Source organism: Theobroma cacao, chromosome 4 (assembly GCF_000208745.1).
Source record: "Theobroma cacao cultivar B97-61/B2 chromosome 4, Criollo_cocoa_genome_V2, whole genome shotgun sequence".
In the NCBI taxonomy this organism is placed as follows: Eukaryota; Viridiplantae; Streptophyta; class Magnoliopsida; order Malvales; family Malvaceae; genus Theobroma; species Theobroma cacao.
This window is the reverse complement of record NC_030853.1, coordinates 26,448,674-26,571,438: the sequence shown is the minus strand read 5'-3', so window position 1 is coordinate 26,571,438 and position 122,765 is coordinate 26,448,674. Positions and strand designations below refer to the sequence as shown.

Here is a 122,765-nt window from a genome sequence, read left to right as displayed (position 1 = left end):
GAATTTATTTAATAAAACAAAAAATTAACACTGGTTAGCCAAACTATGAATAAACTTCTCCTTTCTTTTCAAGTTCCCTTTTATTTTTCATCAAAAAGGGTTAAACTCTTAACTCGTACGTAGCCACTGTTCATAATTACGACGCCTAACAAATCTCTTAAAAGCCTTATAACAGCCAAGTTTGTAAGCAATTAGGAACAGGGACGACTGCACAAAGTGTATAATTTATACTTGAATAAGGGATAAATTAATACGTCACTTTTACTTACAATTTAATACTTGTTATATGATTTTTAAAATAAATAAAAATTCAAAAAAGCTATCTTTTTTTTTTTAAGTATTTTGAACTCACAAACCTTCTTTTTCCAAATTCTAGTTTTGTGTAATTTACACTTTTTATATAGGAATAATGTACATTTTTTAATTTCATAAAAGTAAAATTTTATTTTAATTTTAATAAAAAATACATACATTTATTGTTACATTAAACAATTACACTTTTTCAGATCCCGCATTAATGATCGCTTCTTTTCATTATTTTTTCTTTTTTCTTTTGAGCGGCCTGTGGGGACAAAACTCAAACGTGACATTTATGAAAATTATTTAAAACGTTATTTTCTTTTTTTTTTTAATTCAGTGGTGGCAATTCCACCCCACATTCACAAGCAATCCAAGTCCGCCATTATATCTCCAAAGTGTAATCCAAAAACAATAAATTAAAAGAAAGAAATAAAAGAAGACAGCAATTCTTCCCCTAATCATGGACTTGCCAGTATCGTACAAGAGTATGAGAATAGACTGAATTAAAAAAAGATAGACAAATAACAGGTATGTTCTAAACACTAAACACGGCTTTCTTAGTCTTCAAGAGTAGTACTGGCCTTTTAGTTACAAGGATATCTTTCAATATTAAGCACAATTCATCTTCTCTGCTCAACTTGTCAATTTTGGTTTTGATATGTATTTGAGATCAAATCTTTTTTTCATGTACAGGTTCTATCAAATATGGCAAGTGTAGAGCATACTCAAAGATTTAAACTCACGATACACTTATGCTTATATTTTCATAATAATCCTTAAGAAGGAAAATAGAGGTTTAGAAATTCATGTTTAGAGAAAACACTAGATTTTATTACTCAATGGTGTTTTGCCCCTCATTACAAGAGGTTATGCCTCTTTATAGACAGAAGAGTAAGAAACAACAAACCTTCTACAGTTAAAAGATAAAGACACACGTTTTACAATACACTGACCATAGTGATAAAACTAACACTCTTGGCTGTAGGAAACAACAAACTTTCTACAGTTAAAATATAAAGACACACGTTTTACAATACACTAACCATAGTGATAACATTGATACTCTTAACTGACATCAAAAGATAAAAGACATTTAATACATATTTCTTTAATAAAAGAAAGTTGTTGGCTTTCTTTAATTATAATTTGTGTCAAGATCTAAAATGAGGTTGAGTTCCACAATCTTTTGTTGTTTTCTTTCCCTACATATGTACGTGTGCAAAGAGAGTACCTCTAGGTCTGTATCACAATGTCCTTTGCATGTTTCACGTGATAGCTTTATAGAGAGTTGTGTAAGCTTATCTTCATTTATCTCTCCATGTTCCCAAGGATCTTGGAACTACTCATGTGGGTCAGGATTCCTTCATTGTATTCTCTTAATGCTGCTTTTATTTGGTCATGGTATGGACTCGGTGTCTCAGGGAAGCAATCCCAATACATTTCTGTCTCCAATGAAGGCCAAATATGATCTGGAATAATCTTGTTATGTTGATAGATACGTCTTTGACATGCTCTGTATTCATGATTAGGCTCACTGATATTGCAATGGAATGATCTATATGCCCATGCAGAAGGGAATGCCCCAAGCTATGAGGCTTTTCCATGTGAGACAAAATATTGAGGCTTGTAGAGGATAAATATGACAACCATTTTTCTTTTTTCCACTTCTGATATGACTAATTCTTACTAGTGTAGGAGTGGATAAACCAAGTGAGGAGATCTACAAAGTTCTTTCTCCATGTTTCTATTTCTCCTTTGATTGCCTTTTCTATGATTTTCAGGAAATCCATAATGTGGAGTTGGATTCCAATGTGATACTTATGGGTCAAATACCATAACATACATTTTTATTCGTCAGGAAACTCTATGAATTCATAGTAAAAAGGATGGATGAAAGGATATTTTGGGTGAAGACGATAAAGTTTAAAGATAAGACCATTATTCTTTCGAAATACTTCAATTTGGTATTCAAAAATTAGTTGTTTAGTTTTTTGATGGAGTGTCCCTTCTTGTACTAGTCTGAGATTCTTAGAGGGGTAATTAAGATGGAGGTTTGGTGCCACTAGGGTAGAAGATAAGGAAGATGAGGGTGACCTGGTGATATAGGTGCCTAGCTTAAGTGTGAACTTGAAAGGTTTTGGTCTGAACATTAGGATTTTAGGTTCTTAGAAAGGTCTGGATAGGAAATCTGTAAGGTAATTCCTTTCCCCTTTGATGTGTTTGGTTTAAAAGGAATTCTTTGAAAACTATTCTGCCCATCTCAACAGTTGAGGATGTGGAACTGTGTTTTGTTTGAACTTTAACATCTGTGAGAAAGAAGACATGTCCATTTCAACTAAGAAATGGTGCCCAATGAGATAAAATTCAAACTTTGAAATTGTTTTTTTAACTATAAGGATTTCTTTGAAAGTGGAATGGTAGTGTTTTCCAAATTTTGGGAATTTTCCACTCTTATATGCATGTATCAGTCTTTTCCCTATTTTTCTTCAAAAAAACTACTCCCCAGTATTTATCATTGGCATCAGTTTGGAGGATTCTTTTATTATCAAAAGGGATCTTAAAAGGCTCTAAATCTTGTAGTTTTGATTTAAGCTCCTGAATGGCATTGGTTTGGGAACATCCCCAGATCGAAGAATTTTTCTTTAGTATCTTTCTCAGAGGATTGGTGTATTTTGAAAGTTTTGGGACAAAATCTCTAAGATAGTTGATAATACCTAGAAACTGTTGGATTTGTTTCTTTGTGAGGTCTTGGTATGGTAATTTAAGTCATTCTTGTGAAATATGAGGCTTTGGCTGGTATTTTCCTTGGTTGATGTGCATTGCAAGAAAATCAATTTTAGTCTTGAGTATCTACATTTTTTTTTCTTAAAGCATAAGCCCATATTTGAAGGCCAAGTTTGTGAATTGTTGGAGAAGTTGTACGTGGGCTTTTTCGTCTGGGCTGAATAGGAGAATATCATCTATATAGATGAAGACCTAGTTCATGATAGGTTGGAAATTTTTGACCATAGTTTTTTGAAACAACGAAGGAGTTATTTTAAGCCCAAATGGTAGAACTGTTCACTGGCAATGATAATTGGGTATACAGAAAACCTGTCTTTGGTCTGTCATCAGGATAAATACCCAATTGCCAAAATCCTGCCTTGACTTCAAATTTTGAAAACATTTTTGCATGAGCAAGACTTAAGAAAATTGAGTTTCTATTGGGTAGTGGGAACTTATCGTCGAGAAGAAAATGATTAAGAGACTAATAATTAATAGCCAATTTTAACTTGCCTCTAACTTGTTCTACTCTCTTGTTAACATAGAAGCTTGACATGTCCATTAGGAATTTGATGACTTGATTAATCCTTGCTGTAGTAACTCTTTGCATTCTTTTTCAACTAATTTTTGGTGGTCTGGATTCATACTTGAATGACTAGCCTTGGTGGGATTAATATTTTCATTAAGCTTAAATGGTAGCTTAATAAAAAATTTTGAGTTCTTTCATAAGGGATTTTTGAATTTAAGGAGGAACACTAAGTGAGAATTAGCACATGCCTTTTTCTTTAGCAACTCAACTAGCACTTGACCTTTGCTCATCTGATTACTAAAGAAAGTATAACTTTGGGATTTGTACAAATGGTTTGAAAGAGTATTTGTGCATGATCTCATCTGGTAGAATCCTTAAATGTTGACATTGGTAATAAATGTCAAATTCAACAACTATGTCTTTGCCAGGTAATTTTGATCCTAGCACTTGCATTGTGATGAAGCATTGGAGAAAAAACTGGATAGTGATAGACTTGCTGATCATATAGAGGGTAAAAGTTTGGTTTGAAATAGTTTTAAAATGTCTTTCATAGGGTATCTAGTATTCAAGGGTAATATTTTTGGGTTCGTTACTGTTTCTGTTACTCTTGTTTAAAAAAGGCTATTACTAAGATTGATTGACTATATTTTAAGGGGTATATGGAGACTGGTATAGACGGTATTGGTGGTTTAAAAAGACTTTGGATTTTAAATAAGGAAGGAAGATTACCTTTCGGTTTTGTCATGAAGAAATCTTCTGTTTCTGTACTTGAGTCTAATCCAAAGTTTGGATGGCAAATAGAGTCTTATCTATGGGTTCTTTTTCGATTGAAAAAATTGACTTTAAATCATCTTCATCGAGATTGACCCCTATATTTTGCTAGATTTCTTGGAACATTTTTATCCTTTTTTTCTTATTGGTAGAACATTGTTTGGCAAAATATCCTTGTTGGTTGCATATAAAACACTTTGTAGACTTGGTTCTACGACCTGTGCATTTCTTCCTTAGGTATTTCCACTTGGTTTTGTACAGATGATAAGAAAGAAATTTTCTGGATATTTTGTGTTTCCTGAAATGTTTCCATCTTTTCGTTTTGCAATCATAGTTTTGAGCTTTATGGCATTTTATTTGTCAGTCTGTTCTTTCACAAGCTTTGTCTAGTTCCTTGTTTCTTGCTAGGTAATCTTGGACTACCTTTATTCTATAACAGATATCTTCAAGAGCAATATAGAGTTCTTGTTGTATTTCTCTAAAGAGTTAGAGAGAAAATCTCTTTTCTTTGCTATTGAAGAGCTCTAGTAACTGCTGTTTGAACTGGATCTAGGAATGAGGAAACAAAAACTTGTTTTAAGCTTGTAAGAGCTCCAAGAATATAAAACCATTTCAGTATCTTTTGGAAATGTCTATCAAGGTCCACTTTTTTGAAAGAACAACATTTTCTTTGGAAAATTTTTTTTTCTTTGCAAAGCTTTGACATCATCAGGGCTTCCAAGAAAGTATGTATGGAGGATCTGAACAACTTGCCCAAAGTCTTGCAAGATTAGGAATTACATTTGGTCTATTTGGGAAATAGTGTTTTTCTAATTCCTCAATGTCCTTGTAAATCTAGACACGAATTCCATCAGAATAGTATAATGGCTATCTTTTGACAACCTTTTAGTTTCCAACCATGAGTGGAATTCTTAAAACTTTTTTGGCCATTTTGTTGGCGGAATGTCATCAATGGTAAATATCAATTTTGAAATGGATGGTATCGCCGATCCTCTAGGAATATAGGACGGTGTAGTGTCTTCATCCACATCTATTTCTTCAACTTTTATTCTTGAACTACTTGCCATAAACTGAGGTTTATTGCATTCTAGCAAGAATTATTCTTCTCCGAAAGATGATCCTTCCTCTGAAGAGTATTTTGAAGTTTCAGAAGAGGCTGAAGTGGGTGAGGTTTGGTCTCTAAAATTCTCTAGGCAGAAAAGATATGTGGGATGGGGTCTTTTGTATATTTTTTGAGAAAAGAAGTTAAAGAATTTTCACATTTGATCATCATTGTCTTTGGTTCTTCTTGTTCCTTGATGATGATTCCCGATCTCTGCTTTGGTTGAGGATTCTCAATTTTTTCTTTTATTGGTCTTTTTCCTTGAGCCTTTTCAAATAGTTACTAAGAATCAGAGTTATTTTCGGTGTTGATAAGGTACGAGTAGACAATTTGAATGGATCATTTCTATCTGGTGATGGAATTTTCTTGGTTTCTTAGAGAAGTTTGATTTGGGACTTGAACTTCTGCGTTTCTATTTCTTTCTGTTCTTTGCACAGCTGAAATGGAATGCCTGGTTCTGGAACTTTTCTAGAGACTTGTTTGAGTCTATTTAGGATAAGTTTGATCATGTCATTAGCAACTTTGGTATTTTCATCAACCTTATCTTCTATCTTTTGTATTTTGTCCTGAATAATGTTGGCATTTTGGTTGATTCCTTTTAACAGAGAGTTATGAGCAATTGAATTTGATGTTAGCCAATTCAGCGTTGCTTCTGCTGCACTAATTTTGGTTGGTGTCCCCATTGCATCTACTTGGAATGAGTTGGGATTTTGGGTGCATGTTTAAATTCTTTCGCAGTAAATTCCTCAAGCGGAGGAAAATCATGATCATAAGAAGGATCTGAAGGTTGGAACATGCAAACTTGGGGGATTAATGTGAAACTTGGATTTGTTGAGAACAACTTTGTTTTTGAACCCATTTTTGGATATTTCTATAGCAGGGTAAGATAGGTTTTTGTTTTTAAAAAATTTTTATTACTTAATTTTTCTGTTAATATTTAAATTTTTTCTATGTTTTTATTTTTCATCAGTAAAAATTATGCAAACATCAATTTTACAAAATAAAAAATGAAATCTAATATATAGTAAAATTATTTTTCTTAATTTTCATAAAAGTTAAAGATGAATAAAGAATTACTAATTACAGATAAAGGATGAGTACCATCTAGTAAGCAGTCTTGAATTCAATATTACAAATCACCCATTTGAAGTTGATCCGGGATGTCTAGTATGATGTAAGTAGAGAAGATTTCCTGTATTTTAATTGATTGTAATGTGCTTACAACATTGGTTTGCAAAAAAACACGCGAAAGTCTTCTCATTGTAAAGTGATTGCAAGGAGAATATCATTCCCTTCTCTCACGGAAGGAAAGTAAGGTAAAGTTATAATTTTGTCCTCAAATTGTCCTTAACATAATTTAACCTTCTCTCATCTTTTTCCAAAAACGATCTTCATACTAGTGGCCCTAGCTTTTTTTTTTTTTTTTACACCGAGCTTAAGCTTGTATAAAATAATGGTTTTACTAATAGCATCAAGACCTACCTTCATAATAAGCATTTCCTTTTTGACAAAAAGTCGGCTAAAGAGCTTTGTAAATGTCAATCCCATCTCTGTTCTTCTCTTTCTAGCTCTCATGGTGTGCTTGGAATGAGGATCTAATCTTTTTACTTTGCAAGGCCATAGCTTACTGTTAAACCAGCAACAATCAACTATTCAACACCCCTTGGATTTCATCATCTTTCTTCTTTTATTTGATATTTTCATTTTTTTTCTTATATTTGTATTCACCATTTTAAAAAATAATTTTATAATTTTTTAGTTTAATCAATTTTTATAAAAGAAATGTGAGTTTAAAAATTTATATTAAAAAGAATGTAAGTATTCAATTATATATTTTTATATGTAAGGGTAATTTTATAAATTTATACTACATGCCCCTACTATCATCATTTTTTCATGTTATACCAAATGCTGCAAAATTATCTTCTTAACAATCATATACCCAAAAATCATATTTTCCATGATCACATTTCCAACAAAATACCAAGTACCACTTAAAAATTTTGGCACAAATTGGTTCGTGTCTTTTGTTTTCATAAGATCGACCCTAAGACCATCCCTACATTCAGTGCAATACAAAATCAAATTTAGATCTTATAAGATTTTAAAAGAATAACAATTAAAACAATAATATCTTATTATCATCAATCTAAATTATATTAAAATATGTATCAAACTAAATACATGAATACTATAAAAAAATTCATACATCCACATTATAATTTACTTATTGTATTTTATTTATTTATTTGTTATCTGTATAGGATATAAATGCTTTAAGTAAGTAATAGTTTAACTTAACCGAAAAATCATTAAAAAGGCAACTTGTTTTTATAACTTAATGATATACAATTTGCGAACATCTAATTTATATTTTATATAGTTTCCAAATGATTACTAATTTAGAATTAATCCAGATTTAGTTTTACGATCCAATCTTTCAATTTAATGTGAGTGATAAGTATTTACTTAAAATCTTTGAACCACTTTAAAAGTATCGATCCTAAAAGATTTAGATTATGAACCATTCGTCAAGAAATGGAACACCTTAAAATTATCTAAAATTCATTAATCCAAGATGATCCACAGGTGATCTAGCATCGTCGCTTAGACCTAACAAAGGAAGGATCTATTTTTGATATACATGTCCTTTGCTTTTCTTCATTATTAATGGAAATCATTTATTAACTTAAAAAAAAAAGTAAATATGATAGGGAATTTTTTTAAAACAAATGAAAAGCATTTCCCTCGACCTTACATTTCTATTTCCTTTTAACTAATTATTTGATGAAGCTTGAAATTCATAGAGCATATTTGCTGAAGGAAAACTTATAAAAAAAAAAAGTGTTATCAAATTAAAACAATTGGGGAGAATTAACAAAAATATTTTTGTCTATTTCAAATTTTTTTGTTTACCAGCTTTTCCATTAAAACATTTGTCAGAAAATCCAATTTAAAACTTCAATTTTCAAGTTTAGACCCTAAAATCTTATTTCCAGCTTTTACAGAAAAAGTTAAAAACTGTTTTTCTTCCAAATCCTATTTAGTCCAGCTTTTACATTCGGTCATCATGTGGCCAACCCAGTACAAGCAAAAGAAGTTAGTCCATTGGAATGCATAATAATGCTTCAGAGAAGTAGAGTACAGGGGCTCTCTGCACAATCTGATTGCTTCAGTCAAAACTCCACAATCTATTTATTCATTTTTTTAACACAATCTTTTTTAATATCCAACTCCTGTTAGGGTTAAGAAAGCAAAAAAATAAAAATAAAATAATAAGCTGTAACATGAAAACCTTACACTTAATAGACCACCAAATCGAAACCCCACACAACGTAAAATTGTAAGGCCATTCTTACGAGTAATTTCCATTTTAATTGAAAGGCAGTTGACTTCATATGACTTTTTACATTTTGTTGAGTATATGGATATAATTACTGGATATGTGATTTTTAAAAAAATAATTAATATGTAAAATTCTAAAAAGAGAAAGAATCATGAATTGATGGACCTTTTCTATTCCCTGTTTCTTTGTTTATACACACAAGAGGGCAGCTGCCATAGCAATGAATCTTTGAGATAAAAAAAAATTAGCTATAAGTAGGGGTTAACAATTAAACAGTTTCATCCGTTTGGTTTGTCATACTTAAATATTAAATAAATCAAACATTTTTAGAGAATTAATCAGAATCGACTAAACACCAGGGAAAATTGAATCAATTAAACATCAAATTGATTTAATTGGTTCGATTTTGAACCAAAAGAATAAAAATTTTATCATTTTTTTTATAAATTATAATATTAAAATTTATAAACTTCATTCATAGAATAAAATTTATTAGCGAAAATATATATATATATTTATATAAATTTAAAAATAATATATATAAATAAAATATTAGTTTATTTTTTATCAGTTCAATTTAAAAATTTTAAAATCGAAAATCGATCAATTAAATCAAAATTTTTGAATCAATAAACTTAATGGACTAATTGAACCGAATCATTTTATTATTTTTTTTATAATTGGGAAAAGAGGATTTGAACCCTACTTTTTAGATAAGAAAATTATACACCAACCAATAAACCAACTTTTTAAATAAGAAAATTATACACCAACCAATGAACTAAATATTTTGATGTAACTAAATTGTTTTATCTAAATTGTATTCATTTCAATTAGTTCATTGATTTGACTCACCCCTAACTATTAGTAAGAGGGTGGCAAGGTAATTGTGTATACTTGTTCAAACTATTAGAACCTTCTAAACTTAGGGAAGTGCAGTAGTCGGTTGAAATCGAATAAATCGACCAACCCCCAAGAATAATGAACAAATACATCAAAAAATTATGTCCGTATATTTTGGATGTTGATATACGGATAAAGATAATCCATGATTTGTAGGCTTAGGCTGATATTTTAATGCTAGCTATTTTGTTTATTGGGTACTTCCCCAAGGTTCATACTTTAGCCTCATTTTACTCTCGAAATGTCCAATTTTATCTTCAAGCTCTAAAAAGGAAATGCTTAATTTAATTATTTTCTTAGCAGCCTTAGTCCTTGCCGACCCTGGCCCCACAAAAAAACAGACCCTTACATTTTTAGGTTTGTAAGAGCTTGCACAACACTCCAAATAAATTGGGTTCAATAATAGGAATTCAACTTTCTTATGGATCGATACAACATATATAAACTTTGTATTTTTGTTCACATCATCAATTTTGGGCCTTTTTCATTAGTCTTATTTAAGAGAAAGAAGTTATAAAAATGACAAAATTCATGTGATAAAATTCATAAAATTTCTAATTTAAATAGTTAAATAAAGCTAAAAATTCAAAATGAAAATAGATTGATGGACATATCATATATTCAGAATTTTTAGAAGAAATTAGTAAACTCAAATAATAATATAAAAATTTGTATTTAACTTTTGCGGTGGGTGGAGATTATAGTTTTTAACTTGGGTAAAATAAATTACATATACCATTAAAATTTTTTTAGGAATTTTGGTTGTCTCTACTCGACGTCAATTGCACTTATCATTAAATTAAATGTCACCTGTACATAATTTTTTATTGTAATAATAAACTTCTAAAATACTTTAACAAGAAATCTTGTCGTGTTACAATATACAAAATAATAAAAAGAGAGTCAAGGTAAAAACTAAAATATAAAAAAAATTAAGAAGGATTTTATATTTGAATTTTACTTTTTAAATTTTTATAATATATATTATTAAACTAAATACTCACATGTACGTGATTTTTAATTGTAATAGTAAATGTTCAAAAAGCTTTAAAAAGAAATCTATAAATAAAAAAAAGAGTCCTTTAATTTAAAATAAATGCTCAATTTGGGATTAAAGTTTTTAGATTTTTGTCAATTTAGGGTCAAATATTTTAATTATAACAATTAAGTACCAAATATTTTTAGTTTCTTACAATTAAGAGTTAAGATGAAAGGTATTTGACACATGTAGGACACGAGCGATGTGGACGCTAACTTGGGAGAGTAAGATATAAAAAGATAGTTTTATTAAAAAATCTTTTCTGTTAAGTCAAAACAGATCAAATTATAACGTAGTGTGTAACAACTTTTTCATTATGACTTATAACAACTATAGTTTTTAACATGGCATGTAACAACAAAATCTTTAATATGACATGTAACAATTATATTTTTCAACATGGTGTGTAACAATTACATTTTTAAAATCGAGGGTAACAATTAAATTTTTAACATAATATGTAACAATTAAATGTTTAACATAGCGTGTAATAATTATATTTTTTAACATGACATGTAACAATTAAATTTTTAACATGACTTATAATATCTACATTTTTCAACATGACATGTAATAATTAAATTTTTAACATAATGTGTAACAATTAAATTTTTAACATGACGTATAATAATTACATTTTCAATACGACTTTGTGTCACGTGTGATACATATTTCATCCATCTGTCAACTTACATTTAATTGTAAAAAATCGAAAACATTTGATCCTTAATTATTATAATTGAAATATTAAAAAATGTTTAACCCCGATTTAAACATTTAATCTTTAATTTAAAGACATACACAATAAAATGATAAAAAAATAAAGCAAAATTAAAAATTTTAACTTGATTTTTTGAATTAAATAAGATCAGATACGCGTATTTATTATTAAATTAAACATTTCAGTGTATATAATTTTTTTATTGAAATAATAAACCCATGGAGTACGTGTCAGGAAGAAATCGATTGTATTAAGAGATGAAAAGCCAAAATGATCGAAAAGAATAATCCGGAGGTAAACACTAAGACCAGCGAAACACCTGGCAAATTTGGCAATGAAATGAGTACTGAGAAATAGACGAGGGCAACAAAACACAATGAAATCAGATATTACCAGCGTATTACCAGAAGAGTGCATTTCTTACATACTCTCCTTTACATCCCCAACCGATGTTTGCAGATCAAAGCTTGTCTCTCCCGTCTTCAGATCAGCCGCTAATTCAGATACCATTTGGGGCAAATTTCTGCCGTCGGATTGTTATGAGATCATTTCGAATGCATCCTCATCCTTGTCCAAGCGGTTGACTGCTTCCATGTCCAAGACACAGCTTTATTTCCATCTTTGCAATCGCGGGGTTCTTATTAACAACGGCACCATGGTAATTTTTTTTTAAAAAAAAATTTATGGTATGTTTTTCTTCAATTTTTTATTTCTGCAATAAAATGGGTTGACTTAGATTTGGGTCGTTTTATTTAGATGAAAATAGAATAGCCACAGTGTATAAATTAGATTAATCTATTTATTGGGCATTTATTTAACAAGGTGATTGACTTGTTGAGCATTGGAGAATTTAGCTTTAGAGTTCTTCTTGTGTCCATGAACTTGATTGCTACAATTTTTTTGATGAAACATCACTTGTTTAGGCTGCCGTACGCTTTTACCATTTTGAAACTTGGGAATTTCCTGGAAAATGGAAAAATCAATAGTCAAGCTTTGTCAAATGATTTGGTGGCACGAGTAGTCCCAAATAATTAGGCAGTCCATATGAGTGTCTGTGATGTTTGAAATTTCATTCAATCAGGAAAGAGAACTATGAGAAAGGACAAGCCTGCTAAAACTAATGACATAAAAACCATTAGACAAAGTTAACTTAAATAGTTTGCCTCCACTTTCTTTGAGCTGATGGTAGGAAACTTGTACACAAAAAGGAGTAATATGCACCTTGTATATTGGGAACATAGCGTGAAAACGTTTTTCGTCCTGGTATTGCTTAGCCAAAGAAAATCTAGTTTTATCCCCATCACTTATGTGTGAAAAAGGTCTGAGGTGACAGACCTACCCTCCTTCACCCAAAGATGTGTGTGTCTGTAAGTGGTTTATGTATTTAACAACATCTTTAATGTTGGTCCTTTCTTTCCAGGGTCGGATATATTACAATTGCTACATGAATCATTTGTTCTTGGGAATTCATAAGGAGTGTTTTTCTAGAATTGATCATTTGCATATGATGCATAGATCTTCATTGACTTGACCATTTATGAATGAGAGATATATGTTATAGAATCCTAATTTTAGGAAATACATGCAGAGTGTGATATGTGCATGGCATAAGTAAGAAAGTCACACTAGTTCAGCTGAGAAAATTTAGTAGATAAAATATGGTGGACAACATAGCTTTTATCCTTTCCAATAAATTATTATTCTGTGATTCTCACTGGATCTTAATCGCTAATAAGTCAAGGAAACTAACTTGTCGTTTATGAACCCAAACCATTTGAATTATGTATTCTACCTGAGTTAATCCTCCCTTTCCTTTGTTGCATATGTAAATAATATTAGCATGTTTACCATCTTGATTCTACTATGCAGAGCTTTGGACTGGACAAAGCAACTGGGAAAAAATGTTATATGATGGGGGCCCGAAGGCTTTCAATTGCTGAGGTAAACACACCTACCAAATGGAGATGGAAGTGTCTGCCTCAGTCTAGGTTTGTCTGCTCTTTTATTATCTTCTTATTTGTTTCAAAAGTTTACAATTATGTTGCTATATAATACTGTCTTAGGGATCAAAATGTCATTTCCAATGAATAATGCATATGTGACTGCATTTTTAGGTTCTCTGAAGTTGCTGAGCTCAAACAAGTATGGTCACTGGATGTGAAGGGGGTGATAGAGACTAAAATTTTGTCTCCTAAGACAGCTTATGTAGCTTACCTTGTCTATAAATTTGCAACATCTAGATCTGGATTTGACAAAAAACCTGTAGACCTGCATGTCAAGTTAGAAGAAAGTGATGCTGGGCGTACTTTTCGTGTATTCCTGGACCCTTCATCTAATATTCCTCAATTTTCTCGTGAGAGAGGGGATGGGTGGATGGAGGTTAAGTTGGGTGAGTTCTTCAATGAACATGGAGATGATGGGAAAGCTGTTTGTAGGTTACGGGAGGTTGATAATTCTACCGCTAAGAAAGGCCTCATTATTGAAGGAATTGATATTAGGCCTAAAGATAGTTGATAGACAAGAATTTCCATAGTATGCTGTGATAAAATTATTGCTTGTGACATATATATACAACATGTTTGGTGGGAATATTTGCTAGCGTGGTATACTATAGTTGTAGAAGTGGTATCTTAATCCAAGTACTACCAATTTGGAGTGTGACACCATTTCTTGATTTTGTGTGAGAAACCAAACCTTTCAATTTGTTAACTAAATATGCTGTCTTAGAAAACCAGTAGAAGCAAAGAGAAGCTGATCTTCTAGAAAGTGGCTTCTGTTACTTTAGATTGGAGTATACTATATTCAACTAATACTTTACTTGAGAGGGTAGAAGGTTAAAATTGTTGCCTTTAGCAGTTTAGCTGTGTTGCACTGAATATTGATCACTCAAGTCTTAGTATTGATCATTTCAATGAAAGACTATTGTGGTTCTTAAAGTTGTCTGTTATCAAATCACATGCATCTGTGCTATGTATGTAACTTTTCGCCTTATCCAGCAATAAGACCTTGCTGGCCATTGTATCATTGTACAACCATTGTCAAATTGTTCATAGAAGAAATCTGCCACCTCAATTTCCATCCATCCACCCAATTCCCAACTCGATAATCACGGCATATTTAATGATTGAGAGGGTTTTTTTTTTGTATATATATATTTGCAGTAATTGAAACTTATTGAAGGATTGGGATTAGGCCCTAAAGATAGCAGATGGTCAGGAATTTCATAGTATTTTATGATTACTTGAGCCATTTTAGCATTTTATGCCGCTCTTTATGACAGCTGCAGCAGTAGTGCCTTGATCATGCCTTCTGATGTTTCTCCAACTAAACTGGAATGTTAAATTCAAGTATATTTGAGTCAGAACACAAAGCTTCCATTTCTTTTTGCGTGATCGACTCAAACTTCTTTGCTTTTACCTTTGAAATGAGGAGTTGTTCCGAAGATTGATCACTCATGTCTGTAACTAACCTGTTATCAATTCTTCATGCATCCGCTATGTGCTAACTTTAGCCCTAATCTCATTTCTCTCAGCAAGAATAAGGCCCCTCGCCCGCCATTGTAACACATCATAATGACGTGGAACACCCGATTCCACGCGCTATGCGCTTCTCTGCTCTCATTTGGATTATTTATGTGCTGCCTTTTGAATATCGAAGAAAAGATTCCTAGTTTGTAAAATTAGATTTGAACCTGCCATTTAGCTTTAGTTGCCATTGCTCATTGATTATTGACCTATTGTGTGTAGATCTGCATTCCCTAAAACCAAAAAAAAAACTGAATTGCATTTACTTCAATAAGTTAATGTAAGGAGTCACAGAACAATACTTTAAAGATTAAGGATTAAAATGAACACAAATAAAATGTTTGAGACGTAGGAGAGATTACCGAAATCAAATCTCAAGTCTCAACCCATAAACTGCATCTTGCTTGTTTCCAGCGGGTGCAAAAAATTTTTTGAAAAGTGAAAACTTCCAAAAAACTTGGCGCCCAAACCCATAAAAAGATAAAATTGAAGCAAAAAATTTAGTTACTGACCAAAACTAGAAAAACAGACCTCGATTTTTCAAAAATGGAGATCAAATTCTAAAAATCGAAGCAGAAAAAAGAAAAGATATAAGCAGCGGTTGAAGAAGTGAAGAACAAGAAAAAGGAAATGAATTCAAAGCAAACTCCGACAAGGGTCTTCGGGCAGTACACTATTGCTTCAACCTTCCTCTCACGCTCTTCCAATTTGTAAGTAAACCGATCATAATGTCGCTTGCCCTCGTCTCTCTTGATCTATTTTTGTTTTGGAGTTTGGTGATTTTTTTTGGTTTGGGTTAAAACTCTGTATGAAATTAGCTCTGAGGAATTAAAAGAGGATTCGCGTAACAAAGATTCGAAGAAGTTTACGTCATTATCAGATTTCCTGAACCGAAAGCTTCCCAGAAGTTCTGGAATTCCCAAAACCGTACAGGTAATGTTTTGCCCTTTTGTAACTTTCATTTTTGAGCCTCTGAATTTTGTGGAGAAAATGTTTTCTTTAATACTTGATTACTTAGAATTTCCTGGCAGCCAAGATTTTTAATATATTTTTTTAGCTTACTTAGTTCAAATTGAAAATAACCCAATTCTTGATAGGAGAAATCAAGGCCTTTCTCATCGCTATTGCTTCGGAAAGAAGGGGACTCTGTTAATAAGCAGAATGAGAGCAAGAAAGAAGAGGAAACAGAGAAAAAAGATGTTATTGACAAAGTTGTTTTTGAGCAGTTTAAGCAAGATAGCACTGAGAAAGTAGATTGTATGGTAAGTTCAGGTGGTGTTGGTGAAGAAGAAGAAAAAGAAGAAACTTCAAGAAAAAGACAGAATCCATTTGAAGGTATCGAATGCTTTTGTTTTTTTGTTTCTAAGTTTGCTTGAGGAAAAGTGGACACCAATTATGAAAAACTATGCTTTTTCTGGTGTCTTGGTTTTAAATGTTAGAAATGTCAACCTCAAATATATAGACATGGTCAAGCAATTCTTCTTTAATGAACTATCCAGACACAGGTCAATGTCATGTATATTGGCTCAGAAAGACAGAAAGCTTATAACAAGTCTGGGGAGCATTTGCAAGTGAAATGAACATGAAGTAGAAGTTAGACGAAACATAAAGGATGGCTTAATTAGCTAAAGATGTCAATTGTTAGTGTATTACATATTTTACCATTTTCTTGTCAAATAACGGATGGTAAGTTTGCACCCTATATAGATTTTCTGTTGTAGTTGTAACATCTCTGACTGCTAAATATGAAAGTTGATGAGCTTGGGTTAATCTTACATTTTTCAGTTGATTATGATGTTTTACATTAGGGGTTATGAACTTGAATTGTGTGGATTACCAGGTTTAGTTGAAGAGCACAGAACACGAAGGCCTTTTCTAGTTTTGGGAGATGATCCACCAAAACCAAAGAAAAGAGGAAGAAGGGAGTGTTCTCTAAGCAACAAGAAACCAAAACCCCATTATAATCACTGTAAGCATAATTATTTCCTAAGATTTCTTCAAGAATTAATCATAATACATTATCTGGTGAAGTTCTATGAAGCTTTTGTTCTCTTTCATTTTCCTTTTTTCATTTTAAGTTCTTTACGGGTGAAGTTCTATTAGATTCTTGATTTTTTGCTCCCTGCCTAGCAGATGCAAATGGTTGTGGCTGGTGGGACTGTGACATGGAAGGTGTTGACAGTGAGGAAGTAGGCTCTGGTGAAGTATGGGAAGGGGTGGGCTCTACAACATTTGGAGGAATAGTAGACTGGCATTAATTTTGATCAGTGTTGCAGTATGTTTAAAACTTAAGTGATCAATTGCCAAGAGATGTTCATCAAGAGTTTTTGGGTAATGATGAATGGTATCTCAATCTCTCCTCTGTTTTGTATCAATATACTATGATTTCTCTAGATGCAGAAGTTCATATTTGAGTTTTTGTTCTCGGGTGCAAATGGTTGTGGCTGGTTTGTTCTCTGAGAGTAGATATTCCAAATCTGATCATGTCACCACAGTAAAAACATATACAAATTTAGCTTCTTTTATAAAAGCAACTACCAGTTTCGGCAAAACATCCCATAAGTAAACTGTAAGGCAAGCAGTTTCTCTCCTACATTGAATTTAAATATTGCCTAGCATTCTGGTAGCACAAATATGATTAGAAAGTGGAAAGAGAGAAAATGTCAATTAAGAAAACAAGTTTGTGCAATGCTATTTGAGCTTAATTGATAGTGCAAAGTCTTACTAGCAAGATCTTAATATCTGATACCAGATTATTTGTTCTTAGCCATTTGTTTTTTTTCCTTATAAGCTTAATGTCTGTCAATTTTTATACTGGAGCAACGAGTTTGTGTAAATCAGCAGGTTGGCGAGCTAGTAAGAGAGAATAACTTCATACTATCCAAGTTGGGCTGTCAGTTATGATTTTCATACTTAAAAAAGTGGGGTGAGAGAGGCTCGAACTCTCGACCTCAGGATAACTCAGAAGCTATGAGACCTACGCGCTAGCCAACTGCGCCACCACCCCATTGATTTCTTCGGCTAACTCTTCCATATATCTAGTAAGAATTGTCAAACCACCTGGTCATTTTCTGCACTACCCTAGTCCCTAACAAGTAGCATAGGTAGGTGTTTCTTTCCCTGTCCTTTCTCATTGTAACGACGCTGAATTTGACTTTAGAAAATTATCCAACTTCTAGAATCCTTCCATTTTTTTTTCTTTCTAACTTCGTTTTTCTCCCCGCTCTAATGGACAAAGTCAAGCATGTGGGCAAAATCCAAACAAGTTGTGGAACACATTCAGTTACTAAAGTCCTAAATATATTCATGTTTTGAATGTTTGATTTATTTGTGTGTCTTAATAATATTTGAATTTAAGCATTCATTATAATATTCTCGAGCACAAATTGGCTCAACCCTTTTGTATTTGCCATTGAATTCATACCAAAAATAAGGAAATTCGAAAGGAAAAAACCAGTTTAAAGGAAAAAAAATTTTATGTCAAATTTTGTATTTATTTTATTTGGCTTGTCGTTTGAATTCATTGTTGTTGATAACGACTTAAGCATATTAAGTTGACAAATGGATACAAGGTCGAACTTTCTTTTGGGTTGGGTAGGTCACTAGCTTCGGCTTATTCAGCTTTTGTGGACTTTACACAAAGTTCCGGATGAGTCTGACTAATCCGACACCCCTTTTTCCATTTTGAGTGGATTTGGGTATCTTTGTACGCGCATATGTACGTTTATTACACAACACATGATGATCGGTGGGGAAAAAAAGAACTCCACGGATGAAGTGGAAGGAAAAATGGCAGATAAAACATTTTATTTTGAATTTAGCTGCCATAAAGTCAAAAGAAATCCTTTCCTCACTCTTTCCTGTCATGGAAGGCATTTTGAATGGATTCAAAGGTTTAATTTTCAAAAGTTGATTACTCCATGATTTGTTGGGAGAATTAACTTAATGGGCAAACATATATATGCGAAAATCAATCTAGAAAGCCAAGAGAATCGAATTCCCCATGCCTAAACACATGCAAATTTTAGAATTGCGATCAAGACTCAATCTATACAAGTCTTTGTCATTGTGTAATTCGATTCTTTAGGAACTGCCAGAAAACACAAACACGAAAGCGATTTAATTCTTTCATCCAATTTTCCACATCGTTCCCAACAATTGTTCTTGTGTAGTGGGAGTCTCCTCCATTCACTGAAAAAGTCTCTTGTCTTAGTCCGTTTGATGGAACCCTTTTAACATTCCATTGCATTTTGTTTCTTCTTTTTTTTTTGTTTTGGTTCTATTCTTCTTGTTATTGGTTAAAAAACCAAAAGCATGGAATCCAAATTGGTATCTTCAGAACAGTAGCTATTCCCATCCTTTTATTCTTTCTTTCACTCTTTTACATAAAGTATAGTTTCCCTTATGTTTTTAAATTGATTATACCTTATCTCTCTCTCTCTTTTCTTTTATACACAAATGTTATATGTAATTAACGTCTCATCATCATTATCTTCTTTCACACCATTAATTATTAGTCAACTCAAACGTAGTAATAGAATATTAGCAAATGTAATCCAAGACCTTTGATTTGTTTAATGGGTAGAAAATGTGCCTTTAACCGTTCTTTAATTTAGATGCTTTGCGTAGTCCTCTATACAAAATCAGCTTATTCCGTTTAATTGTCCAACCATCACTATTCTGGTCTACATATACTTATCTGATTTTTTTATTATTTTCTCAGTATTTGCCTTTTTATCAAAATGAAGAAAACAACAATATTGAGGAGGAGTACTTATAAGCAATTATAAGTGTAAATTGTAAATGATTAGGGTAATCTCAATAATATACATATAATAATATATAATACTATATATAAAAGTAGCTCTCAAAGCTATGGTTGCAATTGACCCTTCAATTGGAGGGTCTCTCCATTTTTATTTTTCCTTTCAGTCGATTAAAACGACATCATTTTGATTGGTCTGGGTTTTTTTTTTCTTCTTGCTTTGTTCAAATGACAGCATTTTGAGTTAGGGTTTTAGTTACATGGGAGAAAATGACACCGATTTTATTATATATATATATATATATATATATACATCATATTTTGAATTTAAATCTTTATTTAAATTCTTTTCCATGCTTATTGTATTAGTTCAATTCAATAGTTGGATGAATCATTTTATTTAATAAGAGGATGAAGACTGTTCAAACCTTCTGTAAAAACGAATATTAAGGTAATCTTTGTTGTGAGGGAAGTGAGAACATATTTTCTGTAATGTGTTCAATTAAATTATATTACAGTGTTTGTTTTGTAATAAATCACTATAATATAAGATTGTAATATAATCACATTACAGTCAATGGATATCATGTGATTACAGTCAAAAACTAATATAATCAAATTGTATTGCACTTTTCAATAGATATTTTTACCCTTCAATTTTGTTATTTTGTTAAAAATATTTTATAATATTATAATTTATTTTTTATATAGATTTCGAAGATTTTTTTTTTATTATTCTCAATAGTCATAGTGACTATCAATAAAATTTATAGTGTCTTTTAAAAGAAACAAAAATTAAAATATAATATAATATAGACAATTATATTAAAAAATAAAAATAAAAAATATAAATAAAATGTATGACATTAAAAATATATTTAAAAGATGATATTATATAAAAATTAACAATAAAAATACAAGTATATTAAATTTACATTTTAATAAATAAGAATAATTTTGAAAATTAATTATACATTCCAAACAAAGTACTTGTAAATCAAACGCTGCAATATTATCATTATTACATTTTAATAATTACTTTACTTATATACGAAATATTACACTTTTTTTTGCAATCACATTGCTTACAATCACATTATTTGTAATCACATTACATTGTAAAATACCAAACGTCATCTAATTGTAAACTTAGTGATTAAAATTGATTATAAGAGAAAAAAGAATTAGTTAAATATTTTTGAAATAAAAATTTGTGGTATGATTTTGTGAAAGAGAAAGCAACAAAAAAATTAAGCTAAAATATCCTTACTTCTTTAAGTTTTGATCGAAATTACGTGAAAATTAATTAGTTTTCAAAATAAACACTTCCTCTAAAAATATATTTTTCGTTGGATACTTAGGTCTAGCCGTTAGTCAACTGTTAATGTTTTTTGTTAATTTGATGATATGATAATAATAAAAAATAATTTTATTTTTAATTAATTTTTAAAATTACTATTATATAATTTTATTAATTTTTTTATTAATTAAAAAAAAAAACTCCTCAAATGGAAAGCACTCGAGCTCCCTTAGGAGACTCAATCGGACTCCCCAAAGGGAGCACCGATCAAGTGCTCCCCTCCCTTTGAGAGCACAGCTTTTTTTTAAATTTAATAAAAAAGAAAAAATATTTTAATATTTTTCTAACTCTAGTGTTTGTATTTTTGAGATAGAATATTAATTTTAAAAACTAATAAATTCGTTTTAAATTTTAATTAAACCTTTAAAAAAATGAGTATTTTACCAAAAAAAACTAATATTATTTGCTTTTCATTTTCGATAATAAAATTTTTGTCCGCTATAATGCACCACATCTTAGAAGCACTGAAGTTGATAAATTGCCTTAATCGTTCTACCCCAAAAATAAAAAATTAAAAAAGAGAAGAAAGAACAGTGACAGCAAACTTTGTTGGGGCAGCCTTACTGAAAAATTCCACCAAGGAGGGGAACAAATTATTAAATGACATGACAATTAAATTCTAACCTCAATATATTTACCTACCTCCAGGGACCAGCTTCCTCTTACCGCTACTTGGGAAAATAATACTTAGTAATGAAAGAAATGCATTTAAAAAAAAAAACTATAATGAAAGAAATATTAAATATCTGATAATTGGATTGTCTGACAAATAAATATATATGATTTACTATTTATATTAAGTATTAATTATTATCTTCATGCTAAATAGCTGAATTATCCGACTGCCAACAAAATAACAATAACATTTAGCTACGTGGTGATTGAAAATGTGATTATGGTGAATATTAGTCTTAATTACAAGAGCAGTCAGAAGAGCTCCAACAATTATTTAAGGCAATGATATTATTCCTGATTTATTAATTAGTTTATCTTAATGTTGGGCAATGGGGGCAACATGTGACTGAAAACAGTGGCAGAAAATCCAGCTCACGAAAGCAAATTTATTTTCACTCAATGAGTGACAGCCATTTGGCAAAATGGTGTCCATGTAATGGCACTATACATATATATATTTATTTACATTGTCACATTAAGAAAAATGATACTTCCTTTTTAAATTATACAATTAGAGAGAAAGTATTGACCATACTATATAATACTTCCTTTACATCATGATTTATGTTAATACTAGTATATAATTTACAAACAATAATAATCTATGTTAATACTAGTAGTTTTGTGTCTTGTATTGACCATACTATATAATACTTCCTCTACATCATGATTTATGTTAACACTAGTATATAATTTACAAACAATAATAATCTATGTTAATACTAGTAGTTTTGTGTCTTGACAACTCTTGCAATAATGAGCACCTACGGCAATATTTGAGTACAATCTGACAGCGACAATTGTTTCGTATGGAGAGCAAAGAGTATTCATAACTTTTAAAAGCTTTGTTGTGGCTGTACTCTGTAAAAGTTGTAGTTGCAATTGAGCAATTGCTTACTGCCATTGATGTGCGTCTTTTTCCACCGACGCTATCTTTCTCTAGACTTTTCTCCTTGAGTCGGTGTTCTGTTCCAGAGTCCAAGTTGGACGGCTGGCACTGTCAAGCAGCGGGACTAATTGGATTGGTGCACCTTTCTGCCTACTGTCATGAACGCATGCGCCAAATATAGAAATTACCAGCCGCCAATATTTCTTTTTTTGTTTTCGTTTTCAACGAATATACCAATTTAAAAAAAAAAAGAGCTTTGAGAACGTAATTACTACATAAAAGAATGTCGGATGTTGTCTGTCATGCATGATTGACTAGTCTATTATACAGTTTTTTTTAATTGAAAAGGAAGGATTTGGATTTAATTTTTTAATTACAAAATTATACATGAATTAATAAATCAAATATTTTAGTATAATTTATTGTATAATTTTGAATGAATAAAAACAAATAACTATAAAGCTTAAGAATAAAAGAAATAAAAGAGAAAAGATGGAATAAAAATGAAAAGAAAAGAATCATTCCATAGTTTTGGAACCCCTGGTTTCAACCTTTTAAAACCGATTTGGTGGAAACTAACTAATAAATTGTTGACTATATAATTATAGGGTTATTAATGTGAATACATGCCAAGTTAGATTTTTTAATGACAAATTAAGTCTTTCTCACTTAAAATTTGGAAGTGAAAAATATAACATTTTTATTCAAAGACTTTTTCTTTAAAAAAAAAATAAAAAAAAATAAATTTTGAATATGTTAAGATAATTGTACAAATTATTTAATTAAAATTATAACACAATACTATTACTTAGTTAGATTCAAATATCTAATTAGACTATAATATTTAGTTAAGTTAGACTATAAATAAAATTAACTATATATATTAATCATCTCTATAATATATATCATTAACCATCATAAAAAGATCATTTGGTGTAACTCCATTGCCTAACATGTGATTTTAGATTAATATAATAAAATCTATTCTACCATCCCATGAATACCATGATTTTATTTAAAGATTATAATGGAACCTTCTAAATTGAAATTTAAGTTTTTACTCTTTAATTATTATTTTTGAGAACAAGAAAATAATAAAAATAAAAAATGGAGAAAACATTGATTTTTTTTTTTCCTAGATTGAATATAGAACAACGCAAATTAAATTATATAAAATAGAATAGTAGTAATTTTGTTATTTTATTTAGCATAATTATCGTTTTTCTTTAATCTATTAAACAAACAGCAGAGGAAGTCAATCAAGATCAAGTGGATCTTGTTATTTTGTAGGGCGGACAGGTGGAAATGGAAAGTGGATCTTGCCACCGTCAGCATGCGATGGAGACGACCCATTTTTCTTTTCACCGAAAGAGATACTGTTCATTATACAGTCCCGACTACCGCACCCGCACCGCCATCAAATTAAATAAGCAAACCCCAAATTAAATTAATCACCATCACAGTTATTTCACTATTTATTTTTTTTTTTAAAACTCGCCTCTTTGTTTTTTTTTTTAATAAAAGAGAGACACAAAAGTGACCCCGCGTCCCCACCCACTGAAGCTAGCAGGCTACGCAACGTTTTTCTGTTTTTTCCAATCTCTCTCTCTCTCTTTCTCTCAACCAAACACTTCCTTTATTTTCACAGTTTCAAAAAAAGGGAAAAAAAGGAAAATTATATATAAAAAAAAAGTGACGAATTCGAGTGAAAGTCGCATTGGCACCACCTGGCGATCGCCGAGTGCTAGCTGCAATTGCAAAACGCTCTGACAAGGCTCCAAACGGCTCTTCCTCCACGCGCCACGCCCACGGTCACCCAACCAGCAATCTTCATTTCTCCTTCTTTATATCCAATAAAAAACGCCGCGTTTGCTCTACGCATGGAAATCCGAAGTCCCCGAGAAATCTGATCCCGCTTTTCTCTGATTTAGCGTTTCGTTTTCATCAAGTTTAAATATCTAAGAAGATCTTTCCAGAACAAGACGAGGCTCCTCCCAAGTGGTTTGCGTTTTTTTTAAAGTTTTGGTGATCACATGAGTTCGGGAGATTTATAGCTAAAAAGGAAGGAAGGAAGGAAAGAAAAAGGAAAAGAAAAGAAAAACGAGGAGGAGTAAATTATTGGAGTGGGAATAAAGTGCTTTTAGTCGACATGGTTACTGGAAATATATTTCATTGTAGAAAGAATTCGTGGCCGCCTGAGGAATATATCAGCCGTAATACTTTACAGTTGGTAAGGTTTTTTTTTTTTTTCCATTTTTTGATATTGACGGAGAAAGCTTAGTTAATCATTGCATTCTTTTTCTAAGTTGATTAGATTTGATTCTGTTTGGTTGCTGAGAAAATGTGAACGCGGAGGAAAGAAGAAACTGCTATAAAAGTTAGAGGATCAAGGCTGGCTGTTCCGCAGAATCAGTCTTATCCTTAAATAAAAAGATTTGAAATTTTATTTATATAAAATTGGTCAAATTTTACTTTTTTTTTTTACCTCGTTTTCATAATTAAAAAAATTATTCGTAGTGGTTTTGTTGATAGGGATCAAGACGTGTGTTAGGAAATTTTAGTTAATATTTTACTTTTAAGTATTAGGAGAATTTTCTTTTTCTTTGTATTATCCATTAATCAAAGCTTGATTTCAAGCTTGCAACTGACCAGAATTCAGAAAAGTGTGGAAGAATTAGATGGTTGAACTGACCTGATAGAGTTCCTGTCTTAGATACGATTGGTTGATTTTTGCAGCTGGTGATTGTTTGAAATCCTGTAATTTTTGAAAAAGCAATAGAAAAAATGTGTTGAACGTCATGCCTATGTCAGTGTCATAATAGTTAAGTCTCAAATGTAGGGAAGAGACTGACAGCCATGCTTGATAATATCTCAAATTGATATAGTTTGTTCTTCCTGATATTCTTTTAAATATGATAATCTTAAATCGAGAAACTATCCAATATCCATTGCATGTTATTGAGTAGGAGGATAAACACTAACATCTTGATTTGCTTTCGGTCTTAAGTGCCACATTCATTCTACCTGACAACTATTTTCTTTGACATAATTGCTGTAGGTTTAGTTTCAGACTTTTTCTTTCTGATAAGCTTTCTTCTATACTGATTTTGTTGGTTTGATCTTCCACTATAGTTTGATTTTGATAGTGCTGCCCCACCAAAACAAGCTTGGAGAAGGAGATTAAACAGCCATGCTAATATTCTTAAAGAGTTCAGTGTTACATTTGTGGAAGCGATAAAGATGGTAAGAGTTCGATTGATTCATTAACTACTGTATAGCAGGAGCATATGATATCCTTGTCCTTGTTACCTCTTCTAATTGATCTTGGAATTTGAAACCTTAGGTGCGATTAGGTATACGCTTGTGGTCCTATATCAGGGAAGAGGCTTCGCATGGAAGGGTAATTCTCTCATTATATTCAGTTACTGTCGTTCTTTTTTTCGATTTTTAGAAACAGTTTATTATTTTCCTTGATAGTGCAACTGCAGGATGAAGATGGTTTCTGAGGTTTTTTTTTTTTTTTTTATATATTAATTTTGTGGCATGATTATCTGCAGAAAGCACCTATTGACCCTTTCACCCGAGAAAGGTGCAAGCCTTCTGCATCACAAGGAGTTCCACTGGGAGGAATGGGGTATTTAATGTCGTTTAGCTACATGGTTCAGTTCTTAGTGCTGGAATATTTATGTTTCTGATTGTGCAAATCATATGGCAGGAGTGGCAGTATATCCAGGGGTTTCAGAGGCGAGTTCAGGCAATGGCAAATTGTTCCTGGAACTTGTGATGCTTCACCTGTTATGGCTAATCAATTTTCTGTAAAGATCTGCTCTAAACTTACTCACTTGTTCAAATTTAATTCTTAGTATGAATTTTTAATTGATTTAGTTCTATGACCACTTTCCTCCCATGATGAGGGTTAAAAAAGAATACATTAGATGTTTAAGAAATGTTAAAACAGAATTTTCTTTTTCATGATGATTGTTTTCTTTCGTGATACTGTAGATATTTATATCTCGTGATGGTGGGAATAAGAAGTATGCATCAGTTTTGGCTCCAGGACAGCATGAAGGATTAGGGTAAGAAAAACCTGTGAAGTTCTAATACAATCATTCTAAAGGAAATTGGATATATGAATATCTATGTTCTTTAACATGCTAGAAGAATAGATATTTACATGCTGCTCTTTGATTGGTCAATGATGTTACCTCAAATGGTATACACCACCTGTAATTATGAATTAAATATCAAGCTTTCCACAGCTGCATCAGATATTTCTATGACTATCCAAGTAATAACATGTTGGGCGTGTAGTCTCCAGTTCTTGTTTGTTTATCTTTATCATCATATTGAAGGATAGTATTTGATATCTACTCAACTGACTGCAAAATTTTCATGTCATGAATTTTAGCTTTTAATACCCTACTGAGAAACCAGAGTTGCAGATTTTGATAATTATGATTTTGAGTACCAAGAACATCTTTATCATGAACTTGGCAGATCAAATAATATCTGGTTTGATTTCCTTGTCATAGTTTGGCATTTTGTTTATAACATTAAAACTTATCTTGAAAGGAGGGGTTGATGGTGGTGGTTGGATTCATTGTTGGACAAGGTGTGTCTTTCATGCAGGTGTATTTTGTGTATTCAAAGTGTGAGAGAGGTTCCAGTGAACTATCTGGGGCTTGCCTAGATTTTATTAATCTGTCTTTTATCATAATTTTGAAGTTGGCATGAAATTTATTATCAGAGCAACTGTAGATTGTTAGCCTAATGTCAGTTGCATGCTTTTACAGGAAAGCTAGTGATGAGGGTATTTCATCATGGGGTTGGAATCTGAGTGGCCAGCATTCCACATACCATGCTTTGTTTCCAAGAGCATGGACAATATATGATGGTATTATTCGAACTTTCTTCGCTATACAAATTGGTTTATTTTTCCTTGAATCTTGTTTTGAAATGGTCTCTTTACTTTTTTCAGGTGAACCAGATCCTGACCTTAAAGTGTCCTGTCGACAGATATCACCTTTTATACCACATAATTATAGGGATAGCAGTCTTCCAACGGCTGTTTTTGTCTACACAGTAAGTTTACTAACAATCTAATATCAACAACTTAGTGACTTGTTACAACCCCCTTTTCGTCTTATGTGCTGATTCAGAATTAAGCTGTAAATTCTTTATATAGTTGTTTTAGGTCTAGACTATTTTAATGGCCCTTTGTTTGTTCCATTTCTTACAAGTTTATTACTTGTTCTATTGCAGTTGGTAAATACTGGAAAAGAAAGGGCAAAAGTCAGCCTACTTTTCACATGGGCAGTAAGTTCATTTTCTACGTCCAAACTTGTTTAATTTCACTCAATCAATAGCAAGACAGGTCCATGGATGTTCAGTAATCAATGTGTGTTTCTGCAGAATTCAATTGGTGGAATTTCACACTTATCAGGAGATCATGTGAATGAACCATTTATGTGAGTATCTCTGGTGTAAGTTCTTACTGTTTTTGAACCATGCACTTTGGAAAATGTCTTAACTTTACTCTCTTTTATTTTGATAGAGGCGAAGATGGAGTTTCTGGTGTACTTCTTCATCACAAGCAAGTCATCAAACCTTAATAGCTTTATATGACGGTTGGTTTGCAGATTTCTCTTAGTCATTTCAATGTTATAAGAGGTGAAAGGGAACACAATGTGATAAGCTCCTTGTTGGCTTCATCTAAGCCTCAACCCCTTTCACTACATACACAAACTCACAAATAAAAAGTAAAAAAGGAAATGGAAAAAGAGCGAAAGACAATGTTGGACTCGTACATAAGCCACTCAATCATACTTGCAGCTAAAAAGCAAAAAAAAAAAAAAATCATACTTGTGGCTTGTATCTCATGTTAAAAAAATGTTGACAGTAGAAGAAAAGGCATTTTTTTTTTTTTTAAAGATAGGACATCTTGGTTATGACAATCAGTAGCCTAATTAAAATTTGTCATTCACTAAAAAGTAAATTAAATTTGGGCCATGCATTTTTTTTGTGGTTGTGTGAACATAATTGTGTTGCTAGTAGAAGTTATGTCAGGATGGTATGACATTTTCTCAGACATGTAAAGCACCAAAAACCCACTCAATCTACATTGTCCTGTGGCACACCTACACAAACCCTCAGTTTGCAGATAAATTGGAGTATGAGATAAAATATTAAAAGAAGCTAGGCACAATTCTTTTTCGTTTCTGTTGAAAAATGGTGACATGATTTCATTTCGAGGAAATGTTGATGAGAAATTATGAGGGGTATGCCTGATTAATTGTATTTCTAAAAAATGTTGGTGAGAGTACTTCTGATTTTTTCAGATGTGAAAACGCATAAAAAAACTGTTCAATTTACCTTGTCTCATGACATACCTCTTTTGCATATAAGCATTAAGGTATTTTAGATACTTGAAAGGTTGTTTGGAGGCTTTTTTGTCACAATCAAAATTTGAAATCGTTACTACTATTAGGTGAATTACTGTTTCTTTTACATGTTTTTATTTTATAGAACAACTAGATTATTTCTTAAGAATTTCGGTGAATATTCCTATTGTATCTTCTGAAACATCTTGTTTGCCTTCTCATTACCACTCCCTGAGACCTTGAATTTCGGATGTCCTTAGAATATTAAGAGATTTTGCTTTTAGCTTGCTTTAGCCTCTAGGGATTAAGTTTTACCTCTCTCTGGAGCAATAATATAAATTTTATTTTCTTTTCTTTAAAATTGAGCTTCTTTTTTCTGAGCTGGCATTGAAACTTTCCTCCAGTCCATGAGTTTCCAGGTCATTTTCTTCAGTGTTGGCATTGATATCATTTTTTCTCTTTGTTCCCATAACTTGTCATCCTCTTAGTGTGTTTGTGTTTTGCTTTGATGCATACTTTGTATGTATAAAAAGATTATAGATATAGCTAACTTTATGACTAGATCTCAAATGTTTCTGAGAATTGTGGCCATTTCACAGGACCACTAAAGGGAACCCTCCTGTTACTTTCGCAGTAGCTGCATGTGAAACCCAGAATGTCAATGTGACAGTTCTGCCATGTTTTGGTCTGACTGAAGAAAGCTCTGTAACAGCAAAGGAGATGTGGGGTAAAATGATGCAGGTAATAGATTCGTGTTAAAGGCCACCACCCCCTTCCTTTATATTGCATCAGTCTTCCTACCTGGAATCTTGATTATGGAGCTCATTGACCTTATATATTTACGTGCATTTGATATTCAATTTCAATTGCATAAATCATGTTTCATGAATTGCTAAGTGTCACAGCATTCTTTCCAAGTTTGTCATCAATTATGGCCATGCTAGGCATTTGCCTGACGCAATTAAGAGTTAAATTGTTGTTTGCTTGTCTGAAGGATGGACAATTTGATCGTGAAAATTTTAATTGTGGCCCAAGCATGCCTTCATCACCTGGAGAGACACTTTGTGCAGCAGTCTCAGCCTCTGCCTGGGTGGAACCACATGGAAAGTGCACCATTGCATTTGCTCTTGCTTGGTCTTCTCCAAAAATAAAATTTTTGAAAGGGAACTCCTACCATAGGTATGTTTACAATGCCCCCTTCTCTCCTCCTTTACTCATTAGTGCATGCTCAAGTATTTAATTTGCCATGTTCACTACAGTCCTTGGATTTGGATGCTGTGGTATTGTCTTTGTTATGCAGCTACTTAGAACGAATTGACAATAGGTTGAGAGACCCAAGCATGAATCTAAGGCCATGAGAAATTCCAAACTTTACTGCTGTGGGACAACACCAGTTATTAGTCTCTACCATGCAAGCTGTCCTTTTTAATTTTCCTTTTTCCCGTAGGATTGTTAAAACTGTAATTGTCTAAGGTGTTACATTTTTTTGTCCTAGGAGAGAGAGCTAATATGTTGCTGACCTGGTGATTATCCAGTGATGTTTTCCAATCAAGCAATGTTGGTTGTGGTTTTCTGTACATGCCCTCAGTGGCATTTTTATGTCACAGTGCTATTAAAATGGTGATCATCTCTGAAACTTTTTTTTTGTTACAGGAGATACACTAAATTCTACGGCACATCTGAAAGAGCAGCTCTGAAGTTGGTTCATGATGCACTGACAAGTATGTATCGGATTTGAATATCTTTTCATTTCTGTGTGGTATTTTCTTTTTCAAGTCATTTACTTTGGCATCGTTAATCATTTCAATTTACCTGATGGAATCATACTTTCCAATGTGGCTTTTTCCTTTGTTTTCAGAGCCTTTTTATTTAAGTGATCCTAAGTTTCTATTAACTTCATATTGGTACCTAACACCTATTATATTTTGGTTGGTTATAGATTACAAGCGGTGGGAAGAGGAGATTGAGAAATGGCAAAGTCCTATCCTGAAGGATGAAAGGCTGCCAGAATGGTAAAAATCCAATGAAACCTTTTACTTTTCTTGCTTTTTGTTCTATGCCTCCCTTGAATTTTAATTTAGTGTTTCGGTGTCCAAAAAGGATGAATCTTGCATGTAGCAAACCCTTCCTCTTGCTCATATGGAAACTATTGTGTATGTAAAGGGAAGGATTTATATAATGTAATACTTTCTCTAACCTTGTCTAATTTTTAAATGCTTGCTTATGTTGTGCTGGTGCTAATATAGAGATATGAAAATGTATCTATATGTTTCTCTTTCCTTCTAGGCTAGAGACTAGAAAGAAAGTAAGTGAGGGAAAGCGAGGGGAGGGGGTGGAGGTGGGACATTGAAGACCGTGTACTTTTGACTGTCTCTAGGGGCTTACTGGCTTACTGCACTTTAGCAATTTGGTCAATGCTTTTGAAGCTGGACAGCCATTGTGCTGCAGATATCAGTCTCACAAAACACGGCATTATTGCAGTGTACTTTTGGTCTGATATTGTTATTGGATGCTTATAAGCAAGGACTTTACTACCAGATAAGGGTGCATGTTGGGGGGCAAGGTCGGGGGGGGGGGGGGGTTATTTGTTGATATTTCATTTCATAGTAATTAGCTAATTTTTTTCATTTTTTTTCAGGTACAAATTCACACTGTTTAATGAGCTCTACTTTTTGGTTGCTGGTGGAACAGTTTGGATTGGTATTTATAGTAACTGCCCACTCTTTTACATCTTGGTTTAGCTTAAACTAATACTGGCATCCTGTTGTACAGTCTGCATATTTACTTACAGTATCTTGTGTGTTGGCAACAACTTATAACAACATCTTGGTCATTAAAAGCTAGATATAACTTATTTATCCACTGTGCAGATTCTTCTTTGCCATCTATAAATGTGAACAGTGATCAAGATCCACCGACAAAAGTAGAGAGCATGGATGTAAAAGTAACTAAAGATGAAGTGAACTGCACGCATAATACTGTTTTTGAACATACTAGTACCAGTGGTTGTAATGGTTCTACTGGCATTGGGTTAAAAAATAATGGTGATTCAGCTATTTCTCAGAACAAAAGAAGCAGCAACTACTTCCCGCATCACTTGAAATCGCAGGATCAACAAGATGACAGTGATGATGTTGGTAGGTTTTTGTACTTGGAAGGAGTTGAATATATCATGTGGTGCACTTATGATGTACACTTCTATGCATCGTTTGCCCTTCTTGAGCTTTTTCCCAAAATTGAACTCAATATTCAGCGTGACTTTGCCAAAGCTGTTTTATCTGAGGATGGAAGAAAAGTGAAGTTTCTAGCAGAGGGTAATTACGGAATTCGCAAGGTTAGAGGAGCTGTTCCTCATGATCTAGGGACTCATGATCCTTGGAATGAAATGAATGCCTATAACATACATGATACAAGCAAATGGAAGGATCTAAACCCCAAGTTTGTGCTTCAAGTGTACAGAGATTTTGCTGCCACTGGAGATATGGCATTTGGTGTTGATGTTTGGCCTGCTGTTCGTGCTGCAATGGAATATATGGAACAATTTGATAGAGACGATGATGGCCTCATTGAAAATGATGGATTTCCAGATCAAACATATGATACTTGGACTGTTCACGGTGTAAGTGCTTACTGCGGTTGCTTGTGGCTTGCTGCGCTCCAAGCTGCTGCTGCAATGGCCCTGCAGGTAGGTGACAAGTTCTTTGCTGAAACATGCAAAAGCAAGTTTTTTGGCGCAAAATCAGCGTTTGAAAAAAAACTGTGGAATGGTTCCTATTTCAACTACGACAGTGGGTCAAGTAGTAATAGTAAGTCGATACAAGCAGACCAACTGGCAGGGCAATGGTACACAGCGTCTTCAGGCTTGCCTCCACTTTTTGATGAGTTCAAGACAAGGAGTGCTCTTCAGAAAATATATGATTTCAATGTAATGAAAGTTAAAGGAGGCAGGATGGGTGCTGTAAATGGGATGCATCCCAACGGAAAGGTGGATGAGTCTTGCATGCAGTCACGTGAAATATGGACAGGTGTTACCTATGCTGTGGCGGCTAATATGATTCTTGCTGGAATGGAGGAAGAGGCATTCACTGCAGCTGAAGGTATTTTCATTGCAGGCTGGTCAGAAGAGGGCTATGGGTAAGTGTTTAGTATGATTTTCAATCTCTTATTTCCTTACATGATGTTTTAGACACCAAATACGGTGACAGTTATGCAAAATAATGATGATAATCAATTTCCATGTCCATTAGAAACACTAGTTTTCATAGTTCATGATATGCATCTTTTGTCATGTGGGAAACAACGCTGAAGTTTATGTTGGAAAAACTTTTTATTGATAAAAAATGTACTTCTCAAGTGAATGATGTTGACAGGTATCTAGACTGAGCTATCTGAATCCCTTACAGAAAAAGTTTAAGATGTGATCACTGTTGATAAGGGTTGAATAATTAGAATGATATTCTATCAAAAGAACATAGAATGTTGATTCTTCGTATATTAAAACAGCTCTTACCATATAAAAGTCTAACCTTGTCTCAGCAATCCCAGTGAAACAGATATATCTGGACTCCTAAACTGCCTTGACTGTCAATAATATTAATTACCTTCTCTGAGTATAGTCTTCGATAACTTGTTAATTTCACTGTGGCTTTTACCTCTTACGTTTTGTCCTTTGGAAGGTGTTGCTTAAATTATTTGTGCTGTAAGAATCACTATTTATCTTCTGTTTTCTTTTGTACACAGATACTGGTTCCAGACTCCAGAAGGATGGACAATTGATGGGCACTTCCGATCTCTTATGTACATGAGGCCTCTTGCAATATGGAGTATGCAATGGGCACTGTCTATACCTAAAGCAATTCTTGACGCCCCAAAGGTAAATATGATGGACAGAATCCTCATTTCTCCTGCAACATTTTCCTTGACTCTCACCGAAACAGGAGTTAGAAAAATTGCAAATAAAGCAAAGTGCTTTGGAAATTCTGTATTGCAATGTACATGCTAATCATCATATTCATGTATATGTAAAAAAAAAATGTTCATTAAGTCATTTCCTTTAACCCTTTCCCATAGAATCCAAAGCTGGGGCAGGTTCAAGGAATCTCTATCTATTACGGGTCAGGGAATAAAGAGTTGGGCTGCAACAAAAAAGCAGTCATAGACAGAGTCAATTCTTTGCAGCACATTCTTCTTATTAAGAAAATGTGAATTTCTTTTTTCCATATTAGCAAAAAATCATTGACATTGCTGGAAATGCTAAGCGGATTTGAGCACATTAGGCAACAATCTGTAACAACTGGAGGAGTACAGAGAACCCAAATTCACAAGGAGTTTGAATTTCCTTTGTTTGTTTACATGTCATTTGTTGCTTTTAAGTTATTAGTATTATTGATTTGAACTTCCCTGAATTACCTGACTTCCCGGAGGCTCATTTCTGGTGGAAGTTATTTTTGTGAAACGAATAAAACCTGGAAATCAAATCGAGACAGCATGTACTTATCCTGTCTGCTTTTGTTGTCACATGGCATTTGTCTTCACTTGGGAATATGTAGGGTATACAAAAAGGGAGAAAGAAAAGAAAATGATTGCGGTGGCAACTAAAACCCCAAAAAAAATAGAAAAGGATCATATATAATCCCAGCGTTTGGGCCCGGAGTTTAAGCTAGTTGGGGAACTTTGGATGCGCAATAAATCCGATATCGACATCGTCACGTTGGGCCCAGGAAGACTCAGACGCGCAATTGTGAAGGAACTTTGACAGAACACTGTAACTGGATTTCGACAGAAAAAGAGGTTAAATACATAATCGGTTCTTGCTCAATTTTTTTTTGAAATACGGTTCTTGTTCAAATTCATTGACTCAAGAAATTACTTGGGAAAAACGCTTCCCTTTCCCACCTTGGAGGATCCAAACAAAAGTCATGATGTTAGCTTTGCTCCATATTTTATACAGAGGCCAATTTTGAACGGCCACTGCCAGAATTGAAATTCTTAACCAAAAAAGTCAATTCGCCTATCATAAAAGGCCAAAAGAGAGGGTGAAAAAAATTATTCTCTTTGATCTAAATTAGTGGATGCCAAACTTTGATACGCAATCAAAAGGTAAAATTCCTTTTATAGATAGTGAAAATGTGTAATAAATGACATACTGACGCGGTAGATCTATAGCATTTAAATCTAATACTATTTCCTTATTAAATCTCCATCACTTGATTCCATGCAAACTCATATTATATATTTATTATATCGCTAGTAATAGGCTGGTATCTCTGTACCTGGGGCAGATCGTGCTCAATTTTTTATTCTCCTTTCTGTCTCAGCAAAATGGTTGGTAGGGTCATAAGGAATGGTCACAAAAATTTTTTCTCTCATTTATTAATTGGTTGATATTCTTGTTTTAAGAGAGATGTCTCAATGAGAAAACATTATATTTAACACGGTATTAACATGATACCATGTAAAACAAATTTGCTACACCTAATTTCCCTATTTTTGCCATTTTTTAATTGAAAAAAAGATTTAAAAGAAAATGGCCCCAGGACTAGACAGTAGCATTAAAACGCCGAATGTGAACAGGCAGACCTTTCAGCCCGGACACCAAAGCCAAGCTCTCTCTCTCTCTCTCTGTTTTCTTTCATTTCAGTTCATTTCTTCTCCTCGCGTGCCTCTTTTTCATTCATATAGATCGCATAAAGCTTTTCGTTATTTCTTTCTCATTCTTACTAAAACCCTAAAGAATCAATCCTTCTTTATTCCCAATCTCCACCGCCACTAGCTCAGGTAATTTTCTTTTTTTTTTTAATTTGAAAAAATTCAAAAACCAATGCTTTTTATCTGATTATATTGTGATTTTTCTTTGCTTCATTTTTTTTAGGAACGTAACTAAGGTTGAGGCTTATTGATATTCTTCCTGTTTTATTTTTCCATTCAGTGTTTGAGTTTGTTATTTAATTTGAAGCAATCATGGCGAGGAAGATGTTAGTTGATGGAGAATTGAGCCAAACGAACGCAGACGAGGCTCACTATGACTTCGACTTGTTTGTTATCGGTGCTGGAAGCGGGGGCGTTCGAGCTGCGAGGTTCTCTGCTAATTATGGAGCTAAGGTATTCCAATTTCTATGCCTCTGTTAATTTAAGCAAATCGAATTAATTCGAGAAATGGCACGTTGTTAGTGTCTTAGCTTTGGAAATATTATTTTAATAAATTAAATGCGGTAATCGATTCTAAATTTGTGATATTCGATGCGTTGGATCCATATATTCACTAACAAGCAAGGTTGATGAGTAGGATATTGAAGTACTTAAGATTTTGCTTTGGAAGGAATTACCTGTGTTTAATTGCTTGTTACCAAACAGTTGAAAACGAGAGAAAAAAATTGTGGTAGGGTGTCATTTATCACATGTTTGTGGTGAGGCAGTGGGTGGGTGGCCTACTCAGAAGTAGGAAATGTCTATCCTATGATTTCTTTGAAGTCAATATGGGTCATTTGAATCTAAATTGTTTACTTTGTTTAAAATAGGGAACTGTCTTTTAAAACAAAAAAAAACAAAATCAATGCTATTTGAATATTTTGCGTATTTTTTGTTATTTTACTCTTTTAATTGACTCTTTGACTATTTTGCGTCTTTTTTGTTATTTTGATAGCCTCTTTCGTTCATTTATTTAATTTTGGTTGATAAATTCATGCGTAATCTATTTGGCTTGATGGAGTATTAGTCCTTAGCTACTTGCTCTTGTTCAACTGCATTTTTTTGGAATTCATTATGACTCTTTTATCATTGTTTTCTATAATTTTCTTCCCTAAATATTCATTTTGTAGCTTAAGAATTTGATTGTTATATATTTATCTATCTATTAATTATTTCAAATGTCATGTTTGAAGGTTGGGATATGTGAGCTCCCATTTCATCCAATTAGCTCAGAAGTCATTGGAGGAGTTGGTGGGACGTAAGTTGATCACTTTTATAACTTAATTAGTTTTGCTGCAGCATGTTTTCTTTAATGCTGTGTCACATTTTGTATCATAGGTGTGTTATTCGTGGTTGTGTTCCCAAAAAGATTTTGGTCTATGGAGCAGCATTCGGAGGTGAAATTGAGGTGACACTGTGATCCCTATTAGTATCACATTTGATGGCAAATTTGTAACTGAATGATCATTTTATGGGAAATTTTCTTCTGTGAGAGATTTCTTTGTGACTATCTTGGCACATTAAGATATTGGCTTATGAATTTGTACATAATTCAAGAACGTAGGGAATTCTCTAGAGATCTTTTTAGTATCTTCTTATGTGATGGTTGGAGCCACATATAGCTTTTTGCCATAGGCCCTCCAAAGTCGTCAGAAATCTTGCATACCTTTGAATTTGGCTCTATTCAGAAGGAAATAAGTTGACCCACAAAATAGATTTTTTCATACTATGACTTCTCCGATAGGAGATAATATTCAACGTTGCTTGAGCCCTCACAAGACTTCCATTTTGGTTTAGCCATTTATTTGAAATGATTGAGAATTTTCCATCTTGTTATTGCTCTATTTTTCTTTTTGCTAAAATAATTAAATATATGAGTGACAAAGTGGCAATCAATTTTATAAGAAGCATAGTATTCATCACAGAAAAAAATGTTAGTTTGTCATTAATATTCCTGAATTTGATGTTCAGTTAGTCTATTTTTCCCCCACTTTTCTATTAAGAATTATTTTTAGAACTTCTGTTCTGTTGTATTTTAGTGTGAAGTAATCTGTGGTTTCTAGTTAGCTAATTGGCTTCAGTGTTTGATAAGTGTATGGTTTTTGCTTTGTAGGATGCCCGAAATTATGGATGGGAAGTGAATGAGAATCTTGATTTCAATTGGAAGAAGCTTCTACATAAAAAGGTGCTTTGTAGTATCTTTCTATTTCAAACTTTTATATATTTATTCTTTTTTTTTTTTAATTTTTTCCTACCTTTTGTACTTGTAGACTGATGAGATAATCAGATTAAATGGAATTTACAAGCGGTTATTGTCAAATGCTGGCGTTAAATTGTTTGAAGGGGAGGGAAAGATTGTAGGTCCAAATGAAGTTGAGGTGACACAACTAGATGGCACCAAATTGTCCTATTCAGCGAAGCACATATTGATTGCAACTGGCAGCAGGGCACATCGTCTTCCTATTCCTGGGCAGGTATATAGACTGATTTCCCTCTAGAATGATCAGAAGTTGATTCAGCACAATGAATTGGGTATTCTATACTACTTGTAGCTAGATTATGATGAAATTAGCTTCTCATATATTTGAACCAAATATTCGTATAAACAAACCTTTTATAACTGCCATACTTGTGATTCATGAATGAAAACTTGTATGCATTTCAAAAAAAAAAAAAATGAGTGAAAACTTATATTAATTGCTTTTAAGCTAAATTTTTAGCTGGGCCCCATTAAATTAAATTTAATTTTGGTAGCACTAGCAGCATGTGTAGATGCAATATTTAAACATATGGGAAAGATGGTAGATTCACAGATAATATTATTTAGAATACAGTCTGGCTAATTATGAAGGATCTTCTATTTTTTTTTCCTATCAAAACCACCAATTTTATTTATGTAGATTGCAAGCCTTTAGGTTTGGTTTATTTTACATCATTGTGATATATTCTTTTTAAGTAAGACTAAAGATTGATTTCAATGTCATTATTTATGAACTTGAGGTTTTCACAATCTTTCTATTGTTAGAGTGAATCCTATTGTACATTGCTTTCCAACAAACTATGGGCTATACTTTTAGTTTCTCTCGCTGGATGCTTCTATTGCTTCATAGTGCGTTACTTGTTACTAGTGCCAGAAATATGACCAAACTTAATTTATGGACAGATTGAAACTGGCTACTAGATTTGATATGTTTTTAAATAAGATATCACCGTTAGCATTTTCCTTTCATGTTTTTTAATTCTCCCTCTTTTTGACGTTTTAGGAGTTGGCAATTACGTCTGATGAAGCATTGAGTTTGGAAGACTTACCTAAGCGTGCTGTTGTACTTGGAGGAGGGTATGGCACGTCTCCTGATTGCTTGTTTGTTCTTTTCATCTGCTCAGTTTGTTAATGGCTTCAGATGATATGTACTCTTCCTGTCCAGATACATTGCTGTTGAGTTTGCATCAATATGGCGGGGCTTGGGTGCTACTGTAGATCTCTTTTTCAGAAAGGAACTTCCATTGAGGTTATTATTCAGTCAGATTTTATTTATTACTGCCAGATTTTTCTGGTATTTCATAAAAGTCCCTAGATCTGATCCTCTATTTAATTTCATTTGATGTTTGTTTTAAGTCTTATGGTGACCGTAATTGTTTTAGATATGTTCTTCTAAAGTGTTAAGAAATTTCTGCTTCATACTTTGTATGTACTTGTGATGTTTATGCTGGCATTTCATCTAGAAATTTGCATTATCATAGTCTGTTATTGGAATTTGGTAAATATTTTCTAAAAACTCTAAAGATGTTCTTAAGAAGATTGCCCAGACTGCTATTAATAGGATGAGATGGGCTTTATGTCTTCAAGAGAGGACCCTGATGAAGACTAGGAGTGACTAATAATTTTATGCATCTATGCTACAGAGGGTTTGATGATGAAATGAGGGCAGTGGTTGCTAGAAATCTGGAAGGAAGGGGAATTAATTTGCACCCAAGGACAAATTTGACTGAGGTACTCAATAGCAAATTCTGTTCAGTTTGCATTTCTTTTGTTTTCCATCAATATATTTTACTTTGTACTGATGTATGTTCTAATATACGTGAATTCAGTTGATTAAAACAGATAATGGCATAAAAGTTGTTACAGATCATGGTGAAGAGTTGATTGCAGACGTTGTACTCTTTGCTACAGGTAATTGCAATCTCTTTTAGGTTTCCAAGCAATTTTTTTCACCACTTTCATAGTCTTGTGATTCAGTTTATTCTGTTTTATATTTATCTCCATATTTTGTGGAATTCAATATTGATGTCTGAAAGGCCTGCTTTTTCTTTTTCTGGGGTGAATGACAATAGCCATTCTGCTGGTTAGTGGTTTGAGTTCCCTGTGCACCCTTTGAGCAATAACAGTCAGCTTTTCACCCTTCGTGGTTTACCGTCAGTTCTAATGCCATTGCTACTTAGTGGCATTATGTGCAGTCTTGTGGTGATTGTTTTAGAGACCTGCACATTTCCTGTGCCTGCTTTGTTGTTTATTCAATTTTTCATAAAATTGCCAGTTAGCTTTTACTTTGAAATCTCTCTCTCTCTCTCTCTCTCTCATGTGTATATGTTCTCCATGATAAATGCTTATTCTGTGGTCAGTCACCAATCCCTTGATCTGGCTGATGAAACTTACATGCAATAGCAATATTTATTATCTGTGAGATGCTATCAAATATAGAGCTTCGCATGTTCGTTTTAATTATTATTCTTTGTGAAATTTCAAAAGCAAATACATTTAATTATTGACCTTAAATTTTACTCTGCTGCTCTATTTCTTTTTAAGTGGTTAGGTTAATTTTGAATGGCTTGCTAATAATTGGTGCACTTTTATTTAAGTACTTAGTCATGCTTTTGAAAGTCCTGGCTAATATTCTTGAATGTTTTTTTATATCTGAAAATGTTCTGTGTTTGAACTTGATATATTTTCACAAACCTGTATACTGATGGCCTGCTATATCAGAGAGAGCATACTCATTTTGTTTTGAGAGTTATTTGTTGTAAGTTTGTGAGTGTGGTGATGTTCTTCTTTTGTTTGTTACAGGCAGGGTACCAAACTCAAAGAGGTTGAATTTGGAAGCTGTAGGTGTTGAACTTGACAAAACAGGAGCTGTGAAGGTTACTTCTTCTGTCTTCTCTTGTTCTCATTTCTTGTATTATTGAACATTACTAAATTTTTTTCTGGAAATAAGTTGGTATCTGCTGACTGGATTGTCTATGGACAATGCCAACTTGTATGGGTATGATATCATTATGATTGATGTTACTAACAACATGATTTCCGATGTTCTATTTCTTTGGCTTAATTTATGTTAATTGCTTTGAATGAGTTCTCCCACATTGTCTGAAAACAACAGTTACATGACGAAGTTGAATCTTGCAGGTGGATGAGTACTCACGCACTAATATTCCCAGTATATGGGCTGTTGGCGATGTTACAAATCGAATGAACCTGACTCCAGTGGCCTTAATGGAGGGAACTTGCTTTGCTGTAAGTGTTCTGTCTGAAGCCCTTTTATTTTTCTGTACAGAACATGGTTTTTTCTTTTTGTTTCACTTGTAACAATCACAAATGATTACATGTTAAACTTCATTTTTTTTTTGTGTGTTCATGTTCCTTTCTGTTTATTTTTCTTTTTGGGAAAACGTTTGCAGAAAACTGTTTTTGGTGGGGAATCTAGCAAACCAGACTACAGCAATATACCGTGTGCTGTGTTTAGGTAATGATTTCTCTCTTACAACATTCCTTTTGGATGTGATTTGGTGTGTATATGTAATTATTTACATTAAAATATACTGAAGTGGTCATGAAGAATTGTATTTGAATCTCTTTCTCCAGAGGACTGTAGAATTTAGACTTCTTTGAAGTTATTAGGTTTTTTATCCTCTCGGAGGATTGTACAAATTTTTTTGTTGAGTACCTCATTTGATCTTGGGCATATGCAAATATTCAATCTTTTGGTGCAACTAGTGTCTAATTTGTTATAACATCTTCCTTTTGAAGCTTCACTTTTTGGTATATTAATTGCTATGTTGTTTTGCTATTTTGCAGCATACCGCCACTTTCTGTTGTTGGTCTCAGTGAAGAGCAAGCAATTGAGCAAGCAAATGGCGATGTTCTGGTTTTCACATCAACCTTCAATCCAATGAAGAATACTATATCTGGGTATGATGATGATTTGAGATGTTATTGCATAAAAAAAAATGCAGCCATATTTGTCCCTGACTCTTCTGCCCCTTCCTATTTTTCTAAAGGCCTATATACCAATTGAGTTGTATGTCTTCATTTCTATCTTTCACTTTTGTGGCTAGGTTATGTGGACTCGGGATTTGGTTTCAGACTTAGAGACATCATTTTTTTTAAGCAAGCTTTTTTATTAACATCAAGGATCAAAGTGTCAAACCCACAAATTTAAGGTGTTTAACATGGATAGTGTAGGGTAAATTGAAGAACCCGTGCAACATGGCTATGGAGATGCTATTTTGCATTCTATGTAGCCTGCTAGTAAAAGGCTTCACTGGGATGAAGATGATGACAGAAGGGTTAATCTTGAATATTTTTATTGGTTTTTTATTGATTTGGGACGTGCTGGGGTTATTCATTTTTGGCTTCTTCTGTAAGTAGCTTCCTTGCCAGCTAAAATGCTTTTCAAAATTCTCTATTTTATTTAATAAAATGTCAATTAAGCATCTAAAATATTCTACTATTCCAGAGGTTAATGTATCCTTTTCCTTGTCCATTTGATCAGCAGCCATGTGTGTGATTCTTGTATATCTATGTTACTAATATTTTGCTTTCTTTGCAATTCATAAATTTCTTGTGTTCTGCTTCTAGACGGCAGGAAAAGACAGTAATGAAGTTAGTTATTGATGCGGAGACAGATAAAGTTCTCGGGGCATCTATGTGTGGGCCAGATGCACCTGAAATTATGCAGGTACTTTATTTGTTGGTTCTTTTGATGTGCATGCATATCTCCATGTGTCAGTGTATATATCGATGCCTTGTGTAATTTAAATACAAGATTATTCTAGACAATATGAATGTAGGGAATATTGGTAATGTTGTCTAAATTTTGCAAGCGCATAGTGTAAATTGTGGCGTGGCCCTAACAAACTTTATTGGATTGAGCTAGTGTGTTTTGCTTTAAGGGAATATTTTCTTATCCGTGAATGATCTTTGCTTCTGTCCTTGATGGATAATTCAAGTACTAGAGAATATTGAAAATCCTGATTACAAAAGGGTTTCTAGTTCACACAAACTTCTTACAGACCTTGCACCTTGTAGTAGAATGTAGATGCACTGTATTATGCTAACAGTTATTGCTGGATCCTATTATTTGTCAAAATATGATGCAACTGGCAATGATAGATGGGCCCAATGTCCTTATGCTAGCTTTGTCTTGCAATAAGCTGCATTTAGGAATAAGGTGAATTGTGCTGAATGTTGTAGGCCTGATGGCCTTATGCATAGTTTTGTCTTGCATTAAGCTGCATTTAAGCATAAGGTGAACTACACTGCATGTTGAAGGCCTGAAAATGATAACTCATATGTTCTAATTTTGGTTGTTCTGTTTAGGGGATTGCTGTTGGACTAAAGTGTGGAGCGACAAAGGCACAATTTGACAGCACGGTAAGTTGAACTTGTCTTTAGAACTAGACGTCTCTTCTGGTTTGACTTATGCCCTCCAATACTATACTTTTTCAGACTGAATTAATACCTTGGCTGAATTGGGTATTCTGAACCACTTTTGTTAGAGGTGTTTCTTCAGCTCCGGTTATTTCCATTTTATCTAAGGGCAATAAGTAGCAAATGGTTTATCCCGTAGGCTATCAACTATGTGTTAGTATGAGCAAAGCTTTGACATTCTTCTTGTTTTCATTATTATTTTGCTAAAGAGAATGTTTGGAGGTGGATAAGAGGATGTGGTTATAGCCATTTGGGTTGTAGAAGCAGACTTATAATATGCAAACTAAGCAATAAGATAATCATTGGCTGCCCTTTGTAAAACTGTTTCTTTCCAAATATGATTAGTTCCTTTATTCACGGAGGACAAAATTTTGGACTTTCCTTTCTTGAAGAATGATCTGCCCTGGGCAATCCCAACTTGTACCCCCTTCGTAGAATTCCTTCTACACTTTATTGTAATTTTTAAGTATCCACCTTACTGAGCAAGTCTTTTGAACCTTTCCTACAGGTGGGCATACATCCTTCTGCAGCTGAGGAGTTTGTGACCATGCGGTCTGTTTCACGGCGTATTACTGCAGGTGGGAAACCAAAGACAAATCTGTAGTAGACATTTATCAAGGAAATATTGGTCCTGATAATATGCAGTTGGAAGCAACACTCCCATGGTCATAGATATCTCTCGGGAAAGGGTATAGATGATTGCAAAGGGTTGTATTTCCATTTATCTTTATTCCCAATAAAATGCTTTTCCGTTGTATTGGTTGAATAGTGGTACTAGCAGTGTATTTGTTTGGTCGGTGTATGGCATCATTCAATTTGGAATTGTATCTTTGTCTTATGGAGTAATGCAAAGGCATCTTAGATAAGTTCTCTTCTTCCGATATGCGGGGACCCTCTCTTATGCGGTACGTGCCGTTTCCACTCAAGTCTGTGTTGAGACGCTTTTTGCTGCAATAGTTGGCGAATTACATACGCCTGGGTTCCTGCCACTTGGAAAAGGCTAGGATGGACAGTGAAGGAAAACCCTTGATTGTTGCAATTGGAAAGGAGGATCAGTCAAAGTTGCATCATTAAACATGCTTTCGTTGATTGTTGCATTTACTACTTTTACCAAAGTCATAAAGGCCCAAAGTGTATTTACACTTAAAAACAAAAAATGAAACTACTTGTTCAAATTAAAAGTACTATTTCCCTCACTTGAATTTGCTTCTTCTTCTTCTATTGCATTGGATTAATAGCAGAGCAGAGACATAAGAAGCAAAAGTTAGATAACATGGAAAATGGTTATAAATACTTCATATGGAGATTTGATCCGCGGAGGAATCGGGGGTGTACAGGGGACCTTCTAAGGGTCATCACCCATTATAGTAGTGGTGTTGTATTGTCATATTGACGGAAAAGGGCACTTAGCAAAACTGTGATTACCAAGTTTGGAGTCCGATGTTTTTAGCCCCTTCTCTTGCAGTCGTCGTTTCTCGGCAGGCACAATCGTTCAGTATTTTAGTTTGTATCCAACTTTTCTTCCTTTATGTGAAGATGGACCGTTCAACTTGCAAGGAACCAAATGATTGTAAAGCAATGGATACTGTCGCTCTGCTTACTTCTACAATTAGTTCACTTGATATAACACTATTAACTGGACAAATTTTTTTAAAAAAAATAGTTGTAAGAGTACTCTTTACATCTAAATAATCTAATGGGTTTTGTTCAAGGCTAATGTAATGTGAAAGTTTCTGAAAGATTATGGATATCATGCTTTTATTTGTATGATCTGTAAAGCAAGATTGATGTAACAGACAATAGGGAGCTGTTGTAGCAGGTGGTCAGGCAACTCATTTCCACAGCTGGATAGCCTAGTTAATTTGTTCCGTGTTAACACGTGTGTTAAATGAACACTAAACCACAGTTGGATGCCTAAATCACTGCTTTTCCTTGGCATACGTCACAAATTGTGTACCCAAGGCCTTCACAATATGGACAATTTGCTCCCTCCTCCACCCATTCTAAAAACTGCATCACAATAATCAGTCCAATGGTCAATTTGGCAGAATACAATTACTAAACAGATCGTATAAAGAACAAGAACAAGCAAACCCTTTTACCTGCGGTTCTACGTTGGGTTCGCCTGTTCCATCACATTCTGCAGTAGAAACAATGTCAGTGAGACTATTTAATTCCAGGTACACAACTGATGAAAATTATGACATGCAACAGAGCACTTGAAAACTCTGAAGACTTCATCGTTTGAGCAAATATCACATTTTGCACTACATTCATAAAAAAAAAAAACATAAGGAACGTTAAGAAACCAACTTGAAATAATAATTACCTGTGCACATTAAACGGCCCTCCCCACGACAAGCATGGCACCTTGTTGTGGAATCTCTGTTTTTACTTTCCATGGCTTTTTTATCCTTTCCAGCAAGTCTAGAGGGTTCTTCCCACCGATTTTCTCCAAGAAGAAAAACTCGATGTTGAGATACCTCAGCTTGTGTGAAACCTTCCTCTTTCACAACTTCCTGTTGTATTTCTGAGATTTCTGTCAAAGAAGCAATTGCAGCTCCATTCGTTTGTTCCTATAATACAAGATTAGTCCCAAGGAACTAAGCAGTTTATTGGGTAATATAAAAATTTAAGTGTACTAGCATGCACGAGAAACTTTGCCTTCTGCATGATCTGAACATACCTTCTCTGGAACAGTTGGAGGGGCTACTTCATGATCTGAACTCTTGATCTGCTGTCCCGTAAACAACCTTTGAAGAAGTTCTGCACTCATTATTCCATCTTCGCGAGCACCTACTGTTGCCTGTCAAGAGGGAACATTTAGTGATGAATGAAAAATTAGATGAATGATAAAAAGCTTTTACTAATCAGCAATCCATAAGATACTATATTGTCATTGGTATCAATATCTATGATAATAATGGGAAACTCTTATCCATAACAACAACAAACAATGGTGAAATTACAGCTTACTTGCCAAGTTTTCACGGCACGCTCAGTTCCACTGGAGAAGCTAGAAAATTCCATGTCCTCCTCTCCCGAATAAAAACCCAATTTTTCTAATGCCTCCTGTTAGCATTCGGGAACAAATCAAGATCAATGATCCACTCCGTTTCAATCTCATGAACATATCATATTACAGCGTAGCAATTAGCACATGCAAACAGGAATTCAAGAAATAGAAGGAAGAAATTTAAATTAGCCAAACAAAGCAAGTCCATTCCTTTTCTTGTTGCTTTTTCTATTTCCGCTCAAAAGAGCATTCCCATTGAATTTGTCCCAAATATCTATAACCAAACAACAATAAGATTGTAGCCTTAAAGTTTTAATTTGTATCGAAAATTCCAATTGTTCCAAAATCCTTGGCTTTGGTAAGTTAACCTGCATTTCTCGAACTTGTTCTCCTTCGCTGCCTACCCTCAACGCTTTCCTTTCTATCTTCTTTTCTTCCTCTTTTTCCCTCCTCGCCAAAACCCTAACTCCTTCCTCCACTACCACCTCTTTCTCTTTTACTTCTTCCAAAACCATCTCACTCGTGCTTTCTCCGCTGTCCGCAATCCGATTCTTCTCTTTCAACACCTGCAATAAAGCTCCGATACTCGATATCGTCTCCGAAACCGAAGCTCCTTGAACCGAATTCCGGTTCTCTAAGGTTTGGATTTGAAGCTTGAGTTCGGAGATTTGCCGAAGCAGAGATTCTTTCTCGTTTAACCACCGCTTCTCTTCTCTTAGCCAGCGTTGCTCTTCCCGGAGCCACCGTTGTTCTTCGCGAAGCCACCGGCTTTCTTCGCGATCGAAATTCGAGGAATTAGTTGAAGAAGAGAAACAGAGGAAGAGTTTGGAAGGGGAAGGAGAGAGTGGAAAGGATTTGGAAGGAAAAGAGCGGGAATTGAAGTGGAGAAAAGGAGGATGGAAAGAGAGAGGAATTAAGGAAGTCATCTAAATTGGAAGGAATAGAGAAATTAATTACTGAAGAGGAAAATGTGAGGAAGAAGAAGAAGGAGGGAAGAAAGCGGATATTTTTGTTACTACTTCGATTCTGATTCTGATTCTGATTGATAATTGTAGTGTTTGGTTACAGCTTTTAAACCACACGTTAGGAACACACAGGTGGCGGGAAGCTTTTACTCCTTCCCTCAGCCGAGCTTTTACTTTATAACAAAGAGACTGCTAAAGTTAACAGCTAGTAATTGGTAATTTCAGATTTTCATTGCCAATTCATTTCATTCTACAGCACCTGAAATGTTCATCTAGGAAACTTCATCGTTCTACATTCCAACCCAAGCAAAGCTATATCAAGGAATTTATGCAGTCCCATTTCTTCCCAGCACAGGGAACTGGTTAAGGTCCTCAAATCTGAGGACCATAATCCTCATAGGGCCTATAGCCACCATACAAAGGCATTTGCCCTTCTTGCCTTCCATTATTCCCCTGCTCATAATTGCCTCTGCCATAAGGTCTCTGCCCATAGGATCTATCACCATACTGCTGCTCATTCTTCTCCCTAATTCCCTCAGCTGGTTTTAGGAATTCGTTAAGGCTCATTGACTTACGAATTACTCTCTCTTCCTCAAGGCTATGACAAGTGTCTTTCCTCTTTGTCTCAGACGTCTTCTCCTCTTTCTTTTTCCCAATCATTTGCATCGACCCGAATTCCTTATTTGCCGTAACTTTTCTCCCCCCGTCCTTCTTCATTGCTTCCACAGGTTTCTTCTTTTCAAGGAGAGACTCTTCATACTCTTTAAGAGTCATTAACTTCTTCCCATCATCCACTTTCTCTTTCTCTTCAGCCTTGATCACAGATTTACCTTCAAATCCCTTGCTCTTACTCTCCATCATTTCGGACTTCTTGTCACCATGATTATCACCATTTCCTTCCTCACTGTCGCCACTGTTAGAAGCAGCAGCTTCTTGCCCCTCGTTAGCCACAACAGCAATATTGTCATTCTTGCTATTATCATTGTTATATTCATTATCACCATCCACTTTACGGTAAACCTTTCCATTGTTACAGCATTCACCTCCGTCACGCCTGTAATATCCTCGAGGGCCTCGACGTCTATAACCACCGTAATATTGTAGACGTTCTTTCCCATAATCAAACTCTTGTTGATGTTGATGATTATTAGCATAAGCAACAGCTTGACCCTCCTTCTCATAAAATTTCCTGCTTTGTTGAAATCCTCTTCCTCCTATACCCCCCCTACCTCCACGGTAACCACCATTGTTATTCACCTGATACCCAGGAGGCGTGCTATAATTTCCCCTATATCCATCACCACCTCCATAGCTGTAATTCCTATAGTTACCCTGATAGCCATTGCCAACTCTATAGCCTCTCTGACCCTCATGATAAACATGATTATGGTAATTATCAGGATAGTTCTTGCCTTCTATCTTGGCATTTTCACCGTTTCCACTGCTTGGTTGTTGTCCATTGTTGTTGGTTGCACTTGTAGCCTTAATCTCGCCTTCTTTTTCTCCTGGTTCTTTTGCGTCGCTGTTTCCTTCAGGCTTTTGCTCTTCCTTCATTTCTTTCCTGAGAACAAGGAAAGATCTCAAAACATGCCTGGGGAGGAAAATACGTTTAGCCAGCATCTTACGAGGATCCATATTCTGAAACTTATGCGTTGGCTTTTGCTCTTTCTTGTTATCCAAGGCATCCGGCTTCGAGGGCTCTTCCACTTTCAGGCTATCAATGAGCTTTGATACAACTTCGGATTCTTGGTCGGTCAAGAGAGCAAAGAAGTTTTTCTCTTGAGCCATGAATGACGAGAGGAGAAACAATTAAAAAACAAGAAGCATAAACCTTCAAACCTGGAGAAACCCTAACTGAGATGGGAGTGAGGAAGTTGGTGGGAATTGCTCGTGTAATTTGGCATAGGACTGGAAATCCAACTCAAGAATAGCACGTGCAAAAAGGAACACTGAAATACATACACAAAGTACCCATTTTGTCCAAAATGAAAATACACAAGTACCCATCATCAAGGTGGGGTTTAATCTAATTGTCTTAATGCGAATATACTAAAATAAATAGTTATTTAATGAGTGATTTGGTTTCACACCCATAAATATTACAAGTATGTTTTTAGTTAATAATTTATTTAAATTGATTATCCACTCTCTTTACTTTATTCAATAATCTATCATCTTAAATTTATTATTTAGCCAGCTACAACTGCCGTGAAGAAGATGGCAATCCTTTATTTTATTTTATTTTTTCACATTGTAGCTGCTTGCTTCTTTTGTTCTTTAAAATTTCTAATGGCGAAGAGAAGCTTTATTATAAGGGAAGGAGCTACAACAAAATGTTGGATTACAAACGCCCATTTTTGTACAACAATGTTCCATGATTGATGAGAAATTTTCATTATTCAGAATTTCGGAATACAATTATCAGCATATGAAATGACAAAACATACATTGACACAGCCGAAATCTGCTTGAAATCAAATAGATAACCGAAACCATCCTTCACCACCAGATGGATACAATTGTAAAGCTCAATCCTCTTTGCCCAATAGCACTCACCCTCGCCCAGGCACCTCAACCTTTTGATCGTACAATTTCTACTTGATGTAAGCTACTAAAGCCTAAAGAAAAAAAAAAATTGCTGGCTGTCCAGATTAACCTATCCAACACCAACAGCTTCATAGAAGGTAATAAGATAACCGTGAATTGCCTGGTAATAAAGCATAAACACACTGGGGCTGCTTTTGAGAGTTCAAATATTCATTATACTTGGGCTTATTCCAGCTTAGTCTAACTTGACATTAGAATACAAAAGTGTGTCCCTTGTCAGTGGCATGTTGAGAAGGAAGTAAACCTGCAGTAAAAAAACACAAAACAAGAGTGGATAATCAAATACCATAGTTTGCAAAAAGAAATATAATTGATTAGACTAAACAGCCTTATAGCCACACCCAGCCAGATGACAAGAACAGAGTCATGGGAACTCCTAAATTAGTCAACAGCATATGAACAATGAAGACACAAACCAAAACCTTTGCAGTTGACAATCAAGAGAGAATGTTTTTCAATCTTTTCCCAACATAGTTGACACCCCTGAGGGGAAACCATAGAAGTAAATGTGTACATCTGGTTAAAACTTTGTCTGAGCTTTTCAATTGTTTTAAAACCTGGGATAAAAGAACTTTCAACATTTGTCAAAAGGCTTAGCATTTGTTTGGTTTTATGCAATGCAATTATAGATTTCATGGAACTTCAATATTACCAGAAATGTCAAAAAGCACTCTAGGAACAATGTAAAATCCGGCATCCAACTTAATAAATCTTACCCCTAAGAGAGTTGCAATGACAAGAACAAGTCCAGTTACCCAAGCAAGGGTCCTTCTAACCAACACTTGTGCAGCATCAGTGGTATTCTGAGAGCGTATTTTTTCTGCCAACCAACGCGGAGATGGACGAGAGGTAAACATCACATTCATCAATGTTTTTGATTCTGGCTGAGGTACCCCATTAAAGACAATAGCTCCAACAATTTCACCTGCCCAATCATCAATTAGATTTGCTAAACAAATTGGCAGCCAGGGATTGGATTGAGGGGGATGGGGGGTAATAGAAAGACAAATGCTGTCAACAACTCAAGAGATGAAAAGCATTCACTGCAAATTTAGAGGATACCATCCGTAGCATAAATGCATAGAGACTTCCACGTAGATTGCCATGTCTATTTTCTCGTAGCTAAACAAACTATGATAACAAAAAATAAAAATAAAAACCAAAATATATAGATGCACACGCATATGGGTAAAATTATATATCACTATTTTCTTTAAACAAGTTGCAGACTCCCTGCCTTTGCATTTGTATACACGGAGCATGAAAATGAACAAAACTGGAATAACAGCATATTTCTAACTCTTAATTAATTAGTAAAGTGGAGGTCATTTTCCTTCCACAATGGAGTGTTCAACGTGTTACCAACCTTCATAAGCTGTCAGCAATGAATCAAATATCTTGGAAATTGTGGCAAGCTGAAGCCTCATTCCTTGCTTATTAATACCGTCAGCGTCATGCTGCTCCTGCAAAGCCTGTAACATACATATTTTTTTTAACATCAAAAGGAATAGGGAGGGGGTTAAGTGATGAGGAAGAAAAACAAAAGAAAAAGCAGTACAAAAATTACAATAGCATGAAGATAGATGACTAGATACATGAATTAACCATTTTCTAAACTCAAGGCCCATAATTAGACACAAATCTTAGAGAGTTTTAATCAATACCAAACATCTGACTAATATTTCATTATTGTAGATACAGAGCATGTCTTCTCACACACATTTGATAAGAAGACAGATAACACATTTTTACAAGGCCAAGTAAGCATGGCATCTGAGAATGCTATTTGTCAATAGGGAAAAATGTAATACATGTTGTAGAAGGGTATTTACATTTCACTTTTAACTAAAAGAGCTGCAATTCAAATAAACCCTTTTCTTCCTCATCAATGGATTTACAAGAGTTTTAATCACGGAAAGTAAGATGATGACAATAAAAGAATCCTTCCAGTTAAAGATGACGGTTTCCAAATATATTTTCAGACAAGACACCAATCTAAGAAACCAAATAATAGTTAGTATTAGCCAGATCAAGTCGGTATGTTTAGCACCTTAATCGCATCAAAAGAACCCATTATTAACTCAGCAGGTCTGTGCAAAGTCTGTGACAAATCTGCATGCATCTTCATTGCTTTCCTTATATTGTGGGACAGAGCCAACAGTTTTGATGCAAATTCCCTATGTACTTTCTGCAAAAAATCAAAACCTAGAGCTCTCAATGAGGTAATTGAGAATTCAAGACAAAATACTACTGCTACTACTATAACAGTGTCAGTCAAGAACAATTCATAAACAGGAAAACATAAAATATTAGCTCCTGAATGATACCTTTGACATATGAAAATTCACATTGTCACCATTTGCCAAGGGAATAGTCAAGACTCCTTGCAGAGGTTCCGTAGCATCAGTAACATATGATCCACCCAACCAAGATGCCTAAACAGATACATAAAACCACTTCACTGTCACGTGTGAGACCCAAATAAGCAATCAAATGGACGACAAACAACAGAGATGTCAACTAAAGCCTAGAATAATAAACTAACAAAATCATTGATCTCTTCTTCAGTGTAATCTCCCAGAGGCTCATCCAAAGAAATCACAGAGACTTCCTCTTCATCTGCAAGAAAATTCATATAATGAACAAATCCTAATGAATATATACATTTGGGGGAAAATCTTCAACACAATGAAAGTCATGACTAGAGTCTGACAGTTTTACATTTTTTTTTTTTTTACATCTTGACAAATGGTCAGGTACCTGGAAGCTGAATGTCTGCTCTTGAACCAAGATCAACACTTCTCTTCAAGGCATTGATGAAGAGAGCATTCTTGGGGTCTACAACAAGAGGATCTGGAGGTCGAAAAACATTCATTAAACAAAATGGACATGGGGGACTGAGTGAAGAAGAAAACAGAGAGAAAATAAACTTTGAGATACGTGCAGGTACCATCAACTCCAGTGACTTCAAGCAGAAAAACAGCACGGGGTCTATCAAATGGATTTGGAATGAGAACCTCATTCAGCTGCAAAACAGCAATAACACCTTTAAACAAAAGATTCTATGAACAAAACAAAAACAAAAAGAAATCAAAAAGATTTATTAGTCAGGACTCGTGAGTAAAAAGACACCTTAGATGAACCGGCAGCTGAAAGCGTAGTAGGTGGTGCAAAGCCAAGCAAGACTGATACAGCAGCACCAACTTCATGCAGCAGCATTGATTGCGACTGTTAAAGTTAAAAAAAAAAAAAGGGGGGGGGGAGGAGGGACACTGAAAGTGAGAGAAAAGAACAAAATGCGTCTAAAAACTTAGAAGCATGAATAGCATAAGATACTCCAATCTTAACATGCAGAACGAAACTTGAAAAAAAAAAAGGTTGTGGACAAAATACTTCTCCTACTATCAAATGTGAATCTAAGTAGGTCCAAATCCGCTTGATCATACCTAATCAAAGGGATTTATCATCTAAAAAACATTGCAGTAAAATGATAATATCAGTTATCAGAACCGCAATCTTTATTATTAACCAATTCAAAAAAGAAAAGTTATTATACATAGTAAAACAGCTAAATACAACAAAATTAACCAACTTTACATTTTCTAGCCAACTAAAAGTAACCATCCACACAATCTATTGATACTTAAAGTTCATCATAAATTATAAATAAATGAAACCTGATTACAAATTATTGGAATGAATTAGGAGAAAACAAATAAATACCTGAGCAACATCGCCGGTTGATTGAGTGCGAAGAAATTGATGAGTTGAACTATCGATGAAGAAAACGGATCCAGTATCTTCAGCCTACGATAATAAAACGAGCAAATATTGAATCAATGAAAAGAATTATCAATATCAGATCTAATTATATTAAAGAGATAGAAAAAGAGAGCAAACCCTTGAAAATGAGAAGAGAAGTGAAGAAATTAGGAAGAGATGAAAAATCTTCATTGTAAGAAAGTGAACGAGAGAAGGAGAGAGTCCGATCTGTGTGGTGGTTTCGCGATCACGGGGACACACGGGGGTAGGGGAGAAAGGAAGAGGACGAACTCGAACCGGAATTTGTTTTGATCTGCCACTGGGCGACGTCGTTTTGATCCTTTCGTGGAGCGAATGATCGGGTTGGGTTCTTCTTGGGCCAGGATTGTTAAAATTTGGTTTGGTGAGATTGGAAGTCCAATAATATGCACATGTGTGATATGTGCTTTTTTTTTTTTTTACCATTTAGAATAAATTGTTCTAAAAGAAAAGGATAATAGAGAGAGATTCTTAAATATTAATACAAGAAAACAAGAGAATGGTAGTTTTATTGTTCAATATATTAACTAAAAAAGAAAGTGAGAAATCAAGAGTAAAGCTTTTAATTAAACAAAATTATCGATTTATTGAGCATGATATTATGCGAGATTAATTCGATTTCTTTTATAGTGGATCAATATAGATATGTCAAATATTAATATTCATTTTGTCTCAGATTAAAGATTTACAAATTATTGTTTAAAATGAAAAATATATATATATAACTTTCAAATTTTGGTATTTTTATTATTTTCTGCTCAAAAGAGTATAATAACAAGAATCCCAATCAATATCCTCCAAACTCAATTATTAAAACTTGAAATTATAATTTGAAATTTGGGAAAAAAATAAGGATGATATAATGTTCAAATAAGATTCTAAATTATTTAAAAAAATTTAAATAAGTCTTTGTTCTTTTATGACATTAAGTCAAATCATTATATTTTTATTTTGAATTAAATAAGTTCCTATAACGAATAATTGACTAATTGTCATTAGTTCAAATATCATTTATCATTTTATATCCACATAATAAAGGCATGACATTAATGTAGAGGGTGAAAAATGTCACATGATCATATTATTATGTCAAATTAACATGTCACATAATCATCAATTATAATATATTAATATGTCATATCATCATTAATTATAATATTTTAATATGTCACCTTAACGTCATGTGATGCAAAATGATAAATAACATTTTTAATAAGTTAATCATTAGTTACAAGGGTTTATTTAACGTAAAATAAAAATATAAAAAACTTATTTTGTTCAAAATAAAAATATAAAAGCTTAACTGAACACAATAAAAATATAAATTTTTTTTTGAATTTTCTCAAATAGTTTACGAAATTTTTTAGAGATTATGCCAATAAAAATTTGTAGAACCAGAAAAGATTTTTTTTTAATTTATATTTGATGTATTGTTAATAGATAATATTTATATATATTATTGATAAATTAAATATTATTAAAAATTTTTATTGATAGTTGATGAGCTTGCACGTTTCCAAAACAGAAAATTTGAATAAGTATAAGACACCTTAACTCCAAACGAAAAGAGTAATAAAAATGTACGTGAATGAAAAGAAGAAGGTAAGGGTCTCGCAGTCAAAAGAGCCTAATAAACAAATAGACAAGCAAAAAAGAACATTGTCATCTCCTATTTTATTGATGTGTCGCGTATATTTCAGGAGTTTCCAATGCAAATTATACATGTCATGAAGGGAGAGGTGGATCCCATTTACAATAGAAAATTTCAAAGGCCAAAGAACCTAATATTGAAAAGAAGAGAAAAAAGAAAGAAGCTATTTCTATATGGGATCACCTAAGAAACTATTATTTACCATGTGACTCTTATACTTACAAAATTAATGTGTGGGTCATGGTAACATGAAGAAAAATCTACATTCTTTATTGGGAAAAAAAAAAGAAAAAAGAATAATCCAAGAAGGGGAACAAAAAGGAAGAGAGATGAGTATTGGAGCTGCCAAGAGGAAGGCCTTATCATCACCAATCAATGGTACTCAAAATGGCAACCATCATAGCCTGTTAGCACAGTACAAAGAATTAACACAAATTAGTAAAATTTCATTTGAATTTTATTCTGAAATTTAATTATTCCAAAATCAGAAGCAATTTGCCAAGTTATCTTTATTGTTTGAAGGGTTTAGGTCGAATTTAATGTTAGCAACTAGCCAAAAATTCTTATTCAATAAAAGAAAGCAATGTTGAAAGAATGAGATAGTTTTTAATTGCAGGTTTTGTACTAGCAATTTTCAATTGGGAAACTCACTTGGATCAACTGTGACGAGTATGGCTGTGCCTCCGAACTCACATGTACCACCTGCAACCTTGGTTTTTTGCCAGTAGCTGTTAAAAGCGTAAGAAGCATGTGCAAACAAGGTGTCAGGCTGGAAGCATGACCCACTGGGCTGAATCGAATCACAATCTGCTCCAGACCCACATGCATAGTTCATAGCTTCTTGAATAATAGGGTCAGGCACTGAGGGCTTAGCCACGCACCATAAGGCTATGCTTGGAGCCACATTGGGAGGTGGTGGAACCGTGGGCGGAGGGAACACAATCGGTGGTAGAAACACCGGTGGACTCGGATTAAAACCGAATGGGGATGGAACATAGAATGGTGGGCTCAAGACAATGGATGGTGGGCTAGGCTCAAAATAAGGTGGGCTCCCGGGTCCTGATGGGCTTGGGATATAAATTGTGGGTGTTGGTATTGCTTGTGGCGGGCCTGGAAATATTGCCGGTGGATTCGGAGTGACCGAGAATTGGGGCGGGCTTGGAACCGCTCCACCACCTGAGCTTGGTGGTGGGCTTTGGCCTGGAAGAACAGGAGGGAGGATGGAAGAGGGAGATGGCGGGGAGAGTGTGGTTCCGCTGGGAGGTGGAAGGAGTGTAGTAGGGGTTCCAGGGGTGATAGGGGGGTTAACACAATAAGGAGGGGAATTCACAGGGGGTAGTGAATCAAAAGGTGGCAAAGAAAACGGTGAGCTTACACCATAAGGTTGGGTATTAGATGTATCAGTAGGTTGTTCAATGACTAAACTCATAAGCTTACTCATAAGCTGCAATTTCTTTGTGTGCTTTATGACTGAACTCCTTGAATGTTTTGGATCTTTGATTAGTCCCATTGATTTCCTTGCATCTGCCCAAAGGAGAAAAAAATCTTAGAGATTTGCAATTAATCATCCCAATGCAAAAGTTTCTGCCCTGATCTGCTCCATTTCAACAAAGGTTAATATCCCTTCAGTTGGGTAATGCATTCCAACAATTTTTCATTATAGCTCTTGATATAGAAAGATAAAATGGTCTACACTTAATTAAATGTTGTTTATTGAAAGATATAAATTACATGAATTTGAATGCAAAACTCAGTTTTGATAAGCTATATTGGTTTGAGCAGAAACTTAGTGACAAAGCAAACATAGTATATTCCATGTAACCTTTTGACTCGTCATGAGACTAAAGAAGTAAAAGTAAACGGCCCATCAGCAAAGACAAATGGATTAAATAAATAAAAGTTGATAGTAACACAACTCTTCGTGTCTAAGGAATCACACGATTCAATGTCATGGGGTAGTCCGAGGTGTAGTGTAGACCATTGAATCAAGCGTACATGGAACAACATTGGAATATCTGATGTGAAAACGATTAAAAAACACAGGATGATAATGTTAATATAGTGATTCTAAAAATTTTGGGTGTAAACCTATGCAATGTGAAGAGGAGAAATTTTACAGAAAAAGCATTTTGAAATCTTCAGAATCTGCAGAGTCAGGTCGTTTGTCCAGTTAAACAGTGCACAATTGGGAGAAGAACCCAGAAGGAGAATCAAAGCTAATTACAAAGTGAAATGCGACATATATGCTGAGATGAATCATTCAAGCTGAATTTCACTTAATAGCGGAAATCAGCTTACCGCAATGTATGAACAGAGTGGCCGCCATTGTTGAATAAAGAAGGAGCATGCAAATCCTGCTTTCCATTGCTCAGCCTCAGCAATGCCAAAGAACTCCAGGGCAAAGCTGTCTTAACTTGCTTCAACCTCCAAACCACTCAAAGAGAAGAAGACTGATATAGGGACATATATAGAGGGCAATCAAGGCAATGAGAGGGGACAAGTGGCTGGGTTGGCCATAAAAGATTTGATTCTTGAGCAGCTCACGTTGCTGTAAGTAGTCACTTTGCTTAGAAATGTATATCTGAAGAATACTAAAAAGGGGTAAAAGGTCCTAAGAGAAGATGTAGTTTAAGGGAAGCTGTTCACCTGCCCCTGATCAAAATTCCTCTTTCCTCACTTAAAAATGTTTTTGTTTTTGTTCATGCAAATTTGGCATATATGCTTGCTTCACATCGGGAAAAATCAAAGCAAGGTTTTTGTTGCCCTTTTGTCTTGCTTGCTTTCTACTCAAAGCTCTCTTTTCTCGCAATCTTTGCCCTTGGAATGACTCCTCTGTGTTGGAATATTTATGGGGAAGGGGAGCAGTCTGGAGACTCATTAAACTAATACAAAAGCAGAGTTCCTTCGCTATGGAGGTGGGTGTTAAAGCCCGTGCAAACTGCAAAGCTTGTTTGTTCAATTTTGGACATATCCTGTTGGGCCCTCTATAAAGTCCCTTCCATTAAATTGGCATATTTGGATAGAATTCTAGATTTAAGCACATGAACATTTAGTTTATTAATTTTAGATTTATATCCGATGCAAATATATCATGCTTATTCATAAATTTTCACATTAATTTTGAAGATTCAAATATCATATACTTGGATGAATTTAAAATGTCTAAGAAGTATTGAGCATGGAAATGTTAAATAACGAAGAGTCCTTTGAAAATATTTTATACTAGTTTAAAATCAACATTTCTTTCTAATGAGTCTTTTTATGATTTTTTTTTTTGTATAATGTTTTAAAAAGTTTTAAAGTTATTTCAGAAAATTGAATAAAATCTTTTTATTATGTTTAATCAAGTGTTTATATTTTTATTTTGAGTTAAATAAGTTTTATAATTGATGATTGACTTATTACTATTAATCAAAATATCATTTATCAGTTTTATACCCACGTGACACTGATGTGAAAAGTAAAAAATCACATGATTATGTTATCATACCATATAATCATCCATTATGAAATATCAACATGTTATATTAACATCATATATTATAAAATAACAAGTAATATATTAATTACGTCAATAGTTAGTTATAAAGGTTTAGTTGTTCAAAACAAAAGTATAATAACTTATTTAGCTTAATATAAAAAAAATAAACTTAATTAATATAAAAATATTTATATTTTTATATAATAATTAGTTTAAAATAAATAAAAAATAAATATTCACATAACAAATAGTGATAAACCGAAAAGTAGAGAAAGAAGTTGCCCAACTTATGTTGATTGAAGTAAGCAAACGGCCCAAAAAGAAGACAGTGTTCTTTCACGGCTTATGTGTCACTTTCCCGCTTTCTTACATATAAACCCAGCTCACTTGCACTGGACCTATCTCGGGCCAGGCCTGTTAGACTTTGACAAACAATTACTCCATTAGGCCTACTACATTGGCCCAAATCGACAATACAGTGTCTTCCATTCGTAGCAGAATTTAAGTCCAAGTTTAATATATTTTGAATGAATTTAACAATATGATTATATTTTGTTACTATGACCTAACATGAATCATCATAGACGTAATATTTACTTTTGAGTGAATTGATGTCCCCATGACATCAGGGAAGAGTCATCCTTACTAAAAATGAAAAGAACAAGCATTAATAAAGTTTGATAATACTCATTTGAAAGATGATAAAGCAAAAATTAAATATGGGTAGGATCAGCTTTTTTTCCTGACTAATTTTGCAAGCACTGTGCCCTTTTTCCAATAAACTTGTCAATCATACAGTAATTAGTTAGTATTAATGTCAACACTTTTTTTTTTCTGAAAGTTTCCACTATCTTTTCTTCTTTAGCCCATTATTTGTCTCATGCTATAACCAACTAAAATGAGCAAAAGAAAAGGATAAGCAAAATCATGATAAATTTGGTATGGTTTCATGTGATGGAAATCTAAGCTTAATAAAGAAAAGAGGGTAATTTATAACTCAATTGGACAACAGTTTCTTTTCATGCATAAGAGCATAATTACTGCTTGATCATCAAAACCAAGACAGCAAGGAAATTCAATTGATAAAAATTAAAAGTCTTACATTAATTTTTTAAGTGAATGTTGTGATCTAGTTCTCAATCAAATTATTGAAAAAAAAACTAAAATTATATAATGATTGAAAATTAATATTACATTATTTTAATTTGAAATTTCTAACTTATAATTTTCGTTGTTGAATGCTAAACATAACTGGTATAAATGCAAAATAATTAAAGCAATGTTGGGTTATGAGTTGACTAAAAGATGGTGCAAACAAAGGTGTATATATAATGACCTCTTACTTTGTTTATTCATAAATGGGTAAACCAGTTTGTCAAATGGCTAATGCATGGATGATGAGTTGGGAGATGGAAATAGCATAATTTTCCTTAACTAAGATTACTATATAGTGTAATGATGGGATAAAACAAGGTCACTTGCCATGCATGCATAATCTCAACTAGAGAGATCTTGTATGGAAGTGCTGTCATATCCAAAAAAAAGGAAAAGAAAAGTTTAGATAAAGGCTTAATTTGAAATTATGACTTGTAGTTAGATGTCACATTTTCATCAATAGGACAAGGTATACGGATGCATAAATTTGATTCCTCTTCATCAAAACACACGCTAACTTTTTTCTCTCTTTCCTTGCATACATTGACTAATAATTAATCATGTCGTTTTGGTGTGTTTATGTGGACAAAAAGTCATTTTAAACTCTGAAATATACAGTACATTAATTATTTGAGGCCTTTATTCTCATTCAGCTGGCAAGTTGATCATTGTTATTCTTTTCTTTGGGAGCATTTTGGTTAGGTGTATTAGGTGTTGAGTTTCACATGCCATTAACTTCAATTTCAATTAATCATGAATTGGAACATGAGACCCATAAATAGAAAATCTTAAATTCTAAATAGATTTATAGTGTATATATGGATATTAGTTAATTGTAAATTAATGAAAATTAATATAAACATATAGGTTTCTTGGCACATAAAATTGATTGGTTGATCACAAACCCACTTTTCCCAAAAAATGAAGAAATTGAAGAAAGCATGCTTTTCCTTTGTTCTCATTAGTGTATAACCCTTATGTAACTAGTTGTCGAAGTTTATATGAAAAGGTGAATGGGATTGAGAAAAAAAAAAAGAAAAAAGAAATACAACAAAATACAGGCCCATACAAGATGGGAATGTGAAGGATAATTGGAGTTCTTTGATTTCCTACTTGCAAATAATGGCATAGGCAGTATTAATTGGAGCATAAAGATGATCATCACAACAATATGATTGATCATGATATATATGATAGCAGCGCAATATTGGGATCATGAAGATGATCATCACAACAAAATGATTGATCGTGATGATACGATCGCAGCTGCAACAGCAAGTCCTGTTCAGTATAATGATGAAAATACTAGATAGAGTTTAAAGAAGTGTATTTAGAATAACTTATATTTGTTTAAAAGTTAGTATTATTTTTTCTTCAAAAGATTAAAGTTTCGTAACAAAATAATTTTATTTTTCTCTTAGAATTTTTCATGTACATTTTTTTCTTGAATTTTGTATAATAATTTTAAAAAATATAAATAAAACTATAAAAATTATTATGAATTTTTTCGCAACTCTATTTCCTTAATCCAAGAATTTAATAGTTAATAACTTTAAACATTAGTATTTAATATGTTATGATATCCAATATAAATAAATGAATTACTTCGACTAAAGTAGCAAAAGTAATGATCTCATTATATACTAGAGTCTATGATAAATGTGACACTACCCTCATTTACATTAAAGTAATTATACAAATATGATTTGATTTGGAATTAAAGTAGTGTTTTAGCTCCAAATCCCGACTAGACCACCTCCGAAAGGGAACAGAAACGAGGCAAGGTTGGCTACATCGCAATCAAACTATCAACAGGGCAACATGGTGATCTAATTAAATCGATGACTTGCTAACTAAATCAACCGTTCGCCAGCTCTTCTGAGTGTGTGTGAAAGCTTTACGTGGATGGAACAGAATTGGTTTTCCCATGCAAGAATATCTATGAAAACATAGATACACTTATCTTTCAAAAGATACACGGGTTGTTGGCAAAGTCAGATGTAGTCTAGCATGGCAGAACTATCCAGCCAGCCCACCAACACAAAAGCGAGACGTGCGACTAAATTTCCTCTGGTCGCCATCACCTCCTCACAATCAACAAACAATTACCTAACAGACATGAAAGCCGCAATCACATTAAGCCCCTGATTAATTAAAGTCTGACACTGATTTTTTAACCAATAAAATCCTTCAGTGCTAAGGCGCTTTAATAATTACCATATCAGTTTGGTTGTCGACAAATAAATGAGAATGAAAATTTGCACAATTTGCTTAGAAATCTATGAGGATTCTGCAATGAAAATCTTCAATTTGTTGATAGCTAGGCATTTTTTTTCTAAATTTAAGTACCCAAAAAAAAAAAAAAACCACTTTTAGGAAGGATTCAAACCATAAGCCTCATCCTCAAAGAAAAATACTAAGTGGCCTAGTCTTGGTTGTTAACATTGCATGAACAAAAGAATTAGGCTTTAGATTGCACATGTTCAATATCAAGGGGAGAGAAAGAATGCTCATGTTCAATTTAACCCTCAAGCTAGTCTGATAAGAAACTACAGTCTATAGCTAATTAAACATCCTAGAAACCAAGTAAACCCCTAGCTAATGATTGGTTTCAGAAAGGAAAAGAGGAAAGAGGAAAAGAAGAAAAGAAAAAGGGCAGCTTTACTTGGTCTCCGTGTTGGTTGGTATAGTGTATCTCGGGAATCATATGAACCCTAGCTATCATTACTCCATCAACAATTCCACATTATTCTAGCTATAGCTAGTTTGCAAAATTTCCATGATCATGGAGTGCCCCTTTAAGGACAAAGAAAAGTTCAATTTCATTGCTTTACATATGTATATCTCAAACACTTAGTAAAAATTTTCGGTGAATTAATTTCATGTGAAACTTACTATCAAATGTATATAAACCAAACATGATTCTATCCATCTACTTCGATATCAATATCATATATAACATCAAATCAAATAAAACCAACGCGATCACGCGTAAGAATAACCTTGTCCCTATCTTTTTTTCATACTATAGGGGCCGGGACCGCCGGGTTGGGGGGGATGAGAGGTTGGTGACTTAAGGCTGTTTTGTCGTTTAAAACCAAGATTAAACCAGTGAAATATATGTTTATATATTTCTGATGTTGATGGGAGGATTATATTAATACAATAATCATATTGTCGGTTGATGAATTCTATATTTTGACTACTTTACCTAGTTGAAAGCAGCATTGGATTAAAAAAGGAAAGTTTCTTTAACCCCTTCTTGGTTGCTTGAAACTTGTAAGTGGTAATCCTTAATATATGTTGGAGTAAGAATTTATGATGTCTAATTTAAAAGTAATTATCTTTTTCATTGGAGGGTGTACAAGAATATTGCTACTAGAAAAGTCGAACATATAGTATTGGTGTATTACTTTTCTTCTCTTTCTCCTCCATTTTCCCACCAAACAGAGCAATGGATCAGCATAGGAATGATGGAAAAGATTTCTGGTATTTAGGTTTGATTCTTTTGAGACAGGAATTCTCAAAAGTAATCCCCCAAATATGACATAGTTTTGCTAGTACAAAATTATATGGCTATCATAAAAGGAGGGTGAGTGGCATACCTCATTCAAACCTTCGCATACACAACACCAGAATTTTCTTTCACAACTTTCTCATGGAAAGTAAATAATGTAAGGGGTAGCAAGGCCAGAAAAAGCAAAAGGCAAATGTTGGATTATATTTACCAAAATGACCTTAACGTATAACATGCATAATATCAATTTCTAATCGTTTCCAAAAAGAAAATATCTTCTTCTTCTCAGATAGATAGGGCCATAAAGGAAGTGGGGACCCTTTGCATCAGATCATGGAGACAAGCCCTGGATTTTCACAAGCACAGAAAAGCAGCGAGGGATCATATGATGCTTTGCTTTCTCTGTGTTCTTTAATTCAAATTTTGATAAAAAGGCAACAAGACACGATACCAACTAAGTAGTAATGTATAGACCTTGATTTTTCCATTAGGGGGTTCACCAAGTCAAAGAAGCGATTTCTTGCAGAAGCAGCCAAGAAAGATAAAGCCACCATCTTTCATCTCCTTTCCTTCTGCTCTCTCTCCTGCTTTATCTTTCCGGGATTAATTGCTTTTTTCCTGCTTGACCATATCACCCAAGTTGAATGTTTTCTCTTCTCTTTGGGTCTTTTTTTTTTTGGGCCACAGGACCATGAAGACTTTGTTTAATCAAAGTAAAGCTTATTTTTGCATATACTGTACTCCTTGGGATATTATATAAACTATACAATTAATTTTTTAATTTGTTTTCATTTTTATGATATGTTCTTAATATGTTAATTTCATGGTTAGGTTTCTTCCTACCATTAAATAAGTGCACTGAATAATAATTCATCTTTCACTTTATATAGTTTTAGATTCTAGTACTATGTATCGAGAATCATATACTATACTTTACACAGAATACTTAACATTAGTATTTATATGTAAAATATAATTAATTTAGTAACCATATAAGAGTTGGGCATTAAGGGTATTTCACAAGCAGGTGATATAACTTTTAGCCTCATTATATAAAACCCTGGAATGCATAAAAAATTTGTCTTTCAACTTTCACACTCCACCATTTCACCATTACCCTCTTGCTCTTTTTTTTGTTTCTTTTCTTTTTTGTTCTCTTGTTGCTATAGAAAAACCAGACTTTGGTGGTCTTGACTGGTTCATGGATATTGATCCCTTCTGGATTACTGGGGGGCACTGGTTTATTTGTCATAGCAGTTTCATGGCCACAGCTAACAAATCATCAATCTGTGAAACCTCAACAAAGTCATATGTCTTACTGCTCCTCTTTCTTGTGCTTCTCCTGATTTCCCCTCTCTTTGCCCGTCCAGCTTATATGTCCAAGGTTCCCATATGCTCCTCTTACAGGCAACTTCTCTCATCTTCAACCACAAATTTGCACCCATTTTCCACCTCTTCTACCCCAGCTGCTACCTCCACGACCTCCAGCACTACCAGCAGCAGTACTGCTACTACAGATCGACAGTTCAAGGCAGCTGCTCACGAGGTGCCTAGTGGACCAAATCCTGAATCCAACAAGTAAGCAAAGCAGAATCAATTTTCACCAACATTATCGTGTTCGATTGTCTTTAAATTTACCATCCTCATTCTGAATTCTCCCATCGCTCTGCTTTTTTTAACGCTGCAAGGATGTATATAAAGGCTACATATAGCAAGTAGTTATACTTGGAATAGTCGTCTCAATTTTCACTTTGCCTGGATGTGTTGCACTGTTACATGCATGGAATTATATACTTGTTTTATGATTTATATATACATATGTAAGACATTTTTCTAAAGACAGAAGAGAACAATTGCCCTGGTATATTGGTTTTATGTAATAGTTCACTCTAAAGAGAAATATGCTTCATTTCTGGTATAATTATTAGTTGCAGAGATGTGATTTGACATACTTTATGTTGTCTTTTATTGAGTGATATCATCGTAAATCAATTGAATTATTATATTATTTAACTTGATAAGCAATTACTTAATCTTGTCATAACAGTATTGAGATCTAAAAATCTAAAGAAAGTCTTGTAGTTTTCAACAGTTTTCAGTATGGAATTTTTGTTTGAGGTTCAAACTCAAAAGCGAGCCCATTGCCCCATGTGAAATAAAGCCTAGGCATAGGCATCTTCTCGATGATCTGATTCTGAATCTGCTTCCAAATGCATATCCATCAAGCAGATGGGTTTTTGTGAAGCAAGGTTCTCACGAGAGAGAGAGAGAGATGCAAAGTGAGTTTCTGTGTGAAGCTGACTGGTGTTCAATGGTGACAGATCTGTCATCTTTTGTTGTGAATGGTGGGTGGGTTCCCCTTTTGCTTTTTTAAGCTTTGGAAATCATTCAATTAAATGGGACATGGATTTTTCCTCATTTGTCTTGTCAAAAACACATGGCCCGAGAAATCTGAAACCGAAAAGTCATAAGATATGATTTGGTCATCACTAGTATTGCAGTGGGAAATCCTCTGTATAATTGAATACATTGCTCACTAATAACCACATAAAACCTTGATGATTCTCTTTTGTACTTTGTTCCATTAATGCAATTCCTTGTTTTTCTCTTTGCCGATTCCAAGCAAGCATCTGCCCCTTCTATCAATCCAAATACTAGTGCATATTCTTACTTGCTAGCAAGGGGAAAAGATTAGATCTAGCTAGCTAGGAAATGGAACCCATTCTTCTCACTTTGGGTTGACAAAGGATTGTTAAGTGTAACATGCAAATGCTAGACTTTTTTGAAAAATATAAAAGATTTCATCTTAGTTTATGTTCAAATTACTCTCCTACTTGCATAATAACCCCAAGTTCAAATTTTGGTGGCTGCTAGTTTTGTCATTAACCAAAGAAGATAGCTGTACCCAAATGCCCTTTAAGTTTCGTACAAGAAATCAGTCGTCTTGTCATTTGTCTTAGCACATCGCTGTCTCTCTCATCATTTTCACTTTCACAAATTACTGCGTGAAGTCCTGGAAAAATTACAGCACGAAGTAAATAACAAAAGAAATATAAATACTACTGTATGTTAACATTATAGCTTAATCTGAATAAATACCATCATATTTAAACTGATAGATGCTATCATGGCAAAACCTTTAAACATAATCTCGACCAATTGGATGATTTTTCACCCTTGAGTGCAAAAGGTTTAAAGTATATGATGATAATTCAGTTTTTTCTTTTTATTTTATTTAGATTTATCAAAATTTGAGTTATATTTATGGAAATATGATTTTTCTCTTATCCCGTAAATATTATTTCTATTACTTCTTAATACTGAATTTTATACCCTTTAAGTTGAAATATCTCATCTTCTAACCATTAATACTCCTACAAGTTATACATATGGAATTTGAGTAAATTGTTAAGGTAAGGAATTATATACATAGATTTAAAAGCATATGTTACATTAAGAGGAAAACATTTCAACATATGAAAATCAGTTCAAGGCTATTATATGTGGTTGAGCCATATGTATTTTGCTCACGTCCATCATGCAGTTCAGCATCAATTCTTTTACAGTTTATCAGTAGCCAACCGACAGGTTTTGGCCAGGGTAGTTAATAAAGGCCAAATGGGATTGTCAGTACTAATTGGGAGTTTAGTCCCATTAAAGGCTATAAGCCTACAACCTCTCGGGGAAGTGCAAGAGAAAGAAGGTTAGGGGGCCTTTGGCCCAATACAGCTACCTTCCTAGCCCAAAACACCAAGAAAAAGATGAACGTTTATTTAGGGCATTTTGTGATGGTAAAATTTGAATATTGAACAAGAGATTTAAGACCAATCCAATCAATTTGGTAAAAAATCAGGTGGCGATGGGCCCATGGGTCACTTGGCTTTAATAACAGTTTTTGGTCTTTTCATCTTCCATAAAACATACGACTTTAAAAAGTTAGAAAAGCAACATTCAAATGTGGCCTAACACTAAATTGCCTCAGCTAGCTTAGGTTCACACACTTAATGCAAGGGCCGTAACCTGGCAGAGACCAGTTATTGCAGTACAATTTGTCGGTAGAGTTAGTAAATTCTTGTGAAACAGTGAACATATTAACAGCTAGCGTTGCTTCACTTCGCTAGTTTAATTTGGTGTTGGACATTATTTTTATATATATAGATATACTTGAATGTTTGTTGTGCTTGATCATTATCTCGTTTTAAGCTTGTATTGTATTTCTTAATTACTGAATGTAAAATCTTCTTTCTCTGTTACCCACCTAAGCTAAACCCAAAGCAACCTGCTGCAATAATCCTTGTCATACTAACTAATTATTTATATTCTTCAGCCAAGAATGAACCTTCTAACTTAGTTCTTGTCCTGCTCTGGCTGCTAGTTTGCCTAGCTAGTAAACTTCTCTAGACGACTGACTTTTTTGTCGTTTTGGTTATAGTTGGAATTTGCAGAGGATTTAATTAGCTCCCCGTCTCACTGGGCGAAAATTTCATTAACTACAATGCAACCAGCCATAGGCTCTTTTAATAACTAGGACCACTGATCAAGGCAAATCACTTCAAAACTGCTGCTTAATTACTTACGACTGTAAACATTTTATTTGGCCCGGATATCAACAATAATTCTACAGTTCTTGTCAAGTAAATTAAAGCACTAAGTATGGTAGCTTGCCGGCCATTGCACACCATTATCCGACAGAAAATGAATGTGAGTGTCAATTGGTTACAGGCCTGCTGTCCTATTTTTATATTTACAACCTGCTATTGCGTTTCCACTGGTTGGTGACATTTTTGTTGTTTACACAGTTACCTTGAATCTTCATATTTTTCAATTAATTGTTCTCAAGTCACGCAACGTGTAAGCAATGTTTAGACGCAGAGAAAATTTTTATTTGCAGAGAAAAGAGATTACAATCTTACAAACTTGTCTTGCATGGCATTGCATGCAAGCGTGCATGAACAAGTAACAGGTTATACGAACACAAACCCTCTAGTATGTGTATGTGATCTATAAGCACATGCATCAGTACTGACAGACGAACAAGTTTCATCGAGGCAATGAGCATAGGGATTCCTAGTTAGCATTTGGCTAAAACCAAAAAAAAAAAAATCATAAACAGCCAACAATGGATATCTGTAATAAACTTGAGGTTTTTTAATTCAATGTGTATTAGTGTCGACCGCCACCACCAGCACCAAAGCCAGCTCCACCGCCAAAGCCAACACCCCCACCACCACCAAAGCCGCCGCCACCACCAAATCCTCCTCCTCCACCACCTGCTCCTCCACCTTTGCCAAATCCTCCACCAGCTCCAAACCCTCCCCCAACTCCTCCACCGACACCACCACCACCACCAAATCCTCCTCCACCCCCAGCACCACCACCTCCAGCACCTCCACCAAGCCCTCCTCCTCCTCCTGCTCCACCTCCAAGACCACCTCCACCACCAATGCCGCCACCTCCACCAAGCCTATGGCCACCACCAAGGCCACCTCCACCCCCTAATCCACCTCCAGCACCTCCACCAAGCCGTCCACCACCACCTAATCCTCCTCCTACACCTCCACCAAGCTTGTGGCCACCACCAAGTCCTCCTCCGCCACCCAGTCCACCTCCTGCACCTCCACCAAGCTTATGGCCACCACCTAGCCCTCCTCCTGCTCCACCACCAAGGCCACCACCACCACCTAATCCACCTCCTGCACCACCACCAAGGCCTCCGCCACCACCTAAGCCACCTCCTGCACCACCACCACCTAGGCCTCCACCACCTCCGAACCCTCCACCACCACCACCACCTAGGCCTCCACCACCTCCTAACCCTCCACCACCGCCACCCCCAAAACCTCCACCACCACCACCTCCAAGACCACCGCCACCACCAAAACCTCCACCAGCACCACCACCAATTCCTCCTCCTCCACCTAAACCTCCACCTCCACCAAAACCACCACCTAGACCACCGCCAATTCCATGCCCAAAACCCTTCTTATATATTCCACGTCCTAGACCTCCTCCCTTGGCCTTGAACAAAAATGGACGATGAAGCAAACGCTTGTCATCTTCAACTCCACTAACTTCATCATCAGCAACCACAAGAACATCCACAAGAAGAATACACAAGAAAGCAACCACAAAAGAACGAGCAAAAGCACCCATTGTTGACTAGCTAGAAGCTTAAGCAAAAATTAGCTCACACTACACAGTGCAATGAGTGAGTAAGGTATATATAGCAGTAAAAAGAGCTAGCTTTTTGCTTCAACAATGGTGAAAATAACCCAACTGTCACGCGTGGATGAGTAATGAGGCTCATCTGTCTTTGACAAGCAATTTATTCCGTCCAACCGTCCTCCCTGAACCAATCACAAATGTGGTCACCGTTTGCTTTGGAATTGGGATTTGACTTGTTTAGGGGCTGGCTGGCTCTTCTCTTTTAGCTCATTGCTTCTTTTATTTTGTTTTTTAAAATGCTGGATTGACTTATCTGGATTAGAATTTGCTTGCTGTAAGAGAGCAAGTTGAAACACTAACGTGACTTCATTAATGGGGATTTTCTTTTTTGTGCCATTAATGAAGCAGCAGCAGCCAAACTGGCAGACAATGTGCCCCCGCCAGCAATGTTTAGTTGGTTTGGCGAGATTTGTATGAGCTCTTATAGAGTTTGTGGATGTGCTTGATGTTTGTCTATTTTTTTCAACCAACTTGATGCGAGTTAATTTTTGAATGAACTTGAAATGGTTTTATTTATATGACGAAGGAAAATTATGAAAAAAGAGTTCTATATATCATTAAAGATTATAATTTTCAAAGAATCGAAACTTTTCCGAAGTACTTATTAATTACAGTTTGATACTCTACGAGTGAAGGGAAAATGGAAACGCTACACTGATTGGGGTGAGGGGCGATGGGGCTGGTTTTCGTGTTGCATGCTTGATCACCAGCTCCGGTATAAAGAGAGCTCAATGTTTGGATATCAGCTAAAGGCTGATAGGAAATGTAAACAATGAAGGACTTGAAACGTTGTATCTTTGGCAGAACCTGGATGTTAATTACATTGAAACAAGTCTTCTGTTTATTAATAAAAAGGTTAAAGATTTGTATCAGATAGTCATGCTCTCCATGTTGATAGTCAATATATGAAATATTGCTTTTTAAAAAAAAAAAAATTACAGTTTGAGGATAACGTAATATGATTTATATCAATTAGATGCATGGAATTAAAGAAACATAGAATTTAAACGCCATGTAAATACTTGTATTCCTGCCCTTCAACACTGGTTCTGCATCTACTCCTTCAAAGGGTACAAGTAACAATCTTAGTGAACATAATATTGTGGCGTACATGAATATTATAGCCCAAGAGGATCACGACAGGCATGGTACTTCAGGGTGTATTGAAGCAGCAGTTCCCTGAGCATTTTTGCAGAAGGCATGGATATCCTGACCAGGAACAGCTGATGTTATGTTAATATTATCCATTACGATGTTGCTGCAACCCACAACATTGCTGCAGCTCAGATCGATAGCAACATCGCTGGCAGATGTTCCGTGAATATCAGAGTAGGTAACATGGCTCACTTGAATCCCTGCACCTGTTTCCTGTATCAATATCATATATATCTAACAAATGATTATGCCTCAGATAAAAGGTTAAAGAGATACGAACTAATTATATGGATGAGAGGAAATTTTACCAGTACTTCTTGAGGAGGTTTGCCCTTATCTTTATAGAATTGGTCAATAATAATGGGGTTTCCGACATTGTCAAAGCCGATGTGCTCGAAATAGATATTCCTGGCAAAACCTGATCGGTTCTACAAAATTTTATTCATATAAGTCCATTTTCAGGCTTTCAGCAATGAGCGAAAATGAAAATCTGATAATAAACGTTTATGGATTAGTCTTTTCATCACTTCAATTTTAATTACCTGAAATGTCTTGATTCTTACTCCATTCTGAGTATGATTGAAGTTGCAGCTGTTTACATGTACCTCTTCAACTGTGTCATTAGCTCCACCGTCACCAAGGCTCCCAATACTGCAGATGGAGAGAGATTTTATGGGTAAGCTGGCAACTCAAGCTCTACTCAAAATGAAGTAAATGTTGAATAAAATCTCAAATAGCCCTTCCAAACGTTTCTAGCAGAGAAAGTTTTTTGTTTCAAGACTGAAAGAAAACAGGGTATTGAACAGAGACCTGATACCGTGGCCCGGTCCACAGTCAACACCAGTGATGTTGATAAAAGATGAGCCACCATTGATCGCAACACAGTCATCACCTAGTGGAACAAACAATGCAAAAAAGTAAAAAAAAAAAAGAAGAAACTATTGAATGTTGTACCAAAAGGTTTTGTATTTGGAGTTTGCTTGCTTACCAGTTCCAATGCGAGAATCTTGAATTACAACGTTGCTGGAAGTAGCAATGTCTATTCCATCGGTGTTTGGGCTGTCCTCGGGGGCAATAATGTGGATATTAGATATGCTGACACCTACACAGCCTTTTATAGCAATGTGGGTCCTTGGACTGTTAAGATGGGTGAGTCCATGTAATCGAAGTCCATTGCAGGCGTAAAAATTTAGAGCCTACAAATGACAGATAAATGATAAAAAAAGTAGTACCAGGAGAAAGTAGTTAACATAAAAAAAAGTGGCTAATTTAGCATGAAGTTTCTCTGAAATTAAAGGGGAAACTTACTCCGGGTCGCTGCTGGCAGCTAATAGAAGACCCCTGAGAATAAAAATGGATGTTTTCAGACGTTAGATTGATGAAATATTAAGGTGAAAGGAAAAGATTAATTGGGTTAGGGGTGATGAAGTAACAAGTGCTTACAAAAGTTGCCTTTATCATGCAAGATTTCCACCAATCGGAACCCTGCCCGTCAATCTTCCCATCTCCATCAAGGATAAGATTGTCAATCCATGCGAACTGAATCCAAGTGTTTAACGTATCACCTGACCAGGAAGTGCCTAGGGGTGCAATGAGTGTCCCTCGAAGCTGCGTCAAACAAACATAACATAGCAATATACAGCAAAGTTATTCTAAATTGGAATGTTAAAAGAAGACGAACAGGTCCAAATATCTTCCTTTTTTTTTTTGACAAAAAATATATGTATTCTTACAATAATGACCAACCCCTTAAAACTCTCCTTTTTCTCGTATCAATACATACTGAAATGTAATCCGTGAAGAAGAAAGTTATCAGCATCGGAACAACTTGGGTGTGCCTGAAGAAATTTTACCTGAAAATGAATGCTGTTGGCCTTGCATGGACCCTTAAAAGCAACTGGTTTCAGCAGGAATGTTTTCCCTGGCGGCACGTGAAGGGTTGCAGCCTCTTGACTCGTATTTGCACTACAAACATCTGTCCAAGCTTTGTTGAATGCCTTCGCATTCAACAGGGCAGTCAAAAACACAGTCAACATTTTCTTTTTTATTAGGAAATTAAATTATGACTCGTAAACATGGAGGAGAGAAAAAAGAGAGAGAGCAGGAATTTTACTTCTGAATCATCTGTTTGGCCATCTCCAGCCGCACCATAATCCACAACGTCAAAATATGTTGTTGCACTCTGGATTTCCTTTCCAGAAGCGCGAGCATAATCCGTCGTTGAAGGCATGATCAGCCTGCTACATGAACAGGATGAAGCAAGCAAAAGAAACACAGTAAAAGCAATAACACCTCGCATGATTAACTAAATTATCTAAGGGAACTCTGGAAAAAGAAAAAAATCATGACTAGAATTTTCTGAAGACCAAGAAAAATATTTGGAGGTGATATTATATAAATTGCAATATTGGTAACACCATTGACGCAAATTACGTAGCAATATCAGGTAAATAATCCCTTTGAATATGTTAAATATGCCAATAATTGATATTCTGATTACCCTTTAAGTAAGAGTTGATTGCATTCCTTGAGGGCCAGTTGTTGGCCTGATTTCTTTGCAATATTTGAAATTCTCTGATGAAATTTCTAATTTTGGTACATTTGTTGAATTCTGATTGATATAAGCTTTTGTTGTTTTATTTAATTAATGCTATCATCCCTGGTGTTGAAGCTTACCACGCCTGATTATTTACCAAAAACAATAGTCTCAATACTAACAGTGTAGTGTTTATATCTTGGTTAAAAACTGATTATTTACGAGATTTATTTTTTAATGATGTATGTTACAGTGAGTACAAAAAATAAAATGAAAGCATCTCCCTTAAAACTTAGATGGCTATGCCTTTTGAAATTTTCAAATTGAAGGGAAAAAATATGATTTAAAAGTGTAGGCAGAGCACGATGTCTCGGATTTCGTATAAAAAAAATATGAATTAAGTTTTGAATTTATAAATAAAAAATGATATCACTGATATGATAAATTGAGATGAATTTTGAATACAAATCAAAATCTATCTATTTTTCACTGGTATGAGGTTTTGTGAGATATATCAAAGTGGAGGTAAACATTCTCTCTCCTCCATGGATGAAAGACTTAATACAACGAGATCATTGCACAATAACGTGAAGGAAAATGTCTTGAATTAAGGATTGAGTATGTAAGAATGAGATTATCTAAATTTTATTAGCAAATTTATGAAAAAAAATCTTTTGATTTGATTTAATGCATGAATTTATTTTAGAGATTGATATTGACCTGAATTGATGTAATGGTTTATTCATTGTTGGATGAAAGACAAAAATCTCAAAAATGGTATGTTAATTCATTAATAAATTGTAAAGTTGCAAAAAGTCGAAGAGAAAATCGCTGAAATTGGCATAAAAGGTAAGAACAAATTAATGTTATGAAATCTTGAATTAATATTACTTGGATCATAATTTGGCTGTAGATCTAGACTACCTCTGTCGTTTGACCTCGACGAAGGATGTTAAAGTTCATAATTTTGAAAGATAATGATTAACATCTCAAAAATTATTTTGTTATAATTAAGCAATTCTTATCATTGAACTAATTGAAGAATTTTTTTCATTAAAATACGATCCATATACACTTTTATTATAAATTCCGAATAATAGATTTATGGACATTGGTTAAAATTAATTAAATAGTTACTTTCAAAAATATTTTATCTTTTAATGTGCTATTTTTAATATTAAAAAAAGATGAATACTATTTTCGTAATTTTATTAATCTTGATAGGCATCAATTTATTTTTTTTGCCTAAAATGCTCTTAAAATTAAAATTTATTAATATTAGATTCTAAAATTTAAAAATATCTTGTCCTCCATTAGTCATTCTTAATCATAATGAAAGAAACAGTGGCATCATGTGTAAATTATTCAAAAATAATTTTACAAGTTTAAACAATTTATAATTTTTTTCTAATTTAGATTCAAACTTCACTATTTATTTAATAAGTCTGAAAATCAAATTGAGATTTGCTCATCAAGCTTATTAAGCTTAACATCGAGTTTGAACAAGTTTCAGATCAGTTACGAAAAGATTATTAGCCATCAATACTTTGTTTGTTTAATAGTTAAATAATTTAATAATTTAATATCTGATCTGGTAATTACTATATAATTTTCTATTGAAAATATCAAATACAAATCTTTTTCTCTCAATATTAAAAAAAAAAGGTCAAACAGTTTAGGTCATTCAATTTTCATGTGTACTATATTATGTATACATGAAAATAAACACTTAAATAAGTGATTATGCTTTCAAAAATATATTATTTGAGTTTTTTTTTTTTTAAAGTGTAGATAAGAAACAATGAAGCAATACATAATTAAAAAGAAATCAAATAACTTCGTTTATATAAATTTAGCATAAATTTTAATTTATAAACTATTTAAAAAAATTTAAATAAGTTTTTAATTTTTTTTATTTTGTTTAGTTATGTCCTTGTACTTTTATTTTAAATCAAATAAATTTTTATGATTAATAGTTGATTAACTGTTTTGTTCTCATTTAATGCATATGTAACTCTACTGATATGAATAGTAAAAAATGTCATGTTTTCATATTATTATGCCATGTTAGTATGTTACTTTACCACATATTATAACATATTATCATGTCACGTTATCATCACATGACATAAAATGATAAATAAAATTATAATTAATGATAATTAATTAATCATTAGTAAAGACTTAATTGATTTAAAATAAAAATATAATGATTTAATTGAATGTATTAAAAAATTAAATATATTTAAATATTTTTAAATAATTTAAGAGTTTTTTTAAATATTATGTTTATAAATTTTAACCAATTCATTTAATTTTGTTAGTCATTATTTTTAATTTTGTATAAGGGAATCAAAGTTTAGTTAAAATTAGTATAATTTAAAATGCAATGTATATTACATTGTTGTATAAATAAACTATTTTCTATGGCTCACATCAATTGTGGATAATTTGTAACAAAAAGTAAACTGTGGATAATAAAAAATTTTAAGTCATATGTAAATAAAATTGATTTGACTATTTGAATTTTGAATAACCTATATCTATGACATATTGCTTATATTTTAGAACAATTTCAAATTTAAGAAAATTTAATTTTTAAAAATTAAATTCAAATCTTCTTTTTTTAAATAAAAAATTATACTCAGGAATTTTTTCAAATAAATTCAGTAATTTAGATTTAAAATTTGAGAAATTAGAAAAAAATATTTATTTACTCATGGAAAAAGCAAAGACGAAAAATATCTACATCCACGCATGTGGCGGCTCCCATTAGCTTCGGCAGTGAAAAGTGAAAACTGAGGGAAGGGTTCCACCATCCCCTCTTAACAAAACCTTCCGAACCTCAGATTCGGCTCATAAGCTAAGACTCCGAGCACTCGAATCTGCGCTTCGGATCTCATCCCAACTCTCCTATTTTCTCCTGTTAAAACAGTACTCTGAACTTCGATGCTTCATAAATTTCAATTCTTCTAATAAAAAAACCCTAATTAAGTAATTTTCCTTTCTGTTTTTAGCTGCCAGTTCCGTAAGTCGAAAGGTATCGAGCTCTGTTCTCTTTAATTTCGTCAATTTTAAGATACTTTAAAGAAATATGTGAATTTTGATTGAATTTTTTGGAATTGTTTCTTCTTGAATGCAGAAACCAATGGTTGATCGATAAAGATCGCTTGTTCACGAGCTCAAGAATGGTAATGTAGGCTTTGATCCAGCTGAATTGCTTCCTTTAAGGTTAGTTTTGATCAATGTAGCTTCGGGTTTTACAATTGTAATTTTTTATGGAAAAATTGAAATTTTATTTTACTTCAAATCAATTTTATGGTTGTTCGTGTTGTTTTGAACAGTTAATTGATTTGTTTTTGGGCTGAAACGATGGCGCAGAGTAATTGGGAGGCAGATAAGATGTAATTATATGTTATTTCACAAAATGAATTTTATTTTTATTTTTATTTTAATTGAGTCCTTAATTTATGTTTTCTTTTTTTTATCTTTTTTTGGTTGGTAGGCTTGATGTTTATATATATGATTATTTGGTGAAGAAAAAATTGCATGCCACTGCAAAGTCCTTCATGACAGAAGGGAAAGTCGCACCGGATCCAGTAGGTAAGAATTGGCTTTGACAGAAATGTATAAATTCTGTTTATTTAAGTCATTAAATTAAGTGAGTGAAGATTTTTTATGCGGAAAAGGACAATATTGAGTTTTTATATGAATCTGTTTTAGCCTATGTTACTCGGACTCTTCAATTCACTTTAATGTACCTGCGGGTGACACTTCTTGGACACTTTAAATTGACGTAAGTATGACACTTAGATCCTCAACGTTAATGTAAATATTGCCCAAATGTGGTATTCCTGTGTCAGATGCCCAATCCCAGGTGCATGTACCATAGGTTTTAATCGGATGGAAGAATTTGTTTTGCTTTTATTTTTTAAATCAGTTATGGAATGATAGGGATTTGTGCTTTGAAATTAAAGGTTATACTTGATTCTAGTCACCTGGTTATGTAGTAGTATGTGTAGCATATTGTTGGTTGAGGGAATTTAGTTTGAGTAAGTGATTACTGATTCATATAGAACTTGCTTATTTATCCAGCGATTGATGCTCCTGGTGGGTTTCTTTTTGAGTGGTGGTCTGTTTTTTGGGACATATTTATATCGAGAACAAATGACAAGCATTCAGAGGCTGCTGCAGCATACATTGAGGTAGCTTTCTACAACTTTAACAAGTATTGTTGTAAATTCTTGTAAATTGTGCAATTTACATTGATTGTTCTCAAACCATTATGGTATTTATATACAGGCACAGCAAATTAAAGCAAAGGAGCAACAACAGCTGCAGATGCAGCAGTTGCAGCTGATGCGTCAAGCTCAGTTGCAGCGTAGGGATCCTAATCATCCTACTCTGGGTGGTCCTGTAAATGCTATTGGTTCTGAAGGAATGCTTGGGCAGTCAAATGCAAGTGCATTGGCAGCAAAAATGTATGAAGAGCGCATGAAACACCCAAATGCAATGAATTCAGAGACGTCCCAGCCACTTCTTGATGCTAGGATGGCCCTCTTAAAATCAGCTACAAATCATCCTGGGTAAATGTACTTGTAAATTTTATTGTAATTAGCCTTTTTCTGGTTAATGACACACACAAACTCTCTGTCTCTTGACACAGTCAGCTGGTTCAAGGAAACCATGGAAGTGTAACTGCAGCATTGCAGCAAATTCAGGCAAAGACTCTACAAACTGTTATTGCTACTTGGATAAAGATTTTCCTGCATTTGCTGCAAATTTTGCAACCTCCCTATTATACTCTTTCAGTTTGGTTGAACTAATGATTCTTTAATTGTTTTCTCCTTGCAGGACATTAAAGGTGAAGTGAACTTGGGTGGTACGCAGAGATCCATGCCTATGGATCCTTCTTCAATTTATGGACAGGGAATCATGCAGTCGAAACCTGGAATAGGAAACACTGGTAATTATAGCTGATAGTGTTACATTCTCTTCGCACCAGTCACCCGACTGGATACTAATGAGTTTCATTGCCCTAACCCAGACTTCTGATTATGTATTTTTTTTCATGGATATATTGCTTTAGTATACTGTTATGCCATTGCCATTCAGCTTAACAGAAACATATATTGTTTGTTTCATCACAGACCTTCTCATCTTTCCTCCCATATTCAACTGACGTGCTTCTCTAAACTTGTGGACTATGATCCCAAAAATTTTAATAGAAAAGCCAATAGGCTAGGTGTTTGTTTTTGAGCTGCTGATATTATGCTTAGTGCTGCTGTAACTTAAGATGATCCGGTGATCCTCTAGTTTGACCTATCTACTCAGAAAACCCTGCATGAAGTTGCCTTATCTTTTTCCATCAAGTTTATTATTCTTATGAGATGAAGGCAACATATCTAATAGCTTTGGCTCTGTGGTGTATTAAGTTAAGACATTCTTGTAAATATACTCATACTTCCATGCTTATTTTTCTTCGTCAAGGTTTGAACCCTGGAGTTGGTAGCCTTCCATTGAAGGGTTGGCCATTAACAGTAAGTTCTAAACTGGACTTCTGTCCATTGTCTTTATTTTCAATATCTGAGTGGTTCCTTAACTGACTCCTTAACTAAAATTACAGGGCATTGATCAAATTCGGCCAAGTTTAGGCACACAAGTGCAAAAGCCATTTCTACAGAATGCAAACCAGTTTCAGCTTTTGCCACAGCAGCAACAACAACAGCTCTTGGCACAGGTCCAGACGCAAGGAAATCTGGGTAGTTCACCAATGTACGGAGATATGGATCCTCAAAGATTTTCAGGATTATCTCGAGGCACCTTAAATACGAAAGAGGGCCAGCCAACTGCCAATGATGGATCTATAGGGTCTCCAATGCAATCAACCTCATCAAAAGTAAGATTTCCCTTCCCGAACCAGTTATAACTTTTCTATTACTTCCTACATCCAAAGACACCCTAATCGTTTTCATATTCAAAATTGACAAGAAAGTGCTTAAGGTTCAGTTGAGCAAAAGTTGCTGTATCCTGCAATCTTGTTAATGGATGAGATGTACATGCTCGTCTTTCAATTACATGTTCTAGAGAAAAATAAATAAATAAATAAAATTGTCTTTAGAGATACTTGTGACAAGTATTACATACCATTACTATCTGCCGTGCCTTTATATGCATGCCATTACTCTTCTACATGCCACTCAGTTGTTTGGTGCGTATTTTATACTTTTTCTCTTTAAATTTATGGCAAACTTTATTTTGGTATGGCATATAATGATGGTTGCACTAGTTCAGTAGTTCTTGACAAGTCCTAATTTGTATAAAGTTGGTTAAGAGTGGTCAATGCTCTTTGTGCTTAATTTCATTTGAGCCTTTTTGTGGTTTTTCAGCAGATGAACATGCCACCAATAAGACAATCGTCCTCTCAACAAGACCCATTGCAGATGCAGCAAGTGCAGCAGGTTGAGCTTACTTATGTTTTGTTTCTTGGTTATCACAATGTTTCTTGTTACAGCACAGCTGGTCTTCATAAAAACTCACATACATTTGTGATGGGAACATTTCCTGATGCTTTATCTTTTATTCCCTCCTTGTCCTGTAAATTGACAACTATTACTTGTATGGTGTGTTAGAATAACCGGAAACGAAAAGGGCCTTCATCTTCTGGACCTGCTAATAGTACTGGTACCGGAAACACAGTAGGTCCTTCCCCTAACTCTCAGCCATCAACCCCATCAACTCATACACCTGGTGATGGAGTGGCCATGGTGGGCAATATGCAGCATGGTAGTAGCATGTCAAAAAATTTGATGATGTATGGATCTGATGGAACAGGTGGTATTGCATCATCAACCAACCAGCTGGTATGTAGTCCTAGTTTATAGCCAACTCATGCATTGGTAGTAGACTTTTTGAACCTGCAATACTTATAACCCCAAAGTATTCCCACATTCATGCAGCTTGCATAAAACTTTTGGATGCAAAATTATTATGGAGTACTCAGCAAATTATCATTGGTCTTGGAAAGCCAGTGAAGTTCTATATTTGATAGACCCCATCTTATGACCGTTATTATGTGCATTCTTGTGGATGTACCAGGCCTGACCAACTTCTTATACTTCTTGCTGTTGTCAGAGTTAATTAACCACCAAATAAAATGCTTTTGATCTACTTGTTAAAAAATGATGAATAAGTGATAGAAAAAGCTTATATTCTAGCATTCTATGGTTTGGATTATATAAGATGGAATATCGTGTTCTAACATCTGAAACTTTGATCCACGATGCCCTTCTCATCGCATTTCATGCAACTTAGAATTGCTGGTAATGTTGATCACTATTGTGAATATCCTTGCTTATTGTCTTGAGAATGATGTGGTGTATGTTGCTTGCCATGTTTAAATATTGCTTCTGTATATTGGCTGAATTATTGATGCCATAGATGTGACATGGATGGAGGCACAATATCCTTTGCTCGAACACTATTTTTTCTGTGGAAATTGTTAAGAATTTAGATAACTTGTTTTTAAGTCTTTCAATTTGTAGGATTTTTAATTTATTGTTTTTGTTTGAATGGTTAAAGATGAATCTAGGTGTTGTAATACAGCATTGTACGCTATTCATGACAGTCTTCATTCAGGAGCTGTTCATTCTATAGTATTAGAATTTTTTGGATATTTTGGTCCTCTTGAGTTGGGCTCTTGTTAGGGCTTAACAGATGGCTATGTTTTGTTTCCTAGGGAAATAATTTGATACGGGTTTAAGGCTACAATAGGATCCTAATACTCTTGTTGAAGAATATGGCAGTGTTGACCATTTCTAAACGAAATTTTGTTGTTAGCAAGTTTCATCAGGGTTTTGTTTCTTGATATCTAGTTGTTTTTTATTTCTTTCTCTTTCTTACTTGTCTTTCTTTCTTTCTTGTTCAGAGTCAAGTGTGATTGAATATTCTGATCAAGCAAATAAACCTGGACAATAGCCCCTGTTTCTTCACTATTATTCTTCCATTTTTGTAATTCATCTGCCTTGCCTTTTCTCATGCTGCCCTGCACTTAATTTCCTGTCAGAATTGGACCGTGTATCTTAAGTGTAGCCTTGAATAAGTCATTTCAATGTATCTGCTTATGATATAATTCCTAATTGCAGGAAGACATGGAACATTTTGGAGATGTTGGCTCCTTGGATGACAATGTGGAATCTTTTCTCTCACATGATGATGGAGATGGAGGCAATTTGTTTGGCACCTTAAAACGAAACCCTTCTGAACACGCTACTGAGACTTCAAAGGGTAATAATTGATCTCATACTTTCATCAGCACATTCTTCAGGTTGACCAAAACAATGACCTGTTTTCTGCATTTCAGGTTTTAGCTTCAATGAAGTTGGTTCAATACGTAAAAGCAATAGCAAAGTCACCTGCTGTCATTTCTCTTCAGATGGAAAGCTGTTGGCCAGTGCTGGTCATGACAAGAAGGTATAATGCATTGTAGAATGCAATGTATGGATTTTTTTATGTAGTATGCCACATAAGTTCAAATTATCATTTATTGTTGTTATTTTGACTGTTTTATTTTCATAAATTCCTTGGATCCTCAGAAGTACAGTTGTGAGAATATTTATGATTAATAAAAAAATGGACTTTAGTGGAAGTATGGAAAAATGATGTGCATGCTTGTCTATTTCTTGTCAGTAGGCTGTTCTTTGGAACATGGAAACTCTGCAAACTGAATGCACACCAGAGGAACACACTTATCTTATAACTGATATTCGCTTCAGACCAAATTCCACTCAGCTGGCAACATCTTCTTTTGATACAACAGTGCGAGTTTGGGATGCTACACAAGTATAACTTCTCACTATTTTATTTTTCCATTTATGTGTGTAATTCTCTTTTTTTGTCCCTCTTTGCCTGTTTCTTTTGTGTCAGTCTTCGTTCAGGTTTATATAGACTACACTTTCCACCTGTTGTCTATGCTGAAATAATGCTCACACCATCAAAACTGACATTGTTTGCTGGAAGACAAGAAGCAAAGTTGTTACTATTATAGAAAAGACTTAGGAATTCTACATTGTTCAAATGTTGATGAATATTATAGCTCACATACCAGGGGCACTTGATTTTGTCATTTTTGCAGCCAAGTTTTTGCATCTGGAAATGTATGGGGCATACAGCACAAGTTATGTCCCTTGATTTCCACCCTAAGAAGAATGAACTTTTCTGCTCTTGTGATGGTAATAGTGAGATTCGCTTCTGGAATATCAATCAGCATTCTTGCACCCATAGCTCCAAGGCTAGCCTTCTAAATCCTTAAGCTTTGTCCTTTTTTGAAGTACTGAAGGTTCTTTTGGTTATGAGGTTTGTCATCTAAATTGCTTTCACTAAATGAAGCAGGGAGGCAGCACTAATGTCAGATTTCAACCAAGAATAGGACAGTTACTAGCAGCAGCAGCAGAGAATGTTGTGTCTATCTTTGATGTAGAGGCTGAAAGAAGGATACACTTACTGCAGGTAGAAATATTGTTAAATTTGGAATTTAGTAAAGCAAGAGTATATTACTTCATTCTTAGGTTTCAGGTAATCAATTTTGGTATTTTTTTGACTCCCAGGGACACTCGTCAGAGGTACACTCTGTTTGTTGGGACACAAATGGAGACTTTTTAGCATCTGTCAGTCAAGAGTCTGTCAGAGTGTGGTCACTGGCGTCGGGCGAGTGCATTCACGAGCTCAATTCCAGTGGAAACAAGTTTCAGTCTTGTGTTTTTCATCCTGGCTTTCCTGCTCTCTTGGTTGTTGGTGGCTATCAGGTGCCATTTCTTGTTCTTCTGGTGATATGTCAAGAACTAATTGATATCATTGCCATTGTTCATTTCAATTTACACTACTCGTTACTATTGATGGTTGGTGGCTCTATTTCCATTTCCATAGATAGCTGTCTACTTATTTTGCAAACAATATGAAATCTTTTGACCTTAATAGAATATGCAATCCACTATATACAGAGTCTAAAGTTGTACTATGACATATTTCACGATAGCTAATTTCCTTTTCTTTTCTCTCTTCCCTTTAAACTTATCTTTTGCAGTCGTTGGAGCTTTGGAACACGGCTGAGAATAAGTGTTTGACGATAACAGCTCACGAATGTGTGATATCAGCCCTGGCACAGTCACAAGTAACAGGGATGGTGGCCTCTGCCAGTTACGACAAATCCGTTAAAATCTGGAAATAACTCCACAGGGCTTTGAGGTGGATCCAATTCTCCGGTAACAAGTCTGCTGTGTCTTTAATTCTCAACAGCAGCGGAAGATTTGTGAGCGGGGAAGGAAATGGAAAATCCACGGCATACTTTTCATTTGATTTGATTTTTTTTTTTTTTTTCATTAGCTTAATAAGGTGGATGTCAGTTTCCGGTCTTGCAATGCGGGTTTATCTGAGTGCTTTATTTAACTAAATATGTTGAAAGACAGTTAATTTTGTTCTGGCTTGGCGATTATTCTGATATAGAAGAGATTTGATTCAGGTTTGGACGTTTTTTATGTACATTATGTAGACAGTAGAGTTTACTGTTAATAAATTATCAAATTGTAAAAATATTATGTTATAACTTAAAACAGACCAAACGATGATGTTTCCAACGTGTCACCTTTTTTTTTTTAATTTTATTTCTTTCTTTTAGCAGAATGGTTTTGTTAAACTTTCTATTACAAATTTATATTGCGGATTACATTTACATCCCTTGCATTCTATTTATTTAATTTTTTAGTTTTGCAATTTGTACACCTTCCCTTTATTATTAGAAAATTCTACATAAAGAAAATGCAATTTGAATATATATATATATTAAATGGAGGGCATGGGCTTTGCAAGTACTCTCAACTACTTTCTACAGGAGAAAAATATAATTGATTCATGTGGAGGTTTTTTTTTTTAAAATACAAATTAAACATAAAAATATGGAAAAAAGAAAAAAAAATGGAAAGGTTGGTAAAGCCAGAGTTGAAATGGGCCGAAGTCAAAATTAGAGGGAAGCCCAAGTAGGTAGGGCCAGTAAGCCAGCTGATAAGGCAAAGGCGTCTCTGTTGGCAGCAGCACCAGCAACTTGCCAGCCCAAATTGTTGGCCACCTCTGAGCATTAATTTACCCTTTCCCCCCTTCTCCTACGATTCCCTTCGCCTCCCCTCCTTCCCTTTCCGCTCTCATCATTTTCTTTTCTTTTTCTTTTTCTTTTTTTTCCCTGTTTCAGAAAATGGAAAAAGAGGAAAACGACGTGAATATGGATAAAACCCTAATGGAAACAGAGAAAGAAAAAGAAGGAGAAGGAATCGATAACCTTCCGTCTGAGGAATTTCCTGACGAGTTCCAATGTTGCATTTGCCTGTCAGTTCTTGCCCCTTTCTCCTGGCTTTAGTTCTCGATGAAGTATCTAATATGGGAGGGAGGGTAAACTTGTTTGATAATAATCTTATCGGAAGGATTAATTTTATTTAGAAATTTGTTTTTATCATTTTATATAATTTTTTATGAGTTTACTAGTAAATTTTTAGTGTTTATGGAATTATAGCTGCACTTTTTACTTAGGGTTATATATGCTTATTCCGAATTCATGTTAGGATTTAGGAAGTAGGCTATGCAGTAGCTATGATACTATGAACTATTGAGATTTGAGACTTTGTCTTTGTCTTGTGGTGATTAAAAAAATATATACCAATTTTGGGTTTTATTTTGAGATTAATTTTGCTACATCTGTTTTTTGTTTCTAAATAATCAGTTAGCTTAGGACTAGGAATAAGACTTGTTATATAAATAAATTTAGGAAAAAAGCTTATCTAAAGCTTGATGGCATCTTTGCGGATATGTTTAGTGCTTTACTTTCACCTCAGCTCTATTTATTGGTCTAAGTAAGTGATGACTTCTTTGAGATTTGAAAAAGGAGCTTATGTTTGTGGATTTTTGTCTCAATATAAAAATAAACTTGCCAACATTCAACTCCCAAAATTCTGCATCTGACTATTTTCTAATGTATTATGCTTCCCCCAATTTTGGTGTTGGAACCAACTTTATGGTCGACTAGTGGCTAATCACTTGAAGAAAGTGCACGTCTGTCAAAACTCTGTGAAAGTTGAATGAAAATGTTCAAGGATATCATTAATTTCTGTCAAGCTTGAAGTTGAAAAGGCCTTTTCTCAAAGCAAAATGGAATGAGCCAGCCCAAGTGACATTTTTATATGAGTTTCTAATGTTCTTGGTGAATTCAGTGGGTGTTATAATGAGTTTTGGGTGAATTAGGAGACTAGGATTTGGATTTGAGAGGCTGAATGTTGCTTGTATTCTCCCTTTCTGTGGAAATTATAAAGCAAAAATGAATTATGGACCTATTCAATGAGCAGAAGTTAATAGTTTAATCATTTATCTTAAATGGTGTATAACTTATTACAATTTGTGGGTACCTCGTAGTTATTAGTTTATTGAAGCTGTTTTTCCTTGAATATGCAACCTGTTTGAAGGCAATTCCCTTCTCTGTTACAGGGAACTCTTATACAAGCCTGTTGTATTAGGTAAGAAGGCACTGTGTTGAACTACATTTTCACATGTGATTTTACCTGTAACCTGCCTTTGCTTTCCATATTTGCAGCCTGTGGCCACCTATCATGCTTCTGGTGTGTCTACAGTGCAATGAATCATTTTCTTGAGTCCCACTGTCCCGTTTGTCGTTGCCCATTCAATCATTTCCCAAGTATCTGTCAATTGCTGCACTTTTTGCTCCTGAAGTTGTATCCTATGGCCTACAAGAAAAGGGAAAGACAAGTGCAAGGTACCTTTGTTTCTTCTTTCCTTTATTCTGATAAGTGCTCAAAAATCTGTTTACAAATTGTTAGTTTTTGCAGGAAAAAAATTGCTTTTATAATTTGTAGTCAATGCACTGAATCTTTTGAAAGCTTTAGTGAAGTTTTTAATTTACCAGATGCTTGAAAATTGGTTATTGTGATAAGGACTTAATCTCTAGTTCGTAGTAGCAACAAATGATTCGATTTTCATGAAGTTTAACTCGGCTCCCAAACATCGCAGATACTTATACACTGTGATTATGTGAATTGCTAACTATTACTAATTTGATCCTGAAATCAGATTTTTTTGCTGTCCAAAATTGGGGAAATAATATAAGCTCACTTGAATTTTCTTCTTATTATATTTCTGGTTGAAACTTTCCTTTGTTGATGTTGAGATCTGTTTCATTTTCTTTGGTGCTCAATTCTCAAAAGTTTTCTGAATTTTGCATGTTGCTTTGACTGTTGATACATTAGACTATAAATTTCTATTTTTAGATAGTTCATTTGACATCTCCCCTAGAATGGGAGGAAGATGCTGGTGCTTTATGTATTTTGATTTATTAATGTCTCATATATCATTTTTTTTCTATTTTCTTCTTTCCTTGTTCAGAAGAAGAGAAGAGAGCAGGCCACTTCTCACCTCAATTTGATCAAAATTTATTTGCACCACAGTTTACTGAGAATTCTGATATTTTGGGGAATAACTATACCCTTGCTCATCTCCAAACAGACTTCTATTCAGAAAGTTGTTCTAAAAATGGGGAATCTTCCTCATTCAGGGATTCACCAAAATCAACTGTGCAGGATGAAAATGGCATGCCAATTAAACTGGCAACACCTTTGAAGAACCCTGAAGATGCTGCAAATGCTCCCAACCAAGGAAGTAGTTGTATCAGAAATTATTTTGAACATAGAGATCAAAAGAAGGTTTCTGTTGCTGATTTACTCTGTCCTGCATGCAAGAGGCTGCTCTTTCGACCAGTGGTTCTCAATTGTGGCCATGGTAGTATATATTTCTGTTATCTGTTATCTCAAAAGTTAAAAAGGGTTAGGGACTACCATTGTCAATCATTTACATATGTTTCTTCTTTGGTGCAGTATTTTGTGAATCTTGTTTTGTTATTCCAAAGGATGAAATCCCTAGGTGTCAAGTTTGTCAAAGCTTGCATCCAAATGGATTTGCAAGTGTTTGTTTAATTCTACACCATTTCTTGGAGGAGCAGTTTCCTGAGAAATATTCGGAAAGACAAGGGGCCTTACTCAAAAAAAACAATTGTCAGTATCCTACTCTCAGAATCATTTATTTTCACCATCAGTTATGCTTAGGGTGCTATGATCATTTAAACTATTCCTTCCTGTCTTATAGAAAAGATTCAATTTGAAATATGTTTTCTTTTTTCTTTATTTCTTTTGAAAACCTTATGAAGAGCTATTAACTTACTGGGGTTCAGGATTTAACATGTAATTTAGATTGTAGGCTGCTCTTCTCCTCAACTAAGAGGTGTAACTAAGCTGTTAACTAGCTATAAATATAGTAAACACTTCCTTAAAACACAAATTTCTCTCTCATAGAACTTGTCCTTGTCAAACCAGATTTAGTACTACCTTGTGCAGTCATAATATTTATCAGTGTGACTTGGTCATGTTCTGACTTTTTCTCTTCTCTTGAAAGGATGCTAATGAAATCTCTAACTGTCTCATGTAGTTCCTTTGTTTTTCTGTTTTCTTGTGCTCAATTGCAACATTTTTTATGGGTTAGGTGTGAGATTGTCGTCTTTTTCATGCGTTATTAGCCTGACAACTAGGTGTGTTTAAATGTATTGTGTGACTGATGCCCCCAAAGGCTTGAACTTGATATACATTTTTGTTTCTTTATGCTTAATTATTTGTTTATAGTTGAACTCATTCCTGCCATTAAACTTGAGATCAGGTTCAATACAAACTGAACGACATGCCAACCGGACAACGTCAATTTCTACTGCTATCTACTCATCATGGTTTTTGGGCAATGGACCAAAAGTTCATGTTGGAGTGGGCTGTGATTATTGTGGGGTAATCTTTTTATTTTTGTTATCTCTGATTAAAATTCAGTTATTTGCACCAAAGTGGCTAATTGGTTCTTTGAAGAAACATTATGGAAGATATGGAGTTTTCCTTTTATTGATTTTCATTATTTGTATGAACAGAGCGACTCTTTTATTAGAAGGGTAGTTTCTTGTTATTACTGGAAAATATGAAACATCCATCTAATGCCCTCTACTGTAACAAATTTTTTAAATCCCTCTACCCCCTTTGTCTCTAGTTACAAGCTTAGTAGGGTAATTTGGACTAGCCAACTAGGATTAGAAGATGCCTTGTAGTGATTCTGATAAACTATTTTTTGAAAGTCGGGGGGGAAACTTTCCATTTTAAACAGTTCAGTGATAATAATTGATAAACATTTAGAGCTCAGGGTGGAGGATGAAAGAGAATTTACAACATTTTAGATCGGAGAATAATGTACTGAAACTGACTGCAGATGACCATAACAATAGAAGCCAAGTCCCCTTACATCCAGAGCAGACTCTGGAAAATCTCGTCATCTTTTTGCTGCCACCCTAGTGGATAGTGGATGGTAGATCATTTTGCAATTGCACTGTATGTTTGTTTTGGTTGGAGAACACATTTAATGAATGCCAATTTCTGCATTTGTTGCAGATGTCTCCAATAATCGGGGAGAGATACAAATGCAAAGACTGTGTGGAGGAAATAGGTTTTGACCTATGTGAATCATGCTACAAATCTCCCGTTAAGGTCCTGGGCCGATTTAATCAGCAGCATAAACCAGAACATGAGTTTGAAATTTTAGAGCCTTTAAGCCCAAGAGACTTTATATTCAGGATGAACTCGGAACAATCCAGTGAGGAGGGCCCAGATGATCCGGAACATATGGATGATGCTTCTCTTTTTCCTTCCTTGTTAGCTGGTGTTCAACCAGATCAAGGTGACAGTTCTCAAGAGCCTGAAGAGATTTCTCCTACTTTGATTTTATCGGTCGATGTTTCATTGGATCAAGAGGATGACTCTGATGATCCTTTTGATAATAATTCATCAAAAATGACTTAAAACTAAAAGACAGTTGCGCGGTTGATAATCCATAATTATGACATCCTTGTTTATATGTATCTAAATGGTTTTTTGGAGTTCCAAGTGTTCAACATACCAGAATCCGAGCCCCCATCATGCAGATCGTAGCAAGTTATGGTCATCTCTGTATTCATTATGTCTCTGCATATTATTCATAAAAGTAAAAACTGATAAATTTTTATATTTAGGAGTGTTTGTTTTTTTAAAATAATTAATTTAAATACAGTTGAGAGGAATTTCTCTTGGAAGGTTTCAGTCCAAGCAAACAACCCCAGGATTTTGTTTTATGACTTTTAAAATTAAAAATCTCCAGTTCCAACAGCCAAGAACAATATAAAACGATGATTTACTATATCTAGAAATACTACCTTATTGACCTAATGATTGTTAGTAATTGAGATGCTTAAAATTGTTTAATAAATAATTAAGATTAATAAAATTTTTAACTTGATGATTGTTATCATTTTTAGTTAGTTATGATAAACTATAAGATTGAAAAAAAAAATTTCTTCCTTCATAAGTTCAGAATACACATGATTTAATTGTCAGTTGCTCATGTTTAACAGTATTTGTTCAAATTATTTGCAGTTCCACAGCTAGCAACTTGGCCAAATTGTGGGTTCAATTAAAGAATATAGAATGAATGGTTTGTTTTCCTTTAATTCATGAGAGTTTGGGGAGTTGATTATTATATTAATGCATTGAGATTATAGAGGCTAATGATGCTTGTTTAATTGGAGTTTTATTATATGCAAATTGGGATTAGAGAAAGGTTCAAACAAAAACTTGCTCGGTCACGTGCGGGCGTGTGCCTTGTTGTTTATCGCTTTGATAAATAAGCAATACAAAAAAAATTTAATGTTTTGTTTTTTCACATGCCAAGGAGAATAAAATATGATTATTCCAAGATTCCTTTTAGTACTCATTATTGAGTGAGTATAATTTTATTTTCCTTTAAAGTGCTTGACTGTCACAACCTTTTCTTATACATGAATATAATTTATTTCCTTCTCATCTTTTGTTTTTCAAGGAAAATTGAACACCTTCACGGGTGCCTCCTTACTTCTTAGTATAATCACACCAATCCTCCAACCAAAATGATGGGTGCCTTTTAACCTTCTTTTATTCTTTTATTGAAAAAAAAAATATAAGTCATCAAGATTTTAATTTCAAGATAACATGATTGCCATCAAGATTATCTCCAATCCTTTTTACAAAATTGGAACATGGTTGACCTATGAACCACGACTATTTGAAGCAATATATATATATATATATATGTTATATAAACTATGATTAACCTCCATTTTGTGCCACTTTCTTCATTTTAGATATATAATTATAGTTACCTTCAATTATTTACCTATTTATATATGCAACAATATATTAAATGTAAATATTTTAGCTATATTGAATTAATTAATAATTTCTTGTTTTTATTCATCCTTGCATTTTATGGCTTGGTAGAGACAAAATTAAAATTACTGTATATGTACTAACACAGACACAATGGACATAAGAAGAAGAGGTGAAACACAAAAAGGCAGCACCTTAAACGACACCAGATTTGCGATCCCGCCGGCCAGACGCTCGTAAAAGTCGCCGATTTTGTTAAAGCCAAAAAGTCGGCTGGTAGCATTGGATTCCCTTTCCCGCCCGATGATTTGGTTCCAAACAGGAAAGAGTAGCAACAGTCCAAATGTTACTCGTGCCGTGCACGCTCCACTTACTATTGTTTTTTATTGGCCATTAACTTATTTTAATTACATGTTTGACCATTCCAAAACGGGCTCAATGTGGAAATCTCTTCTTCTTCTTCTTTTTTCCCGTTTTTTACTTGTTTGACTACCATAGATTATTTTAGATGAATGCATGATAACGTTATAGTATCAAATAATTTTCTTATTTCTGTTGATATTTACAATTGGTATTGATAATCCTTAATTATACATAACTTTGACTAACAAAGAATAAGAATAGTAAAAGAGTCGAAAAATGATTCTTCCAACGAATCTCTTTTGACTAACAAGTTAGTACATGTTTTCCTTAAATCTATACCTTTATTTTATAAGAGAGTTATAATGATTTTTCATGCACGTATTACGAAATTTAGTATCTTAAAGTATTTTTATAATACAAATAAAGATATTTATCATAATTAGAATGTAAAATTTATTTTAGATTCAAAAGTGATTTTTTATCTTAATATATTATTGAAATGAAAATAAATACTATCGAGATAAATTAAATAAATGACTGAATAACTTTTTGAAGAATTTTAATCTTAAAAAGGATTAGGATATAGTTAAGAAATATCTCATAATAATTTAGTGAGTAAAATTGAAAATGTTAAATTTATACAAACAAAATATGTTTGGATTAAAGGGTATTTTTTGAAGTGCATGAAAAATATACGTCTTTTTTTTTCGCTTATTATTATTAATGAAGTGATTGAAATGTTAAACCTATTAAAACTGGTTGGATGCATAAATTCACGGATGTGGATCGACGCGCCATTAAAGGGCGTGGGGTGTGGGTCGTGCAGCAATTTAGCAGTCCTCGTTGTCATAAAGTTGGGGGCTTTCAATCTTGGAAAAAAAAATAAGAAAATATAAAACAAAAGTTGAAAGCAGAGCGTGGAAAAGAGATTTTGGAGTTTGGTGGGGACATCCCGTGAAAGCGAGGCAACCATTATTGGCTCATTGAATTTTTACTTTTTCCAAGTCACACGTTTGGCTTAATTAATGCCTTCCTTCTTCTTCCTTTTTTTTTTTTAATTTCCCTCTAATTATTCTTGGACAAATTTTTTTCTCTAATTATTAATTAAAACCCCCTTTTTATTCTTAACTTTTATAAGAAGAAAAGTTACTTAATTTTTATTTTATATTATTTTTTTATTATTATGTTACTTAATTCATTACATGAATATCAACAAAAAGTTAATAACATGGAATTTTATCACTTTTATTTAACATTATCTATTTTTGTTACTATATTATTTGATTTTTTACATGAACGTGTAACAAATTGTTGAGCAGGTAAAAAAAATTTAATACATAACCAAAACTTATAGCACGTACATAAAAATTTGTAATAAGGAAGTTTATTACTTTTGCTTCACATTATCTATTACTGTCACTATGTTGCTTAATTTTATTATATTAAAGAGTAACAAAAAATTAGTATATAATTGTAGCACCTAACAAAAAAGTAATAATAGTGATTTTTATTATTTTTGTTTGATATTACCTTTATTATTACTATCTTACTAAATTAATTTATTAGGTGAAAAAAATAACGAAAAATATAGCTTTAAATATGTTAAATTAACCATCAAGTCAGATGCTACTTTATTAATCAATGAGTTTTCTTTTATATAGATACATATATATATATAACTTAAGGATAAATCAATTTAAGCTGTAGGCCCTAGGAATTCTAGAACCTATTGCCCAAAAGATTCTTTGTGTTCGTATGAAAAGAAAGAAGATTAGGGTGTTGTAATTGGGAATTAGTGGGTAGTAGGTCCTACTTCTCTCTCACTTGCATGCCTACCATATGCGCGTGACTTCCTTGCTTTCCCAATCCACCCCTCTCTTTTGGCGGGAAAAACATTTTTTTTTTATATTTTATTATTATTTTCCAAAGTTAAGTATGAAATATAAATTTTAAGGTAAAATATTTTAAATTTTTAAATTTTAATGAAAATTACACGAAAATTTATTAGTTTTCGAAATAAACATTTTACCTCAAAACTAGAAACACAAAAATAATAAAAAAACTAATTTTTTTCTTAACTTAAAAAATTATTATTATATTTAAAAAAAATAGAAAGCATTAATCGGAGCTCCCCAACTCCCCAAGAAAGGGAAGCACCGGCAGATACTCCTTGATGGAGAGCTTTTTTTTTAATTAATAAAAAATAATAAAATTATTTTTTTATCTTTATCACGTCAATAAGTTGACGAAAATATAAACGATTGATTAATGACTGGACCTATATGTCAAGTGAAAAATATTTTTTTAAGTTAGAGTGTTTATTTTAAAAATTAATAGACTTTCATATAATTTAGATCAAAATTTAAAATGTTCAAAATATTTTATCCTAATTTTTATAAATGGCAATAATTCTAAACCTTCATTTGGAATGGGGTAAATTTTATGGTCTATTTCGCTTTAAGTCATGAAGTGTTAATTATACCCATTAAGTCACCAATTTTTGTATGGAACAATGTCATCAATACTTTTGACAGCCCTTTCTTTACATGCAATTAATCAGATTTATTCTTTGTCACTTTATTACAAGCCTTTTGTTACTATACATATAACTAGGACGCCAGTGATATTATTCACAGTTCAACCACGTCGGCATTTAATTGTTTATATAAAAAGTTAAATTGGTTATGCATGACAAAGTTAATTGACCCTAATTAGATTTCAATCACTCCATGTGAAAAATTGAATTTAAATTTAACTAGTGACTATCAATATAAAATTTTTGAAATATGTTAACATGACGATGATCATTTTAATATACCACCAATAAGTGTTGATCGTTTCACGTTTACATTAAGATTGATTGTATTAATTTGAAAGACATTGGATAACTAGCTTATTAAGTGAGCCAATCGCCTCCTCATCAAGAAACAAATTACTAATCCTCCCATAGCCGATGGAATACAAAAAAAGCTAATTCATTTTCTATTAAAAATTCAACATACATATAGAGTCCAATACCTTAGCATAAGCCAACCGTCTAGTACAAGTACCGTAATCAACGCTCTCTTTCTTGTCCCAACGCACTCATTCCTCGATTAACATTAACATATTCATCGTCAACTTTCAACTGTGTATTCAAGAAGGACAAGAAGATATATATATATATATATATATATATATATATATATATATATATATGTACATGTCGTGATCATGGCTTATGTATACATATCGTGGTCCTTCTTTGGCAGCAGAAAAAGCACTCGGGGAGGTCATACGTGCCCACCAAGAAACCGTTTCTGAAATCTTGACTAAGATATATACGAGCCTGCAGAGGCGGAGAAAGGGGGGCCTAGTAGGGTCTTGCCTCCTCAAAATTTAAAATATTTATATTTTTTTTATTTTAAAAATTTTATTTTTATTTTTTAAAAAAATTAAAATTTTTATTTTCGTCGCTTTAAATTTTAAATCTGGACTCTACCGCTACAAGCTTGTAACATATAATTAAAGTGAAAAACTTGTACCGTATGTAAAAGTTATCTCAAGACCTTAAAAACTCAAGAGAGACAAATTAGACGTTTTCATATGAATTCGAAGTCATTGAAAGATGTAGAAACTTTGGGTCTTTGCCCAATAGTAATAAGGATTAATATTCGGAGCCGTCAATCTTCCTAGTGCAATCAGAATTAATTACTTTGGTTTAATTAAAGGGGATGTATCTCAAAGTAATTTGAACCAACAAATTGATCATAATGGAGCCTTCTGTCTTCCCCACATCTCATCAAAACCATACAAACCATGACTTAATTAGTGCTTGATCACAAGGGTCAATGATATTCATTCATTTGACTAGCTAATAGTATCTCATTTAATTAAAGAAGCCCCTAGATTTTGAAACTTGACATGATATGCTTACATTTAACACTACCAATGCATCCGCGAAAAAAGAAAAAACAAAAGGTGCAAAGAATTAATGGGTTTGCTTTCTTGACTTGATAGGCAAACACTAATGCATTATATGTTTTCTTTTGCATGTCACTTTGTCAGCTATTTCAAATTTTCTTTCTTCCTTGTTTGTTTGTTTCCTTGGATTTTCTTCCTTCTAAGCATACGTAGTAGCTTAAATCAATCTAAAGTACTAACATGATAAGATTGATGAAACAAAGTCACCCAAAATACATATACAACTTTGAAAAACAATGCAAATTTTAGTTTGCATTAGGCTACTTTACTTACCCTATTTCTCTTTTTCTTCCTTGTTTTTGCTGACTAGCATCTCCTTGGCATGGAAATATAGCTGAACAAAGGATTGCCGGCGGTCAAAAGGAATGTCTAAAATTTATAAATGGGCCAGCCAGAAGAACAACCTAAGAAAGAATAATCAGCAGGCAAATGGTAGGCGAAGGGAAACTTTCATTCAATTGTATGTCCTAAATAGCAATTACATTAGGTAGAAATTATAAGCGATGCAATAAGAAAACCTATCAACATCTCATAAAATCATGAAAGCACCGAAAGTCAAGTATGGTTATGTCATAATAAAAGCTGAAGTTGGAACATGCAGTGATCAGGTTCATTAAAGTAGCAGCATCAGCAATTTCATAAACAGATTTCTCCTAATTTTAGAACAAAATGGCAAAAAAAAAAAATAAAGGGTATATGCACTATACTTTAATGGTACCAAAAATTAAATTAGGAACACTTTAATTAATTACCCTTTGATCATCTCGGTAGATATATAGGTTCAAAAAATAAAAAATAACTCAATATATAAATATTCAAGGGATAAACTCCTTGAGCTTTGATTGATGTCCATAAATACTTAGCCAACAAATGGAGTCTAAGCCTTAAAAATTTTTTAATATTCATTCAAATATTTGTGGTGTGCATTTGACTTGTATTGACTTCATTTAATTGAAAATTGATATATGTTTTATCATTTAAACTTAACTAAAACGATAAGAGTATCATAAAATATAAAATATGAATAGAAAATCTTGTTATATCAAAAGAAAATTGAAACTCCTGAAATTAATTAGGTAAAACTTATTTACTAAGTTTAACAATTTGCAAACAGGAACCTTTAATTGCAATTAAAGGACATACTAATTATGACTTGGATGCCCATTGATTTTTTTGTAAAGAAGCTTTTGTGACCATTCAAATTTAATGAGTCTCCCAAATTTTATGGACCCTTGTCATGTGGCTCTCATAAGTAAGGATAGCAATGGGTACCCGTGGATACTTAACTCGATTATATAGGGTTATGGTATTTTATAATTAGGTTTAAGACTAGTTCAATTAGTGATTTCACTATCCGTATCAGGTTCAGGGTACTAATCCTTGGGTACTCGTTACAAACTTTACAAGTAATTCTTTTTATTAAAAACTAACAAATATATGAAAAGTATGATTACTCAAATTATTAATATGATGACTTTAATATATTTAAATTAAAAACTTATTGGATTATTAATTATATTTGAATAATATGAATATCATATCATATTATAAAGAAATATAATTACTATTATATATATATATATATAATTTTGATATAAATATAATTACTTTCTATTTTGTGTTAACATTATAAAAACTATGACTTATAAAATTATTAATTATAATATACATAGCATTGTTTATATAAACTTATAATATATATACTTAAAGAAAGCTTTTGAGATTAGAATAGTTTTGGAACTTAAATATTTTTTTAATTTCATAAAATTAACAACAAATTCATATAGTTAATTAAATTAATTTATGAAACTATTATTATTAATTAACTTGTAATTTCTTTTAATATATATAGTTTATATATTGTGTTAATTTATAAGAAATATAATTACTATTATATATACTAAAATATTTTTAGTATATATATATTTTAAATATAAACACATTTGCTTTCTATTTTGTGTTAACATTATAAAATTATAACTTATAAAATTATTAATTATAATGCATATAACTTTATTTATATCAACTTATAATATATAAACCTAAAGAAAAGTTGTAAGATTAGAATAGTTTTAAAACTTAGTTATTTTTTTAATTTTATATAATTAAGGACAAACCTGTTTAGTTAATTAAATTAATTCATGAAACTATAATTATTAATTAACTTATAATATCTTTTAATATATATATATATACTTTATATATATTAGATTCATTTATAAGGAATATAATTATTATTATAGATATTAAAATACTTTTAATGTGTGTGTTTGTATATATATATACTTTAAATATAAACATATTTACTTTCTATTTTGTGTTAACATTACAAAAATTATAACTCATAAATTTATTAATTACAATATATATATATATATTTATTTATATAAACTTATAACATTTAAATTTAAAGGGAAGTTATGAGATTAAAATAGTTTTGAAACCTAGTTATTTTTTTTAATTTCATGTAATTAAGGATAAACCCATATAGTTAATTAAATTAATTAATGAAACTATGATTATTAATTAACTTGTAATGTCTTTTAATATATATATACTTTATATACATTGGGTTCATTTATAAGAAATATAATTACTATTATATATATACATATTAAAATTCTTTTAGTATATATACACTTTAAATATAAACATATTTACTTTCTATTTTGTATTAATATTACAAAAATTATAACTTATAAATTCATTAATTATGTTTAAGATATTTTTTTATTATTTAAATTTAAATTTTATTATTTGTGTGTTTTTTATTAATTTAATTATTAGTAAATTATATGAAATATATAAAAAAAATATTATTGTATATGAATACGGGTACAGATTCAGATTCGGATAATTGAGTACCTATAAATAGTATTTTATTAATTTTTTTGCATAATAGCGTTTTTAAACAAGTTAAGGTAATTATAGGGTAGTAGGGATGTATTAGGGTTAGGATAGTAATTTTAAAAAATATTCGAGTAGTTAATAGGGTTCAGGTAGTTTATTTCTTCTAGGATCAGGGTTTGGGTATATCAAAATTAACGAGTACCCTACTTGTTGACAATCCTACGCATAAATAAAAAAAAAGAAATTAAAGAGAAAAAAGAAAAAGAGATTGATCTAAAAATTAAGGGACAAAATGTAGTTATCATTATTGTATGATAAGGGATACTTATCGTACGATATTAATAAAAAACAATTCGTATTTATAATTGTATCTATTTAATCAATTGTCAAAAATATTTTGTACGATATGTGATACGTATTTTACAATGCAGGGACATATCGTACGATATAATCGATACATATTTTCATAAGTCTAATGCTAATTAATTATTAAAAATTTTATTTTTTATTATTTTTTAGTTGAAACATGAAAAATTATATTTTATGAGTTTCAATCACTAGATTTTAAACAAAAAAATACTAAAAAATCAAATTTCCTTTTAATTTTAAAATGATATTTTTTTGTTTTTTAATTAATAAACTAATATAAAACATATTTTATTTAAAAATTTATATTAATAAAAAATATATTAAAAATTTATATTAAAAAATAATTATCTTTTCAATTTACATCTTACAATCTTCAATTCTATTAAATATAATATTTTTTTAATTTTTTAATTTTATAATTAATTTTTATTATATTTTACGATACGATACTCGATATCAAAAATTAAAATTTCAATACATAATACGTACCTCAATTTAACAATGATAAAACAAAATGGCTTTCTTGGACACTGTTCACAACGCTTTGCATGCCCCCAATTGATACCTGTCATGATTCTCGACTTGGCAAAGAATGCCATAATACGCGTGGAAGGACGCTCCTCTCTGACGGTCGTGGGTTTGTTTGGTCTTATCTTAAGTGAAGAAAAATATGTGGAATAGACTAGATATTTGGGAAAAAAATTTGAAACTCGAAATGCACTTTCCACGTGGCCACTTAGAGAAGGTATCCAATGACTAACTGGTTGTCCTTCACCCATCTCGTGAGATAATGAGATTTAGGTCCTAAATTAAGTTTGGTGCAAATGTAAATATTGATAGAATTTCACTATAAAATTAATAATTATTTAATATAAAACTACCAAAACAAACATAAACTTTAATAAAAACTTTTAACTTATACACTTTGGATAGAATTTTTAAACTTTAAAAATGAATTTATATAATTGACACAAGTTCATTTAATAATTATGTTGTTTATTATTTTTCTTATTAATACTCAAATAAAGACATAATAATCTTATAAATCTAAATATTCAATGAAAAAATAAAATTAATTATGGTTTTATGAGTTATTTTACGAAATTGAAGCATTTCTTTTATCAATGCATATTGGTTGATATATAGTTTGTCACGAGTCTCCCATCAATAATAGATTGAATGAAATTTCAGTATATAAAATATGAGCTTTCATTACTTATCAGACATGTCTTTTAGATTGAGAATATGAGCTCATAATTTATAAACTTATTTAAGCTCTATTTTTATAGCTAAAGCTTAAGCCTGCATGAAGTTGAGTTTAAGTTCCCACCCAAGATAAATGGTATTAGAGTGAACTTAGATCTTCACTGATGTAAGGTTCCATGAGAGATATAAAAGTTGAGGTAGATCTAGATTAGTGTAATAATCATTTTCTTCTATGGGTAAAGAGCCAGTATAACAGAGACATTGCACAATTAAATGAGGTAAAATGTCACGAATCTCACATAAATAAGAATTGGATGATTTTTAGTATATAAAACATAAGTCTTTCATCACTTATCGGGTATGTCTTTTGGGTTGAGAACATGAAACATAAGCTTGTGATTTATAGACTTAGTTAAACTCTATTTTTAGATTTTAAAGTCGCATAAGATTGGACTTAACTTCCAACTCGTGACATAGTTTACACACCATACCTACCAAAAGTTGAACTCCACATGTCACCCAATTAATCATCTTTCTTCCTTCTAAAGCATCATTATTGAGTAACTATTCTCAAATAAAAGGAGGGGGTGGACATTATTTCTTTTTATTTTTTTTTCTAAAATTATGGGTGGACATTAAATCATTTATTCAATTACTATAATCTTACATATCTTTAAGCTATATATCAAGTTTGGAGTTCATATTAATATAATAAATTTAAGTGTTTTAGCCTGTGCACAATACTTGCTTCCTATATTTTTTTTAAAAAATATTTTTTATTAAGATAATTATACAAATTCAATAATTCAATAATATAGTTAAAATATAATATTATTAGATTACAATGATTGGTTAATTAATTACTTAAATTATAATATTGTTAACTAATTAAAGTTAGATTATGAATAAAATTAACAATATATATATCATTTACTTTTTATCACATACATGCACAATTTCTTAATACAATAGTTCTCTTTCTTATATTTTCATTATATTATTTTAATTTATTATTATTTACAAACCTTATTTTGTTGGTATAAAAAAAACTAATGTTACTCAAATTCTAAAATGTAATGTAAATCCTAGAAAAAAAATGATAAAGATACATTTAAAAATCATTATCTACACTATTATCCATGTGTTTATATTTGATTTTCGTTTTTGAAATGTGAGATTAAAAATTATGTGGTTGAAATTCAATGATTTAAATAGAAAGAGGTTGTGAATTTTTTTCATATATAGAAGTAAATTAAGTAAATTTAAATTATTACCGAGTTTATACAATAAAAAATGATTTTGATGAAAACTAACAAGTAGGTATTTTTTGATGTAATAATTTTTAATTAATTTTTAATATTTTATTTATTGAATAAATAATTAATATAAAAAGAAATATTTATTTTATAATTTTATGAAAAAATCATGTTTTTATTTATTAAATATATAATTAAGGTAGTGAGAAGGATTTATCTTATAATTTAAAAAGAAAAAGAAAATGATTTTGTAAGTTGCACTAATACAAAAAATGTAGAAATATCACGATATATATGGAAAGAGAAATTGAAAGTACAGCGAAGCAGTAAATAATCCTAGCCACCTGAAAATCTTCCCATCCATCCCCAACCCTACTATTTTTCGTTTCTTTCTCTTTCTCTTTCTCTCTCTCTTCCTCTCTTTAACAAACAACTGCTAACCCAATTTCTCTCTTTTTTTTTTTCTTTTTCTTTTCTTTCTTTTCCTCTCATTTCCCTCTCTCTTTCTCTCTCTCTCATGAGAGCTTAAGCTTCTTTCTTCCAAAACCCAAAACCCTTACAAGTTCAAACGCAAATGGGTAAGTACATTAGGAAGGCCAAAACGGCAGGGGAAGTTGCCGTAATGGAAGTCTCGCAATCTTCGCTTGGGGTTCGAACCCGAGCCAAAACCCTCGCCCTTCAACGGCTACAGAAATCCTCGACTTCTCCGGCTACGGTGGCTTCGGCTCCGGTTACCGAAGACGGCTCGTATCTCCAGCTGCGGAGTCGGCGGTTAGAGAAGCCGCCGATTATGGTGCACCACCATGATTCCAAGAGGCAGAAGCAGCAGCAACAGCAACAGGGGAGTAAGAAGGAGAGCTGTGGGCAAAACCCTAACCCCAATTCTAATTCTCGAGTTCGGGTGGGTAGCGGGTCGGGTTCGGCCGCGGAAAAGAAAAAGGAGGGTGAAATTGGAAGGGAAGAAATTGTGCAAGAGAATAATGGAAATGATAATACTAATAACTGTAGTAACAATAATAATAATGAGAGTAAGGATTTTGGTGGTGTTGAAGCTTCCTTTGGCGAAAATGTTTTGGACATTGAAGCCAGAGAAAGGTTGGTTTTTCTTTTCTTTAAAAAGATTCTTTTTTTTTTTTGTAGTGGAAGTTCGTCTTAGGGGTTATTTAGATTCTTTTTGTGGATTGGAGCTTTAATTTTAATTGATTATATTTTGGGTTTTTTTTCTTTTAAAATCTGATTTAAATCTTTTTCCCTCCTCTCTTGTTCTTTTTAATATATGGGACACAAGATGTTTTTTTTTTTTAAAGAAAAATTATTGTGGTTGTTGATATTTTATATGGAGATATTAGAAAATTTTGATATGAAATACATTGAAAAATTTCAACTTTTTCTGTCCTTTTTACCTTTACTTCAACTGAGCTCCTGAGTCTTATTTGGTGTCTTGAGGAAGTGTTAAATATTTGGGTATTTATTTTATGTATTTTTATTAAATCGTGCATCTATTTTTTTTCTTAATGTCTTGAGCCCTTCGATTCACCAGCCAAAACAGGAAAAAACAATAACCACCCTTAATTCCTCTGTCACCCTTATATTTTTACATGATTTCTATATTTCCTTTTGGTTGAATGAAGGGATTACTTCCCCGCTTGAAATAGAGTTCTGCTATGGTTTTTCTTTTTCTTTTTTTAAATGAGGCTGATTGAACTTTCACAATTAAGAAAACCCATTTTCTCCTTTGGGTTCTAAATTTTCTTAGTCGTTGCAGTGTTTTTCTGCTAGGAAAGTTTCTGCAGTGCTTTTGTGCTGGGAAAGTTTTAGAATTATCTTTATGAAATGAAATTCTCGTGAATCAATTGCTGAGAGGTGCTTTTTTTGATTGAAACGTTGCAATTTTACTCTTCATCTGTTCCTGTAGTCTTTCCCTGCAGAGAAATTAAATCTGTCAGCTGATGTCCTTTTTTTTGTCACAAGCAAAAGTTGGCTATTATTGATTCTTACAGTTTTGTTACTTCTGAATTTTGATCTTTTCTTTTTGGTGGTAGCAAGCAGCTGTGTTATGACAGAAACCATTGTTTCTGAAATTAAACCATATCATTACCAGCCATTCCCTTGTCATTCACAACTTTTTTGTTTTGTTAATATAATTGATTTTTGCTTATGCTTTTTTCCTTTAAATTTTGGTGACTTCATATGCTTCTAAAACTTGGGTTTGTCTAATTATCTGGTCATCTAAATAAAATATATCCTACAGTAGGTTCTTTTGTTTAGGTAATTTTAGGCATGTATGCTGCTACATTATTCTAATGGAAAGAAACAAAACATTTTGTTGTTTTCATTGTGGTTGATGCTGTGACTGTTTCAAGATTAAAATTTACAAAACCATTTTTGCGTTTGATTTCTTTTTCTTGCGGATTATTATGCTGATTGAGCTTATCTCTTTGGAAGATACGGTTCTAATTTGCTCTCTGATTCCATGCTTTGAGCTTATTTAGTTAATGGATGAAAATCTGATTTCCAGGAGATTCTAATAATCAGAAAATATGGCTTTATTGATTTATATGTATACTTTATTGCTCTTTGCTTGGTATTGTCTGATTTTTGTTTTTTTTTACTATCTGCTTGGTTAAGCCAAATTTCTGTGATGAATTTTATCTCTGTTCATTAACCCTCCCCCCCCCCCCGGGCGGCCAAAAAAATAAAAAGAGAAAAGAATTAAGGGAGAAAAAGGTCTCTGTCATCTCAGTTTGTCCTTGCAGAAATGATTGTAGAACAGCTTTTTGTGATTTTAGAGTGTATGTTAAACTCTTTGGATTTATGAAGTCTTTTCTGCTGAAATATTGGTGATTGAAGCATGTCAAAGTGGAAGCAGGATCAAAAACAAAATGGAAACATCGGCTTTTATCCATCATTTATTTCCCCCCAGAATTGCAGAGCCTTTTTGCTTGAACGTTGATAAAAAGAGTCGCTTCTTTTTTATTGTACACTGAGAAACCCTTATGCTTTTAGCACTTTCAGTTGTTATTCTTCAAATGATTGGTACGTTCTGGTTCTCCATGTAATGTTTGGGGGGTAGATGTAAAGCAGGGAAAAGAATAGTTAATGTTTTTACCGGCTTCCTAGAATTGAGTGTTCGCCTTTTGATTTTGTTACTTTTCATTAACTAATAGCTATTGTTCTGTGCAGGAGCGCTAGGGAATCAACTCCTTGCAGCTTGATAAGGGACCCAGAGAGTATAAGAACCCCTGGTTCTACTACTAGGCCTACCAGCTCTGCAGAGACTAACCAAAGAGTACAGAATTCAACGCGGCGACACATCCCAACAGCTCAAGAAATGGATGAGTTCTTTGCCGTTGCAGAAGAAGAGCAGCAAAGACAATTCATTGAGAAGTATACTATATTTATTTCACCCTGCTTCTCACGTTTCTGATTGTTTGAAATTTTTGCATTGCTCCTTGGTAGTATTATTGGGGTTGGAATCTGATGGAAGATGTGGGGTTATTTGCAGGTACAACTTTGATCCAGTGAATGATAAGCCACTCCCAGGACGTTATGAATGGGAGAAAGTGGACCCCTAGACGATATTAGTGTTCCATCAGGACTTATTTTCCTGCCAAATTCTCAGTTGATCTTTAAAGTTAGGTTTTTTTAGCTAGCAGGAATTAGCCTTTAGTTGTAATGGTGGTGGTGTTATTTCCATTTTCCATCACCCTTATTTTACTTGTAAAGAAAGAAGTAGGACTGTTAAAAGAATTGTGTAGACTAATGGTCTGTAACATAACAGAGGTAACGAGTTACACAACAAATACAAATCAAAGTCCTTTGTCTAACAGATCATCTGAGAAGGGAAGGGAAAGGAGGAGTAGGTTAGAGTTTAGGGACTTCAGGGTCAGTCAATTAGGTCAGTTGATCTGGTACAGAATTTACTAGATTTTCTTTTCTTTTTTTCTTTTGTACTGTATTTTCCTCCCCTTGTTTGTCTATACTTGTACTGATGGAACTTCGAAAAACTCTTATGGAATAAACATGATCCCTTTCCTCCTCTTATATTTTGTCTTTTCCTCTAACATCTACTATGATCCTCACAGTTGAGTTTTGGCCTTTTTTATCTCCATGTGAGACAATGGAACTTTGATCATTTCATGAACTTAAAGATGATAATAATGCGGTCCATCACTATGATCTGAGACGATATTGTTTGTTACATTTGAGTCATGACCGACTGCTATGCTTTTAACCTCATGTGAAGATGGTTGGTGGTTTTTGGAGATAGTGGTGGGGTCCCTTTTCTTGGTGGCAATCTATTGGAAGAATCTTGTCTTCTCTAGCATGTCCACACTGCACTTTTTAACTTCTCTGCAACTCACTTCTGTGGGAGAAATGTAAACCTCTTTAGGGTTAAAGATGCTGAAATGGAGGATGAGGATTACATGATTGAAAGGGGTACCAAGAAGTCTTTTTTTCTCAATTGCTATGCTTTTCCATACTTAGTGGAAAGCCATTTTATATTGGCTCAGCACTTTGCAGAATGCACCTGGTAAACATTAAATATTTTCAGCTTTAAGGGAAAATGGACTTGATGGGGGAAAAAGTAACCAGTGTCTTTCATGACAAAACTAGGAACTTCACATTTTCTTGCCTTTGGTATTTAATTGGACATGCCTGTAATACATAAGTTTGGTAGAGAAGTTCCTTTCCTTTTTCTTTTCTTCTTCTCCGCTAGATAATTTTCACAAATTGGAATGCCAGATGCCCTAGCTAAGTCGTCGGATTAAGCAATGTGAAAGCTCCTCCCTTTCAGTCCAAAATGGTGCAAGTCTTTCCTCATCGCATGTTATCTGATGGAATCTTGTTTCACCCCACTAATGATAAGGAGTTTTGATTGGAAAAATGATGGTACCTGGTGGTTATAGTGGAGGTGGGTGTTGCTCTATTGCCATTGGATGAAACTGAGGAATCTTCAATTTCCAACGAAACTTTTGTTTTTTCATTGTGTTTCAAAATCTGTGAGTAGGGGTTTTCATCAAAACTTTCTACTGGCCATTGATTGTCTGTTTTACCAGTGGAAGACCATTACAAGGGAACTGCCTCCCACATGTTGATATGCCTTTGACTGTATCCAAATTCAATGAGGTCACACCGTGGGAAAATGAGGAAAAGGGCGCCCCCAAAGTTCCTGCAGACAAGGGTAGAAATGGTACTTCCATAACCCTCACAATGGCCCCCACCTCTGCTCGCCAAAAGAAGTTGTGGTGGTGATGCTTCTGGCTGAACGGGGAGAGACAAGTTGACCAATTTTGTGAAGGATTTTGGATCTTTACTGTTCTTGGGAGAGGCCTGGGGGTGACTCATTTTGTTTCTGGACACTTGCATGCTGCTTTTAACTGTTAAACAGTACCAAAAAACTCAGCACTGTCTCTTTGGGCTTACAAAGGAATTGAAGGTAGCTTTCATGAAGCCTCTGCCCAATTTAATACAAAGATATTGCATGTGCAATCGGAACCCTGCCATTTTCACAAAAAGTGGTCCTCAAAAACTTTCTGCACTCATTATGACATCTATCTGATGCAGACAAAATTAAGATAAAATAAAAAAAAAAGAGTAAGAAAGAAGATGAATTTAATACAGGGTTTGGAAGGGGGAAAGTGAGAGAGAATGAGATCTGTTTAGCTATTGGCAAACTGATCACACATACTTGGATTAATTTGATCCCATTTGCCTTGAACTTGTCTTCTAGTGAGCTTGTTTGGATGATTACCATACTTCGGGCAGGGCCAAGATTCTTTCTGATTTTATTCCAACAGAACAGAAAAAGAAGAAAAATTTTTTAGTGGATGAAGTTGAGAATGTGAAGATATGGGGGTGATCTGCTGAAAATTACAAAGATAAAAGAACGCCAATTTGACAGAACCATTTGCAGTGTCAAAAGGAGATAAAATAAAGCAGCTCAAGGCTATTCCTTTGGCTTCTATACATATTCATGTCTTCTGTTATCAGATTCAATAATTTAGAATGTTGGAACTCCCCTTGAAACAATATGCCCTTGGTGTGGCCAAAAGTGAAAACAGTTTTATCAGAGTAAAAACCTCGAGATACCAGGAGGAATCTGTCCGGAAACTGATTTGAGCATGTTTTACAGTTTTCCATCAAAGAAGAATATTTTCTCAAGGGCATTTGAACAATCTCGAAGCCTCAAATTCCAGGCTAGTTTACTTTGATTTTTCCTTTTGTTATGGATTCTTTGGGGGGAAGCCCCACAAATACACAAAAGTTTTTAAGCCTTGCAACAATGGTTAGATACTTGGATCACTGGGCAACAAAAGCAATAAGCTGCCTTCCTCAGCATATTCTTGGGTTTGGAATCTTTAGATCCCTGTTTTCCCCCAAGGACCACATTCAAGTGAAAAAGTTCTCTGTCAATCAGCAAATTACAGAAACAGACGAAATCCATTCCTCGATTTGAATTTGAATCCCCCTCCCCCACTTCAATCTGCCTTTTACTTGCCACGAATATTAAACTCAGTGCTACACAAGAGACACACAATTCACTTAAAAATATTAATATTAACAAGAATTACCTTTGTCTACCCAAAATGTTGTTTTTTTTTTTATATTAGATGATTGAACGTGGCATTTATAATAATTGTAGGATAGGGCTGAAGCAAAGCAAGCAGATGCATGGCCCATGGGTTTTTTGACCTGTGGCTGGGGCCCTTTCTATTAGTCCAAAAAGGTTTTGAGTCTAGCATGTCATGGGGCCCATGACCACTGTCAGCTCTCAAGTAGGCTTCCAACTTTCCCTTTTCTTTGGTCCAGTTTTCAACTTTTCTCCAGCATAGCTGTCTAATAATTCCAATGACATGACAAAATACCTAGAGGGACTCATTACTCTTACCATCTTTCTTTGTCCTAGATTAACGACAGGGCTTAACGTTTCCCTTTCTATGTCTCTTCTGGTGAGTGAGTACAATGTCTTCCCCTGGATGAGAGACAGAGTTGGTCTATTTTGCCTGGTTTTTCAAAAGAGGATATAACTTTTTCTCCTTCTTTTTCCCCAGAAAAGGGGAATGACAATCTTACTAGCTATGTGTTAGAGATTGAAATTCACCATAGGAGCCTGCAGTCTGTTTTTTATGGACCCTCATTCATACCTATTTGTAGACGACAAGGCAACGCAACTAAACACTCCATAATCCTATATTTGCAAAGAGGCTTATATTGGGAGATCCCTAAGAAGCAGTAAGTTCATTAAGTTAAACAAGTCATACCCTACAAATCTTATCTACTGTGACCATGTTGCTTCAAAATCAGGGTAACAGAAATGCAGGTTTCCATACACCTTGATTTTAAGAGCATGTTACCGGCACCCGATTACGGTTACTTGAGGCTTCTCATGATCTCCAATTATACTTTTTTCAGTTCTGCATTCAATAAAAGTAAAGTGTTGAATTATCTTGGCAATCATAGACTCCAGTCACTCCACTACACTACCAGTTGCAACAACAATAACAACAACCTAGGGAGAGGACAAACAGTCTTCAATGATTAGCATAAATGAAACCACAAGTTTTCTGTCATCAGAACACAATCTGGACTTTTAAGATTATTTGGTATAGATGCGGATACCAACGGCCAAACCCAAGATGGCAAGCGGAACTAAGAATTGAAGGAGCTTAATGATGAACTCAGATGTCTTGTCCTGATTATAGTGAGGCTGTTTAGGAGGCTTATACTTGGTCTTCTTGGGGATAGTTGAGACATCAATCTCTCCAACATAGTATTGATCCATCATGTCTCTGGCACTATCACTGTGGCCCACATCCTCAAAATCATCAGTGGCATCCTTCCCTGCATAATATACATATTAACACCATGTCAACTTCTTGGCAGTATACATGTTAAGAAGCAGAATAGAAACTACAAAAAAAGCATTATAAAATTAGACTCCAAGTTTGTACCTGTTGCTGACAATAGAACTTCATCACCACCAGGGTGGTCTTCCAAAAATTTTGTCACATCATAAACCTGTTTCAAGAAATGAGACAGGCACCAAAACGAAGTAAGAATTACATAATTTGTAGAAATTGTGCTCTTCAAAATTTTCAAAAACATAACCTGCAATCTATTATTAACAAATTATGATGCTAATGTTCAGAAAAACACAAGTATGGAAGTTTGTCACTTCTGTGATTAAATTTATCTTTGATAGCAGCATATAAGCAGTCTTGTTTCTAATAACATTGATAAATTCCTGCTCAAGTTCACAATCATAAAAGCAAATACAGAGAAGTTTGCATGAAGTAACAAAGCCATTGAAGAAATCATGGAGTGACCCAAATACAAAAGAGAGAACAACCACAAAAGCAAAATCACCAGCACAGACTTATGGGTTTTTACACTGAATTTTTATGATTTCTCCTGCAACTAGAGCACTCAGCATACCAGCCTGTTCATTTCTCACTGGTTTTTTTTCTTTGATCATATAATAAGCTTCAATTTAACCTTGATTCTGCTCTTTATTCTATTTATATTATAATGTTTAAATATGAAGCTATTAAGAGACATAAGAGAGTACTTCAACTTGTATATTCTTTGGTCCTTCTGAAGCAGCAAAAGAACATAGTTGAGCTAGGGTAGACGCGTGCTTTCTGAGGAAGTCCAATTTTTCACAAATATAAACAAAAATCAATGAATATTTCTAGAATTATCCAAACAATTATCACAAGATAAATCTTGAGGCTCCTATTAATAGTAGTCCCTTTATTTTATTGTTGGTTCAAAAGTAGCAAGGACTCTAAAATTAGGCTTCTTTTGGATTGGTATGTTTCGTAATTAAAGAACTAGGACTGGAAAAATAAACGCATTTGATTTTAGACATCTAACTTGTATTTTCATATAAATAGAATACAGCAAGCCATTCACTCTTGCAGGAGAGGCGCGGGAACTGAATATGGGCATAGTCAAAATCACCAGGCATATGAAGAAGCAAAAGGTCAACATGTAATAAAATGGAAACAGAGTTTTCCTATTCAATCAACCTACAAGGCCCATTATCCATGAAATTTATAAAAGTTTTGCCCAATTATATCCTTTGAAAATTAAAACAAAAATATCACAAAGGCAACATATCCCAAAATGAAGAAAAATCCCCCATTTAATCAGATAACTTCAAGGAGCTTAAGCACTCAAGCTTCCAGTAGGTTTTTACAAAAAATCTCATTAGCTACCCAACCTAACATAGACCTCCAGTGGATCTGAGTATGCATTTCATAAGTCCCCTCAGAAACTATGTGAACAATATAGTGGAGCTATGACAACTAACAGAAGATGTAACTTCTTCATCATGAATCCTAAAATAAATCATTAAAAAATTTAAATATTTCCAAAATCTTAAGTTAAACTGCATCCAACTAAAGCTGCATTCTCTAAGTATCTATCTCTTAAAGTTAAACCTGGGAACTCTTTCTTTTAATATTTGGTATATTTTTAAAAAGCTAGACCAACAATGGCATAATTGCAGCTTCAGATCTAATTGTCAGACACAACCACACAAAGGCTCAAAGTTTGATAGCTCTTCATAGTCAGCTCTAGAAGTTATCTACAACCACCCCCACGCCCTCTATACTGAAGATAATAGAGAATAAAATTAGCCATCTAAGGAAGGTTAGTAACAACTACAAGTCCTCTACCAAAAAGTTTTCAAGTCTTGCTGTCCCATATCTAGAGAAGGACACTGATAAAATTTCAATCCAAATTCTTGGTATTCTAAAATTTCTCAAAATGATAACTGTCACCACTCCACGGATAAAGCACAACAGTGACCCCTTTGCATCATAACTTATGAGAGTAAGGATCTAATTTGAATATGAATATACATATAACTTCAAACATGCAAATCAATGTTTCAAGCTGGGTAAAAGATGTAAACAAAACAGCTTAGTTCAATCACATGAAAAACAATTTAAATCTCATATGGATCAGTAGATTAAACTCCAAAAAAAGAACACACACACAAAAGACACCATAAGACAGAAAGTGCTAGGACATAAATTCGAACCACTAATCAGTTGAACCATATTCAGAAACTTGCAATTGTTAAATGGGTCCATAGTTCATAGATCAATTAAAAACCAGCAAATGAAACATATAAAAATGCAAGCTTGAAAGTACCAACATGTCAGAAACATGCAAAGTCCTCAACTTTGACATTAAACAAACATATCAAGCCATCATAATAAGGAGAAAAAAAAAAAGATGACCTTGCCATTGATGATGAGCCAGCAGTCTTTGGGGGTGTTGTGCTCAGATACTTGAGCCAAAGTGAACAACTTTCCATCGCCACCCATTTTGCTTTACTTTGCTTCCGTTTAAGCTTTCTCTGTCTCTGTCTCTCTCTCTTTCTCTTTCAATAACTGAAGTTTGTACTTAAGCAAAGGACAAGATATATGCTAATAAACAAAGAAGTAAAGAACCGTGAAAGAGGGATAGAAAGATGGTTCCTTTTTCTTTTGGGTTGGAAAGGGGATGATGTAAAGAGATTTATCTGTGGGCTAACCAACTACCCAAGAAGGCTGTCTACTGTTTCATGTATACTAGTACTAATAGCTTAGTTGAATTGGTTAAGACTAAAGAGAGAGAAGTGTAATAAATGTGGGAGAAGAAGGAGAGGGGAGAAGTCATTTCCATTGAGTTTGGTTTGGTAGGTAGTTGGGTGGGACTTTAGATATTTAGATGGCCGCCTTTGGTAGGTAATTCATATCGTGAGGGAATTGTTTGGTAGATGAGTTAGTTCCTTTGTTCTCTTTTAATTCACTTTCTATTTATAATTTCTTTTTTTTTGGATTTTTATTTTTAATTAATAAGGTTTTTTTATGGCACCCTAGAATTATTTTTATTGGTTATTTTTAATTAATAAGGTGGGGAGTAGGTTTTTTTTAATTAGTCTCTGTTTAATCGTTATTTTTAATATTTATTGTTTACTTAAAATAAGTAAATTGTTATATTTATTGACATATAAGTTATAACTCTTTCACGTAATATTAGTAAAATTATTCATCATTTTGTTATTTATGAGAGTTATGTGTTTAGTTTTAATTTTTGAATAGGAACGTTTATTTTACAGATATAGATATAATAAACTAAACGGGTCTTAAACTAATTTGAAGCAATTTTTTTTCTCTTATACATATAGATATAATAGTTGATAATAATACTAATATGTGCTTTATTTGATAAGAAAATGTAACTAAATTTTAAGATGATAAGCGGTAGAAAAAGGAGTCGGATAAATATATATAATTCAACTATAATAAGTAGCTTAATGTAGAAAAAAAAATTAGGCAAAAGAAGGGCAAGTAGCCGAAAATCTATAGTTAGGGCCAATCAATTAATATTTGGACCGCACTACATATGTTAAATTCTCAGAGATATGGTTATGTTCTTAGGTAACATGATGTTGAAGAATATCGTTTTTAGAGTTACTTGCCAACTAAACTTTTGTCCCCTCTTCTGTTTAGCTTTAAGTGAACGTGTAGATATGGGCCAGGAAGCCCATCACCCAGGCCTGTAAGCCTCATTTGTTTCAGGCCATACTTGGGCTCCGTACTCTATCGATAAACAGAAATCTAAAACTTTGACTTTTGTTGAATTGATTATTGATTAATTAATAACATAAAGTTTCAATTTAGGTTGCTCTTTGTTTCGTTATAAATAAAAAATTCAAATCACATCAACCTAATGTGAAGCAAAAATTTTGTAAAAAACAAAAAAAAATAAAAGAAAGTTGTAGCAAATATTTTATAAACTTGTAAGCAATAATACAAACAAAAACATATTAATTATGGATATAATATTTAAGAAAACTCCTAAACTATTCAACAAAATTTAAATAAGTTTTTATAATTTTATTACCTTTAATAAAATCTTTATTTTTTTATTTGGAGTCAAATAAGCCTTTTATGATCAATAATTGACTTAACTAAAATGTTATTTGTCATTTTAGATCATATGGTATTAACGTAATATTAATGATGATGTGACATACTGATATGTCATAATTGATGATAATATGATATGTTAATATGACATAATAACATAAGTATGTAACATTTTTATTATCCATATTAGTACCATGTGGATATAAAATTACAAGTGACATTTTAATTAATGAGAATTAATTAATAATTAATTATAAAGATTTATTTTAACTTAAAATAAAAGTATATAGACTTAATTAAAGGAAATAAAAGAACAAAATTTTGTTTAATTATATTGAATAGTTTAAGGGATTTTTTTTAGTATTATGCCTTAATTATGGTAGGATACGTGTAAGTATTGATGATGATGTTACGTATTGATATATTATAATGTATCTAAACAATCATCTTAAAGTCATCATCTATAACTCTAATCAATTTTAAAGTGCATATTTTTGCTGCTTGATCTTGTTTTGTAAGTGTTAGAACTTAAATCGAGTTGAATTAAATTAGTACTCAAATAAAATACAATAATTACTGTAATTTTTCAAATTATAATTATTTTAAATTTAGAAAATTCATTTTTATTAACAAAAATATTTATTAAAATTTAAGTAAAATAAATAAAGAGATTATAATTAAAAAGTTTTTCTTTTATTATTTGTTACATGTGAGGATGTTTAAGAAGAAGAGGGTATTAAAATTTTTATAGAATTAAAAAAATGTATTCATTGTTAGCCTTCTTTTTTATCCTTCAACATACTTTAAATTAATTAATTAAAAAACAAAAGTAAAATTAGGAGGATAAATTTGAACAAAGTGAAGGGCCTAATCGTGGAATAAAAACGTTTCAAGATTAAAAAAAAAGAAAGAAAATTAAAGCGAGTATTTTATAAAACTTATAGAAACAAGGTAACTTTAAAATTATTAAGTATGTTAAGATAGGGGCAAGGAGGGGCTTTCGCTTTTCTATCTTTGAAGAAGAGGAAGAAAATCAAGAGGAAATGGAAGTCATTCTATAGACAAATGAACAGCAAATGCTGAAACCTGCTACCATTAAAACGAGCACCTATCGGACTTTGGAGACAGAAAAAGAAATACTAAAAAAAAGCCTTCAAGAGACTGCTAATGTGTCCAATCGTGATAATACCTCAACGGAGGGAAAAGGCCTTGTTCGAGTCCCAAATAAGTCTGTTTTTTCAAATGTTAACAAGGGAGCTAAATCAATTTCTTCATATCATACTGAAAAAAAAAATGAAGGCCAGAGATTGGAAATATTGTCTCTACCAAATGATTTTCATGGGATACATAAAGATGATAGTTCCTTTGCAACAAAGGAAGGAGATCGGTCGGACCAGATACTGCAATCTGTTAATTTTGATTTGATTGTCTTTCCTTCACAAGATAACAAAGGAAGGGACAAAGGCGTAGATGTTGGGAGAAATGGAATGGCACGAGAAAAAGATGTTGATTTGATGGTGGACGAGGGTTTAAAGGAAGGATTAGATGCTCATAACAAAATTGCCATGGATACTAATTTGGTTGGGGTGGATAGCATGCAGATTTAATCTGCTGGAAACTCTATGTTATCTAATGGAATGATTACCCTATACCTATTTTTTAATTTATGTTAAATATCTTAAGTTGGAATATCAGAGGCATAGCTTCAATGAGAGCAGTTAGAAATGTCAGAAATTTGATTCGTTTGCACAAACTGCATATTGTAGTTATTCTCGAGCCAAGAATTACAGATGTTAAAGCTAATAATGTTTGTAGACGTATTGGTTTACCCAATTTCTTCCGAGTAGAAGTGGCAGGTTTTTTTGGTGGCATATGGATCTTATGGGACAGTAATTTTGTTGAGTTGGAAATTCTTGCACACTCGTCTCAACTAGTGCATGCAATGATAAGTGGTTCGGATACGAATTGGTTATTAACTACTGTATATGGTAGTCTAAAGTTTAAAGAAAGAAGCAGATTATGGCAATCTCTTTGCTTAGCTATTAATATACATAGCCTGCCTTGGTTGTTTTGTGGGGATTTAATCAAGTTATGCTGTTAGAAGAGAAAATGGGTAATAGAAGTATGATTCCTAATCTTTGTATTCAAATGGTGGACTGCTTAAGTTACTGTAATCTCTCAACCCTTGAAACATCGGGTCCAACCTTTACTTGGTGGAATAAAAGAGGCGGGGCAGCTTTTACTAAGGTGAGATTAGATCGAGCAATAGCTAACGTAGGATGGCATGACTTATTCTTTACAGCACAAGCATTAACTCTCCCTCGCACTCACTCAGACCATCATCCATTGTTGATTCGATGCCAAGGATCAACTTTTAATGAATCAAATAACAAAAGGTTTAGATTTGAGAACTCTTAGATGTTACATCCAAATTTTAAAGAGTTTTTAAGAAGGAAGTGGTCCACTGATGGACACAATATGATGGAAACCTTGAATAATCTGGCTGCTGGAGTTGACTAAATGGAAGTATGAAGTTTTTGGTGATATCTTTAAGAGGAAAAGGCGATTGTTATCCAAACTAAAAGGGATACAAAAACAATTTGAAAAGGGCCCAAATGATTTTCTACAAAATCTGGAGGTATCTTTGGTGGAAGATTATAATTTAGTACTATTCCAAGAGGAGCAGATGTGGCAACAGAAGATGAAAATGGATTGGATTAAATTTGGTGATGCTAATTCCAAGTTTTATCACGCTGTAATCAAAGGACGACAAAGGAAGAAGATAGTTTCAGTATTGCAAAGAGATGATGGGTCTTGGTGTTATGATAGAGCAGAACTTCAACGTATGGCAATAGATTTTTATATTAATCTATACACTGATGATGGAGTCACTCAAACTCTACCTAATTACCCAAATTGGAGACTCAATGAATAACAAATTCGTGAGTTATCTAAGCCAGTCAGTGATCAATAGGTTAAAGAAGCTCTTTTTAGTATGAGGCCAAATAAAAGTCCAGGTGTTGATGGTTTTGCAGTAGGTTTTTACCAAAAGAATTGCTCTTGGGTAGGAGGAGATATCCAACAATTTGTACAGAATGCTTTTGCCACGGGTTATTTTAATGCTGCTCTTAACCACACTTTGATAACCTTGATTCTTAAAGTGGAAAATCTAGAAAAACTCTCCCAGTTCAGGCTAATAAGTTTATGCCCAATACCTATGAAGATCATTAGCAAAGTGCTAGTGGATAGAATTAGACCTTTGCTGGATGGGATCATAGGAAGGACTCAAAGTAGTTTTATTCTAGGAAGACAGGCTACAGATAATATTATTGTTGTGCAAGAGGCTATCCATACGATGCGAATAATGAAAAGAAAAGAAGGAGGTTTGGCTATCAAGATAGATCTAGAAAAAGCATATGATACCATTAAATGGAAATTTCTAAAAGAGGTTTTGATCGAAATTGGCTTGCCCACTTCTTAGATCTCCCTAGTGATGTATATTGTGGAATCGCCTACTTTTTCCATCATCTGGAATGGCTATTAGACCAATGAATTCAATCCATCTAGAGGAATTAGACAAGGTGATCCCCTATCTCCATATCTCTTTATGTTATGTCTTGAAAAACTTTCGCATCTAATTGAACAAGAAGTGAGGTTGGGAAACTGGAAACCATTGAAGTTTACTAAGAGTGGTCCTCTATTATCACATGTCTACTTTACGGATGATATCATGCTTTTTATAGTAGCATCTAAATGTCAAATCCAAACTATGATGAGAGTAGTTGATAATTTTTGTGAAGCTTCTGGGCAAAAGATAAGCTTGCAAAAGTCTAAGATGCTAGTGTCTTCAAATGTTGGGATGTCAAAAGCCAGACTACTAAGTAGTATTGTTAAAATTCCTTTAACTAGGGATCTTGGTAAATATCTGGGCACACTAATGATACATGGAAGAATTACACGTGATACCTACTCTGAATTGCTAAGTAAGATTAAAAACAAATTAGAGAAATGGCAGAATAAACATCTTTCCATGGCAGGTCGTATTTCCCTTGTTCAATCTGTGACTAGTACTATGGTCTCGTACTTGATGCAGACCACTTATTTACCTGAGTATGTGATACAGGAGATAGATCGTTTGAACAGGAATTTTATTGGGGGACATGTAGGTGAAAGATGCAAATGTCATGCACTTCACTGGAACAAGATTTATTTATCAAAAGAACAAAGAGGTTTACAAGTTAGGGAGGCTTGAAAAATGAATTTAGCCTTACTTGCAAATCTAGGATGGCATATTTGGGCCAACAGAGATTGTTTCTGGGCAGAGTAAATCAACAAGAAGTATTTAAAAAGCATAGATTTCATGGTTGTTAGAATTAAAAGCTTAGACTCCCATGTATGGCGAAGCATTCTTAAGAGCATAGATGTTCTCTCTAAAGGTTTAGGAATCATCATCAACAATGGACATAACGCTAAATTTTGGCTAGATTCGTGGCTAGATTGTGGGCCTCTTTATCAGCTGGCAATAAGGGAAATTTCAGACCACGAGGTTGAACTTCCTGTAGCGAGTTATTGTAACGAGTATGGTGGTTGGGATTTCGACCAACTCTTACAAATCCTTCCTCATCATATAGTCTTGAGAATACTGGCAGTTCAAATTGATCCCTTTAAGTGTCAAGGAAGATGTGGGTTATTAGAGATTAACGAGTAGTGGAATATTTTCAGTGAAAACTGCATATGATGTTCAAATGGAGAAGGAAACACCTACTGAAAGCTTCTGGGGTCAACTATGGAGGCTACCAAGTCCAAGGAAAGTCCATGTGTTTTTATGGAAAGTCATTCATGATTCCTTGCCCACTGCTGACTGGTTAATTTCTAGAAACTTAGGATCCTCGGCTGCTTGTTTTAAATGCGGTGCTTGTATGGAAGACATTCTCCATGCTCTCAGGGATTGCAGATCAGCAAAACTATTTTGGTCAAGTTGTGAAACTCGTGTTATTGAGGACGATTTCTTCTGTAAGAACTTAAAAGGTTGGATTTTGGATAACATATATATTACGGTAAATTATGAAAGCCTCCTTTGGAATATTTTCTTCATCCATGCTTTGTGGTTCTTGTGGTATTGGAGAAACTTAAACAAATTTGATGAATATTTTAGGTGACCAAGTAACAGATGGCAGTAGGTATGGACAAGGGCTAAAGAGGAATGGGATATCATGCATATACAGGAACATAGATTAAAAAAAGAAAATTTTATCTCTTGGAAGCAGTCGAGAGACCCTTATGTAAAGATGAATGTGGATGGCAGTGCAAAAGGCCAATTGGGTTTGGCTGGTGGTGGTTGTATATTACGGGATGCAAATGGTAACTGGGTGGCAGGATTTATTTTCAAGTTTGGTATCGCCTTCTCACTCACTGCAGAACTGTAAGGCATTTATCATGGACTGAAACTTTGCTGGGACAGGGGTTATAGAGATGTTCAGGTTGAATCTGATTCTCTTTTGGCATTACAGAAAATTGAACATAGCAATTTAGTGTTAGATCCAAACGCTAGATTACTATGAGATATTAAGGAGTTTATTCATCGAGATTGGAATTGCACTCTCACTCACATCCATCGTAAAGCCAATCAGTGTACCAATTGGATGGTCACTCATTATGAAGACCTCTCTTTAGGGTTATATATCTTTGAATCTCCACCAGAAGAAATTCTCACTTATCTTTTAGCAGACAATTTGGGAGTTTGTTAGCCTAGAATGATGTAATTTTTCTATATTTTTTTTCAAATATATATATATATATATAAATTATTAAGTATGTTATGACGGATACGTCTAAGCAATAATTTTAAAACCATAGTCCAACCTCTAATAAAATCTAAAATGATATATTTTTACTGTTTGATTTTATTTTGTAAGTACTATAATTTATATCGAGTTGAGTAGGATTAATATTTAAACAAATACAAAAATTATAGTCATTTTTAAAACTTTGATTATTTCTAATTTAGACAATCTATTTATTAAAAGGTTTATGTATTTTTAATTTAAAATGTAAATTAAACAAAGAAAAATATCAATATTAAAAAATTTATTTTATTATTTACTATAACCTAAGATATTTAAGAAAAAAAGACCATTCAAATTTATATAGGCTTCAAAAAATGTAATCATTGCTTCGCAAAGCCTAAATTGCTAGCATTTTTTTTTATCTTTTAACATACTTTAAATTAATTAATTAAAGAAAACAAAGTAAAATTAGGAGGATAAATTTCCTAATCGTGTAATTAAAAATGTTTCAAGGCTAATTTAAAAGTTCCAAAAAAAAAAAAAAACAAAAATGATTTCTTTTCCGTCAAGATAAGTGTATATTCGATCTTCAATCAGGATCCACAACACACTATAAAAATAACTAAAAAAATTTCCCGTTTTCTCCAAAGTTAAATCCAACAATCAAAAACCCAACCGGAATATCTTCCCTCTTTGTTCTTTATTTCTCCGTCGTCGTTCCTCCTCCGGGTTCGTCTCCGGATCGTCGACGGTTCTCTTTTACCGACAGATATCAAAAGTAAAATCTCTGTTTTACCCCTCTCTTTTCTTCTTTTTGTTGACAAAATCTCTCAAGAATACAGTAGAGACGTAGGGTTTTTATTTTCGGGAAGAATAATAATGGCGGCAGCTGCGGCGACGATGGTGAGCTCGGCTGGAGGGTTACTGGCGATGCTTAATGAGAGCCATCCTCAATTGAAGTTCCATGCTCTCTCTAATCTCATCAGCTTCGTTGACCAATTTTGGCCTGAGATCTCCACCAGCGTCCCTATCATGTAATACTAATTTTTTTATGTTGATTTTTTGTTTTTTTTTCTTTTGTTTGGTTAGGGTTTAGGGTTTGGTTGTTTTGATCTGATTGGTTGGTGGGAAAATTGAAGAAAACATTGTCAAGAAAGCTCTTTTCGATGTTTTGGTTTGGGTTTGGTTACGGTAGAGAAGAGTGACATTTTAGTTTGAATTCAGGAACTTTAGTGGGTAAATTTGGAATCTTCGTAAGCTTGGGTTCTTTCTCTTGTTTGTGAAAGTTTTGGCCATGTTTTTTGTTTGCCTTTTAAATTAGGGTTTAGCTGACGAAATTTCAATTTAACAAAATTGTAGCAATTTTTCTGGATATGCGATAATTGATTGCTTAAGTCAGATATATGTTTTGCACTAATTTTACGAGATTCAGATTATGAAGAATTGAAAGCAATTATTTTGCAATGTGGGTTATGGCTTGTTCACTTAGAAAGTTTTAAGTCTTGAGTACATAAAAGCAATGGCGTTGGTGATTTTAGAAACTTTCCACTAAATTAAGTTCTAATTGAAAATTTGGTGTCTGTTTTGGTTTGGGAGGCATACATCCACTTTCAGGTAATTTTAAATATATATGACACAATTCGTTCCATTCTTAGAAAGTTTATATAATGTTATTTGGCTTGTTATGGAGTGATTCTAATTCAAATAGTGAACTGCATGAGTTCTGCATATGAATACTGATGCTATCTTTGTGTTTCAGAGAAAGTTTATATGAAGATGAAGAATTTGGCCAGCATCAGAGACAACTTGCTGCATTGCTCGTCTCAAAGGTACTCCTTTCCTGTCCCTCTTGCTCCATGAGTGTATGTATGTACATGTTAGTGAACAAATGCATGCGACATGCATGTTTGAGTCATTTTATGGAAATTGAACTAATGAGTTCTTTTCATAATAGCAAAAAAATCTGAACTCCATGATCTCCAACTTTGTATCTTTGCATTTGCTGGACAAGTATTCTTAACTAACACTACTGATTTAGCGAATTTTAGTGGCCCCAAAAGAATAGTCCAATTCTGAAAGACAAATGAAAAAAACTGGTCTAATATCATTTATTCAGACTTTTCATATATGTTTATGCATACACAATATAATATTATAATCTTCAATGGATGCATTTATCATGTGAAATGATGCCACAGTTTGATTTGTGGAACATTGTTTTGATTGCATTTACAATTTGTAAATGAAAAGTAATAAAAGTTGATGCCCTATTTCTAGTTGCTCTTTTATTGAATTATGACTATGTTGACTTTTACTTATATTGGCTATATTGTTGTTTTCAGGTCTTTTATTTCTTGGGTGAACTTAATGATTCATTGTCATATGCTCTTGGAGCTGGTCCCCTTTTTGATGTTTCTGAGGATTCTGATTATGTTCATACTCTCCTTGGTAAGAACTTTGGTTCATATGCTATATGTTCTGATGATTATGTTATTAACCTGTGGTTTGTGGTTGTGTTTGCTCCCTGTGAAAGTAGATGCTAGTGAGGGTTTAGGCAAGCCTAAAATTCATTTATGTTTGATTATGTTGTGTTTAAATTGTTTTAAATTTGATATCGTTGACTGGATATGCTCTTAATTTCAGCCAAGGCAATAGATGAGTATGCCAGTCTTCGGTCGAAGGCTGCAGAATCAAGCGATGAAGCAGCAAAGGTTGACCCTAGGTTGGAGGCAATTGTGGAGAGAATGCTGGACAAGTATGTAGAGTTTGCTTTCTTACCTGCTGAAAGTATTCTGGAGTTAGTCTAGGTATCTTACTTTCTTTCAATCAGGTGTATCATGGATGAAAAATACCAACAAGCTATGGGAATTGCAATTGAGTGCCGGAGACTGGATAAACTTGAGGAAGCAATAACGAGGAGTGATAATGTTCATGGAACTTTAGCATATTGCATCAATGTCTCTCATTCATATGTCTATCGCAGAGAATTTCGCCGAGAGGTAAGGGGGTTTTTTAATAGCTCATAAAGATCTGTAATTTGTATTTATCCCTAGCCTCTAGTTGTTTGTCATTTATTATTAGAACAATTTGAATCTGTTGCCAGTTGCCCTTTCTCTGGAATTTGGTGCAACCTAGCACATTCTGCAAGACCCATGATGTTGGTTATCCTTTTGTTCATGCAGGTGCTTCGGCTTCTTGTTAAAGTATACCAACAGTTGCCTTCTCCTGATTATTTGAGCATTTGTCAGTGTCTCATGTTCTTAGATGAACCTGAAGGTGTTGCAAATATATTGGAAAAGCTTCTTCGTTCAGAAAATAAGGAGGATGCTCTTTTGGCTTTTCAAGTTACCTTTGATCTTGTGGAAAATGAGCACCAGGCTTTTCTGTTAAATGTAAGAGATCGCCTTTCGGCTCCCAAATCTCTGCCTTCAGAATCAGTGCAGCCGGTACCCAACGATCCTACTCCTGCTCAAAATGAAAATCCTACAGCTCCAGAGGATATTCAGATGACAGATGGATCTGCTGCTGCTTCGACAAATGTGCACGAGGCCGATCCCAAAGAAGTTATGTATGCTGAGAGGCTGACAAAAATCAAAGGAATTTTGTCTGGAGAGACATCTATACAGTTGACTCTACAATTCTTATACAGTCATAACAAGTGAGATGTCAATTTCTTTTGTGCTATCTTATTGTGGAATTACATTCTGATTGTGTTTTTTTCTGATATATGCAAGTTATTAATTGGTTGTGATTTGTCTAGGTCGGATCTTTTAATTTTGAAGACAATAAAGCAGTCTGTTGAAATGAGGAATAGCATCTGTCATAGTGCTACAATTTATGCTAATGCTATAATGCATGCTGGAACAACTGTGGATACATTCCTGAGGGACAATCTGGTAAAACATGTGTCTTGCTGTATCTTTACTTTCACTCTTTTGGACAAATGTAGATCCTGTTTACACTTACTGTTACATTTGCTATCATCAGGACTGGCTGAGTAGAGCCACCAATTGGGCCAAATTCAGTGCAACAGCTGGTCTTGGTGTTATTCATAGAGGACATCTGCAACAGGGCAGGTCTCTGATGGCTCCTTACCTGCCCCAAGGTGGGGCTGGTGGTGGTGGGAGTCCATACTCTGAAGGTGGGGCACTATATGCTTTGGGTC

At 33.5% G+C, this 122,765-nt stretch overlaps 14 protein-coding genes and 1 non-coding gene across 19 annotated transcripts in view; 8 read left to right on the top strand and 7 right to left on the bottom strand.

Annotated features, from left to right (window-relative positions):
• Positions 11,721-14,258, top strand: LOC18602756 (putative F-box protein PP2-B12). The gene is made up of 3 exons (XM_018120297.1): positions 11,721-12,132; positions 13,344-13,462; positions 13,589-14,258. The coding sequence occupies exons 1-3, from the start codon at positions 11,851-11,853 to the stop codon at positions 13,986-13,988; spliced, it is 801 nt and encodes a 266-aa protein (XP_017975786.1). The 5' UTR covers positions 11,721-11,850; the 3' UTR covers positions 13,989-14,258.
• Positions 15,251-17,417, top strand: LOC18602755. Of its 2 annotated transcripts, none has more exons than XM_018120298.1 (5): positions 15,251-15,708; positions 15,817-15,931; positions 16,225-16,333; positions 16,839-16,967; positions 17,132-17,417. In XM_018120298.1, exons 1-5 carry the CDS (start codon positions 15,629-15,631, stop codon positions 17,254-17,256), a joined length of 558 nt encoding a protein of 185 aa, XP_017975787.1. In that variant the 5' UTR covers positions 15,251-15,628; the 3' UTR covers positions 17,257-17,417. The 2 variants fall into 2 exon arrangements, with proteins under 2 accessions (XP_017975787.1, XP_007034410.2); XM_007034348.2 differs by having other exon boundaries at positions 15,253-15,708; positions 16,096-16,333.
• TRNAM-CAU lies at positions 17,921-18,005 on the bottom strand. The gene is given in 2 exon segments: positions 17,921-17,956; positions 17,968-18,005. It is a non-coding gene; the product is annotated as a tRNA-Met (tRNA).
• Positions 24,363-34,552, top strand: LOC18602754 (non-lysosomal glucosylceramidase). Its single transcript, XM_018119860.1, has 18 exons — positions 24,363-24,917; positions 25,820-25,930; positions 26,031-26,087; positions 26,245-26,321; positions 26,403-26,502; positions 26,690-26,763; positions 27,481-27,581; positions 27,666-27,769; positions 27,950-28,003; positions 28,100-28,155; positions 28,242-28,280; positions 29,667-29,808; positions 30,062-30,246; positions 30,721-30,788; positions 31,007-31,079; positions 31,706-31,767; positions 31,938-33,201; positions 33,808-34,552. Exons 1-18 carry the CDS (start codon positions 24,837-24,839, stop codon positions 34,067-34,069), a joined length of 2,910 nt encoding a protein of 969 aa, XP_017975349.1. The 5' UTR covers positions 24,363-24,836; the 3' UTR covers positions 34,070-34,552.
• LOC18602753 (glutathione reductase, chloroplastic) lies at positions 35,630-44,325 on the top strand. Of its 2 annotated transcripts, none has more exons than XM_007034345.2 (17): positions 35,630-35,844; positions 36,023-36,168; positions 36,948-37,012; positions 37,093-37,162; positions 37,868-37,939; positions 38,025-38,228; positions 39,018-39,091; positions 39,180-39,263; positions 39,658-39,745; positions 39,844-39,925; positions 40,817-40,890; positions 41,156-41,263; positions 41,428-41,492; positions 41,825-41,938; positions 42,608-42,707; positions 43,349-43,402; positions 43,968-44,325. In XM_007034345.2, the coding sequence occupies exons 2-17, from the start codon at positions 36,028-36,030 to the stop codon at positions 44,061-44,063; spliced, it is 1,491 nt and encodes a 496-aa protein (XP_007034407.2). In that variant the 5' UTR covers positions 35,630-35,844; positions 36,023-36,027; the 3' UTR covers positions 44,064-44,325. The 2 variants fall into 2 exon arrangements, with proteins under 2 accessions (XP_007034407.2, XP_007034406.2); XM_007034344.2 differs by having other exon boundaries at positions 35,996-36,168.
• LOC18602752 (golgin subfamily A member 6-like protein 2) lies at positions 45,184-47,508 on the bottom strand. Its single transcript, XM_007034342.2, has 6 exons — positions 46,844-47,508; positions 46,436-46,531; positions 46,146-46,265; positions 45,789-46,035; positions 45,562-45,599; positions 45,184-45,469 (listed from the first exon to the last, which is right to left on the bottom strand). Exons 1-6 carry the CDS (start codon positions 47,399-47,401, stop codon positions 45,374-45,376), a joined length of 1,155 nt encoding a protein of 384 aa, XP_007034404.2. The 5' UTR covers positions 47,402-47,508; the 3' UTR covers positions 45,184-45,373.
• LOC18602750 lies at positions 49,765-54,124 on the bottom strand. Its single transcript, XM_007034338.2, has 11 exons — positions 53,948-54,124; positions 53,771-53,854; positions 53,180-53,275; positions 52,998-53,073; positions 52,808-52,900; positions 52,593-52,666; positions 52,375-52,482; positions 52,098-52,235; positions 51,414-51,519; positions 50,764-50,972; positions 49,765-50,291 (listed from the first exon to the last, which is right to left on the bottom strand). Exons 1-11 carry the CDS (start codon positions 53,999-54,001, stop codon positions 50,223-50,225), a joined length of 1,107 nt encoding a protein of 368 aa, XP_007034400.2. The 5' UTR covers positions 54,002-54,124; the 3' UTR covers positions 49,765-50,222.
• Positions 55,494-58,291, bottom strand: LOC18602749 (extensin). Its single transcript, XM_007034337.2, has 3 exons — positions 57,798-58,291; positions 56,151-57,023; positions 55,494-55,903 (listed from the first exon to the last, which is right to left on the bottom strand). Exons 1-3 carry the CDS (start codon positions 57,862-57,864, stop codon positions 55,872-55,874), a joined length of 972 nt encoding a protein of 323 aa, XP_007034399.1. The 5' UTR covers positions 57,865-58,291; the 3' UTR covers positions 55,494-55,871.
• Positions 68,514-70,060, bottom strand: LOC108661522 (glycine-rich cell wall structural protein-like). The gene is made up of 2 exons (XM_018118902.1): positions 69,439-70,060; positions 68,514-69,387 (listed from the first exon to the last, which is right to left on the bottom strand). Exons 1-2 carry the CDS (start codon positions 69,803-69,805, stop codon positions 68,816-68,818), a joined length of 939 nt encoding a protein of 312 aa, XP_017974391.1. The 5' UTR covers positions 69,806-70,060; the 3' UTR covers positions 68,514-68,815.
• LOC18602746 (probable polygalacturonase At3g15720) lies at positions 70,830-73,279 on the bottom strand. The gene is made up of 9 exons (XM_018119339.1): positions 73,146-73,279; positions 72,886-73,029; positions 72,476-72,640; positions 72,341-72,373; positions 72,021-72,228; positions 71,843-71,924; positions 71,575-71,683; positions 71,341-71,460; positions 70,830-71,245 (listed from the first exon to the last, which is right to left on the bottom strand). The coding sequence occupies exons 1-9, from the start codon at positions 73,260-73,262 to the stop codon at positions 71,012-71,014; spliced, it is 1,212 nt and encodes a 403-aa protein (XP_017974828.1). The 5' UTR covers positions 73,263-73,279; the 3' UTR covers positions 70,830-71,011.
• Positions 76,420-84,194, top strand: LOC18602745 (transcriptional corepressor LEUNIG_HOMOLOG). Of its 2 annotated transcripts, none has more exons than XM_018119989.1 (19): positions 76,420-76,608; positions 76,711-76,799; positions 76,913-76,972; positions 77,074-77,171; positions 77,664-77,773; positions 77,871-78,154; positions 78,235-78,289; positions 78,423-78,534; positions 79,059-79,108; positions 79,195-79,467; positions 79,961-80,029; positions 80,201-80,431; positions 81,713-81,854; positions 81,931-82,040; positions 82,260-82,409; positions 82,702-82,857; positions 82,959-83,075; positions 83,174-83,371; positions 83,650-84,194. In XM_018119989.1, exons 3-19 carry the CDS (start codon positions 76,941-76,943, stop codon positions 83,791-83,793), a joined length of 2,331 nt encoding a protein of 776 aa, XP_017975478.1. In that variant the 5' UTR covers positions 76,420-76,608; positions 76,711-76,799; positions 76,913-76,940; the 3' UTR covers positions 83,794-84,194. The 2 variants fall into 2 exon arrangements, with proteins under 2 accessions (XP_017975478.1, XP_007034391.2); XM_007034329.2 differs by having other exon boundaries at positions 79,958-80,029.
• Positions 84,666-89,574, top strand: LOC18602744 (E3 ubiquitin-protein ligase PRT1). 2 transcript variants are annotated; one of them, XM_007034328.2, is made up of 7 exons: positions 84,668-84,941; positions 86,091-86,119; positions 86,197-86,376; positions 87,003-87,395; positions 87,491-87,667; positions 88,323-88,444; positions 89,090-89,574. In XM_007034328.2, the coding sequence occupies exons 1-7, from the start codon at positions 84,811-84,813 to the stop codon at positions 89,495-89,497; spliced, it is 1,440 nt and encodes a 479-aa protein (XP_007034390.2). In that variant the 5' UTR covers positions 84,668-84,810; the 3' UTR covers positions 89,498-89,574. The 2 variants fall into 2 exon arrangements, with proteins under 2 accessions (XP_017975664.1, XP_007034390.2); XM_018120175.1 differs by lacking the exon at positions 87,491-87,667 and having other exon boundaries at positions 84,666-84,941.
• Positions 101,207-104,925, top strand: LOC18602743 (cyclin-dependent kinase inhibitor 5). The gene is made up of 3 exons (XM_007034327.2): positions 101,207-101,976; positions 104,065-104,268; positions 104,387-104,925. The coding sequence occupies exons 1-3, from the start codon at positions 101,456-101,458 to the stop codon at positions 104,454-104,456; spliced, it is 795 nt and encodes a 264-aa protein (XP_007034389.2). The 5' UTR covers positions 101,207-101,455; the 3' UTR covers positions 104,457-104,925.
• Positions 108,273-111,581, bottom strand: LOC18602741 (cytochrome b5). Its single transcript, XM_007034325.2, has 3 exons — positions 111,138-111,581; positions 108,837-108,903; positions 108,273-108,726 (listed from the first exon to the last, which is right to left on the bottom strand). The coding sequence occupies exons 1-3, from the start codon at positions 111,222-111,224 to the stop codon at positions 108,482-108,484; spliced, it is 399 nt and encodes a 132-aa protein (XP_007034387.1). The 5' UTR covers positions 111,225-111,581; the 3' UTR covers positions 108,273-108,481.
• The window catches only part of LOC18602740 (26S proteasome non-ATPase regulatory subunit 1 homolog A), a 6,670-nt gene continuing 3,109 nt past the window's right edge, over positions 119,205-122,765 (top strand). Inside the window, exons 1-8 of the mRNA XM_007034324.2 lie at positions 119,205-119,634; positions 120,360-120,429; positions 120,943-121,048; positions 121,244-121,355; positions 121,431-121,599; positions 121,783-122,258; positions 122,361-122,496; positions 122,588-122,765. The exon at positions 122,588-122,765 is cut by the window's right edge and continues 71 nt beyond it. Coding sequence (XP_007034386.2) covers positions 119,480-119,634; positions 120,360-120,429; positions 120,943-121,048; positions 121,244-121,355; positions 121,431-121,599; positions 121,783-122,258; positions 122,361-122,496; positions 122,588-122,765 — 1,402 coding nt within the window. The 5' untranslated portion in view covers positions 119,205-119,479. The remainder of the gene's footprint in view (positions 119,635-120,359; positions 120,430-120,942; positions 121,049-121,243; positions 121,356-121,430; positions 121,600-121,782; positions 122,259-122,360; positions 122,497-122,587) is intronic.

Excerpts from the sequence above, each read along its gene's own strand:
- LOC18602755 (XM_007034348.2), top strand. The coding sequence starts at position 15,629 with ATGAATTCAAAGCAAACTCCGACAAGGGTCTTCGGGCAGTACACTATT. Across the intron at positions 16,334-16,838 it reads AAGACAGAATCCATTTGAAG|GTTTAGTTGAAGAGCACAGA; the intron begins GTATCGAATGCT and ends GTGGATTACCAG. Across the intron at positions 16,968-17,131 it reads AAAACCCCATTATAATCACT|ATGCAAATGGTTGTGGCTGG; the intron begins GTAAGCATAATT and ends CCTGCCTAGCAG.
- LOC18602745 (XM_007034329.2), top strand. The coding sequence starts at position 76,941 with ATGGCGCAGAGTAATTGGGAGGCAGATAAGAT. Across the intron at positions 77,774-77,870 it reads CTGCTGCAGCATACATTGAG|GCACAGCAAATTAAAGCAAA; the intron begins GTAGCTTTCTAC and ends ATTTATATACAG. Across the intron at positions 81,855-81,930 it reads CGCTACTGAGACTTCAAAGG|GTTTTAGCTTCAATGAAGTT; the intron begins GTAATAATTGAT and ends TCTGCATTTCAG.
- LOC18602753 (XM_007034345.2), top strand. The coding sequence starts at position 36,028 with ATGGCGAGGAAGATGTTAGTTGATGGAGAATTGAGCCAAACGAACGCA. Across the intron at positions 37,940-38,024 it reads AGAAGCTTCTACATAAAAAG|ACTGATGAGATAATCAGATT; the intron begins GTGCTTTGTAGT and ends TTGTACTTGTAG. Across the intron at positions 42,708-43,348 it reads ATGCACCTGAAATTATGCAG|GGGATTGCTGTTGGACTAAA; the intron begins GTACTTTATTTG and ends TGTTCTGTTTAG.
- LOC18602741 (XM_007034325.2), bottom strand. The coding sequence starts at position 111,224 with ATGGGTGGCGATGGAAAGTTGTTCACTTTGGCTCAAGTATCTGAGCAC. Across the intron at positions 108,904-111,137 it reads GGCTCATCATCAATGGCAAG|GTTTATGATGTGACAAAATT; the intron begins GTCATCTTTTTT and ends TTCTTGAAACAG. Across the intron at positions 108,727-108,836 it reads AGTTCTATTGTCAGCAACAG|GGAAGGATGCCACTGATGAT; the intron begins GTACAAACTTGG and ends TATATTATGCAG.
- LOC18602756 (XM_018120297.1), top strand. The coding sequence starts at position 11,851 with ATGAAATCAGATATTACCAGCGTATTACCAGAAGAGTGCATTTCTTAC. Across the intron at positions 12,133-13,343 it reads TTATTAACAACGGCACCATG|AGCTTTGGACTGGACAAAGC; the intron begins GTAATTTTTTTT and ends TCTACTATGCAG. Across the intron at positions 13,463-13,588 it reads AAGTGTCTGCCTCAGTCTAG|GTTCTCTGAAGTTGCTGAGC; the intron begins GTTTGTCTGCTC and ends CTGCATTTTTAG.
- LOC18602743 (XM_007034327.2), top strand. The coding sequence starts at position 101,456 with ATGGGTAAGTACATTAGGAAGGCCAAAACGGCAGGGGAAGTTGCCGTA. Across the intron at positions 101,977-104,064 it reads GACATTGAAGCCAGAGAAAG|GAGCGCTAGGGAATCAACTC; the intron begins GTTGGTTTTTCT and ends TGTTCTGTGCAG. Across the intron at positions 104,269-104,386 it reads CAAAGACAATTCATTGAGAA|GTACAACTTTGATCCAGTGA; the intron begins GTATACTATATT and ends GGTTATTTGCAG.
- LOC108661522 (XM_018118902.1), bottom strand. The coding sequence starts at position 69,805 with ATGGGTGCTTTTGCTCGTTCTTTTGTGGTTGCTTTCTTGTGTATTCTT. Across the intron at positions 69,388-69,438 it reads TGGTGGAGGCCTAGGTGGTG|GAGGTGGCTTAGGTGGTGGC; the intron begins GTGGTGGTGGAG and ends GTGGTGGTGCAG.
- LOC18602744 (XM_007034328.2), top strand. The coding sequence starts at position 84,811 with ATGGAAAAAGAGGAAAACGACGTGAATATGGATAAAACCCTAATGGAA. Across the intron at positions 86,120-86,196 it reads ATACAAGCCTGTTGTATTAG|CCTGTGGCCACCTATCATGC; the intron begins GTAAGAAGGCAC and ends CCATATTTGCAG. Across the intron at positions 87,668-88,322 it reads CTTACTCAAAAAAAACAATT|GTTCAATACAAACTGAACGA; the intron begins GTCAGTATCCTA and ends ACTTGAGATCAG.
- LOC18602754 (XM_018119860.1), top strand. The coding sequence starts at position 24,837 with ATGGTTACTGGAAATATATTTCATTGTAGAAAGAATTCGTGGCCGCCT. Across the intron at positions 26,088-26,244 it reads AAGAGGCTTCGCATGGAAGG|AAAGCACCTATTGACCCTTT; the intron begins GTAATTCTCTCA and ends GATTATCTGCAG. Across the intron at positions 26,503-26,689 it reads TTATGGCTAATCAATTTTCT|ATATTTATATCTCGTGATGG; the intron begins GTAAAGATCTGC and ends GTGATACTGTAG.
- LOC18602750 (XM_007034338.2), bottom strand. The coding sequence starts at position 54,001 with ATGAAGATTTTTCATCTCTTCCTAATTTCTTCACTTCTCTTCTCATTT. Across the intron at positions 53,855-53,947 it reads TTCTCTTCTCATTTTCAAGG|GCTGAAGATACTGGATCCGT; the intron begins GTTTGCTCTCTT and ends TTATTATCGTAG. Across the intron at positions 52,901-52,997 it reads TGAAGTCACTGGAGTTGATG|ATCCTCTTGTTGTAGACCCC; the intron begins GTACCTGCACGT and ends TTCGACCTCCAG.
- LOC18602746 (XM_018119339.1), bottom strand. The coding sequence starts at position 73,262 with ATGCCTTCAACGACGGATTATGCTCGCGCTTCTGGAAAGGAAATCCAG. Across the intron at positions 73,030-73,145 it reads GCCAAACAGATGATTCAGAA|GCATTCAACAAAGCTTGGAC; the intron begins GTAAAATTCCTG and ends TTGAATGCGAAG. Across the intron at positions 72,229-72,340 it reads GCTGCCAGCAGCGACCCGGA|GCTCTAAATTTTTACGCCTG; the intron begins GTAAGTTTCCCC and ends TGTCATTTGTAG.
- LOC18602752 (XM_007034342.2), bottom strand. The coding sequence starts at position 47,401 with ATGACTTCCTTAATTCCTCTCTCTTTCCATCCTCCTTTTCTCCACTTC. Across the intron at positions 46,266-46,435 it reads GTGCCGTGAAAACTTGGCAA|GCAACAGTAGGTGCTCGCGA; the intron begins GTAAGCTGTAAT and ends CCCTCTTGACAG. Across the intron at positions 45,470-45,561 it reads AACCCAACGTAGAACCGCAG|TTTTTAGAATGGGTGGAGGA; the intron begins GTAAAAGGGTTT and ends ATTGTGATGCAG.
- LOC18602749 (XM_007034337.2), bottom strand. The coding sequence starts at position 57,864 with ATGGAAAGCAGGATTTGCATGCTCCTTCTTTATTCAACAATGGCGGCC. Across the intron at positions 57,024-57,797 it reads CACTCTGTTCATACATTGCG|ATGCAAGGAAATCAATGGGA; the intron begins GTAAGCTGATTT and ends TCCTTTGGGCAG. Across the intron at positions 55,904-56,150 it reads ACTCGTCACAGTTGATCCAA|GCTATGATGGTTGCCATTTT; the intron begins GTGAGTTTCCCA and ends CTGTGCTAACAG.